Genomic DNA, 144,179 nt, shown 5'->3' with positions numbered 1-144,179 from the left:
GGCATGCGGTACCGGCTACTTCCCTATTACTATAGCCTTATGTTTGAGGCTCACAATCGAGGCACCCCCATCGCCCGACCCTTGTTCTTTTCCTTCCCGGAGGATACCAACGCTCTGTCTATAAGCAAACAATTTATGCTTGGAAGTGGCCTCATGGTAACCCCCGTTACACTTCCCGACGTGACGATGGTGAACGGGTACTTCCCCAAGGGTACATGGTACAGCCTCTTCGACTACAAGTCCAAAGTGGAAAGCAAGGGCGAGCGTGTTGACGTCGCTGCCCCCTCGGACACCATCAACGTCCACATCCATGAAGGCACTGTTTTGCCAATACAAGAGGAGGCGTCGACATCCGCCCAAGTTAAGAAGACGCCATTCACTCTCGTGGTTGCATTTCCAGCCGCCAATCGCTCTGGGTACGCCATAGGGAAGCTGTTTGTGGACAACGGTGACGACATCGACATGGTGATACGTAAGGGCAGGTCTACGTTTGCGAGGTTCATCGCACAGCAGTCAGCGGAGAGAGGCATATTGACATCGAAGGTGACGAGTGGAGGTTATGCCAATCAGGAGGGATTGACCATCAAGACGGTGGTCATCTTGGGAGCCAACAGTGCACCAACTGGCATCGAACTCAGCGGTGAACCAGTATCGTCATCCGTTTCATCGACGTTCGATGCGTCTGTTCCGTCTCTAACCATTTCAGGTCTAAGCTTGTCTGTGGGCGATGAGTTTCAGCTCCAGTGGACCACGGAACTGCATTTGAGTGGCTAGAAACCATCTTGCTCGAGCCTCGCAGAAGTCTGATTCGTCATGCTTTCGGTAATAGGGTATCAGAGCAATGAGAGTAGCTAGACCTTCTTCTGTAACATATTCGGGACACCGACATTACGCTGAGTGTGCTAGAAACCTTGAAAACCAAAATTGCAGCGTGTAGTGCCACCATAAGATCATGAAATCACCATCGCTCTGAGCTGCTTCTATATGACCCAACGTTGAACCATCTCTGCGGCAGTGGTTTTTCAATATTTTGTCTCCTGATTGTTAAGCTTGGATTGTGAGATGTTTGGGTCTTAGTGTGTGGTTGAATCGTTTGGTTGCATCTCTATTGATCTCATGTCCATGTAGTCATGGTTGGTTGAATGATGATGGTGAATTTTCGAGTTTATATTATTTTATTTCATTTTTTGTGTGGCATGAACTGGTTTCATTTTCTTTGAAAATTGCTGCAATGTTATGTACTAACAAAAAAAACATAATTAAAATAGAAAAAAAAAAAAATGCACGTATGTATATATATATATATATGCACACACACACACACACACACACACTCGCTCACTGGTAAAAACCTGTCAAATGGATAGGAGGAGTGAATTTTATTTTGCTATATTTTTCTGATTTTTCTAAATACAATAATATAATTATATGTGAAAGGTCAACATATTTGAAAGGACAACATACATAAAAGGGTAACATACTTTTTTACATTGTGAATGGAAATCTAATTTTAGTGATTATATTAGACATCAATTCTATGATATTATAAATATAATTAACATGGCTTCTAAATGTGGTTTAGAAAATATCTTGGGACATTAACATGCTTCAAATGTGACAGTATTTAGAATATAATAGTAAAGATGACTTAATTTAATATTAAATACACAATAATTAACTGAAATATTTAATATAATCAATTTATTTTAAGCAATGTACTTACTTTTAACAAAAGATGTACAAATTTTTTTCTTACATCTATATTTTTTTTTTTTTTATTTAACAATGTCATTATGTATGTATGTAATTATGTCCACTTATTTTTTGTTTATCTTAAGAAACATCTTGTAGCTCTTTTGTAATTTTTATAAATAATAATATGTTAAAAAAAAACTTTAAAAAGTCAACAGAAGTTAATAATATATTTTATAATCATGAAATATCTTAAAGAAATATTTTATTATTATATTCTAAATATTATTTTATAAATTTATATTATTTTTTATTTTTTTTATTACAATGTAATTAAAAAATATTTTAAAATGTATATTTTTTTAATTATTTAATTATATTAAAAAGTTGCTTGAAACATAATAGTCAAGCAAATTATATTTTATAGTTATTTTATGTAGAGGAAATTGTTGATATCATATGCATATTATTTATTACAGACATATATATATATATATATATATGAATTAAGGGATTTACATAGAAGTAAGTAAAGGTATATTTGATAATATCTTGTGGCAAACCTTTGTAAATGCTGATTTTACTTTTTGTGTAATTGTAGGTGATTTGTAGGTTAAAATTTTAGCCAACAAGTTAGCCATGTATTGTACATGTGTCAAAGACATGAACTCTTAGAATGCAAATAAATAAGTGAGATGTTTTTCAAAGAACAAAGACAAATACGAAATAAGTAAATATGTATATTCTAAAAAGAAATTGAAATTATTATTGTCAAAAGATGAGAAACCTAAGACCCTTAAAACTAAACTAGAAGCAAGAAAGGAATTGACGAGAATGAGGAACGTCTTATTCTTATTTCTATGTATAGCATCTAACTAAGAGCTATGTGGTGACATTCTATTAGATTGTTCATCACAATATGGTATAAGTTGTTCATATTGGCCATATACACATAGGAAACTAATCTTGTAAGTTAGACACATATCTTGTAAGTTGAACTTGTATTAAAGATCCTATAGAACATCACCATGTAGCTTTTAGTTAGATAATATATACAAAGCCAAGAAAAATAGCTTTTATTATTATTGTCAATTCTTTTCTTGCTTTTAGTCAAGTTTCAAGAGTCTTTAGTTTTCTTGTCTTTCTAATAGCCATTCAAGTTTCTTCTTGAATGTATATACTTCATTATTTATTTTTTGTCATCTTTATTTGATAAATTTTATTTTTTTATTTATAATCTTTGAATTCTTTTTTTTTGACATATTAAAAAAGTTACTCACAATATCAAAGCTTTATCTTTTTTTAATTAAGATTGCATTATCTCTTATTTTTTATAAGACATAAATATATTAAAAGTTGTGGATTCCCTACTTCTAAACTGATATTTTTTTAAAATTATATATTTATCCTAAAGTCTTCTCATTTAATTGTCTTGAGTGATATTAGATATATATATATATATATATATATATATATATTTTTGTTGTATTATCATGATAGAGATTTTTGAAATAAAGAGTGCAATGGCACAAATGAAAGAAAAATGAACAAGTTACTACTTGCAATGCATCAATTTATAACTACAACAAGTAATAAGATTATTAGGAAGTGAAGATATAGAAATGATTAGAACTACTTCAATATTTTCACTAATTTATATTACTTCATCTATGATTGAACATCATTTAAGCGTTAGAAAATCCAAAGTTGCCTTCTTTGAAAAGTTTGATTGCATAAAATCAAGGTTTTTATAATTCATTAATCAAGTTTAATTTGTGATTAAACTTCAACTTTAAAGCTATTCAATTATAAGATCATAAGTCAATTTTATTGAAACATTACTTTTAGATTTTGTATTATTATAGTTTTTATCTTTTCTTAAACAACATAATCGAATATTACATAATTTGGATGTTTTTTTTTTGCAAGCTTTTGATCTATGTTTGAAAAACATAATATAATTTTTTTTGTAAAAAAAAAGATATATATTTTATAATAAAAAAATAAATTAGTAACATTATATACTTCATAATCTTAAAAACTTGTAGTTGGTATCATATAAGATGATGTTGTACTCATTAACTAATTTTTGTATAAATTATTATATAAAGTAAAGAAATTAATGTTAAATTTACATGATCTTTAGACATCAAATCAATCAATTAACTTTGCTTTCAAGTATGATAATTGGCTTTTTGAATTTTAATTCATAAATCCTATAAGTGAGCCTCAACATTTTTACAATTCAATAGAAATACTAGTGTTTTTTCAATACATCCATTTAGAAGTGGAAAACATACAAATTGATGTGGTATATTTTGAATATCTTATAGAGTAAGATAAAAACATTATTATTAAAAAATATTGTGCTTATATTATAGAGAATTTAAGTACATGACTCAATATTATCCAAAAAATCAATGCAATTACAAAATAAAGAGTATAGATATCAAAGAAGATGGAAAATTATGTATTTTTTTTATAATTCATGTTGATTTCTTAGGAAAAATCATTTTAAATGATCGTCTTATGATGGATCTTAAGAAAGTTTAAATCTTTATAAATTAGAAGTTTTCAAAAATAATAAGTAATGTGCAATATTTTTTTAGAATTTTCCAATTACTATTAGATATTTATCAAGAATTGTTTTCAAGTTTTAGATCTACTTACACATTTGACTCATAAAAACAAACTTGAGCTAAATATAGAAGTCAAAGTAAAATTTTGAAGCTTTAAAGAAAACTTTTATTATAACTCTAATCTTATATTATATTAATTTTTTTAAGATATTTTTTATAAAAATAGATGCATTATACTTTGCGTTAGGTACAATATCATTACAAATAGCAATACATGTTAAACTTCATCTAATAGCTTTTTATTTAAGAAAAATTTCTAGAGTCAATATCAACTACAAGTTCCTTGACAAAGAACATCTTGTCATTATAGATTCATTTAAACAATGGTGTCATTATTTGGAAGGCATTTCTAATCTAGTGACTATTTATATAAAATATAAGTACCTTGAATATTTTATGTCAATGTATATTTTAAATTATTAAAAAGCTCATTGGAGCATATCTTTGTGAAGGTTTGTATTCAATGTCACTTATTGGCCATGAAAACAACAATGTTTGTCAATTGCCTTTTCTAAATATTTATATCTTCAATCAAAAGAAGAAGATGCAACTTTTGAATCATCTTTTAAAGAATATTTTAAAGCCTTGGGTAACATATTTCTACTAACATAATTGATTTTAGTTAAAAAAATCAAGATGAAATTAAATAAAATTAAAAATTAATAAATAAATAAAACTTAGATATTACAAAAAATAAATAAATTGATTTCAAAAAAATCTTTAATATTATATTTATTCAATGTTATTGATCTAGTATATAAAAAAACTTTAATTATATTTATTAAATAATATTTATTTAATACATGTATCTTAGATATTAATTTTAAGTTCTAATTTTTTAAAATAGGAAGAAAATAATGACATAGTTATCTAAAAATAAAAATAAAAAATAATATTTTAAATATAAATGATATTTTATTTATAATTCACATATAATTATAATAATATTTATTATATATATATATATCTTAAGAAATTTTAAGCTATTTAAAATATTTTTAAAATTATTTTATTTCTTTATATATCTTTAAAGTATTTATAATATTTATAATTTTTTATAGGACTATTTTTTTTAAATCCTCAAAAAAATTTAAAAAAGATTTAAAAGCTTCTATAGAAAATATTTTATTCTTCTACAATATTTTATATTTTTTAAAACATTTTCTAGAAGCTTACATAGTATCAAGTTGCTATAGTATAATTAAGAAGAAAAGACAAGGAATACCTTAATATTACCAATATAAGTTTTAAAGCAAGCATATTATCCTCTTATTTCTAGTCTAATATTCACTCATACTTCAAGATAATATCATATTCTTTCAGAAATTTTATAATTTTTTTTCTTCTCCTAATATCTTTAATAATACCTTTGAAAGTCTTAGTTTTTTTTATAAAAGTTTTTCTACTATATTATTAGAAAAAATAATAAAACTAATTTCTATTTTAACTTGGTTTTAGCTTTCAATCTTAATAATAGTATTACTATAGATAATTTATTTTTTTAAAAAAAATGAATTTAATTAAACTATTCTTCAAATTGAAGCCAAGTTTTTGTCTTTTTTTTTCAAAATATTTACAGATTCATAAAAAAATTGTGATATATTTTACAATATAATTGTAAATTATTATTTTAAAAAATTTTAACTCTCACACTCTTAAATATTTGTTGTGAGTTTGAGTGTTTTCTATGGTATATGGTTTTAATGTATTTCTTCAAAAAAAAAATATACAACTTTATATATAGTTGTATCATTATGTTCAAGCAATTTTTAAGATTTTTCTTAGAATTGCACTAATAATTATAATAACAACAATAACAAAAATTGCAAATCTTATATTCAATAATTATTGAAATTTGGCATATTTTTACATTCAATATATTGTGGTTTACTCATTTAGTTTTTTTCAATTTCTGAGGCCTCATCCAAGTTCAACACACAATTTTGTGTAGTACTTACAAACAAAAATATACTTTATATACATTATAATACATGATGTACATACTTTGTATATATTATATTATATTATATTTTTAATATATAATTAAATAAAGCCAAAAATTTGGATCTACACAAAAAGTTTCATGATAAATTTGGATCCACACATGCTAAGATGATGCAATTATACCTTCCTATCACATAAATATTGTGAGGCTAATACAATTGTATAAAGGTTTGGCTATCAATACTATAATATTATTATATTTCTATAGCTATATTATAAGTTTTCTTATTATGAGTTGGGCAAAGTACCAAAAATCCAAGTTTAAACCCTTCATAAGCTATTATGTGTTGAAAAAAATCACACAAATAATCAAATATAACAAATAAAGCAATTAAAATATTATACTCTATCAAAGGGGCGTGACCTAATTAATTGCTCTTCCTTCAACAAGATAAAACCCATGTACATATATTTTAATAAATATATATATATAGATGTATCAGAAAAAATATTTTACTTAATTCTAATGTAGTAGCAAAGCAAAGCTCTAAGAAAGTTTTATGTTAAAAACTTAAGAAAACATGAAAATCAAAGACAAAAAAAAAAAAAAAAAAAAAAAAAAAAAAAAAAATGCTTTATAAAAGATGTTCTATATGGAAAGTTGGAGCACCAACAAATCTTCTTTTTTCTCTTCAAAGAAACATGGATTTAAGTAGCCTTGCTAGAAAAAAAATTGCCTAAGTTTGATGGCTTGTAGTACTCTATTTAGAAGGAAAAGATTCAGATGAAGTTTGAAATAGACAACTTATGAGATGAAGTTTCAGGAAAAGAAACACAACTAATATCAATTCAAGAAGTGAATACAATATCAATTTCACCATCAACTAATCAAATTGAAATCTTTATTTAGAAAAAAAAAAAAAAAAAAAAAAAAATTATATTGCTTTAGTAGCAATTTGACATTGTGTAGAAAATCTTACTTTTTCTTATGTTGGAGCATCCAAGACAACCAATGAAGCATGAGTAGTCGTTGAAAATACTTACTCTACTAGTGATGTACTCATTCAAGGTCTTCTATAAGAAAAATTCATCACATAAAAGATGAAATTTAAAGAATCGGTAACTTAGTATATACACAACTTTAGAAATCTCCTTCAATAATGCAATTTTATAAGCATTAGCATCTTTCTTCAAATAGAATTTATTACTTTCGTGAGATGTATGCCATTCTAATGTAACATTGTGATTTAAATAATTCACACAATAAGGACTGTAACACTCCTTAAACTTATTTCAATTTTTTTACAAGAAAAAATAGCCATAAAACGCTCTTTTTTTTATTCACATGATCTCTTTGTAGGACAAAAAGAAAAGACTAAATGGCAACCTCACAAATCCACTCTAAAAGACCATAAGCTTTCAAAACCTCATAAAAAATTTACAAATCTTTATCCTGATTGTAAGAAAATAGGACATTGAGGTTTCGATTGTTTTAAAATTAAAATAGGAGTTGTTACAAATTCAAAAGCTACAAATCGTGACAACAACAAAAATAAACACCTATAAAAATAAGAACAAGTAGAAGAATTACCTCCCGCTTTCTATGCCCATGTTTACATTACATAAGTTTTTTGCTTCGAGAAATCACCCTAGTCTAGAACCACCAAAGATACATAATGGCTCATTGATACTAGTGCCATCTACCACTTAGCACATGATAAATGCCAATTCATCAACTATAAATTATTTCTAAATGGTGAAAAAAAGATCTATCTTTGCAATGATACAATCTTACCTATATATGGCCAAAGAAAAGTAGAGATTTTAATAGCCAAGGGTAAGACACTTTTTTTCTTCAATACTGAATCAATATGTGATCATGACTTCAAAAGCTGTGGTATTTTAATTAAAAATCAGATGTATTGTCTCTTAACAAGAGACAACACCATCCTTGCTACTTGCCTTCTTCATACTAATATTTATGTACTAGGCTCTATAAAACTACAAATCCAATATGTGGTTGTAATAATGACACCTTGCATTTCTCCTGCTATGGTGTTTTTATTTTTAAAGCCAATCTTTAACTACTGCATCTTTACTTATCTTGCAACAATTTTCATAGCATTGATGACTTGGTCATCTTGGTAGTGATTGTTTCAAACAATTACTCAATACTTCTTTAATTACTGAATTCAATCTTAAGATTATATCTAGTAAAGTCTACTAAACATGCCTCCGAGGCAAACATGTGGCTATAAAATTTTCTAAATAAACTACTACATAAGCAACTCAGTCTCTTGAATTAATTCACTCTCATTTAAGCGACTACATAGCTACTCCAATATTCTCTGGCTATGAATACTATGTTACATTCATAGATGATTTTTTACAATATACAATGCTTAAACTACTACAATGCAAAAGTGAATGTCTACATGTGTCCAAAATTTTCTATACATGGATTCAAAGTCAAATTGGTTATATAATCAAAACTCTCCATTTCAATCAAGGAAGAGAGTACTTATCTTCAGAATTCACTCAATATTTAGAAACATATGGAATTCAATATCAATTCACTATAGCTAATATACCATGTTATCGTATTAAATGTGTTCTGGCTTGAGAGTGCACTAGGAACCTACTTGTGGAAGGTAAATAGAAATACAAAAATAATTCTATCAAGTCTAATAGAGTCCTAAATAAACTTCAAGTAATCCTTAATAATCTCAATCAAACCTTCACTAATAAAAATAAATTTAAAAGAATTCACAAAAGAAATACAAAAAATTCATGATTTAATCTCAAAAAAATATAATAAATTAATTCTAAATATATATATATATATATATATATATATATATAATCTTAAATAAATAATAATAATCTTTAAAAAAATCCTACAAATAGAAATTTTATAAAGAAATAATTAACAATCTTTTTAAAATATTAAAAATAGAGACTCTAAATAAATCTTAAGTAAATCTTAATTAATCCTAATTTAATTCTAATAAAAATTCTAATAAATTTTAACCAAATCTAAGATAAAATCTTAATTAAAATCCTAAAAAAATCTTAATGAATCTTAACTAAATCTTAGATCAAATCCTAATAAAATCCTAGAAAAATCCTTAAAAAATTCTAAACCATAATCCTATATCAAATCCTAATGAAATCCAAAACCTTAAAAAATTCCAAAAAAATCTCAAGTAAATTTCAATCAATTACTATAGCTATTTCAAACCTCAATAAATATTAATTGAATCATAGATCTTGAATAAAATTTTACTTAGACTTCAACCAATAAGTAATTAACAAGCATATAAAGTTTGAGAAGGATTGAACTTACCAATTGCAAGAAAAGCTCTCAAAACCTCTTGGTCATTGGCTACCTTTCTTTTCCAATTCAAATACTGATTTTTCAATACCAATTTCTCTTTGTTGAATTATTCCATTGCTCCAAAAATTGAGTTAAGTATAGGTATTTAAGTCTTAAGTGAATTCTCTAAATTTTGCTTCAATCTAACTAAAAATATTGCTAGATCTTAGAATCACTTACTAATCCTAAAATTCAAATTTCCAAGACTATAATCTACAAAAATACTTATATACTTTAATCTAACCACTCAATTGATCTTAAATTTTACACATACATTAATAACAAGTATAAAAGCAATGTTCCAAAATTTCACCTATGCACATGCCACAAATTTAAGCAACCTTCAAATTTACAAATATATTTTTATTTCTCAAAATCTAAACCCATTGAGTACATCTTTAACTTTAAAAATTCCACAAATTCTCAATATTGATCCAAATGACATGTAACCAATGCCTAAAAATGTCTTCTCAAGTTTTTCTTCAAATTCCACTCTTTAATTCATGAAAAAATCTCAATGTTGCCATAGATATGCAATTTTGTACCTCAAGGTTTGATTTCAACCCAGGTTGACAACCAATCCTTTTTGGATATCAAATTTTGATAAGTTGATGTAAGATTTTCTTTAACCTATTGTCAACTCTCTCCTAGATATGTCTATATCAATTTCTTATCTCATTTATTTTGATTTGACTCATTTATGCTTCTACAAAATAAATAGAAGTCTCTTCTATAAAAGACAACATTAAGACTATATTTTTTACTATCTTTTCTATAATTAATCATTATTTTTTCACTACATCTTTCTACTAGGTTCTTCTTTAGTAACATCAATTTTTTATTTTTCATCATGTAGTCATGTTACTATACAACAATGTCAGAATGGTATAGCTGAATAAAAGAATCGAACTCTTTTCAATACAATTAGGTGCATGCTCTATGAGGCTCAACTTTCCCAACCGTATTGAGGCAAAGCCGTCACTTGAGCTACCTACCTTCAAAATCAACTTCTCATAAAGGCTATTTCTTTTCATACCATTCCATTTGAATTGTGGCACAAGAAGAAGCCTAATCTAACTCACCTTTGTGTGTTTGGGAGTCGTTGTAATTCAAAAATCCATGATCCCCTTCATGTCAAGCTTGATGGAAAAACTCAAGCTTGCATCTTCCTTAGATATAATACGGTTAGCAAAGGCTACAAGGTTCAACTTCTCAGCACTGGTGCCACTCTTATATCTAGGGATATAATATTTCAAGAGGAGGCTTGCTCCTCCCCCAATGCATGTTCTGTCCACTAGTTAGCAGGATTCCGTTCACAAAGATACTGTCCATTTGTTCCTTCTTAGCAGATCTTTACTTCCTCCTAATCAACTTGTCCTTAGGTCTTTGAATGAGCACCTTCAACTAAGTCCTGCTACTCTGTCCAATGCTGCATAGCTCAATCATCCTTCTACTAGATTTGCAAGCATGAATGCTCCTAGCCCAAGCTTGCAACATCTTCATCTTATTTTTTCCCTCGATCATATTTCAGCCTCTTCGCCAATTTTCCCTGTGCCCGCGCTCCCTACACTGGCCGAGCTTTCAGAGGCCTCCCTTTCCAACACTATCATGGCTCAGCCTTGCCCTCCTTCGTAGAGCGCAGTCTTATCTCTCTCCGGCTTGGTTCTCATGCTTCATTTGGGTCACCATGCCCAAGTCCCACTTTCTATCCGTCCTGTTGATCCCCTTGCTACATCCTCCATTAGTCACCGTCCTACGCCCATCCGTCGGTCTGCCTGCATTAATAAGGGCGTACCCCCTCTGCTTGACCCCTCCAAAAACTACGACCTTAGTTCTTTTCGGCCGCGGTCTCCTCCCTCTCAACCTTCTTGCAAACATAGAGCCCTCCTCACTCTTGTTGCGGTACCACTAGAACCGGCTTCCTATGCGTAGGGCATGAACTTCTTCGAGCGCCACCATTAACAATCTGCCATAGTCGATGAATTCTATTTCCATACAGTCAATGGCACCTAGACCTTCGTTTCTATTCCCACTTAAAGCACATCTCTATCCGCTATCATTTCATAAGACAGCTCGCCACGCAATAAAAGGTCGTGTTTCAATACTGCCCCACATCTACAATGCATATTGACATCCTCACGAAGTCACTCTCTGGGCCAAAGCTTGCCCAGCATTTACCAATGCTTGGTTTGCTTGGAAGAGAAACCTCTAGTTTGTGTTGCTTTGGTTAAACGGCCGTGTTGGAAACAATCGCACAAGTAACCAAACATAGCGAACAAAGCGATTGAAACGTTGCTCCCTGTTGCACCCTATCAAGGGGGCACGACTTAATCAGTCGCTCCTCTCTAGACAGGGTAAAACCAATGTACACACATTTTAATAATAATAATAAATTTATATTTATCTATCAAAAACTCTCAGTTCACTTACTTCTAATATTAAGAAACTGCCAAACTGAATGCCACACAAAAGGAAAACAGAAACTATGCTAGAAATAGTTGACACAATAGAGTCAGTGGAAGCCAAGTTAATTGCGTGTGACTGGACTGGCTGTTCATGAGCATTTGTGTTCGAACTTCATCCTCGCTTCCAACAAATAAAAGTGGGTTTGAATCTTTGGAGCGATGATGTTGAGCTATCAGTCATGAAGGACGCAGTGCAGAACTGTGCAATGTTTGCACTGAAACAGAAGAACCAGGCAGAGTGAGTTGTGTGCTGTAAGATGGGATCGATTCTAGTCGGTGTAGTTGGGGAGAACGGACTCACTCTTGCACTTCAAAGCATCTGGATGGGATTCCACTTCGAAATGGGGCGGCGCAAGCTCCTTCGTGAGGAATCCGGGCAGCTCTGGGATGCCCGAAAGGGTGAAGGTGTACATGAATTTGAAGGGGGTGATGGGATGCAGGCGAACGACGCCTCTGGCCTCTGCGAAGAATCCTGTTCCTCCAGTGATGCCCATGAGCGTGTCCTGGAAATTTATGAATGGACCCTGTTTCACAAACAGTTTGTTATTCAATGAGATGGCAATAAACCAGTTCTGGATGAGTAACGTGTGGAACTTTGATAGTTCCTATATGGGCGAGTTTTGTTATTGGGTGATGAAGTAGTGGTGAGTTTTTTGGTTACCATGCCGCTGATGTGGCCCATGTCGCCGAAGTACCACGACATGATGGTTTCGTAGTGGTCTGACGTGAAGAATGGCAAGCTATGTAATTCAGGCGCACCTCTCCCTGGATAGTTTTTCATGTGTAAGCAGATTCCTGTTGTGATACCCAGCCTCATCTCCAATGCTGAATTGTACAGCTGCACGCAAGCAAAAAACTTAGTTAGCCACTGCAATCAAAGCATCGACAATTTTTCCAAGAGCACGATGAAAACAGGCTATTTCGCAGGTGCCAGTTTGATTCATTCTGGGCTCTCCGGAGAGAAGCTCGGATTCCTGTCGGGGTTATCTATAAACTGGCAAGCTTTTGGAAAGAACCTCCCTGAATGGAAGAAACTTGACAAGGGATTACTCCACAGCTGCATCTTTCGATTACCAATTTTTGCGAGAAAACTGTAGCTTACGAGGATGTGGGCAGATTGATCAAAGCCCACACTTTTAAGTGATGTTCAACAAACTAAGAGATCAATTCAAGGAGAAAATGAATGGATAGCACCTTGTTCGTGAAGGGAACTTGGTCACCGAGTGCCTTGATATGATCCCCTGTGTTTGGATCAACCCTGTTCACGGTTTGCCGACTCAGTTCCAGAAAAGCAGGGCTGTCTCGGTCAAATTCGTTCAGCTCATAAACCGTGAACGTCTGCTCCGTCACTGCAAAATGAGTCATCCAAAGTTGCAGTAAGATTGACATTGTCGCGGTATTGAGTGACACATCAAGAGATAATTAAACGCTAGGATGCTCGACCTTGCGTAATAGAAACAACCCTGAGCATTTGATAAAAAAACTTGTAAGAAGCACTTCATAGAAGCAGCCAATTGCCAGAACTCAGTGATCTGATAGATGTACCTAGCTTGGGGACGTCGTCCCACAGAAACAGCCGATCAGCTGCCTCATTCATACGAGAGAGCTCCGTGTCATTGGGCGGTCCCATTGCAGCAAACTTCTCCAGCAACACTTCCGTGGGATTGGAAATGTCTGACTTGTTAGATGATTTTTTCGGGACATTAATCCTCAGGTTTGGCGCCTCAAGATCAGACGTAACACATACTCTCTGTGTAGACATACGAAGAGATTTGTTGGCATCTGTGGATTGGTTGAAGACAGGCCGTTGCAGAGTGGTGGACAGCAGAGACCCTGACTGAGACCCAACATTAGCTCCAACTCCGCGTGGGGAACTGAAAGCTTCAGAACTCGTCCGCATCGAAGCAGTTGACACGATCGGAGAGGATGCCACCAGTGATGTTGCCATGGAGATCGAGAGTTGTCGAACTGGCTCTTCAATTGCCGGATTCGAAGGTCTGTGGACCTTCTTGTTCCTAGGTGGCGATCTTCTGAACTGGTTGGCTCAATCGGCAAGTGCTACTTGGATGTAAGTGTGAGAGACGTGAGGGATGATTTGAGTAGGAGAGACTTAGGTGATGAGCTTATATGGGACTAGAGAACAGCGGTCCCAATTACCGGCACCGTCTGCCGGTGATAGTTTCAACCCAGTTTTGCCGAAATCAATGAATCCAGAATTCCTTGGACCTGCACGCTGATGCTCCATGTTTGACCACAACTCTAGATTTGTGTAGAAAACGCATCAACGCGACGCACAAACGACTCGAGGGGCTGTTCGGAATCTGGATCAGCCTTGACGACCAGAACTTCCTTGAAATTAGATCACATGTTATATTAGACGCCTGCCTCTAATATGGTCACACATGCCTCAGCAGGATTTGCAAAAGTGTCATAAGCGTAGTCACCAAAGTAACCAGTAACCAGTAAATCAGTACAGTCAAATCTTTGGGCTAAATAGGGGCTGCCATTATCACTGTAATCAAGAAGTAATTTACCGCACGAGATAATAGTTCATGAGCTGTAGTACAAGTGCTCATGACTACTACGTGCCTTACTTTATAATTTGAGCAGAAACTTAGATGGTTGCGAGGGTGCGATTTCATTGGATTGTAGAACATGGGGGATGCTTATGGGTGCAATTACATATTAGTGTTTTATGTCTCAGGTACTCATCCTATAGGTTATTAATTCCAGCATCACGTCTCCTATTAATAGAAACTACTATTCCCACTGTGTCTACAGTTCACAGTACTAGAATTGTGCTTCTGACCTCTGCTCTAAAAGAGTATATGTGACAAATAATTAAACTCTTGAGGTATATTAACTTTTTATGCAGCAGAGACCCCTTTTGTTGCAGCCGGAACACCTCTTGGTGGGGCTACATCACTTGCTTCCGGAATCCGCTCAGTCCTTGAGAATACCGAAGTTCTCTCGATGTCACTCCGAACCACGCCCAATGTGTTCAGATCAACTGGATTTCGATGGTCTTGTTGATTCAGTTTTAGGTTGAATTCAAAGCTGAGTCTTGTAGGATTGGGTTAGGTAAGATTATGTTTCACTCAGTACTTAAAGCATATGAATAGCGATTTTTCAAATTTTCACGTAACTGCTGGTATATTATCCAAAAACATCCTTACATACATCCAAAACGTTGGAGTGTGACTTGAACTTAACTGCACACTATATGCAATGTCAAAGGTTGTCAGTTCTAGTTTTCTTTTTGAGTATTGATTGGATGAAATTGAGGAGCTCAGAGGAATTGCTTTCACGTCAAAAACTTAAATAAAGAAAATTATACTGATATGTTGCAACAAGAATTGCAAAGTTTTTGGATCCACAAAAGAACCATCAGAGCCATTGTTTTCACTTGTATTCCAGGAAATTATTGAGCCACAGTACACGCATAACCATCCAGAATTATTTCTTTCATATTCTTGGTAGAATAACATAGATTTCGTCTGATAGCTTTTCTTTCTCACAAGGCACCACTTCCAACAATAAGTAAAAGGAGACCACAGAGGTTTTCTTTACGATAACCTTTCATTCGAAATGTAGACTGGGGTTTGCAAAGGTGACATCAATACTGACGTGTTTTCATAGTCCTGCTCAGCCAGGTTTTAGCAGGTGGCACATGAAAGAACTATCCAACAAGACTTGCCAGTGCTGCAACCAAGTTTCTCAGTATCCACCAGATCATTGTGCTGCCAAAAATAGAAAAGAGCATACTACCTCTTGCCACTGCATGCATTTTGTAGTATATATGAACTGGTATAATAGGACCAAAACCAGGGAAAATCGGTTCCAAAAACAACTCTCATTTATCGTAGTTTGCACCACGCTGGTATTTATCGTAGCGAAAAACCTCTTCTCACAGAAACAGAGAAATCCGTCAAGTCGGGACGTGTATCAAAGAGGGCTACCAAAAATAGGTTTCTTAATAACATTCACGGGTAGAAACCAGGGGATAGATTACATGAACCAATCAAAACTAGAATGGATCATTGATAAAATGAAGGTACATCCTGCAACCTTGTTACAACTCATGGCCCGAAAGGCACAGACATCGCAATTGAATCAAGGAGCAAGCACCTGGACTTTGATTGTGCCTTGGGAATTGGCCGCAAGCATGGTGGGGCTCTCACTTTTCCAACACACGGCACTTATGAAGTGGGAGGTATCATCATCACTTTCCTCATCTAGGGATCCAAATCTGTGCGAACATGTTGGTTTCGACATGGCCTGCAGACAAAGGGAAGAGTTTAGCACAATAATTCTGTGAATTCCGAAAAAGACAAGATCCGACAAACATAGAAGCGCAGGTTTTTCATACAACACATTCGCATAATCTAGTAAAATTGTTGGTTGTGTTTCGATCTCAGGAATAACATCTCCTAACCCACTTTTGAAATAGCTTAATTTATCCCTCACGAAAAAGGAGCTTATTAAAAAACAGAATAGAACCAAATGAAATCTCTAAAGCCATCTTTCTACAAGCAAAGGTCATAAACAGAAGTTTACTTGAAGTTGTAAAAAACAAAAGATTCCACGATCACAATGTGCACTAGTACTAAACAGAAACAAAACGTTACCTTGTGGTAAACAAACACCTCATTTGTTACACTACCACAACCTATATATTCACTGTTAACAGATAGCCCAACAAAATTCTTTTCGTTGGTATGTCCTCTCAGTGTCCTTATCTGCACCCACAGAACCCAATATCAGTCGAGCAAAATTCAGATGCAGATGACCATAGACATATCAAGAAAGAGAATGCCAGCCTGCAAGTACAACTAACATAGCCTGCAGCGCTCCTTTGAAACTTTCAGGATACATCATCATAGATTGTCTTCTAAGACCAAATCTTACGAAGCAAGTAAATAAACATGACTTCATAAACAGCAAGACCTACCGCGCAGTTCGACTTGACATCCCAAAGACGCAAAGTGCTGTCGGTTGATGCAGATGCCAACTCGTTTGAAGATAAGAATTTGACATAAGAAACAGCTTTACGATGACCATGAAACACATACAGGGGTAACTGAGGGCTACGCACATCAAAGTAATGAATGTGATGATCCGCAGAACCAATCTGCAACCAGATAGAACCCATTAGCTAACTCAATACCAGAAAATCAAGCACAAATAGTAGCGCTTCAAAAATATAAATATACATGTATACTTTCACACGCATATACCAAGGTTAATATATCGAGAAGAGCAAAAAAGACGATGAGATCAACCATTGAAGGATTGCAAAACTTACAGCCACGTAGTTGCTTGAACTTGGATTATACTTCACACAGCAAATATTTGCTTTCATATCCATGGTAAGTACACTTGACTCTTGCCTTGTACACCATAGTTTCACCTGTATACAACGATATAAGAAACCTAGGAATGGATCGAACAATGGATTTCATTCTAAATGCAGACAGCCAAAAACGGTTACTTAAGCTGTGAAACCAAGCCAGTAACAGGTTTATCATTTGAGGGGACAGATCACGTGACTTCAAATCATTCACCTTGCCGTCATCACTTCCTGACACAAGCATAGTCGGGTCAGTTCGTGAAAAATCTACACTCCAGGCCCGTTTCTCGTGTTCTTCATATTCCATGACGCTCTACAACACCGATTGAGGACAGCTGATTATAAACTTAAGCATACTAGAACTAAAATAATGTATAAAATCACATTCTTACATACACAATAATAACACAGAACCTCAATTACAAAACAAAAAGATGTGTACCTACAACTTAACATAAAGAATGAGAATGACAACTAACCTGATGTGTATTGATGTCCCAGACAGTAATTATGCCTTCGTAATCACTGCTGGCAATGTGCGATTTGATGCACTTATTCCAACTTAGGCTACTTAATTTTGACCGTGTTGATATCTCCACTACTGGACAATGGACATCAGCCAACTCATTGACAACCTGAGTGGTGCAACAAAAGCCAAACAAGATCAGGTCAAGTCACAGTACAGCAAAACAATAAATAAAACCCAAAAAAAAGTCGAATTTACTTTAAATGCAGCCAAGACAGACTTACGAATGAATCCACAATAAGATATTAAACATATTTTAAAATCTACCTTCCCTACAAATAAGTTTCTGTTTTATTTTTCTTACACTTCATAACTAAGGAAAGGCTCCAGTTGACAAATAAACATAAATAGTCATAACCGTCTTCAAATTAGCGAGGAATACCGTTGCAAATTCAAAAACTTTGATCCGCCTTGAAACACCAGCAGTTGCGAAGAATTCGTCATCCCTATCAAATTCAATGCTGCATATATGGAAGTGCTACTATAAGTTCGTAAATAAGTGATCAACAAGTGAAATTAGGAAATTGGCTACTGTGGATCTTTCATGTGTTGCTTAGCACGAAATGAAATCGAAAGTAGCAAGGTAAAGGATCAGAGAGGAGAATCTTTGTCACCAAACCATGACATTACATAGTAATGTTCTCAAACTCTTCATAATCGCATCGTTACCTTGAAACAATATTTGAGGAATGAAATAAATCTCCGTGACGCAGCTCTGCAACTACACGCATCCGACTGCACAAGAACATGAATCCATGTTATGCCTTTCTAGAAACTATGACACGAAGGTATGATTCCTCCACATGACCACGCTTTAACAATGAACTACTTGATGTGATCAAACCAGACTCCTTTCAGCAAATCAGACAAGAATGATTGAGACATCACTCTGCACGTTGCGAAGGCAATATTTCATGTGCCCATGGGACCAACATTGTTCAAATGGAAAATAACGGTATACCTGTAGCGTGTAAAGGCAGTGAGGACGGACTGGAAATCATTTAAGCCGGAGCAGTACCGATCGGAACCTGCGAATGTAACTTCTTCGCTCTTATCTGCAACCGTTTTCTGTACCTTTTGTTTCTGACCTTGAACCTGTGTTACTTTCCTCCTGTGCTGCAGATAAGCTTCTTGTAAATCCTCAAACTGGCATCATCACAAGCCACAAGGCTATTAGACAGAACTATCCCACGCATTAGATACTTAAATTGGTAGGCTTGTGCAAAGAGACGAGCTCCATAACAAAGTTAAGAATCATAACGTAAAGCATGTCCATAATAATGGCAGCGACCACATTGCTACGCTCTTTCAGTAACAAGTTAGCCTTAACTGAAATTCACAACTAAACTAAATATAATCCACCTTTCATCAAGATCAGTGTGTCAAGAATTTTTCATTAGTAAAAAAAAATTAATTGTCACAAAGCAGTGGGACAATTCAGATGTATGATCGCATTAAATACCTCGCGATAGGAAATTGTAAAGATTTTTCAAGAGGCTAGATCATCCAAACATTTTACCTGAGCCAACACACGGCGTTTCTTTGCCATTGTCAGAACCGCTGGTGAAGATGACAACCGCTGCGAGTCGGTTTGGCACTTGTTCAATGTCACACCTTCTGCTAATATTTCCTTTTTATGGGGCTCAATAGAAGTACCACGCCCTCTCTGATCTCTCTGAACACTAGTGGGAAGCAAAGTTGCTGGAACTGATGCACCATCTTGACCACATCGATTCTGAGAAATAGCTCCGCCATTTTTTGTGTTCAAAATCACTTCAACCTAAAGTGTCTGGCATGCAGGATGATGATCCACTCAAGCGAATTATTAGACCATATTTCTCCTTAGCTCGTACGAGGTCTTGCCGCTGCTTCTCCACAATGCTGATATCTTCCCTAAGAAACTGAAGATCCCCTTGAATCTATACGTACGAAGAGCTAAAGTCAGTACAGACAGATATGGTCCATGTTGGTAGTATGATTCTACCAAGGATCACAACAATACCTGAAATGCAGGAGGAGTTAATCTAAACATTGCAATTCCTGTAGGTAGTGATTGGACCATGACAATCTCCTTCATGATACCATGAACAAACACTTCACTTCAGACACAACCAATTTAAACATCGCCTCAGATATCATCTTATTCGTAGTCCAAACTCAAAGAATAGGATCTTACAAGGTTGAACTCTTCTTGTCTCTGCTGCCGAGATCGATCTAGAAACTCCAATAAAATCTCCATATTAGTTTCGGCTTCTTCTTGTTCAGCTTTTCGTTTCGTCTCCGACAGTAAGTGCATAAGAGAGTCTATGTCTTCAATGGGTAAATCCGCACCCTAATACCAAGGCACAAACAGATAAGCGCCACTACTGAACAACCAGAAACTCCCCACACCCTATATCCATGCTCCACCATCTGCAATAATGAGAACTACCTCTAAGCAACCTCGTTCAAGGCATGTTTACTATTACGCTGTAAAATACAGTATAGTTATTAGCATTGACTGAAATAGTGCTAGTGGGAGACAAATCTCTGTATGCGTTTTGTGAGTGTCCCTTAACAATTATATGTGCATGACTTTCAGAGAAAGAGCCATGCTTAATAAGAAAACACAAAAGGTGCTTCCGAAAACTAGAAATTAAAATGCAATATCCTTGTAGCTGTGGAAGGCTTTAAACAGGTACAGCATTCCCCAACATTGGTGATGAAGAGCATTGAACAAACCGGCATGACACTCGACACCAAAGAGTAAGGTCGAGAAAGTCTTAGATTTAGCAAAATCGTAGGCTATCGGCCTAAAGTATCAGATCAACTTAACAAACTGTAATATTTCTTGAAAGCACTGTGAAACCTGTCACACTGATAAGACAGCATAAGCAGCCGATACTGTCCAGAGACCCTTGAATTGTTTAAAGGAGAAAAGAAGACAACTAAAGAAGAAATTGGCAGACCTGCTGAAGGGCGAGCCGTAAATGCTCAGCTGGAGATGCGTTACTGACAAGCTGGGAAGTGGGCGCCTTTCCTAAAAACTGCGCAAAAGTGATTCAAATAGAAGCAACATAGGAAACTCTTGAAACAAGCTGAATTTAAAAAAGGACGATCACGCCAACTCCATCACGCTTACACCAAAGCATGTCATTTATGTTGAAATAGATTGAGCTCCTTCGTGTGATTGTCATAGAATAATGGCATCAATAAATATGGTTCAAATTGAGAGGTTGATCGAAACTTCTTTGAGATATACGAGAAGTGAGAAATGATTACAAGTATGAAGCATCGGTCTCACCTTACTAAGTAAAAAATTGGGAAAAATCTGGCTGTTAGTAAGGTACAATCCACAGCAAGGACAATTGTTCTTGTTGCTTAAATGCGTCATAATACACTTGTAACAAAAGCTGTGCCCGCATGCGGTCAAGAAAGCGTCCTTCATAGTCTGTATGCAAATAGGGCAGAGGAAGTCCTTGTCCAATGCAGGGTTTACTGCAACTACAACCGCGTACTTGTTATCATCCTCAGGCCAGGAGCTCAACCGCTGATCTTGCTTCACATCTCCTACGGAGAGAACATGGAGCCCCACCGACCCCTCGGTAAACGGCTCTGGCCCTTCTTCCATATCCGCTCTGCTTGTTGCCCTCATGTCAAAGCTTCACTTCGTCACAACAGTTGCCATTTCCAAAGCTGCCTGCACACGAATTCTCTCGAAAACCGCTCAATCTACTTTAAGAATCCAGATGCTGCGAAACGAGCCATCTGCTCATCTCCAAATCCTAATCCTCAAGAAACCTCACGCCTGCGCTTAAGATTGAGCTCCAAATGCCCCTTCCGAGGGTAAGAAATATTCACTGACGCTCCAAGTCACAGTTTGACACATTCTCGTCAATTTCAAAACAAGAAATTGGTGCAGTAGATCGCATTGTCCAACTAAAATAATCAAAGACTTCGAAAAACCCTAATGACGTGAGGTGGGAGAAGGCCTTTGGAATCCGAACCATCCGCCTTACCCCCCGTGATGTGGACTTCCGGAACTCGTCAACTAAGCTCATCAAAAACCTCTCAGCTCAGAAAACCGTAGCACAACCAATCTCGCAAACGAAACCACCCCTTTCGCAGCGTCGCTCCAAACAGCACCACGTCACAATGCACCATAACACCACCTCTTCAGCTACCGACGCGATCTCCAACTGGCCAGCAACGCTTATCCAAGAGTTCTCCAGATACAGCCTCCAGGTTCCGACAATCCATCACACTCCACAAAATTCCACTCCCAAACAAATCCCCCACCACTCCCTTCAGCTTCAACCAAGTCTCAATCTCCAATAAACTCACTAACTGTCGTCCGAGAATTCCAACTCCGCAACAACGAAGCTACATGCGCATTGAGAATACTCTTCGACCACTACATATGTAAAGCCCGTCGCCCCGACGCCTCGATAACTATTCGCCACTGTTCCAACCGGAAATTGAACCAAACAAAGCATAAGAGAGATTGATGGCACCGCAAGAACGTGACGAACTGAAGAGCGACAACCCGGAGGGTACTTAACGGGAGCAACTTGCGCCCCGCAGAATGAAAAAGAGGCGCACTGAGCAGCATCAGCATGTGACCGTGTGACTGCGACGCCATAGCCACTCTCAAGTCGGCCTCTGGAAGTCACCGCGCCACTGTTTGCTCAAAGGATGAGCACTCCCCCCACTTGATTTTCTCTCATTATTTATACCCAAATTCTAAGGTGACTATTTCACATCCACCTTAATTCCAATCCAACAATCTCTTCCTCATTGGGAGTGTTATCCATATCCTTTCAATTTTCATTATATAGTTTGTGTTATGAGTGTATCAAGTGGATGTGTGTTTATATTAGAGACTTCAAATTAGGAAAATAAGTTGGTGAAATTTTAATTAAAAATGAAGAGGTTAGAAACAATGTGCTAATATTGAATCTATTGGAGAATGTAACTTGCTAGGAAGAATGATAAAAGATAGAGTATGATTTTTTGAGAATATTCATAGAGGTATACAAGGTTTTATTAAGGTGCTTATAATCTTGTCATGATTTCAAAATTAGTAATTAGCAAAAGAAATTATTTTATAAAATTAAATGCATTTCTACCAAGGGCATCAAGTATTTATTCAATTATAGTTCTTTAAGTGTTCCATATAGATTTTATTAAAAGGCTTATTAAAAGACATCTTTCATTTAATACTAATAATCATATAGTGTGGTATTTAATGAAATGTCAAAGATGTTTGGGAATAATGATCAAACCACCTTATATTATTATTACATACTTCATTGAAATTTGATAACTATTTATTTGATTTTGTAATTACAAGTAATATATTAAAGAACATATTATTTGATCATAGTATATTGGTGTCATAAATAAGATTTTACAAAGTCAAAAAATAAAGCAAGTAGATATTATTTTATTTTTTTATTGCATTACAATATTATATTGATATTATTTGTATTAATGTAGGATGTTAGAACTAAGACATGAACCTATCAAATTACCTATCAAACTATGCCAAATTACTATTTATTTACTAAAAAAAAAATATATATATATATATATATATATATATATTTATTAGTTTAAAAAGAATAACTATAAAAAAAAACAACTATAATATATTTAAAAATAATAAATTAATTATGGATAATATTTTTTTATTTGTTCTATATACTTTAAATATTTTTTTTTATTGTGGAATACCTTAAATATGTAAGTCCATAAATATCATCTATGAATATAGTTAAAATAGAAATTGTATAATTGCATAGAGCTAGAACTACAAGGTAGTTATGTATTTAATTAGATTATGTATTAATAAAGATTAAATTCAACCTATTGATTATTAAAAATTCTAAACTATAATTCTAAACTAAACACAAATCTCAAGCATGCCTCCCAAAATGACATATATAGTGATGACTAACAAGGTTTGTATTGCACTCTATAAACATGCCAAAATTAATCCTATTCTAATGTATTGCCATCTTGTTACTTGGATTTTTGACAACTATAACCTAATTATTAGTCAAACAATTATTTCCAAAGCAATTGTACATTTTGCTACATTACTTGTTATTACTTACAAAGAAAATCTCTAGAGCAAACAATAGAGAACAACCAAGTATTCTAACGTGGAGAAGGCATTGGAGGAATGGATCCATCCAAACTTATAATTATACTTTTTAACTCTAATGTTGTATATATGTTTGAATATTTAGATTGGTAGTAACAATAAATAAACAATAGATATGTAATTAGATTTTGAACTTGATAAAAATTAAATACTTAAAATTTTATAAATTTAAATTAAATAAAAATGTGCTAATGCATAGCAAATTGTAAGATTTGACTCATTTTGGAAATTTGCAATGTTCATATTTTTCCAATAAAAATTTCTTACCACACTCAATTGCAAAATACAATGATTATTTTTTTAATCTTCCTTTAAACTAGACTTCAATGTTTCAAACTTGCATTGTCAATAATATTTGAAATTTAAAGACATAGTATTGCAAGTGTGGATAATTGGCTTCAATGCATTAAAGATGGCATTGTGAATCTAAAAAACAAACATCCTTGAAACTATTTGAATAGTCATGCCACCTTGGACTCTCAATGTCAAATTGGAGAAAATCTAGAATTGCTTCCACTATTGTCAAATTGGTTCAAAGAATAGATTGTGTTTGAAATTCAACGACCAATTCATTAATAAGGACATTATTTAAGAGTTAGAGAGTTAAATTTGCCAATTTTGTAATTCATTCCAACAAACATTTAGAATTTTTTAAACTACCTAGGTGAAGAAGTCAATACCAAAACTTAGATCTTGATAAGATCATCACCAATTATCTTCCACATGAAATTGTAACTCATTATAAAGTTAAAGATAATAATATTCAAGAATCAATAAAAGTCTCAAGTTTTTATGCTATCAAATCTATACAAGTTTAAGTGTCATTTAAGATGCAACAAGATGAAGAAATTCTAATTCTCATATCCAGCATCTAAAAGATGAAAGATAAGGCTACTCTCTTTAAGACCAAGTACTTGGTGCATTAGTCAATTTCTTGTTTATTTGGAGGTTTGTAGATAGTACAAAGATGTTAGGTTGTTATTTTAGCATGTAGCTTTTTTTTTGTAGGAATAAAGGTAGTTTTTAAGTAATCATGAGTAAAAATGCATATATGCATTTTATATATTATGCATTTATAAATGGAATAAGATTGTAGAAAAAATATACAATAGAAAGGTTTATGTATCTTAAATATTGGCTTGAAGTTGGCTTTGTGGATTTCTATGTATTTAGAATGAAAAAAAAAAATGCATTTACCTAATATGCAATTAGACAAGTTTTACTATTTGTAATATTTTAATTTTAATTAATACCTAACAAAATTTTAATTATTTTTTACACTTAAATTTTAAAAAATGAATTTGGTTGTATTGAATATTGATATATAAAGCAATCATCACTTAAATCTACTCTAGCTGTTCCTTGAACTTGACTACATTACATGCACTACAAATAATTACAAATAAAAGTCAATTCAATTTGTTTCACTAATGATGTTTGGAAAATAATACAAAACATAATTTTCTATACAATCTTTTAATATTTGTGTAAATTCAGCAGTCAGATTTTTTGAGAAGTAAAAAATGTTCTTGAAATGAATTATTTTACAATTATGTTATAGAATTTGGTGTAATTTGCTAAAGATACACATAAACATAGTATAAAAAATAAAAAATAAAAAATTATAGCTTACTGTTATAACATTGTATATTAAAAACTATTACAATATTAAATAATAATCAACTTTTCAAATATGTAGGGATTGGTTGTAAAAATTGTGATCATTTTATAATTTTTACCGCCCACATTATAAAAACATACGTTTCATCTATTACTTGTATTTTCTAATTACGAAGGCTAACATTATATAATTTTTAATGCTAAATGTAAGTAGTTCAAGATACCTTTGGCACTACAGGGCGACAAACAAACATTAAGGATATCTCCAGTGCGGTCGGCACTCCTCTCCCCTCTAATTTAAAAAAGGAGAAAAATTGTATGAATCTGTTGTTCATCATTGCGACAGAAGTATTCGGTATTTGGCTTAAAACTACCTATTCTTCTTCTGTCCCTACATGAAGTCATTCTGTTCTTTACCTCACAGAATATTATCAAGTCGTTTCCTCGACAACCTTCCCTACCAGAATTCCTCATGTAACACCTTTCCAACAAGATTAGCTTTTATATATTTGGCTGAAGTAAAGTCCTCTTTTTCCAGCATTAAATACAACCATTATTATAATCTGAAGCTGTAATAATAGTTGGTGAAGACAAATCTGTACGTGATGAAGGTGTCATGTTCTTTGCCAACTGCAAATGAGATTGATCTTTTTGAGGAACACCAGACATAGCATAGGAAACGTGGTTCATTGTGAGAAACCAACTGGAATTTGCTAAATTTTGTCGGCTAACACAAAATGTTCAAGCCACATGAAGAAAAAAATAAAGTGAAACTTATTTGATAGGTCGCTTTAAGCAGTTAAAGGTGTGGAAACAAGAATCATTGAGTCACCAAGACTTATGCATCATACACTTGAATCAGGACGTGAATTTAAACGTCCGTGAGTGAAAAGGTAAGGGTCAACTACTCAGACCTGAAAGTCTCATACACAAAAAAAACACAAACAAAGACGTGAGTATAGAGAAGCAACGACGTGCATTGGATTCCTAATGCTTCATAGCGTACAATACATTCGGGTATTCAGTTTCTGACAAAATAAATTCCAACAAGCCACTGACTCCCGCTGCTCGGCTGTGAAAGAATGAGGCTCGACGAATGAGTACATTAGCAATGCCACCTTCGGGGAACTCCTGAGTCTCACCGCCACCTTGGCGATGAACATCTACTACTCTCACAACAATCCCCCAAGGCTCGATCCATCCCCCACAATCCCACTGCGACCTCACTCCTTTCCCGCACACCCGCGGTGCCTCACTCACCGCGCCTGCTGCCAACTGTTCGCAGCTCCGGCACACCCATCGCCACCGCCACCGCCACTGGGACCGCATCGGATCGCTTCCATCTCCACGCCATCCTTCTACTGCCACTTCTCCGCAACCAGGTTCGCCAAGTCCACCACCCTCTGCGAGTATCCCCACTCGTTGTCGTACCATGCCACCACCTTCACCATGTCGTCTCCCATCACCATCGTCAGCGATGAGTCCACCGTCGACGACACGTCCGTGCACCTGAAGTCCACCGACACCAACGGCTCGTCGCACACCGCCAACACTCCCTTCAGCTGCTCCGTCTCGCACGCATCCCTGAATGCCTGGTTCACCTCTTCCGCAAACGTCTTCTTCTCCACCTGCACCACCAAGTCCACCACCGACACGTTCGGCGTCGGCACTCGCAGCGCGATTCCGTTGATCTTCCCCTTCAAGTTCGGCAGCACCAGCGCCACCGCCTTCGCGGCTCCCGTCGACGTCGGCACGATGTTCAGAGCTGCGGCACGCGCTCTCCTCAAGTCACGGTGCGACGCATCCAACAGCCTCTGGTCACCCGTGTACGAGTGGGTCGTCGTCATTGTGCCCTTGATGATCCCGAACTTCTCGTCCAACACCTTCACGAACGGCGCCAGGCAGTTCGTCGTGCACGATGCGTTGCTGATGATCGCGTCCGAGTGCTTGTAGTCCTGCTCGTTCACGCCCACCACGTACGTCGGGATCGCACCCTTTCCGGGCGCCGTAATCAACACCTTCTTCGCTCCCGCCTGGATGTGCTTGCCGGCGCCCGCCTCGTCCACGAACACTCCGGTTCCCTCGATCACCAGGTCGATGCCCATCTCGCTGCAACAAATTACCACCAACTCGTCACGACACATATCACTCCATCTCACCAGGTCCTCCTCCCAACCACCCCCATGATGCCACCCAGAATACGGCCCTCGCCAATTCGCATGTTACTAACGCAGCTCCCTGCTCATCCCACGCTGCAACTAGGATCTGTTCATCACTTACCCCCATGGCAGGTTCAGAGGGTTCCTGTCGGACACCACCTTGATCACCTTTCCGTCCACGCTGATGGCATCGTTGCCCTCAACCTTAACGTCTGCGTTGAAGGTGCCGAGCATGGAGTCATACTTCAACAGATGAGACGCCTGCTTCACACCTCCCGTGTCGTTGATCACGACGACGTCGAGGGGAGAGTCCTTCCTGCCGTGCCAGCAGCGGATGAAGTTGCGTCCGATACGTCCGAATCCGTTGATGGCAACCTTGATCTTGGCCTCGGTGACGGCCCTGCTGGCTCCGGAGCTGGCGGCCTGCAGAATAAAATCGCAATTGTCAGTAATCGTATACATTAACAATGTGGTCATAGTCTGAATTACGAATTTTGAAATCTAGTTTCAAAATAGAATGCGTACATGTGTGTCACTCTTCCAAAAGACGTGTGACGGATGAGATATGAGCACTGATAAGGTATTACTTACCACAACGGTCTGAGCAGCGACGATAGTAGAGAGATCATCGGAGCGTTTTTCGAAGGTAACACAATTAACGCTCTTCATCCCGGAGAATTCCGCGAGTCCATTGGATCCCGCAATCTGCACAAATGCATGGAGATGGCTCAGGAGAAGCATTTCCTGAAGCAACCATCCATGACTTGCAATAACACGTGGTTTCCAGATCTCCCAGGCTCTTCGTGAAGCTCAAAACCCACTTAGACAGCGCCAGCAAACTGCAGCAATTTGGCTAATCCAGCTTAAAACGTTGACCCACAATCTTGAAGGTCCTAGTGGCCAACCCACTTCCACATCGTTCATCTCACTGGTTACACAGAACTGCACTAGCTTCGTTGCTCACGCAAGACGTGGTGACCTCATTCCACGTACTGCAGTGTCTCTTGCACATTCTAACAATGCTAGCGCTCGCGCCAGGCCATTCACAGTGGAAAATCGGGTCCAAAACACACGAAATTCAGGTGTAGGTGCGAGACTGAGAACCTGGAGAGAGGCCGCGGTAGGCACACGGGCCGCAGTGAAAGCAGTAGCGGCCATAGCTGACGATGTTGCTCCCGAACACAGCGAGAGACGTTGTTGTTGTAGTCTCATCCTGCGAGTACATAGCCATGGAATGCCTTCAAATTTGCCGAGGCAGGATTCCAGCGAGTGGTCCACAGAGGATAAGCCTGATGGGCTACGGGCACGCCTATCAAACTTTCTCTTCTGCCCGCGAGTAGATGGGTTCCAATCTTGTATGTGTGTGACTAGAGATGTGCATAATTGTTACTCTTGTGGGTGCAATATACTTGAAACTTTGATGGCAAAGACCAGGTCATTGGGCACCCTCGTCGTTCAGTTCTCAAACTTACTATGTCACGCTTTAAATTAAGAAACTATTTGTGCTATTTGTTGGTTCATTTCAATGTACATGTCACCTGATTAATTTTCAAGTTGGACATAGTTAAGTCATATTATGCATTGCTAATCAATATTCGGATTGTTTGTTGATTGTATTTGTGCTTGTTATAGAAGTTGGAAATTCAAAGATTGAAAGTGGTCTTGGGATATAAAATAGATATAAAATATTTAGTTAATCATACTAATAATATATTTTTGATTTGGTAATATTCTTATTTGAGTGTTGAGATATAAAATAGATTTGTTGTGTGTTATCTATTTTTAAAAATCCATTATCATTTATGGTTTCAGAATTTGGTATGTAATAATTAGGATATTTTTATTCAGTCAAGTATCTTATATTAAAAATATAAGTATCTTATTCAGGTCAATGCATAATTAAGCACAAAATAGTAAAAAGGTACAATTAAGAAATAAAAAAAATAAAAAAATCATGATTTGATGAAATTCATCATTAATTCTAATAATAACTAACCTTTGCATTGCCAAAACTTAATAATGAAATGATTTTAAACAAACAAGGTTGAAAACCATCATTAAATTTAAACCTTTTTTTCTTATTGTCTATTGAATTGTCTATTAAACTTATATTTTGGAGTCTTCAAGCCTTCTTCTAAAAGTGGTATTATAACAATATTATTTTGAAAAACATATATATTTTTTTAAATATAAATATTTTTTATTATAATTTATTTTTTTGAAATTAGAATGCAAAAATAGCACATTAACTTTATTAAACAAACACAACATAAAACCATTTGGTATAGATTTTTTTATTAAATTTTAGTATAATTTCTTCATATCTAGATTTGACATGGATTTATGCAATAAGTGAAATATTGATGATTGTGAAAAGATTTTGACAAGATTAGAAGAGGTTCATTTAACCTTATCAGGAGCAAAATCAATATTTGGAGTAAAAGAAGTTTTAGTGGTAGGACATATATATGGGTCATATGGATGTAAGCCAAATATAGAAAGAATTGATGTTATAAAAAAAATGAAAGAATGTACAAACACAATGGAAGTTAGAAGGTTTTTAGGAGCATGTATTTTCTATCATATATGGATACCACATTTTGCAGATGTAGCAGATCCATTTTATGAGTTGTCAAGAAAAAATAAAAAAATTCAATGGAAAGAAGAACAAAGAAAAGTTATGGAAAAATTTAAAAACCTTCTTTCTTCACCTCCAACTTTGAAGTAAGTAAATTATGAGTGTAGAAGGCCAATAGTATTAACAAAGGATGCAAGTTCAATTGGAATAGGTTGGGCACTTGGACAAGATGATGAACAAGAAAATAGATATGTAGTACGGTGTCATATGGTGTGATTTGCTATCTAGGAATACACTGGGTATCTAGCTGTAGAGAGTGTAGCTTAAACCTTTATATGAATCTTGGCTTAGCCTCCCAAAACTCCTTTATTTTGCATAAAACTCAAAATATAACAAAATCACTTCAACACATATTTTTTCCGCAAAAGGTTTTCTTTTTCTAAACTTTAGAAATTCATAACTCTTGATCTAACCGTTTAGTTTGTCCAAAATTTATAAGGTAGGTAGGATTCACTCTTTAGTTTTATCACAAAAAAAACCAACCACAAATTCACTCTTGATCTTTTGGCATCTAAGAAATCCTAGCAGATGCTCTAAACCCTAATTTACAAGCACCTGAGAACTATTTTCTTAATATCTCAATAACCCAATACTCAAATGTCATAAAACTTATGCACAATGTTTACTAACATAAAATTACACATTTCCTAAAATTTTGAGCGAAAAGCTTGTCAAATTTCTCAAGATATAGCTCAAGGGACAACTACTAGCAAATCGGATTATTTACTACCCTTAGATTGCATGCACTAACTTCAAAATCCAAAAACTCCTTCATTTCAACTTAGAATCCAGTAAGAACAATATGAAAAGTGTAGCCGCAAAAGTACTCTCTCCAGTCGCGGTCGCCGATCCTCAATTGCTGACCGTACACGTGCGTTATGCCAAAAAGAGTGACAGTAGCTCCCAAATCAAAACCTTAACCTTTGAGCGCTTATATCTCTTTCATATATACTCCAAACCATACAAAATTTGCACCAAAACCATAGCCAAAAACCTAAACCTTCTGACCCTAGCCTTCAAAACTCGAATCGCCTTGAAAAACTAACCCTAATCCCTAATATGGCCTCAGGTAGCATCCTCAAAGCCCATTGGTCATGATTTTTGACCAATAGAAATGGAGATTTTCATCATTCATCTCTATTCATCTATATTGGTGCCTTAATTACTCCCTTTGCTACCAAAACCCTTCTTCAATCTTTTTTCTTATAAGATTTACATAATTTATGCTCTAAACATCAAATAAAAGAGCCAAAAGAAGTTTTCAAAGGTCACTAATGTCTAACAAAGGTGATTCTAAATATTTAGAAGTTACTATCAAGCAAAACCAATCTTAAAAGCCACTATCAAAAGGAAATTAAAGTTATACAAATTCTATAGTAATCTTTTTAAACAACCTCTTTTCAACATAATAATCAAATTATATTCTACAACCAAGTAAAATCTATTAATATGGCTCTCACTATGTTACTTAATAAATTATATATTAAGTACATAATTACATTATTTTCATATAGTAGCCGAACCACAACACGACAACGGTTTGGAGCAAAGGTTTTGAATGCTAAGAAAAGGACATATGTGTAAATCATAAGGAAATTATAGGAAGTAGTAATAGCTATAAAAAACGAAAAGGAGTATTTGATTGGTACATTAGTAGTTATAGAAATAAATTGCCTACCTTTATTGGTTATGATTATAAGTTGTTCAAGACTAGATATTGCAATATTTAGGTAGATTGCATGTATAAAGTCTATGAATCCTGAATTCAAGCACATTTTGAGAAAAGACAATGTGGTTGGAGATATGTTGTTACAAGCATGATATAATGATAAGGATGATATAATTTATGATGAGAAAAATATCAACACTAATTTTTATTCAACTTTGTGTGCAAGCAGGGATGAATTGTGTTTGGCTATATTATTTAAATTATTCTTAGAAAAATTATATGATAGTGAATGATTGTATATAGAAAAATACTTTAAATACATTAATGGAGCAAGAAGATTGGATGAACAAAGAATTTAAGAAGATTTGAAGGAAAGCATATGGATATTTTCTTCAAAATGGATTTTTATGGAAGCATCCAAAGAAAAAGGGTGGAATACCATATCGAGTTATAAATAGTATTGAGACTCAACAAAAGATCATTAAAAAATTCCATGAGAGTAGATGGGCTAAGAGTCGGGGTATTTGAGCAATATTTACTAAGTTGAAAGAAAAATATTAGTAAAAAGACATGCATAAAGATATAGCAAATTTTGTAGGATGTTGTGAAATTTGTCAAGTACGTTCAAACATTTGGCATTGAGATGGATTATACCCAACATATCCTTTAGCTTTACATTATAAATGGATGGTGGATTTGGTAGCAATGCCAATGGGACTTGGACAAATAAAATATTTGGTACTTGCACGAGAAAATTTATCAAATATGATTGAAGGATGAGCATTAAGAATAAATGATATTGAAAGTGTATGCCGATTTTTATTGAAAGATGTTATTTATTGCTATAGTTTTATTGAAAAAATTACAGCAGATAGGAATGAATTGGATGCAAGGGAAGCATGAGAATTCTTTAGTAGAATAGAAATTAAACTTTTATTGATAACAACATGTAATCTAGAAGGAAATGGAAAGAGTGAGTGCGGGCATTCACATATTGTTAAGGCATTAATAAAGGCATGTAATGGCAAAATACATGAATGGCCTAAACTATTACCATTTACACTATGGACACATCATATAATTTATAATTCAATAATAGGTTATATACCTTTTGAATTATTATATTGATAAAAACCAATAATGCCAATAAAAGAAGTAGTGCCTACATGGGATGTATTACCTTAGAAGGATGATTTCAATGTTGAAGAAATTTTAGCATTACAAATTCAACAATTAAAAAGAAGACCTAATGATATTGAAACAGAAACAATAAGGTTGAAAGAAGCATAGAAAAAGAATAAAAAAATATTTGATAAAAAATATCAAATATGACCCAAGGCAATTAAAGATGGTGATTGGATGTTAGTTTATGATAGTAGCTTAGATAATCAACATAGCACGACTAAAAAATTTGCAAAGAGATGTTTAGGGTGTTATATTGTGAAACAAGTGTATGACAATGGAATATATTTGTTACGAGAATTTGATGGTATAGAATTGAAGATACTTATAGTAAACAAGTAAATCAAATTCTTTAAACAAAGAAGTGAAGATATTTTTTTAATAAAGAAGAAAATCTATCAAGGAATATTGAAACAGAAGAAGAAGAACAAATTAAAGATTGAAAATTTGACCACGATAAAGGACATTCTATATAAAAATGATATAGAAAACTTCATGCATGTTGGAGGATGTATGAGTTTAGGAGAGGTAGATATCATGGTGTAAAATGGCTAATAAATGAAAAGGTGAAGAAAATATCATATTTTTGAAGATCTTATTTCAAGTATATTATAATAAATTATCTTAAAAAAATAGATAATAGTCAAGGAGAAGAAAAATTAAAGGTACCAATGTTGTCTTTTTTGCAAAATAGGCTTCTATTTACTTTGTAGGACCACAAATAGAGAAAAATAAGGTAGATTAAAAAAATAAACAATATAGGTACCTTTGAAAAGATATTTTTTGGAGAAGTTTGTAAGTTTGACACTATAATTTCATCATTTAGATTTGAATAGGAGGACAACTAATACTTGAGCAAATTTTAGGATTGATCTTTTTTTTAGTGAGTTGGATCTTTTTCAAAAAAATTATGCTTATTTTTAACTTAATCATTAAGAAGTGTGCAAAATTTGAATTAAAATCAACAATTCATTCATTAGTTATTGAGATTTAAATTTACTATAGGAATTACTTGGAATTGATTAGGGTTTGGTTTAGGATTTGATTTAGGATTAATTTAAGGTTTGGTAAGGCTTAGGTTTTGATTTTGTTTAGGATTTGACTAGGGCTTATTTATGATTTGATTAGAATTTGATTAAGATTTTATTAAGATTTGATTAAGATTTGATTAGGATTTGACTAGGATTTGACTAGGATTTGTCTAGGGTTTGGTTATGACTTATTTAGGATTTAACTAGGATTTGATAAGGCTTTAACTAAGGTTTGATTAGAATTTGATTAAGATTTTATTAAGATTTGATTAAGATTTGATTAGGATTTGATTAGGATTTGACTAGGATTTGTCTAGGGTTTGGTTATGACTTATTTAGGATTTAACTAGGATTTGACAAGGCTTTAACTAAGGTTTGATTAAGATTTGATTAAGATGTGACTAAGGTTTAATTAAGGTTTATATTTTAATATTTTATTAAGATTTTTATTTTAGTATATTTTTTTTGAATTTCTATGTCATTTCTTTATGATTTTTTTAAACGATCTCTAGGAATTCTTTGTATTTTTTACATAATTCTTTTGAAATTTTAATTGAATTGATTGATGTTTGATTATATTTGCTAATATTTAATTATAATTTATATAAGAATCTATTAGAATTATTAGGACTTATTATTACAATTTTCTTTTTATCTTCTACAGATAGGTACCCAATGCATTTTTAAGCCAAACTTCACATAATACGGCAATGGTATGCTACATCAAAAATCACTACAAGAATACAAAAAGATCTAAGCCACCAAAGTGATAGCTTAAGGATTTGAGTTAATGTAATAAGTGGCAAGTTGGCATTGGAAAGTAATATCTAATCACCTTCCTGGAAGATCTTGTGTTGCTAATGGTTATCCGCATACTGCTTTTGTTAATTTTGTGTAGTAAAAAGATAGTATTGTACTTCTTGTAAGGCCATTATAAATTATTTTATAAACTCTTTTGTTATTGGGTTGTGGATTTCAATAGAATAATAGAGAGTTGCTAATATAATAGGATGCTAACTAATATTAAAGAAGAATGGTGAATAATCGATTTTTGCTTGAATACTATTATTGTAAGTAAATTTCAAATGTGTCAAATATTCATTCCAATCACCATGATGAATTACCAATGTCCATAACATATCTTCCAAGGTCCAATTTACATGCTCTATTTATTGATCTATTTGAAAATGAAAGATTGTAGATATGGCAAGTCGTGTGCCTAGTAGCTTAAACAAGGTCTGCCAAAAACTTTTCATAAAGAATGGATCCCAATATAAAACAATGATACAAGGTAATCCATAGTGACAAAAGACAATATTACAGAAGATTCATGTAAGTGCTAAGGCATTAATATTTGAAAGATCTCCAAACAATCTATTTATGTAATCCATGAAAGATATTGGACCATTAGTAAAGTCAAAAGCTAAAACAAACCATTTGAAATGTCCATAGTACATACATAATTTCATCTTTTTTATATCCTTTCTTATGATAGGTGTCTACCAATAGCTACTTCAAATGTCCAATTTGCTAAAGATGGTCACACCTCGAAGTTGATCAAGAAAGATCATTTATATACGAAAGTAGATATACTTAATAGTCTATATATTGACGCTTCAATAGTTGATGCAAAGCCAAAGTCTACCATCCTTCTTCAGTGCAAAGAATACATGTACTTTCTATAATAATATGCTTTCTCAAATGAGGCCCTTCTCTAAAAGTTCGTCCAATGTCTTCCACAACTCTTTAAGTTCATTTGGTGTTAGGGAATAAATTGGTCGACTTGCTAGTTTAACCCATGCAATAGTTCTATTTGGAAGGAGGCACCTCAATCAAGAGGCACGCTACTATGTAGGTCGATTGAAAAGACATCTCGATATTCTTGTATAAGTTAATCTATCAATTCTACTCTTTGGTTGTCTTTTCTACCACTAATACTAGATTTGAAACCACCATATATACCAGTTGCTTATGCTCTGTTTGCATCTTCATAAAGATCATTTTTATAAACAAGTCTTTTGCTTTAGATTGTTTTTTTCCTTACTCAATGTAGAGATACAAAGAATCACCTTAGATCCGCTATCTTTGAAGGAGATTACTCTTGCTAGTCAATCAAATTGCTTATTTTCCAACTTTAGCCATGAAATATCAAAGATAATACTGTATCTTAGCTTTGTTATCTTGAACTTCTTTCTTAAGATATAAGTATCATTCAACCTCAAGATTTCTTCTTTACATGTTTCATTCAATATATTCTCTCAATCATCTACAAGGTATATACTTCCTCTTTTGATTATCTTGGTTTTAATACCAAGTTGGTTAATAATTTTAATTAAGATGTAATTTTCTATAGACTGATAATTTTTAAGATCTTAATATAGCTATTTTCTTAGTTGTTCCAATAGATATAACAGTCGACCTTCTTCATAGTTGTTTGAGGCCATATTATTTGACTCTAAGAGACAACAAGTATTTCTAGTATTCGCCCTAAGTGCCTTTACAAGAAAGCCCCATTTTCTTATTCTATCTTGTCATTGACTTGATGAATCTCAAGACTTTGAATCCTCCTTAATATGTTGGTGCTTGAATTTTGATGTTTGAATAACCTTCAATCAGATGGCCTAACTCTTGATAATAAAAAAATAATTCCTTCTTTACCAATATTTGTCATTATTTTGGTATAAATAATCCTTATAGGGCATCAATCTCTATTGAAATTGGTTTTTATTCAAAAATATTAGATAGTAGCATAAGATTTTGTGCTATAGATTTTGCTCCACGATTTTTGAAATCTATAGCATTGATCTTGTCTACAATCCTAATTGCCTCTTTAAATATTTGTGGATCTCTTATTTCTACCTCTTATTACATATTAGATTTCAATCCTTGTAAAAATTGATCCATCATCTCTACCTCTAAAACATTATCAATTTGGAAATATAAAGACTTGAATTGGAAGACATAATCTTGCATCAACGTGAATTGTATACGATTGTTAATTGATTGCATGCTATCCTCTCTGCATTGATAGACCAAAATTAATTTCTAAACATGCTGTCAAATTCTTCTCAATAAAAAAATCCATCTTGAGCTCTATAGCTTTGAACTCAATGTTGCCATCAAATAGCTAATGCATCTCTCAAACAGTTGTTTCCATATATAATTCTTTTGGTGGTATTTACCCTAGATAGTTTAAAACAGGACCGGTCTATCTCAATTATCCAAGATCCTTCTAATCTAGAGTAATATAAAACTTCATCACAAAGTAGGACAAACTAGACCAGAATAAAATTGAACATATTAGATAGAATAGAATACATAAGACAAAACTAAGCAACTGGAATTAGAATAGAATAGAACAAAACAAGAAGATACAAAATCCAATTATATTAAGAGAAAGGATTTGAAGCCATAGTCCTATTTATACTTTATTCTATCACCCTAGACTTAATTCCAATTCTAGAAGTTAACTCCAATTCTAAAAACTCCTATGGTTCTAACTATCTATTCTTATATAAATATCTTATCTATATCTTGTTATAGTTAATTCCTCTATACTAATGCAAAATGTCCTCGTTTCGCTTCCAATAGTATCTCCAAATTGTTCCTTGGCAATGGCTAAGATTTTGTGCAGGTTCTCGCATTGCATCGTGAATGAAATAACCTTTCCAAAAAACTTTATACTGAAGTTGTCAACGTCCATTGCCACGACAAAGGTAGCAAAGCTCCAAAATGTTGTCTACTTCATATTCTTATTGATTATTAACTACAACTAGTAGTGGTGGTGATTGGTGTCAATCCCGAAAGCACTTTGGCTTGATATGCAATTCCTTCATTTGCAAAACATAGAAGACTGGATGGATCCAAATATGTGGCAGAAGCTTGAGGCAATATGCAACATCAGAAATCACTATAAAAATACATAAAGGTCCAAGCCACTATGGTGTTAGTTTACGGATTGGAATTGATGTAGCAAGTGATAAGTTGGCATTGAAGAATAACACTTGATCATCCTCTCAAAAGATCTTGTATTATTGGTGGTTATTTGCATACTGCTTTTGTCAATTTTGTGCAATAAAGAGGTAGTACCATGCCTCTTGTAAGGCCATTGTAAGCCTTTGTATAAATTTTTCTAGTATCGGGTTATTGGTGTCGATAGAACAATGGTAAGTTATTGGCATAATTGGATGCTCATTAGTACTAAAGAAAAAAATGGTGAATGACTGATATTTACTTGAATACTATCATTGTAAGCAAACTCTAAGGACATCAAGTATTCATTCCAATCATTATGATGAACCACCACAAATGCTCGTAATATATCCTCCAAGGTCTGATTTGCACGTTGTCATGTTGTAATATGATAGCATGGTGAAAGATAATAATATGGATCTTATTATGGAAGAACCAAGTTAAAAAATAAAATAAAAAATATAAATAAAAGATAAGAAGGTAGTAAAACTTTTAGTAGTAATGCTTCTTTTATAGAAAAATAGCTTCTACTTACTTTGTAGGGCCAAAAATAAGGCAAAATAAGGTAGATTGGAAAAATAAATGATATAAATATCTTTAAGAGGAAGTTAAGAATAAATTTTAGCAACAATTACCTAGAAAAACTAGATATTGATACTTGGAGAGGGCCAATTACAAACCTAGGTTGATATCAGATCCCAAGGCACAAAACTGAGTACCTATAGCAATTCGAAGGTTCTTTGGCAGATCAGAAAGTGGAATTTGATAGGAGACTAAATAAGATTTTTATGAGCATTGGTTTTTGGTGATTTGGATTTGTAATGATTTTTTACGAGCTTTACAAAGTCAAGTTTGTTTTTAGATGACTTGGATTTTGTAAAATAAAATAGGTTTTACATTTTAGGCAATTTCAAGAGTTTTGCAATAGATCTATAAATGAAATTTTGTAGGTTAATGATCATAGTTGTGCTTAATATGTATTTAGAATCTTAGCTTGATCTAACGGTTAAATTGAAGGTTATTGAGGTTTAAATAGGTCAAGATGTCACGGACATACATATAATTACCTATATGAATAGATAAAAGTATGTAAAAGTAGGTTAATTGTGTAATATCTTCTAGAGAAGCTTCTTAGAAGCTTCATAGACGCTGCTTTGACTTTATAGGAGTCTATAGTTGACTTTTAGGTTAGAAACTTGGTCAACAAGTTAGCCATGTGCCACGCATGTTGGAAGCTTAAAGAACAAGCTAACTACGTGGTCCATCCATAGAAAACTTGCCTTGCAAGCAAAGGCATGTGGCCTAGAAAGTCAACATATATTGGAGGTCTTATAGAACAATCGCCACGTGGCTTCTAGTTAGATAGTATATATAGAGGCAAGAGTGAAGCCCTCTTCACTCTTGTCAACTCCTTTCTTGCTTCTAGTCTAGTTTCAAGGGTCTCTAGTTTTCTTGTATTTTGGCAATAGCCATTCCAGTTTCTTTCTTAATATACATATTTCAATTTTGTCCTATTTCTTTTTGAGAAAAGTCTCACTTACTCTTTAGCTTTCATCGAGTTCTTGTCCCTGACAGATTGACAAGAGTACACTTACAATATCAGAGCTTTGTCTTTTCTTGATTAAGAGTGGATTACCCCTTTTCTTGATAAGACATAAGCGCATTAGAAGTTGCGGATTACCCTCTTTTAAACTGATATTGTTCTTAGTATTTTCTTTGTTATCAATTCCTCTCTTCTATTTATTTTGAGCGTTGTTAGACATCTTCTCTTTTCTAAGTGCTACTATGGCAGAGCTTGTTGAAATGAAGAATTGAATGGCACAGATGCAAGAACAATTGAGGGAGTTAATGCTTGCGATGCATCAACTCAATTTACCACCACAAGGAGCAACAAGAATGGTAGGAAGTGAAGATATAGAGATGATTGGGGCTGCTTCAACATCTGCACCAAACCATGTCCCTTCTCCCAGAATGGAACACCCTTCGAGTGTTAGAGAACCGAGAGTTGCCTTGCCCGAGAAGTTTGATGGTACCAGATCCAAGTTTCGAGGATTCATCAATCAGGTCCAACTAGTGATTGAACTTCAACCCCAGAGCTATCCAACTCCAGGGTCACAAGTAAGATTCATTGGTACACTTCTTTCAGGTTCAGCATTGTCATGGTTTTCATCTTTTCTTGAACGACGAGATCCAATATTGGATAATCTGGAGGCTTTTTTGACGGAGTTTTGATCCATGTTTGGAGAACATGATGCAATTCGTGTTGCAACCAACAAGATCCGTATTTTGCGACAAGGCAATCGATCAGTAACATTATATGCTTCGCAATTTCGACAACTTGCAACTGATATCAAGTGGGATGATGCCGCACTTGTGAGTCAATTTCTCTACGGATTACAATATGAGGTAAAGAAATTGATGCTTAATTTACCTGATCCTCAAACATTGAGTCAAGCAATTGACTTTGCTGTGAAGTGCGACAATCGACTTTTTGAATTTCGATCCGAGAGTCGCACAAGTGGGCCTCAACGTTACTACAATTCAATGGCAACACCGACGTCTCCTCAACACATACCTTCGGAAGTAGAGGATATGCAAATTGATGCGGTACGTTTCAAACCTCTTACTGAGCAAGAAAAGTCTCGTCGTCGACAAGAAGGATTGTGCTTATATTGTGGAGAACCTAAGCACACTGCTCAACATTGTCCAAAGAAGCGACGTAACTACAAAATGAGGAGTACGGCTGTCAAAGAAGACAGTATGTCGGAAAACGAGTACGTCCAGCTACAATAGGGACCGTGCGGCTGGAATCTTGTACAACTTCTAATAAAGGTCCTATCCTCTCCTCAAAACCATCTCCTTGTTTTATAATAGATGTGCGTTTAGGACCTAATAATTACAAAGCCTCTGCCTTGGTAGATTCAGGAGCCTCATCTTGTTTTTTAGATGAAGAATTTGCTAGATGTCATAGAATATCATTAATACAAAAAACTAAACTTGTACACGTAGAAGTCATAGATGGTCGTCCGTTGTCTTCTGGAGATGTAACTCACGAAACACTTCCTGTAGATGTAGTAATAAATGGTCATAGTAGTTGCGTAATTTTTAATATAATTAGATCTCCCTCTAATCCAGTAATTTTAGGCTTATCATGGTTAGAAAAGTATAATCCTCGAATAGATTGGATTTCTCGTAAACTTGATTTTCCTCAGAGCATTAGTAACAGTTCTATTAACCAAGTAAAAAACCATGAGTCTAGTATAATAAAACTCACACCTATAGGTGCAAAAGCATTTATACACGCAGCAAAAGAAGGATCAACTTTTGCTATTTATGCTGCACCTATTTCTGAAAGCGTAAAGACTTCAACTGGCATTCCAAGTCAATATCAGGATTATCAAGACGTTTTTGAGAAAAAGAATGCAGATATTCTTCCTGAGCATCGCCCATACGATTGTTCAATCGATCTCAAGGAAGGAACTCAGCCACCATTTGGACCAATTTACAGTTTATCGCAAGATGAGTTGGCTGAACTCAAGACATATATTGACGAGAATTTAGCGAAGAATTTCATACGCCATTCAAAATCTCCAGCAGGAGCTCCAATTTTATTCGTAAAGAAAAAAGATGGATCTTTACGAATGTGTGTTGACTATCGAGGACTCAACAAGATCACAATCAAGAACAGGTATCCATTACCTTTGATATCAGGACTCCTTGACCAGTTAAATCAAGCTAAGATCTATACAAAAATAGATCTAAGATGAGCATATAATCTAGTACGGATCAAAGAAGGAGATGAATGGAAGACTGCGTTTCGAACCAGGTACGGGCATTTTGAATATAATGTCATGCCTTTTGGACTCACGAATGCACCAGCTGCTTTTCAACATCTCATGAATGATGTATTTCGTGAATTCTTAGACAATTTGGTCGTCTGCTATCTAGACGATATCCTGATTTATTCTAAGAATGTTGAAGAACATGAAATACATGTTCGTCAAGTATTACAAAAACTCAGAGATGCAAGATCGTACGCCAAGATGGAAAAGTGTGTATTTCACACTACTCAAGTTGACTTTTTAGGATACATCATTTCAAATGATGGTCTTATGATGGATTCTAAGAAAGTCCAAACAATCATGGATTGGAAGATTCCAAAGACTGTGAGAGATGTCCAATGTTTCTTGGGATTTGCCAATTACTATCGGATCTTCATCAAAGACTTCTCACGAGTTGCAGCTCCACTTACACGCTTGACTAGTAAAGATAAATTCCAATGGAATCAAGAAGCGGAAGCAGCATTTGAAGCCTTGAAGACATCGTTTGTCTCTGCACCAGTCTTATATCGTGTTGATTTTTCCAAGGCATTTTTTATGGAAACAGACGCATCAGATTTTGCTTTGGGTGCAGTTTTATCACAAATGGGAACAGATGACAAACTTCATCCGATAGCTTTTCATTCAAGAAAATTCTCAGCAGCCGAGATCAATTATGAGATCCACGATAAAGAATTTCTTGCAATCGTGGATTCCTTTCAAGAATGGCGTCATTATCTAGAAGGTGCTTCTAGTCCAGTCACTGTGTATACAGATCACAAGAACCTCGAGTATTTCATGTCAGCACGCGTGTTGAATCGTCGTCAAGCTCGTTGGAGTATGTCTTTGTCAAGATTCGACTTCATTATCACTTATCGGCCAGGAAAACAATAAGGTTTGTCCGATGCCCTGTCTAGACGTTCTTATTTTGCACCAAAAGAAGGAGATGCAGCTTTTGAGCAACAAAGAACGGTCCTCTTGAAACCGGAGCAATTTCATCTCCGAGCAGTGAAATCAACATTGACTGTTGATTCAACTTTTCTCAAGCAAATCCAGTCCAGTATGTCCTCAGACCCTCTTGTTCATGATATCGAGAATAATTCTTCCAAGTCTCATGATTCTTCTAAGTTCGAGTTCAAGAATAATCTATTATATTTTGAAGGACGCCTATATGTTCCAGAAGGAAAAGCACGTTTGCGTGTTCTTCAAGCACGTCATGACTTTCCAGCAGCAGGGCACTTTGGATATAATAAGACTCTGGAACTCATATCAAGAGATTTTTGGTGGCCACAAATGTGGAAGTCAGTCAAAGACTTTGTACAATCATGTGATATTTGTTCAAGATCAAAAATTCCTCGACATCGACCTTACGGACTTCTTCAGCCATTACCTATACCAGAACAACCATGGTCTTCTGTTTCTATGGATTTCATCACAGATCTTCCAAACTCAAGATCTTATGATTCTATATTTGTGATAGTAGATCGTTTCACGAAGATGGCACATTTTGTGCCATGTACAAAATCTATCACAGGTGAAGAAACAGCTAAGCTTTTCATTGATAATATCTATCGCTATCATGGATTACCTAAAGATATCATATCGGATAGGGGAACTCAATTTGTGTCAAGATTTTGGAGGACCCTTTTCAAGATTTTAAAAGTGGACATAAAGCTATCTTCGGCTTTCCATCCTCAAACTGATGGACAAACAGAGCGCGTAAACCAAGTCTTGGAGCAATATTTAAGGTGTACTATCAACTACCAACAAGATGATTGGACAACCCTTCTGCCATTGGCAGAGTTTGCTTATAATAATACGGTACATTCCTCCACGCAACAAACACCTTTCTTTGCCAATTATGGCTATCATCCACGACTTGATACTTTTGATTTTTCAAAAGTTGATAATCCTGCAGCAGAAGATATGGCAAATCGGTTGTCAGAGTTACATGCAATAATGAAGGCGCAGTTGAAGAAAGCTCAAGAACGACAAAAGATAAATGCAGATGTATATTGTAAAGAGCAACCACAACTCAACGTAGGTGATAAGGTATGGCTACTTCGTCGCAATATCAAGACCACTCGACCTTGTGACAAATTGGACTATCGTAGGCTTGGCCCCTTTTCTGTTTCTGAACAGATCAACCCAGTTGCATATCGGTTACATCTACCGGAGTCAATGAAGATCCATCCTGTATTCCACGTGTCTCTTCTTGAACCATATAAGACAGTGGATATACAAGGAAGAAGACAAATGCCACCGCCTTCTATAGAAGTAGATAATAATGAAGAATTTGAGGTGGAAGAGATATTAGACTCAAGGCGGCGCCGAAATAAGCTGGAATATCTTGTTCATTGGTGCGGATATGATATTAGTGAGCGCACATGGGAGCCATCCAGGAATCTAGCAAATGCATCAGCTAAAGTCAAAGTTTTTAATCAACGACATCCATCAAAACCAAGATGAAAACCTCTCTTATAAAAGAGACAAGATTGAGGCAAGATAACATTCAATTTCCTATCCTTGTTTGTAACTTCTTTGCATTTTGTGACGCTAATTAGATGGAGAGCCAACAACCAGCGGATTCAACTCAAGAACCTTCGTTTGCTGACTTACCGGATGAGACATTGCGATTGTCACAACCTTCAAGACGACGCAACCGAAATGAAGACCCTCAAGAACGACATGTTCTTCCTCGAATAGATGGTGAGATACAACGCGTTTGGTATCACGACGTTGGAAGAGATTCTCGATGTTTGGTGATATTATTGGAGATAGGAACGACTCCTGATGGTGTTTCAAATGTATTATTTGAAGGAAGTTATGAAGGCCTCAACAGTGATCAAATAACAGGGTGGTCTTCTCGCCCTGGAATGGGACACTATCGATGGCTAAGAGGACCCATCAACTATCTTCGAAGAGAACAAAGATCAGAGTATGTAGCAAATACAATTCGCCGCATATTAGATTTTCTCAATATATAATCACCGCTCCTCGTGGAACTCGTCCCTAGAAGGGGGGGGTAATGTCACGGACATACATATAATTACCTATATGAATAGATAAAAGTATGTAAAAGTAGGTTAATTGTGTAATATCTTCTAGAGAAGCTTCTTAGAAGCTTCATAGACGCTGCTTTGACTTTATAGGAGTCTATAGTTGACTTTTAGGTTAGAAACTTGGTCAACAAGTTAGCCATGTGCCACGCATGTTGGAAGCTTAAAGAACAAGCTAACTACGTGGTCCATCCATAGAAAACTTGCCTTGCAAGCAAAGGCATGTGGCCTAGAAAGTCAACATATATTGGAGGTCTTATAGAACATCGCCACGTGGCTTCTAGTTAGATAGTATATATAGAGGCAAGAGTGAAGCCCTCTTCACTCTTGTCAACTCCTTTCTTGCTTCTAGTCTAGTTTCAAGGGTCTCTAGTTTTCTTGTATTTTGGCAATAGCCATTCCAGTTTCTTTCTTAATATACATATTTCAATTTTGTCCTATTTCTTTTTGAGAAAAGTCTCACTTACTCTTTAGCTTTCATCGAGTTCTTGTCCCTGACACAAGATCTCAGAAAGTAGAGTTTTAAGTCTATTGAGGATTTTTAAGATTTCTTGTAATCTATTAGCTGAATTGGAGTGAAATTTATGTATGAAGATATTAGACTTGTTTTTCAATATATATAAGAATTTTTAAATCAATTGAATGGTGAAAAGGAGAGATATTGGCTCTAGGAGATTGGCATCAAGGTCAGAGAGGGAGGTTGGCCAATATCCAAATACGTTTTTGAGGCTATCGTCTATTTAGTAGTTTTGATCCATTTCAAATTTTTTATACTTATTATCAACTTAATTGTTAAGAAGTATGCAAGTTTTGAGTTAAGATCAACGGTTCATTCAGTAGTAATTGAGGTTTAAATCTGTTGTAGGAATTATTAGGATTTGATTTAGGATTAGGGTTTGATTTAGGATTTAGGGTTTTGTTAGGATTTGGTTAGAGTTTGATTTAGGATTTGAATTTGGTTTAGAATTTAGGATTTCGTTAAGGTTTGTTTTAGGATTAGGATTTGGTTAGGCTTTGGTTTAAGATTTAGAATTTGGTCAAGATTTGGTTTACGGTTTAGGGTTTGGTTTAGGGTTCAGGGTTTGATTAGGGTTTGATTTATTATTTAGGATTTGATTAGGATTTGATTTAGGATTAGGATTTAGGATTTTATTAGTGTTTATTTAGAATTTAAGATTTAATTAATTTTTGGCCTAAAATTTGAATGAAGTCCAATAGAATTTTAATTAGGATTAAATAAAGATTGAATTGAGATATATTTGAGATATATTTGTGATCATTCTAATATTTCTTTAAGTTTTTTATTATTTCTTTGTAATTCCTTTGAGTTTTCTTTTAATTTGATTAAAACTTACCTAGCATTGTTATGGTCTAATTAGAGTTTAGTTAGTATTCTATTAGAGTTAGGATTTTTGTTGGAATTTCCATTCTACCTTCAATAGCTAAGTGCTTGGAGCATTCTCAAGTAAGACTTTATGTATTACAACAATGCTCTATTTGCCTATCTATTTGAGAGTGGAAGACTATAGATATGATAAGTCATGTATATAGTAGCTTGAACAAGGCTTGCAAAAAACTTCTCATGAAGCTTCGATTTTGATTTCAAACGATGATACAAGGTAATCCATTGGTGACAAAAGACGGTATCAAAGAAGACTCGTAAAAGTGCTGAGACATCAATATTAAAATGCACCATAGCCAAGTGAAGTTGCTTCAAGAATTAATCTACAAAGACAATAACTGTGGTATGATTATAAGTCATCTACAACAAACATGTAATGAGATCCATAGTCACATGCTCTCAATGTCTCGTAGGTAGTAATATTGACTACAATAGTTCAAGAAATATTGTATTATATTCTTTATTATATTGAGATGACTTGCAAGAGCATAAAAAGGTTTGAACATCACAATCTAAACCTACCCAAACCATGTCCTTGAGATTTCTTTTAGAATCTTTTCTTGCCTTAGATATTTAAATATTGGAATGTCATGTCTCTCTTAAAGTATACATGTCTAAAGTATAGCATTGTTAATTACATAAATTTGCTTCTTAAAATAGAGGAAGCCATCATTAAAAGTGTAATCTTGATATTGTATATTGTCTATCTTCAGCTGTTTGCTAACCATCTTAAAATAAGCATCTCAATAGATAGCTTCCTTCTATTCTCTTTCTTTGATTAGATTTGAAATGATACTATTAATGGTAGAAATTTTTGCCTTATCTCTTGATTCATCCTTCAAATTTGGTCTTTGTGATAAACTGTCCAGCACAATATGTTGTCGCCCTTATTTATACTAAAGTTAGATATCAAAAAGCTGCAACTATTCTTTTCAACCATGATGTCATTGCTTCATATTTTTCGAATGCAAATTGTGTAGCAAGGATCAATGGCCAATCCAAACAACTAGTGGTTTTTCAAATAGATAGTATTATCACACTTTTGTAGTATGTACAATTGTTAATTACTTTCAATCATGTGTAAAGTAATTTCATTTTGTCCTTCTGAGCTTGCATGATTCATATGCCACAAGTTGAAGGCTCCTACCAAAGTCTTGTAGAAGGATTACTTGAATAGCAAAGTTAGAAGCATCAATGTCAAATGTAGAAGGAAGGTTAAAAGAATCTGATTGCAATATTGGAGCAGTAATGAGTACCTCTTTCAACATATCAAAGGTGATTTGTTGCTCTATTTTTTATTCAAATGGAGCACCATTCTCCAATAAGTTTGTCAATGATGCAGTAATGTGAGCAAATCGCTAAACTAAATAGTAATAATATCCAATAAGGCCTAAAAATGAGTAAACTTCAGAAGCATCTTTAGAGGTTGGTCAATCCTCCATTGCTTTTACCTTATCTTATTCCATGTGCACACCTTTGGAGGACATGGCATGCCCCGAAAAGGTGTCTTTTGACTTCTAAAGTTCACATTTAGATTGCTTGCAATAAAAAAAATTATTTTATAGTCAGCACAACACTTCTCATAGGTGTTGCTCATGTTCTTTAGAAGTTTTACTATATATGAGGATATCATCAATGAGGACAATTATATCTTATCTAAAAGGCCTAGAAAGAATCTATTCATTTGATCTATAAAAAAAGTTGAAGCATTGATAAGACCAAAAGATAAAAGCAGCCATTCAAAATATCCATAGGGCGTACAAAATGCTATCTTTTCTACATATTTTCTTGCAATAGGTATTTGTCAATAGCCACTCCAAAGATCCAATTTACTAAAGATGGTTACATCTCAAAGTTGATCAAAAAGATCATCCATATATGAAAGTCGATATTCATTCTTAACAATTTATTTATTAAGACATTGATAGTCGATGCATAGGCAAAGTCTACCATCCTTCTTGAATGCAAAGAGTATAAGTGCTTTCCATAGTGATGTATTTTCTCAAATAATACCTTTCTCCAAAAGTTCATCCAATATCTTTTGCAGCTCTTCAAGTTCTTTTGGTACTAGGTAATAAATTGGTCGACTTGCTAATTTGGCTCTAGGTAATAATTCTATTTAAAGTAAGCACCTCAATCAAGAAGCACGCTACTAGATAAGTCAATTAGAAAGACATCTCAATATTCCCGTATGAATTAATCTACTCGTTTTATTCCTTTGGTTGTCATTCCTACGTTTGATGTAAGATTTTAAACTACCATATATATTAGTTGTTTATACTATATTTGCTTCTTTTTAAAGATTTTTCCTTTAAGTAACTCTTTATTTGTAGATTGTCTTTCCTCTTTACTTAATTTGGAGGTACAAAGAGTCATCTAGCATCCACTATCTTTACAAAAGATTGTCCTTAATATCGAATCAACTGGATTATTTTCTATCTCTAGCCATGGCATACCAAAGATAACATCATATCTTAGCTTTGTCACCTTAAACCTCTCTCTTAAGACATAGGTTTCAATCAACTTGAAGATTTTTTCTTCACATGTTTCACTCAATATGTCCTCTCGATCGTCTACAAGGTATATACTTTTTCTCTTGATTGCTTTAGTTTTAATTCCAAATCTATTGATAATTTCAATTGAGATGCAATTTTTTGTAGACCTACAATCTACAAGCACTCAACATGGTTGTCCACTTAGTAGTTCCCTTAGATATACCAATTAAGTCTTTTTATAGTTGTGTAAGGCCATGTCATTTGTCTCTGAGAGATAGTATCTATCTCTAAATTTGGCCTCTATAGATTTTAGATATTGTAGAGTATGACCTATAACATAAAGTCTTATGCTGCTATCTAATACTATGGCACAACAATTAATGCCAATGGAGATTGATGCCCTATTAGGATCATTGACACCACAAAGACAACAAATATTGGTGTAAAAGAGATTGTGTTTTTATTATCAAGAACTAAGCCATCAAATTAGAGATTGTTCAAAACGTCAAAATTCAAACATTAGCAAATAAGGTGGATTCACAATTTGAAAATTCACCAAGTTGGTAATGAAACAGAGTAAAAAAATAGGACTCTTCAATAAAGGGATTGAAGGCCAAATTGACCCTCTCTGCAATCTAATTTGCTTCTTGAAATGTTTGTGGATCCCTTAGCTCCATCTCTTGCTAGACCTTAGGTTTTAAACCTCATAAGAATCGATCTATGATCTTTGTCTTTGAAATATTCTTAATTTAGAGATATAGGGACTTGAATAAGGAGATAAAATCTTAGATTGATCTAACTTATGTAAGACTTGTCAATTGATCGCCTGCTATCTTCACTACATTGACGGGCCAAAATTGATTCCTAAACTTGATTTCAAACTCCTCCTAATCACAAAATCCACCTTAAACTCCATAGCTTTGAACTTGATGTTGCTACCAAATGTCTACCGCATCTCTCAAATAGTTGATTGCATATATAATTCTTTTAGTGGTATTTGTCCTAGACAATTGGAGGTATTGTTGCATATTAAAGAGCTATTGGCATATATCTTCTTTTCTTAAAGTCTCAAAATAGGTACTATACTTTTTCAATTTCAACCTAGTAGATGTCGGCTCTCTTATCCTTAAGATTTCTGTTTGCCATTGCAAAGTAGCTATCTAGCCTAAGAGGTGTTCTACTTGAGCTTCCATCTAAGATTGCTTTGCCATATCTCCCATGCTATAATATTTTTGCTAGACTTTACTATTTGTAATGCCTTCTCACCTCACAATTGACTTTTTAAGAATAGCTTATGGTAGCTTCAAGAAAGCACCTAATGTGACCATAGTAACTAATCTTGGACTAGATGATGACTATTGATATACTACCAAAAGAAGACAATCTAATATTTGTTCTGATATCAATAAAACAAGATCGGTCTATCTTAATTCTCCAAGATCCTTCTGATCCATAGCAACATAAAACCTCATTACAAGATAGAACAAACTAGAACATAACAAAATTGAACAATACTAGACATATGGGATACGAAAGAAAAAACTAAGCGATTGGAATTAAAACCAAATAGAACAAAATAAGAAGATATCAAACTCAATTATATTAAAAAAAAAAAAGGTCCAAAGCCATACCTGATTAGATGCCTCAAAAGATCTTAGTCATTCCTATTTATACTTTATTTTATCATCCTAAACTTTCTAGAATGTTTTTAGGTGGTGGATCTTACTTAGATAACTATCTTAAACTCCTTTTAAAAGGTACCATGGTAGGCCTCATCTAAATAACCACCCTAAGTCTTTTTTAAAAGGTTCCATAATGGACTCCATCTAAATAACTGCCTTAAATTCTTTCTAAAATATTTCATAATAGATCCTACCTAGTCTACTAACTTAACCTCAATTCTAAAAACTTCTATGGTTCTAACTATCTATCCTTATACAAATATCTTATTTGTAGCATATTACAAAGTTGGAAGTATTGTCACATATTGAAGAGCTATTGATATATATCTTCTTGCCTTCAAGTCTCAAAGTTCATATCTGGCTTACTCAATTTTAGTATAAGAAATATCAACTCTTTTATCTTAGAGGCTTTTATTTGCCTTTACAATGTAGCTAATTGACCTAGGAAATGATGTATCTTAGTTTCCATCTGAGATTACTCCACCATATCTTCTATACTGTAATTTCTTTGGTTGACTTTATTACTGTAATGCCTTCTTTTTTTTCTATCTAACTTCTTAAGAGTAGCTTATGGTAGCCTCAATACAATAACTAATATGACCAGAACAATTGACCTTAGAGTAGACATTTGCTATCGATACACTACTGAGGAACAGTCTAATATTTGCTCTAATATCAATGAAATGGAATTGAACTATCTCAAAAATTTAAGATCCTTCTATTTTTTAATAATATAAATTCTATCACAATGTAGGATAAAGCAGACTAAAATAAAAGAAAATAGAATAAAACTGAATAAGAAGATGCAAAACCAAACTTTACTAAGAGAAAGGATTTGAAGCCATACTTGATCTGATGCTCAAATGGCCTTAGTTAGCCCTATTTATAATTTGCCTAACCATCTTGGAACTTTTTAGAATGTTCTTAATAGTAGATTTTACCTAAATAACTGCCTTAAGTTCTTTTTAAAATATTCTATAGTAGGCCCCATCGAGATAACTATCCTAAGTTCTTTCTAAAATATTCCATGGTAGATCTTACATAGTCCACTAATCTAACCCTAATTCTAAAAACTTCTATAAACTTCTCAAACATGGCTCCAACTATCTATTAGTATATGTCAATAATACAAATATCTTAATTGGATTCCGTTACATTAGTAAAAAATCAAAAATATTCTTAATGAAAAAAATTAAATTCCTTCATGTAGAAATTATAGATAGTCATTTTTTGTCTTTTACAAATATTACTCATAATATTATTCCTTTTAGATATAGCAACAAATGGTCATAATAGCTTAAAAAATTTTAATGTTATTAAATATTTTTTATTTGGTTTTTGTTGATTATTGTTATTAAAAAAGTATAATCTTCAAATAGTTTGAATTTCTTGTAATCTTGATTTCTTTTCATAGTATAATCTAAACTTTTATTATTCTAATAGAAAATCATAAGTTCAATATAATCAAATATTTATTAGTAAGTGCAAGAGTTTTTATGTATGTTACAAAAAAAAGTTACATTTTATTATTTATGCCACACAAATTTTTCATGGTTGAAAGACTTCATGCAATATTCTAAGTCAATAAGAGAAATATCAAGACTTTTTGTAGAAGAAAATACAAATGTTCCTCTAAAATATTATCTTATGGTTGGTTCATTGATCTTCAAGAAAAAATTCAATTATCATTTGGACCAATCTATATATTATTGCAAAACAAATTCATTCTATCTATAGAGTATTTTGATGAAAATATGGCAAAGAACTTCATATGCTATTTGAAATTTTTAGTATAAGTTCTTATCTTATTGTGAAGAAAAAAAAAATAATCATTGTAGATCTATGCAAATTATTGATAACTCAACAATATTATCATTAAGAAAATGTATATTTTACCTTTGATATTAAGACTTTTGGATTAATTGGATATAGCCAAGATCTATTCAAATATAAATCTACAAAGAGCGTATAATCTATTCAGCATAAAAAAAAATAAGTCCATAGAAGACTGGATTTCAAATAATGCATGGATATTTTTAATATAATGTCATGCCTTTTAGATTTATACATGCACCAATTGCTTTTCAATATCTTATGAATGATTTTTTTAAGAGTTTATAGATGATTTTTTTTGTTATTTAGACAATATTTTAATCTATTTTAAGAATATAAAAGAACATATTTGTTGTGTGCTACAAAAACTTAAAGATATATGATTGTATATTGAGATAGAAAAATGTGTTTTTTATACAATTTAATTTAACTACTTTGGATACATTATTTCAAATGCTGGTTTTATAATAGATCCTAAAAAATTTTAGACTATAATAGATTAGAAGATTTCAAAAATAGTAAAAGATATTCTATGTTTTTGGAGATTTTTCAAATATTATCTAATTTTTATTAAAGATTTTTTTCAAGTTGCAACTCCATTTATATATTTGAAAAAAAAAAAAAAAAAAAAAAAAAAAAAAAACTTGAGTAGAATAAAGAAGTTGAAGTAGCATTTGATGCTTTCAAATAGCTTTCATTTCTGTACCAATGTTATATTACATTGATTTTTCTAAGATATTTTTTATAAAAATAAACACATTAGAATTTTTCTAAGATAGGATATTGTCACAAATAAGAAGAAGTAACAAACTTCAATCAATAGTTTTTTATTCAAATAAATTTTTAATAGTTACATCAAATTCAAGATTGAAAACAAAGAATTACTTACAATTGTGGATTTATTTTAAGAATGGAGCCATTATTTCGAAGTTACTTCTAATCTAATGATTATTTGTATAAATTACAAGAATCTTTAGTATTTCATATTAGTAATTATTTTAAATCGTTACTAAAATTATTGAAATATTAATTTATTAAGATTAGAATTTATAATCATATATTTACTAAAAATATATTAAAATAAATAAAAATGATCAAATAACATTTTAAAATTCTCTTATTTGTACTAAAGAAGAAGAAGAAGAAGAAGAAGAAGAAGAAAAAAAAAAAAAAAAAAAAAAAAAAAAAAAAAAAACTTAGATCAACTATTAACAATTCTTTTTAAGACAAATTAATTTCATCTTTAAGCTTTAAAATCAACATAAATTGTTGATTGAAATTTTATTATTTATTTCAAAAAAAGCTTATATATTCTTTAGTTTAAGAAATTTCTTTATGTTTTTTTATTTCAAGAAATGCTTCTATTTTCTACAATTTGAAGTAAAACTATATATTTTTAAAGCTCACCACAATTTTTTAAGTAAAATACATTTTAAATAGAATAAAACTTCTTAGATTATTATCAAAAGATTATTTCTGGCTTCAAATATAGAAGGCAATTAAAGAATTTGTATAATCATATGATATTTGTTTAAGATCAAAAATTCCTTGTTATCAACCATATGAACTTCTTCAACCATTATATATACCAAAACAATATTTGATCTTCCATTTTTATGGATTTTATGTCAAATCTTTTAATTTCGTATTTTTATAACTATGTATTCATAATAATAGATTATTTAACTAAGATAAAACATTATGTATCATATACAAAATCTATCATAAACAAATAATCATTTAAACTTTTTTCTTGCAATATTTATTGCTATCATAGATTGCTAAAAGATATTATTTTAGATAAAAAAAAATAAAAAAATAAAAAAATAGTTTATATCAAGGTTTTGAAGAATCATTTTTAAAATATTGAAAGAGGATATAAAATTTATCTTTAGTTTTTTATTCTTAAACTGATGGACAAAAAATGTTGTATTATATAAAAACTAACTTAAGAATGTATTAAGCATTTGGTTGTGTAAAGATTAGAACTTACTTTAAAGTTTGATTTGTAATCCTAAATAATCCATAAGGTGTTTATAATTACCTTTTTACATTCTTGAATAACCTAAATAAGCTAACAATTATCTGGAGTATATCATATTAAATTTTTAAAAATATAATATAAATCTTATCATATATATATATATATATATATATTTAAATCTTTAAATAATAACTAATATATTATAAATAAACCTCAATTAAACTCTAATAAAATCTAAATCAAGCCTTAAATCCTAAATTTTATTCAAACTTTGAAATCCAAATCCTTGTCATAATCAAATCTAAATCAAATTTTAATTAATTTTTAATAAATTCTTAATAAAGTCCTAATCAGACTTCATCCAATTTTTAATCAAATTTTAATCAAATCCTAATTAAATCCTCATTAAATCTTGTAGAAAATTAAAACTTTAATAATTAATAATTTAATTTTAAATTTTAATGCAAAATTTGTATACTTTTCAATTAATTAGTTCAAAACAAGTAATTTTTTTTGATAATATAAATTTTTATTCTATAAAAGATAAACTTCATATTTGCCTAAGTATTGTATAGCCACTTTCTCCAACCTTGATATCAATCTTTGAGTATCAATATATCTTGATTTCATAATCTAATTACTTTCAAACTTTGCATATTTATTGAAAGTCAAGTTTGCTACAAGTTTTAAATAAAAAATTTCAATCCAATAAGTGGATTTCTACAAATCTTGAAACCTTCACTAGTCCTCCAAACTCCAATTTTTAAGACTCCAATGCACTTGAATTTTAATCATTTTTACATGAACCACTTAATCAAGCTCAAAATTATGACATAAATTTAATTTAACTATAATTCTACAACTATAAAATTCTATCTATAGATCAACTACCAATTTTTAAAAAATTTCTTTAATATGAATTTTTATGTTTTTAAAAAAAATCAATATCAGTTCAAAACAACTATGACTTTGTAAAGCTTTCACAAAGTCATTGCAAACTCAAATCATTGCAAATCATTGGTTAAAAAAAAAAAAAAAAAAAAGTCTGCCTTCAAATTCCACTCTATAATCAATCAATAAACTCTAGAATTACAATAGATGTATGGTTTTTTTGGGGGGATCTAACCAGGAATAGGTCATCTCTTTAAAAGAGTTCTAACCAGGAATAGGTCATCTCTTGAAGCTGAATAAAGCAAGACCGTGAATAGAAGTTAGTGCTGGTTCGGCAGAACAAGACATGTAAAAACTTCGAAGAGGAACGAGGAATGTTGTGTTATCAATCCTGCTCGATCGGTGCAAACTGGAACCCTGATAGAATCTTCCAGAACCAATTCTTACAGAAACCGAGTGGATCCTTGGTAAAATAGGAACTTACATGAGAGATTAGAGTTTGCGAGCTCTTAGACCTTAAGATTGTCACACGAGTTTACTTTTTGTGGCCTCTCTGACAAATTGCAAGCACAAGGGAGATTCACTAGAGCATTTTCAATGGGTTGATAAACATGTGTTTGAAAACGCAGCGGACTATGAGTTTATTGAATCAAAAAAACAATGGTAAAGCTGTTTGGAAGGCGCAAGAATAACGCACTCGGCAGCCGGCAGCCGAGAAGGCTTCGGCACCATTCCATTGCCCCGTCTGGTCCCTCCACCATGTACACGGCTTTATATTGCAGAAGCAGACAGAGATCAGCCAAGGCAATCAGTGCCATCCTACCTGCAGCTGCGGCTTTCTTTCGGAGGATACACTTTTGAGGATGTGGTCCGAAACTGCAGAATGAACAGACGGAGGAGGCGAGTCTCTCGCTCTGAGAGAGTTCCGGCTCCTCAGTCAACAATGTGGCTCAGCCACTCTGCCCAATTGTCCTCGTTGTCGATATCAATGGACTTCATGTCATGGTTGAACATGACATCTGCATGCAGTTAATACATCATGAAATTGGTAAAACACTGTCGTCATTAAATCCCCAGATTTAGGGTTAGGAAAATGTCAATTGGATGTTTATTTGACTCGGTTCTTTTTTTTTTGTTTTTATATGCTTCAATTTCGGTTCTTTTTTTTGTTTTTATAAACGCAGGTTCTTATGAAATCGAAATTATCATATGACATGTGTACTAATTCTTGTTTAGAATCGCATTCAGCACAGACTAAGTCGCCCTCAGTCCATACATTTAGAATATGTCACCTAATATTCTCTCATGTTCAGTTGGTTCTGAAAACAAGCAAAACTTTCGATTTCAATTACAAGATTTAAATAAAATAAAATAAAATAAATCTTATTTATTTATTATTACAAATTTTTTAAAAGCAGAATAAGAAGAAGACAAACCAAGAAATTTAACAGCACACAAATTGCAAGTAAATGGAAGGGCAGCAGGAGGAGAAGACCTCCAAAACCAGCGTCGCGCGGTGCCACCTTGGACTGCCACAGTTCCCGATGAGCACCAACCCATTGGACGAGCATCGCGACGCCTCAACCGTAGCGAGATTGCAGAGGGATAGGCCCTTATCTCGTTTGAACGGCCCAGCGTTCTCGTCTTGAACGGCTGGCTTGAATTTGCACACAAATCCTGATAACACTTACACAATCTCCTTGACTTTGTATTCCCAGCAGTGATTCTGGACCTGCACCCACCACTCCACCGGAACTCGAGCAGCTCAACGCCATGGCTGCCACCGCGTTCGCCGCGGCCTCTGTGCCCAGCACTGCTTCCCTCAAGGTACCCTTTACTCCCTGTAATTTGTCGTCAATTCTATGCATTTAGATGGCTATGGCTACGGGTCAATGCACACAAGAATGTGCCAACCTTAAGCTGATAACTACCCACCATTTCGAACCAGAACAAGTTTGTCCCACTTCGGCAGTCTGTTTCGACAATGTAGTAATCAGTACCTGTACTGGTAGTGCTGATGAGTTTTTAGAAGGAGCACCATAAACGTAGTTGCAATGGATACATCTATGTAGAACTTGTGGTGCAAATTGTAACCGGGATCATAGTTGCATATGTGGATTGTGGACAGTTCACTGTCGCAAGTAGTGTAGACTACTTACAGATTCTCCGTGAACTTATAATTTGGACGCAATTTCGCGAACCAACTTGCCGACTGAAGTCTTGCGACGAGAAATGCCTGGCCGATCTGAAGATCGCAAAGACCCAAATGTTATACTCATCTAGAACGAATTCGAAATGCGAAGTCGAAATTCGATAACTGTAGATTGTACAGTTATGTTGAAGCTTGCCTGCGGACAATGGCCGTCGGGCTTCGATCGTAACACTTCGAAACTGACTCTTTGCTGCTCGCACAACAGGGCGCAGGTTCCAAGGGATTCTCAGAATTTTCGGGAATGAAGAGCACCAGCATTGCTACGTTTGGCAAGCAAATCGATGACCTCGCTTCGATCGTCGCTGCCCAGTCCGCTGTCGTAAGCATCCTCCGAATTTCCTGTATCTGTGCATGCCATGGAATGACAAATATTGATGTGCGACTATACCTTAAAAAAAAAATCTTCCTTCAGAAGAAACCATGTCGATGTTGCCTGACACCTTCCATTGTTCCAGTCTGCCAGCTCCGGAGCCAGCAGGGCCGTCACCGAGGCCAAGATCAAGGTTGCCATCAACGGATTCGGACGTATCGGACGCAACTTCATCCGCTGCTGGCACGGCAGGAAGGACTCTCCCCTCGACGTCGTCGTGATCAACGACACGGGAGGTGTGAAGCAGGCGTCTCATCTGTTGAAGTATGACTCCATGCTCGGCACCTTCAACGCAGACGTTAAGGTTGAGGGCAACGATGCCATCAGCGTGGACGGAAAGGTGATCAAGGTGGTGTCCGACAGGAACCCTCTGAACCTGCCATGGGGGTAAGTGATGAACAGATCCTAGTTGCAGCGTGGGATGAGCAGGGAGCTGCGTTAGTAACATGCGAATTGGCGAGGGCCGTATTCTGGGTGGCATCATGGGGGTGGTTGGGAGGAGGACCTGGTGAGATGGAGTGATATGTGTCGTGACGAGTTGGTGGTAATTTGTTGCAGCGAGATGGGCATCGACCTGGTGATCGAGGGAACCGGAGTGTTCGTGGACGAGGCGGGCGCCGGCAAGCACATCCAGGCGGGAGCGAAGAAGGTGTTGATTACGGCGCCCGGAAAGGGTGCGATCCCGACGTACGTGGTGGGCGTGAACGAGCAGGACTACAAGCACTCGGACGCGATCATCAGCAACGCATCGTGCACGACGAACTGCCTGGCGCCGTTCGTGAAGGTGTTGGACGAGAAGTTCGGGATCATCAAGGGCACAATGACGACGACCCACTCGTACACGGGTGACCAGAGGCTGTTGGATGCGTCGCACCGTGACTTGAGGAGAGCGCGTGCCGCAGCTCTGAACATCGTGCCGACGTCGACGGGAGCCGCGAAGGCGGTGGCGCTGGTGCTGCCGAACTTGAAGGGGAAGATCAACGGAATCGCGCTGCGAGTGCCGACGCCGAACGTGTCGGTGGTGGACTTGGTGGTGCAGGTGGAGAAGAAGACGTTTGCGGAAGAGGTGAACCAGGCATTCAGGGATGCGTGCGAGACGGAGCAGCTGAAGGGAGTGTTGGCGGTGTGCGACGAGCCGTTGGTGTCGGTGGACTTCAGGTGCACGGACGTGTCGTCGACGGTGGACTCATCGCTGACGATGGTGATGGGAGACGACATGGTGAAGGTGGTGGCATGGTACGACAACGAGTGGGGATACTCGCAGAGGGTGGTGGACTTGGCGAACCTGGTTGCGGAGAAGTGGCAGTAGAAGGATGGCGTGGAGATGGAAGCGATCCGATGCGGTCCCAGTGGCGGTGGCGGTGGCGATGGGTGTGCCGGAGCTGCGAACAGTTGGCAGCAGGCGCGGTGAGTGAGGCACCGCGGGTGTGCGGGAAAGGAGTGAGGTCGCAGTGGGATTGTGGGGGATGGATCGAGCCTTGGGGGATTGTTGTGAGTAGTAGTAGATGTTCATCGCCAAGGTGGCGGTGAGACTCAGGAGTTCCCCGAAGGTGGCATTGCTAATGTACTCATTCGTCGAGCCTAATTTATTTGTTTACTTGTACGCCTCAATCTGTATTGCAGTCAATTCCACGGTCTCTGTGTTGATGAACATGAAGCGCACAAAAATGCGGTCATGGTTCTTCGCAACTGATTTTTCTTCATGTAACTTATGTAATCAGCTACCTTTTGATGATGCATAAATCTGCCCCTGTGATATTCATGAAAAAACTGTAGTAAAGGCTATTCTTGTTGCGCTTAAGTTGTAGTAAGTATCTAGCTGCTTTACGGTACTTACTCTGATCTGGAAAGTGTAGAGCGACGTGGCGGAGTGAAAGATGCAGTTATATTGATGTGGGAATGTTAAATCTGTGTGCTGAGTTATAGTTGATTGTTAAGACTCGTTTGCGGCTGTGCTTCTCTGAGCCGTTTTAACCGTAGGATATATGTAGCTTTTGAACCAGTTCAAACGATTGATACGTCGGTGGGTAGTATGAAAGTACAGATTGTAGAATGTGGTTAAGGTAAATATCTCGATGCTATTGGTAGGGTTGTTCAATAAATATAATTATTCGAATGTCTATGTTGGCGGTTGATGATTAGTGATGTTGCTATTGTAATCCGACATTTTTCACGAGGTAAGAGCTACTAAATTGCATATTTATTGACTAAAGGAGTATGTTAATATCGTTGAATCAGTATAGTAAAGGAGTATATTAATATCACTTATTTTGCAATATGCAAAGTTGTTTAATGTTCTCAATATAAACCAGAGTTTTCAAATCTATCTGAAAATATTGAGATAGTGGATGATGTTTGGATAAGTTGTAGGTGTGAAAATTTGTGCTTGTAGGTGATATGTCAATATAAATGGACAGTTGTGTCCAAGAAGATCTTATACCCAGCTCGATAGAGTGAGTGTAGCTGATTCTCTTCACAATGGTGCCCTCATGTGGCCAGAGAGAGGTAAGGGAAGGGTTGAATAAGGTTTTGGGAGGATTACTAAGGCTTTGGAGGTAGGGAAGTCAATCATTCAATAGGTGGTGAAGAGAGGGGATTCATAAGGGGGGTCATGGTGAGAATGTTCTTTGCCAAGATCATCCACAAAAAATTACAATGGTTGTGTGAAAGAGAGTAGATGAGGTAATAGATGAAGATCCTTGGTTATCTTTGCAAGAGATTGCAAGATAAGCAGATGTTTGGCTATCTTTTTCAATCATTTGTAAGATTGTTTCTACTAGTGGCTTCTACTTGAAGGTGCTGCAATTGAAACTCTATCGGACATCAATACAAAAAGAGAAATGCAAAGAATTTGCTCTTAGATGTCATGGGTGGGATGTGCAGCAGTAGACTAGGATTTGTTTTATTAATAAGTCCACCATAATCTATGATCTATGTTCAGCACAAAAGAAGATCTATATGCATCAAGATAACAAACTACTCAACAAGAATTTGAGAATTAGTTCCAAGTCAAGGAAGACCAATGTTTTAAGATAGCATTAGTGAGAAGGAGGATGGAAATAGTAAGAAGGAGGATAGAAAGGGTGCTTATTTCTCCTCATAATAGACTTGGTTTCAATGTTGTGCAATTTGTTTAGGAATTGCACAAACCTTAAATTATTCCTTTCATTCATACTCTAAGCAATGAGCAAAGTCACATCTATTTGGTTGTGGATGGAGCAAGATTGCATCAAGGGCCTAAGAATACAAGCATATAGAGAGAATTTGGCAATTCACAACTATCTTAGTTATACAATTGTGTTGACCTCAACCCAATTAAGAATTGTTAAATGATTATCAAACAATGCCTTAGAAAGTGTTTCTTCCCTAAAGAGAAGACCTCATAATACACAACAATAGTTTGAAACAACACAAGAAGAGTAGAATTTCATTGATCTAGACATAGATAAATGGATAGATGAAATGCCTAAAAGATTGCATGCAATTCTTAATGCAAATGCAAGTCACACTCAATGGTAGTGAAGCTTAGATGGTATTCTTATGGTATTGTAAATTTTTTAAATACATGAGCTCATATGTGGTTGTGAGCCTCACCAAAGTATACTTATTTTTTTATCACCATGAGTTACAAAGCCTTGCTACTCACAATTGTACATATTTAATAATTAATTCTAAAAACTAAAAATATTTGTAAGAAGAAATATGAAAATTATTTCAATATATAAATATATTTTAAAATAAAGATAGAATTGTGGATATTTGAAGGCTTATTTTTAGCTAACTAGTTTTTGCTATAGCACATTTATTCTTTTCTATGATAGTGTTGTTGTTGTTACAATTAATTACATGTATAGAGTATATAATTACAAATTTTATTTTATATAGGAATGATGAATAAACTTAATATAGTTTACATTGCATGTAATACTTTAGTTACTCAAAGATGTATAATAGAAGTGCATTGCTAACAACCCAATTTGTATGAAATTGTTACTAGATGTAATTACTAAATATGGAAAAAAAGATGTTAATTGAAGTTATAGTTGATAGTATATGTGGTTTGAAAATTAGTTGATAACATGTATAATTGCATAGTGTGTATTATTATTATTATTATTATTAATTTATATTTTTATATTTAAAAATTTACTATTAATGCTATTATGCTTAATGATGTATAATTTACATGTTTTGAGTACTTTTAGGTTCTTTTGGCAATAAGTTATGTATTAGAAAAAAAAAATGTTGGCACAAAATTTGTAATTTTTAGCCTATACAATGCTAGGTCTTTTCTAATTGTTCAAACTTTCTTGCTTAGTATAATATTATTTATTTAATATAAAGAAGAAATTATAAGATCGTTTTTATGATATATCTTGTATTTTTTTTAATTTTTTTTTTAATATGCATGGATCAATAAAGATATAATTACTATTTTGTGGTATCTCCATCTATTTGTGCAATAGAGTATTATATATATATATATATATATATATATATAGTACTAGCAAAAATATGTGTCATCGCATATGAAAAAGCAATGAGTAGACTTCTTTATCCTTTAGTCATTTAACTAAGTTTTATTTTTATATGGAATATAAATATATAATTATATATTAAATATTATATAATTTTATTATTACTTATTTAATTTTTGTATTTAAAAACCACATGGGCCCCAATACTTGAAGCCTTAGCCATGTCCATTTGTGTAATAATACCTGCACTTTCTGATTTGCACCCCTGTTCCAAACTCATGTCTTGACTCATGGCCTTAGACAGCTCCATGTTCCCTTCTTCACAACCAATCAAAAGCTTTCTTTATCCCTTTGTATTGTACCCATGTTGTCTTTCTCACTCTCTCTCCTTATCTATATATATCAAAGAATACTAATATGTATGTGGTGCAACCTTTGTTATCTTATAACCAAAAATATTAATAAAATCACTAGCTATTTTTTTATTAATTTAAAATTTAAAATTAAACTTATGTTTTAAAATTTTTATATATTTAAATTTGAAATATTATTTTATTTTATTTTTATTTTTAATGATGAAAATAAATTTTGTAAAATCCTTATGGACATCAAACATTTGTCAATGGATATAAAATAATGAATTTTTACATTAGAAGTAAATAACCAAAATCAAGAGATTGAGTAGTTTTTTTCTTTCTTTCTTTTTTTTCCTAAAAATTACTAAATGAAAGAAATCACTTAATTAAGACAATCATTGATGATGAAAACTTGTGTTAAAACTTATATAAGCATTTTTTATATTTTAAAGTAAAATCTTGTGTTTAAAGTATTTTTAAAAGCTGTATTTAAACTTTCTTATATATATATATATATATATATATATATATTAGTGGTTAAACCCATTGGCTTTGCCAACATTGAGTATGTTTTTGGCAGCCAATCAAAAAATAAAATATAAAACACAATTTTGATTGGCATCGATTTGGCTACCAAAAACCTTGACAACCAATTAGTGCCCCTTATTGCAATTAAAAACAAAAAAAAAAAAAAAAAAAAAAAACAGCGCCAAGTCAACTAAGTGCAGCTTCGGTTCATTTGCACAGTTGCCCATGCCAGCCCCGGCTCGTCCCAATTCTCTGATCCCAATAATTGGATTAAACCCATAACTAGATTTTACCACTCTACTGCTATCGACAATGGGATTTTTTGACTCTCCAACCAAACTTAGGTTAGTCCATTTATATATATATATATATATATATATATATACACACACACACATACAGAGGTTAATGTGGGGAGAAGAGCTAACAAAAAAAAAAAAAGAAAAAAAAAAAAACCGTTGAAATCAACCACTGCTGGATTGCAAAACTTACAGCCTGAACTTGGATTATACTTCACACAGCAAATACTTGCTTTCATAGCCATGGTAAGCACACTTGACTCTTGCCTTGCACACCATAGTTTCATCTGTGTACAGCGATATAAGAAACCCAGGAATGGATTGAACAATGGATTTCATTCTAAATGCAGACAGCCAAAAACTGTTATTAAATCTGTGAAACCAAGACAATTAGTTGTAAGTTCGTCATCTGTGGGGATAGATCGCTGAGCTACCGTTGCTGCAGCCAGAAGCTCTCGCTGGATCGATTTTGTTGGGTTGTCGCAACAGTGAAGAGATTTGAGAAGAGAGAGGTTGGACCCAGATTTGGAGTAGCTTGAAGGATGTCGAGGAGGTATTCGAAGGCGCCACCGCAGGCGGAAGAAAAGCCTTTGCATGATGCGGCGCGGAACGGGGATGTGGACGAGACCATCCGTCTCCTTGCCATGAACCCTGCTTCTATCAATGAGCGTGACCGACACTCTCGTACTCCGTATCCTTAAATTCCTCTCTGGTATTGGCGCTGCAGTTTCATTTTAGCACCACCTCAATCGGGTGTTCCAATTTTGTACACCCATTGGTTTTTGTTGGTTTTATGAACGGTTGCATGTTGCATTTAGGTAGCTGGTAAGGCCTCTCACAATCGCTGTGTATCGTCAAAGAAATTGCGTGCCTGAATTGGGCCGCGGAGATGGCTAATTTTTCTCGCCTTTTTATTGCTTGTATGGGTCGTTATATCTGTATTAGGTCATGAGTCTGCTGCATTTGGATACTTCGTGCTTAATACGAGAAAGTTACAGAGACGTTGCAAATGCTGAGTGGTGCTACATGTCGAGCTGGAGAAGACAACGGCGACACAAGGAGAAATTTGAATATTTATTTTTGTTTCGTACGGTTGTGTAGCATCACCGTGGTTGTGACCACCTTTGAGAGAGACTAAGTTCTGTGAGCATTTCAGGGATATAGTTGGTTCGAACATGGGAAGTTGTAATTCCGTTGAAATTTTAGGGTTTGGATTGGTGTCAGTCACAACGGATGGTCGAAAAGTTTTCCTCTTGAATTTCAGTAGGTTTTTAACACATGATGCTCTCAGACTTCCCTGCTACATGGGATGCTTGAATTGACACTTGAAGAATCAAATTAAAGTACAATAAATTGGGGGTCCAATTGTTACGAATAGGGCTAGTTTTGGATTAAATATTGGTGGATGTCTTCTGAGAACTGAAACATGTGTTTGTGTCTTTAATCTCGATGAAGACTTTTGGAGATCTTTCCTTGAAGAATTTATGATGCGTCATTTTTATTACTTAACGAGACATGAAGACTACACATGGCAGCATGGGCAGGGCAAACCGATGTAGTGAAACTGCTTTGTGATAGCAAAGCAGACATCAAGGCCGCAGCAGGAGATGACATGGCAGCCATTCATTTTGCAAGTCAGAAGGGACATGTCGAAGCTGTTCGTTTACTGCTGGCTGCAAGAGCCGAAGTGAATACATTGACACGCAAAGGGATGACCCCTCTACATATGGCAGTTCAAGGAAACCACAAAGATGTGTGTTTACTACTAATAAAGAAGGGGGCCAACCTATTAACCAAGAACAAGGCTGGGAAAACGCCTTTGGATCTTGTTAAGGATGAAGCTTTGGGCTCCTGTATGAAGGCTGCCCAAGCTGAACGCCGAGCTCTTAAAGATTCAAAGAAGAAGAAAGAGGGCGCTGAAGGTGAAAGTGCAACGGGTGCTTCTGATATTACTGCTGACGTTGAGACAGAGAAGGTTAATTCCACAGCAGGAGTTAAAAGGGAGGGTCCTGAACTAGTTGGGGTGGAGGAGGGACAAATTGACGAGGCTACTGCCTTGAAAGGATCCAACAAGAAGGCAAAAATTGCACTTTCACATCTTGATGCAGATGAGAGGGAGGAAGATTCCTGATCTATGATGGTTAAAATTCACTATTGTGTACAGGAAAGTTTCTGGGACTGATAGAATGGCTAGAGTTCATAGAGATGATAAATGATTGATTACACACAGATATGTGCTGAGCTGGTGGGGACATGCTTGCCCTGCATCAAGCTGGACTTGACTTTCCTGAGGAAGGTTATTCACAACAACTCAACTGATCAAAGATTTGCATACTTGAGTCCTGTAACTTAAATGCTCAATGTTGCTTAGATTTTATGATTCTATGTAAGGATTTGGTCTCCATTTCTCCTTGAGATTCTTGTGATCTTCGGTTGGTTCTTAGCATCGAGTTGAATTGCAAGAACAGGATTGAAAATTGAAGGTCTGTCAATGCAGTCACGGTTCGTTGAACATGGTTCAAACGATGTCTATCATATTAACTGATTGAAATAATGCATTGAAACCTTTTATTTGATGGATACAATTTCTAACCTATTAAGTTAAACATTAGCGGATTCAAATGGAATATTAACCATCCAATCAAATAGCCAAATCTAATGTATATGGTTTGAAGTGTTACATCCTCAAGATTGATAGGAACTAGGAACAAGAAGGAAGCAAGGGTAGTAGGTATTGGATCCATATTCTGGTATTTATTTGCTTTTCTGAAACTGTAATAATGTCATCATGTGGTGTTGGGAATTATTACATGATGAAAACAAAATTATTGGAACTATTTTATTCATGTGATAATTAGTTGTTCCAATCCTAAGACAAATGGCTATTAATTTTATTGATGGCATGAAGCTTTTTTTTGAATGCAAATAATCAATCTATTTAGAAAAAATGATGTAATGTATTTTAAAGAAAAAATCAAACAAGTAATTCAATTTGCTAGTATATTATATAATACAATGTAGTAATAGAATCCACTCTTGATATGTATTAATATTTTGGAAACTTATAATATTTGTGTGGTATTAACACTTTAATATTTATTAAGGGTAGTATAGACAATTTATAACATTTATATGATTTTGGAATTAAAAATATTAACACTTATATAAATAAAAGGATGAAAATATATAAGATATGAATATCATTATATATCTAAGCATAATAAAAGAACAAATCTGATGAGATTCTTCTGCATCCTAAGATCTTATTTCCTTTTGAAGTATTCAAATCCTCTTGATGAGAAGTGTAACATCACTAGGCCTTGGTTCTAAAAATTGTTTCAAGGACATAATGTACTTTTAGCATCCTTAAATCCTATCCTATCTACCATCACATCACCAATTTCTACATTGTTAGCTTCTTCAATAGGTTCATTGTCAATTGCATCATCTATTTCATGAAGCTTACGTATAATTTCCTCCTCAATAGGTATGTAGGGATTGTTTAGATAAAATTTCAGTTCATTATTGATGAATTCATGTGCATTCATAATAGATCCAATTTCACTCTCTACAAATATTGATGCAAGTTGTTCCAATAAGGTAGTAACTTCTTCCAACTCTTTCTTATGTATTGCTTCTTTAGCTTTTCTATCTTTCATGATTGCCTCTTCTGCTTTAACATGGTCAAAAAGAACCAAAACAATATGTATATATTTCCAAAAATTCATGATTGTTGATGCAATATCTCTAATGCCTCGAGTATTCTCTTGTATTGTCTTAGATCGATACACATCAATATCTTTTCTCTTATTTTCTAGAAGAAAATCTTTCTAGTGTTGAATTAGCCACTTGCAATATTGAGCTTTAAATAATTGAATAATTTATGCATCATTGGGTTGGAATCTACTTGTAGTATTTGGAAGAAAGAATTTAAGTCTAATCATCCTCAATTGTGCACCTACATTAGGTACTTGGTGACCTCAAAAATTATCAACTAATAGTAATACCTTCTCTTTTTATGCGACAACCATCTTCCTTTTAAAATCAAGCATAAATTCCTCAAACACACTTATAGTCATCAAAGCTTTCTTATTTGCAAACCACTTCATTTCAAGGTTATCTAGGTTGAGAATGTATCTACATGAAAATGCTTGACACTTCATATACTTATTGATAACTAAAGAAAGAAGTTTCATGGTACCATTAACATTTGCAGTAAGTACAACAATAATACATTCCTTCTCTTTATTTTTTCCAAACAATTTTTTTGAGGAAGTATATAATTTGATTCAATCCTACAAAAAAGACCCACCTCATCAATATTGAATGTGTCAAAAAGAGTATACTAAGACAAAAGAAGTTTTAATTTCTTCTATCTTCTTCAAGGTCTCAGAAGAAGTATCAGCAAATCCATCTTTTCTATGACAAATATACCTCTTTAATATGTATTCTCTTTTAAATTTGTCTACCCATCAATGTAAAAATTAAAGCTCTTTTTCACCCTTCCTTTAGGATAACCATGAAATCTCTTTATAGCAGAAATTACAAGATTGACAAATAAAACAACATTATAATCATCCATAAGCTCAAATTCAATGAAAATAGCTTGGTTTACTTGTGGACATTGAGCTTTCTTTATGCACTTTGAAATAACTAGATGTTAAACATCAATATCCAATAAACTCTTCATCTTTAGTAATCTATAAATGTTCACCTTAGAAGTTGAAGCATAATAAGTAGAATTAATCCATGCAATCAAAGCCCTTTTGGTAATATTTTGTCCACTAAACACCAACCTTTGATGATACCAAAGGATCTCTTTCTTTTGCACCAAAGCAATTTGATAGTCCTTTTCTATTATAGACTTAAACTTTCAATCTTTCTAAATCATCAAATTATAAATTTGTGACATCATAATATTGCTAAATCTTCACATGACATAATATTGGAATACAAAGCAATTGATGCAAAAAAACTTGAAGTTTAAATTTCAAAGAGATTGATGGAGTTTGTAGCAAGTAATGTTTATATGATGTGAAATAGATGATATCTCAAGATATTGTGAGTTATATACAATATTGTAAATGCCAACCACAATATGATCTGTGAATGATAGACATAATTTAATTTCATCTAAGTTATAAAATTTCATAGCCTTACTTTCATCCAAATTAATACTTATTAAGGTGAATTCATTGAAGAGATGAATATTATTTTATAAATTCTCTTAATAATTAATAATTAATACTTACTAATGTATTTTTTGAATATTTTTGGAAACTGCAATTTTTCTTGACATATTTGATTTTATCATTTATTGAGGTAATATGCATCAAGGATGGACCATATAAGTCAAAGAAAATTAACATTACATTGATCTTAGTAGTACATTTTAATAATAGTGTAACTTTAAATTATTATTATAAAAATAAATTAATAAATAAAAATAAGTGAATATATTTTATATTTCCTTGATATATTCAATCTATTGAAAGTTTTTTAATATCTTTTTGATAAGAAATTGTAAAATCTTATTTTATTTATTTTCTTGTTTTATACATTAAAAAAATATGAACTTGTTTAACCAAAATTTAAATGATTATACATATTCTTGTTAGTTAAAATATTTTTATAAGATATTAATTCATAATAAATTTTCACAAGTAATATATATATATATATATATATATATATTATTTATTATAGAATATTTGTGAAAAATTAAATATATTTATCAATAACCATACTTTATACACATCTATATTAAATATTAAAGAATATATAAATAGTTTATTTGATTTAAAAATATTGAAGGAATTTTTTTTTCTTGTATACATATATATATATATATATATATATATATATTTGTATATAAATTTTGTATATGAATTTTGGACTATCTTATAATGATATATTTTTTCTATTTTCTAAATTTCAAATAATTGATTTTCATGAAGTTCAAAATCTAACTAGCTACCTATTGTTCTTTAATCATTATCACCCATCTAAATGTTCACTTATATATAACTTTAAAATTAAAACTTTAATTACTTTGTGACTATAAATACACAAAAATTAATAAATGTAATTCTATTAAATAGTCCGCCAATCCCCAAACCCTAAACCCTTAACCCTCTCAAACACTATTACTATGCTAAGTGTCAGTGCCATTGTATCATGACTTCTTATTTGTAATTTTTTTTCATAGAAGTTCACAACACAAATTTGTTTACTTTGAGACCATCGTATCTCAACAAGAATCGATAATGGTCCAATTTGAATTTACCCATATGAATGTTGTTCACACAAGAAGTTTGAAATAATGATATCGATGAATAAGAAAAATCCCCATTTCAGAATTCGCACTGTTGTTGCAGAAGATATTACATTTCTTAATTGGGCACAGTCCTCTTGAATATATACATTTCTCTTGGCGACGCTTGCAGACTCAACAGCAAAACTCAATACATCCAGCTCCCGAAAGTTCCTACGGATGTTAAAATGATCTCGCATAGTTGCAAATCCTGTGAATGACTAAGAATGTACCCAACATAACAAACAAACAACACACGGACTTGTAAACTCACGTTCACAAGTTACATACACCCTAAAAACAACTGACGTGATACCTGATTGAATAGTTGCAGGTCAATTGTAACCAACATGACATCTTAAACCCATCTAGCGAAGAAATAGACGACCGTACATCCAAACACATGGAACGCAGAGGTGAGGGGTTTAAGTTTTAAAATACTGTGTAAAAATAAATGAGGATAGAAAATAGTGGCCAATCACTGTACGTCAGCTGGCCATTATCACACGTTTCACGACTTGTACACGACAGTTGCTACGATCATAATTACTGAACCAGTGTTCGAATCATGATTGTATGTAATTGAAGGCCGATCAAATTGGCTCATCAGCTTGCTCATTCCATTGAAAGGTTGTGACAAACTGAAAATAAGGTTACCCGACTGCAGACAGCCTCAACCAACTACAGATCAAAAAGTAGTCCCTAATTGATTCTCTATGATCGTGGCTTCTCCTTCTTCTCCTTGAAGAGCGCAAGGAGTGACACACCAGATACCTTAACCACTTTGAAACGGACTCCAGGAATGTCTCCGACGGCATGTCCCTTACGACCGAATCCGGCGATAAGCACTTCATCCTGCACAATCAAATAATGAGAACGTAAGCAAATGCTCGCCTGGTCCCGAAACGATGCATTGTGCAGAGAAAACTTACAGATCACAAGATTAATAATGAATTCGTAAATGGACAACTTGAGATCATAGCAAGTATCATGTCATTGACGTGATAAGCCGAAGGCTTACGTTCTCCTCGATGTAGTTCAAACAACCATCGTTGGGCACGAAAGCAGCAATCTTCTTTCCGTTCTTGATAAGCTGGACCCTAGCACACTTACGGATAGCAGAGTTGGGCTGCTTAGCCTCAATACCGCTGCCAAACAAAAAAAGGAAAAGATAAATGATCAGTGCTGGCGGTTTCATAGAGACAATTGGGCAATAGACACTCGAAGTCCTCGTAAAACGAGAAGACTGCCGAGTTCATTAAACACGTTTTAAGCGAAAGATAGATGCAAGCTCAGGGTTCAAGATGTTCAAAAGAGCTCCCTAAATTACATAACCCTAACCACTATAAACTAAGCCAATTCGCAAATACTTCAATCTCTATTACATTTCACAAGATCAAAAACGATCTGTTGACCTACATAAACAAAGTAAGAGGCAAGATGCGCTCACATTTTCTCAAGGACGATGCCCTTGGCATGAGAAGAACCAGCAAAGGGCTTCTTCCACTCGTTACCCAAGTGGGACTTCTTGTAAGACTTGTCAGCCCACAACTGAGCCCTGCGGTGGTTCTTGAGTTTACGTCCAGCTCCCATACCCCGCGTCTTCCTGCATGAAGCAAACAAAAACTTCAGCCCAGTCCATGTTCAACCTCGCCTCTAATCTCTCGACCCGCACGAACCAACAAAACCCTAAAACTGGAACACAAAGATCGCAATACTTTCCTGAAAAAATCTGGTTGAAGATTCTAATAAGTAGACGTACCCCATCGTGAAAAGCTTTGAGAATAGTGGGCAAAGTTTGGTGTGCGAGGAGGAGGCGGTGGAGGGTTCGCAACAAGCAGCACGCGACGACGACGCACACAGAACGCCTGCCGAAAGAAGATCTCCGACGCCCTTTGTCGTGCTTTAGGGTAAACCACGTCCCAATGCAATCCAGGTGCCCTACTTCATGTCCTCAACTATCCAGGTGGCCTTATTCACGTCCCCAGTGGTTTTCGCATCTTGAGTGGGACATCATTTCTTAATGCAGAAGACTAATGAATCTAATGCTCCATTTTATACAGAGACCCAGTTCCCCTCCTTTTCCCCATTGCTCAAATCAGTTCAAGTTTTTAACGTTTGGTGATGATTTTTCCATTTTTTGTATTATTTAACGTTGTTTTTTTTAATCGAAATCTGATACCTCTGTAATGAAGTAAAATAAAGTAAGGTGTTTATTTCACCTAATGCAAATTGTAGTTCGTTTTGTCCTTTTTAACTATAAGATTTAATCATTTTAAGAACTATGCATCTCATTTTGCATGACTTCAAGAGTTGTCTCAAGATTTTTGAATCATGCTCTCATGTAAAAAATAAAAAAAACTATCATCTGAATCCAAATAATAATAAATGCTTCAGTTAAATCCTATGAAATGCATAAGCATAACAAATGATTATTTAAGATTTTTATGTTAAAAAGATATACAAATTATAATTATTCCTCTTAGCTTGCATCAAATTTGTTGCTTAACGTGACCAAAAATTTTGCAAAGAAATTCTAATAAATACTCAATTCTACACTTATTAAATTTAGCTATTTATTTACATTAGTGAAAATTGTATGAATTACTCAATAAAATCAATGATTCGAAAATATGTCTGCATTCTTTGTTCATTTGTACACAATATAATCTGGTAAACATAATGTTTGAAACTGATCCCCTGTATCATACTCATTATACCAAATATAATTTCAATTAGTTAAACTCGGATTAATCATTTCTTTGTGTTTGTTTAGATATTTGATGATGATTTACTTCATTAAAAAATACTCAAAAAAGGAGTTATGAGTTTTATCTTTAATTTTACCTATAATTTTACCACTAAATTAGCATGCTTTAAATGTTTTATAAATATCGATTTTACAAACACACCGTATATTTCACTTCACAGCAATTCTAATTCAGTACTATTTAGTATAGTTTTGTTACCCATTGATCATTCGATGTTCACATGACTTTGTTTTATTTTTTTTAATCATGAATGCTTTTATGGTGGTGTAAAAAGTAACATAATGTTTAGATAATGAATCATCTAACTACTTAATTTTTTCCAGTAGTTCTTTATGTTGTTTATTATTTTTTATTAATATTTTACTTTATAAGTAAAAATAATTAAATCATAAGAAAAATTTCAGCTTCTAGTGAAGAATCAGATTCCAAACCATTAAAAAAAAAAAAGGAAAATTAATATCACCTGATGATGAAACAACAGTACTATTTTCAGATGTTTTAAATTAAAATTTTAGTATATCTTGTGTACTAAAAAGTGACAATTTAAATCCCTTATTCACTCAGTCTTTTAGTTTATTTTACTTGAATGTAAATTTGAACTATAATTAAAACTATAATTTTTTTTTAAAAATCTACTGATCAAAATTTGTTGCCCAACAACACATGTTTTAAAAATAAGTCAATTTAGTGAAAACTTGGGGCTATTTAACATTCTTGTATATGTATATATATATATATATATATATGTGATCCCCAGTATATGAATCTATGGTTCATGGGAGGAAGGCTCGGTTTCTATCCCTGACAAAGGGGGCCAGGTCAACACATTTCTGCACAGTTGTGAATTGAATATATATATGTATGGAAATGGCCACGTCATCCGACTTAAAAGATGACTATGTCACCAGAATGAAAAAGATAACCACGTCAGCCTAACTGAGAGCAGGCCAACCTCCCTCCGAACAAGAAATATTCCTACAATCAATCATCAGTTCAGGCTTAATCATCACAAGGCAGCGAGCTTGGACGAAGACCGCCGAGGCTGAGCGCACACTTTCGTCGAAATCCCTCTGGGCATGCCCACTTCGTCGGACGCACCTGACGGATTCCAGAGAGGAACACGACAGAAGTAGTCGGCGAGTCGCGTTCAGTTTCCCTTTGTTCGTCGACGAACTTGCCGAGAGAGCTCCAGGCTGGTTTCAGATCCAGCTTGAGGCATCAGGATCGAGGGGAGCTTCATGCACATTGCTCTCAAACCCTACGAACCGACTCTAAGCTCTTGTGGGATCCGCGTCCTCAGCGTGTCTGTGAGAGATCGCCGTTTCGCTTGCGGGATGCTAGTTTATCGAGGGTGAAATCGTTGGAAATGGTGCTGAAGCAGAGATATCGGTGTGATTTTTCGGTGTTGGTGGCAGGCTTGGTGGTTTAGATGGTTGCAGGGCGAAGTTTGTGGACGTGATCGGGAAGAGTAGTGGTGAGAGAGAGTGAGGTCAGGGGAGGTTGGATCCGCCAGCGATGGCGACGGAATCACCAGCCGGGAAGGCGCGCTCGAAGCTGGAGAAAGTAGTATCACCAGCATTGGACAAGGTTATTAAGAATTCCGCATGGCGCAAGCACAGTAAGCTGGCGCAGGAGGCCAAAGCCGCGATTGAGAAACTGGGTGCGAATAGCTTAGAAGCTGCCGCGACTGCGTTCGAGAGTCCTTTGTATGAGGATAATAGCTTGTGTTATAGTGCAGCTAATGCGGAGTTGATCCTGCAGCCTTTGATCGGGGCTTGTGAAACTGCGTATCCTAAGGTTGTGGAACCGGCCTTGGATTGTCTTCAGAAGCTGATTGCGCATGGACACTTGCGGGGTGAAATGGATACTCTGACGCCTGATAACAAACTTTTATTGGAGGTGCGTTTTCCTTCTCCCTTCCTCCAGCAGGTTGAGTTGTGTAGTCTACGAATAGGCAGTCTTCTTGGACGACTGTGCTGTGCCGTTCGGTTCAATGCAGGAATTGAAATAAAATCTTTGTGCCCTTGCAAGATAATTCCTATTTTGATATGCCGCAAATTCTAATCGTTCTCAATCGTGACCAATACTACCTGTCTTCTCCTTTTGCGAGTCTTGTTCATGTCTAAGTTCAGCTGTGTACGGCACTGAGTGGCAACATGCTGAATGTAAAACATGTTGAGGCCCCTGTATTTGTTATTTCACTCGCATTTGGGAATGTTGTAGAATTTTGAGGAAACAAACGGGATGGCATGCGCAGGTCATGGAAGGAGTGTGTAAGTGTTACGATATGGCAGAGGATGGCATTGAATTGCTGGTTATGAAAACTCTGCTCTCCGCGGTGACTTCCACCTCATTGCGAGTGCATGGGGATAGCTTGTTAAAAGCAGTCCGTACTTGCTATAACATATATTTGGGCAGCAAGTCTCCGGTGAATCAAAGTACAGCAAAAGCATCCCTCACGCAAATGTTAGTGATAGTATTCCAGAGAATGGAAGCAGATTCATCCAATGTGATGGTGCAGCCAATCGTTGTAGCAGACCTTATGGAGCCAGCTGAGCGGTCAAATACAGATACAAATGTCACGCAGTTTGTCCAGGGCTTTATTACCAAAGTTGTTCAGGATATTGAAGGCGTGATAAGTCCAGTCCCAGCTTTAAAGTCCATGAAATCAATGAAATATGACGGCGCGTTTGATACAGCCACAGGCGCAGACAGCAGTAGCTCGAATGATGTTTTAGAATCCACTGACAAAGACATGTTAGAGGCCAGATACTGGGAGCTCAATATGTACAAGACTGCGCTTGATAAAAATAAGAAAGGCGTGGAATTGGCTGATTCAGAGGTAGATAAAGACGGGGATGCAGATGTTCAGATTAACAATAAATTACGCAGGGACGCCTTCTTGGTATTTAGGGCGCTTTGTAAGCTCTCCATGAAGAATGCCCCTCAAGAAGGCCTCGCTGACCCGTTTGCCATTCGTGGGAAGATCGTAGCATTGGAGCTCCTTAAGATTATGTTGGAAAATGCTGGAACAGTTTTTCGAACCAGCGACAGGTACAAGCATTCTCCGGGCTCTTCATCCGAAGAGCAGATTTGTAATGTTAATATTGGATTGGAATTCAGCGCGTTCGAGGCATATATAGGTTAGGATGCTTGACAATCTAGTGTTCAAAGAAAATCTCACGATAACTAGCTTGCAAGCCATCTAAAGAATACCTGGCTCATACACCGAAATTAAGTTTAAGGCTCACACAATCCAATGAGGCAGATTGTTAAGGATTACGTACAACAGCCTGGAATCTACAGCTGGCTTAGAATCCGATGTTTATGGTGTTATTCTTGTCTATAGTGGTTGGCTTTGTGATCGAGCACAACCTTGCCACTGATTTTAGGTTAGCAAAATGCGAGCCTATGTTTTGTGCAGAATCATGAAATTTGGCAATTGAATACCCTGAAAAAACCTGAAAATGAGCACCCAATTTTTCTTGTAATTTGAAGAGGAACTACTAACAGTTCTTTCCGAGAGGAGAACGGTAATTTCATTGCTTGTTTCTGCTATTTTGAGATACCTTGCTATCAGTAGATGGTTGTGAATGTTTATCATGATTTATTGACAACTTATGATTGATTAATGCAGGTTTTTGGGAGCCATTAAGCAATACCTTTGTCTTTCGCTATTGAAAAATAGTGCATCATCGATGATGAATGTTTTCCAGCTCTCTTGTTCTATTTTTATGAGCCTAGTTTCTAGATTTAGGGCTGGTCTCAAGGCAGAAATTGGAGTCTTTTTCCCCATGATCGTACTTCGAGTACTGGAAAATGTCGCGCACCCCAATTTTTCTCAGAAAACGATAGTACTACGCTTTTTGGAAAAGCTTTGCGTGGATCCACAAATTTTGGTGGATATTTTTGTCAATTATGACTGTGACGTAGATTCGTCTAACATTTTTGAAAGGCAAGTTCATATTCGCTCTTCTTGTTCTCATAATGTTTTTGGTTTTCTTTCTAGATCTTATTGTTCTCGCTGTGCTCCTTTTATGCATGAGGAAGCTAAGGCAATCTTGAAGATACCAGCCGTATGGAGATTGATCGTCAACTTGATTAAGATGTGCAGGATGGTCAATGGTCTGCTGAAGACTGCGCAAGGTGTACCTAATGGTGCAGAGACCAGCTTGAACCCTGTCCAGGATGCGGCCTTTAAGTTAGCAGCTATCAAGTGCTTGGTTGGGGTTTTACGGTCCATGGGGAATTGGTTAAATCGTCAATTGCGGCTTACAGATTCTTCCCCATATATAAAATCCAACGATGGTGAAGAAAACATAAGTGAGGTTGTTGACACTGCTTCGATTCCAGCAGCTCCAACAGCTCCAGGAACTGAAAATGGGGAGGTCAATGGTGAGAAAGCTAGCGACAAGAATGGTGAGAAAAACGGGGAAACCACCAGTACCTCTGAAAGTCGTGCAGCTGAGGAGACATCAGAAGCAGCCACCTTTGAGCAACGACGTGCTCACAAGTTAGAAGTCCAGGTGCTGGTCAACCTGAACAATCAAACCTAATGTGATTTATACTTGCGCGTGTTTTTGGAATAAAAATGACTAAAGAGTAGACGATGTATTTGATTTGCAGGAAGGCATTGCATTGTTCAACAAGAAGCCTCGTAAGGGTATTGAATTTCTCATGAAAGTCCATAAAGTTGGAGAAACTCCTGAGGAAGTGGCTAAGTTTCTCCGGGACGGCACTGGCTTGGATAAAGCTATGATTGGAGATTATCTTGGAGAAAAGGAAGACTTTTCTCTCAAAGTGATGCACGCTTACGTGGACTCTTTTCATTTTCAAGGGATGGAGTTTGATGAAGCCATCAGAGCATTTTTGTTGGGATTCAGATTACCTGGAGAGGCTCAGAAAATTGATAGAATCATGGAAAAATTCGCCGAGAGATTCACAAAATGCAATCCGAAGGCATTCAGCAGTGCAGATACAGCTTACGTTCTTGCTTACTCTGTGATCATGCTCAATACTGATGCTCACAACCCCATGGTCAAGACCAAGGTCAGTGATCTGTTGCAATTTCACACTGCGTTCAAGTGTGCATATTTTTGCTCTGAGTTCTGCTGATCCTAGACTTTTACGATATACTTTGGCCTTTTCCGATTTTCATAATCTTTTGTATAATTACGTTAAGTTTGGTTCGTAAAACCTGCTTGATTGCCCATTAAGCACTCACTTTCAACGTTACAAACTACTACGTAAGGATTGGTATTTTGCAACTTACCTGCCATATTGTGTACTTGTCAGATGTCCAAGGCAGAGTTCATTCGCAATAACCGCGGGATTGATGATGGTCGGGACATTCCAGAGGACTTTATGAGTAGTTTGTATGATCGAATAGTATCCAATGAAATCAAAATGAAGGCAGATGCTTTGGCTCCTAGTAAGCAGCAGCCTGCTAATTTGAACAGGATGCTAGGGTTAGATGCCATCCTAAATATTGTTGTGCGGAAGCCTCGCGAGGATTCTAAGATCATGGAGACAAGTGATGATGTCATTCGTCATATGCAGGAGCAGTTTAAAGCCAAGGCTGGGAAATCGGAGTAAGATTTTTTTTTTTCTATAAGTAGAAAAATTAGATTTATTTGCTTACACCAGCGTTAAATCGTTTATTTCATTATTGTTCGAGGATGTTGGAAATTGCCTATCGTATGCATGCGTTCACATTGGTGCTGTGCTCCTATTAGCAACTTGAGGTTGGATTGATGGGGTAATAATTGTTGTATGGTGTAGGATTATTTGTGTGATCATGAAGATACGTAATGAGGTAGTGAAAATGACTGAATACTCTCAAGAATATTTACACGATGTTCCTTGCAGGTCGATATATTATGCCGCATCAGATGTAGAGCTATTAAGGCCCATGGTTGATGTTTCATGGGCTCCCATGCTAGTGGCATTCAGTGTGCCGCTGGACAAAAGTGAAGATGAGGTTGTTACTTTCCAATGTCTCGAGGGCTTCCGTCATGCAGTTCACATTACAGCCGTATTGTGTATGCGAACACAGCGTGACGCATTCCTTACGTCCCTTGCAAAGTTTACATCACTTCATTCTGCTGCAGATATCAAGCAAAAGAATATTGACGCTATCAAGGTATTGACGCTTTTATGGTCCTGGCTATGTTATTTACAAACGTTTTATTTGAATACGCGACCTCCAAATGTACAGTTGAAGGATCTCAGTTGCTTTATGTACATTTTTGCTACACGAGAATTTATGAGGTTCTCTAATATCCACTGTTACATCACAGGCAATTATTTCAATCGCAGATGAAGACGGGAACTACTTACAGGATGCTTGGGAGCATATTTTGACCTGTGTTTCGCGCTTCGAGCATCTTCATCTTATTGGTGAGGGTGCGCCGCCAGATGCTACCTTCTTCGCTGCCCCTCAGAATGAATTAGATCGACGGCAGTCTGTCAAGGGTCCAGTTTTGCCAGTACTGAGGAGAAAACCACTAGGGAAGTTGCAGTACGCTGCTGCTGCAGCTCGGAGGGGTTCTTACGATAGCGCTGGCGTTGGAGGTGGCTCTGCTGGAGTTGTTACCACAGAGCAAATGAACAATCTTGTTTCAAACTTGAATATGTTGGAGCAAATTGGTAGCTTTGAGGTGAATAAGATCTTTAGTCGAAGTCAGAGGTTGAATAGTGAAGCGATTGTGGACTTTGTAAAGGCTTTGTGCAAAGTATCAATGGAGGAATTGCGATCCCCAAGTGACCCTCGGGTATTCAGCTTGACCAAAATTGTGGAGATATCGTAAGTGATTCACTCTTCATTATTGTTTCAGTTTTATGAACAGTGCATTTTTTTTTGTTTATTTTCCTGTGGATGTGGTTGTGCAGTTTTAGTTTGTGTCACTTTGTGAGTGTTGCTCATGACTTGCGATATATCTGTTCGGGACTTTTAAGTTAATAGTCATTGGTTGTGGTTTCGATTATAATAAATTATGAAACTTGCAACTACATTGTAAGGGTGCTTATTGTGACGATTGAATAACTATCAATGGCTAAAATCTAGACAATGACACCATTAAGGTATTTAACACTATTAATATGCAGGCATTTCAACATGACTCGTATTAGGCTGGTTTGGTCAAAGATGTGGAGTGTATTGGCCAACTACTTTGTAACAGTCGGCTGTTCAGACAACCTGTCTGTTGCAATGTATGCGATGGATTCGCTGCGGCAGCTTGCCATGAAGTTCCTAGACCGTGACGAGCTTGCAAATTTCAACTTTCAGAATGAATTTATGAAGCCTTTCGTGATTGTCATGCGTAAAAGCAGCTCTGTTGAAATTCGAGAGCTGATAATCCGATGTGTTTCTCAAATGGTCTTTGCACGTGTGGGGAATGTCAAATCTGGCTGGAAAATCATGTTCATGGTATGAATTCTACCATTCGGACTTTTCTTCATCATTTTGTATACTCAACTGTATGTTCCTGGTACTTTTTGGGAGGATGTGACTGATAATTGTCGTCCTGGATAGTTTAACGATTTTACTTCGTCCTTATTAATGCACTGATGTAATATTTTGAAGGGGTCTTGAACGCTTAATTTTTTTTATTAATAATAAAAATACTCGTGTTATTATAACATTTGTGTAGATGATGAGGTCGTTCATGCCATCCTTCTGTTGTGATTAATGATGGCATGTATGCAGGTCTTCACTACAGCAGCTACAGACGAGCATAAGTCCATTGTTCTGCTCGCATTTGAGACAATTGAAAAAATTGTTCGTGAGTATTTCCCTTACATAACCGAAACAGAGACGACCACATTCACAGACTGCGTGAACTGTCTCATAGCATTTACCAACACCAGGTTTAATCAAGATGTTAGCTTGAATGCCATAGCTTTTCTTCGGTTCTGTGCCCTCAAGCTTGCTGAAGGAGAGCTTGGTGCTGCTGCACGAAGTAAAGTAGGAGACAATGAGTCTCCTACCTTTACAGACAAAGATGATCACGTCTACTTTTGGTTCCCTCTTCTCGCAGGTAGGTCGGAATTTGACTTGTTCATGGGGCTATTTTGAGATTCTAGAAACTCAGTCTAGTTTTGATATTCTAATGAGTGATTTCACTTGATCTTTGCTAATCTGGTGCGTGAAGTATAACAAGTTTTAGTTTTGGTTTCCTCTTAGTCGATTTATAAATCTCTTAACTTCGTTAATGGTTTCTAGCAAATAGACTAGAGCTGCATGGTAGTGCTTTTACTTCTCCTTATTTGTTTGTTCATAATAGACATATCATTTGTTATAGGGTTGTCGGAGCTCACTTTTGATCCCCGACCTGACATACGAAAAAGTGCACTTGAAGTGCTTTTTGATACTCTACGCTTTCACGGAGATAAGTTTTCAGCTGGCTTGTGGGAGAAAGTGTTCGACTCCGTCCTGTTTCCTATATTCGACTCTGTTCGTCGTGCCACAGACGCAGCTCACAATGGTGAAACTGAAAAAGAACAAGAAGAATTGGAGATGGATGCATGGCTTTACGAGACTTGTACATTGGCTCTGCAGCTTGTGGTAGACTTGTTTGTTAAGTTCTATACTGTTGTCAACCCCCTCCTGGCCAAGGTTTTGTCGTTATTAACTGGGTTCATCAAACGCCCCCACCAAAGCTTAGCAGCCATTGGTGTGGCTGCCTTTGTACGACTGATGAGAAATTGTGGAACACTTTTCTCAGACGAAAAGTGGGAAGAAGTTCTCAAAAGTCTGCATGAAGCTGCAGTGGAAACTCTTCCTGACCTTGCCCATCTTGTAGTGATTGCTCAAGACGAACAGGGAAATCACATGGCTAGAAATTCAGTCTCATCTCGCGCTGAAAGTCAGGATGGACATGAGCCTTCAATGGCTTTGCATAATCTCATTCAAGATGTGAAGTGCCGAACAGCTGTGCAATTACTGCTTGTGCAGGTTCGTCCCCTACTCTTGGTAGTTATCTGCATTTTAGTATCGAACTCTCCCTTGAAATGCAGTTGAGGTACAGTTTTAGACACACTGCACATTGATTCAGGCCATTCATCCATGCTATGTTTCGTCCCTCCTTGATCAGACCTAAAACTGCAGTTCAGTATTTAACCGAAAATTATCGAATAGTGTGTTACTCGCAGATCGCCACAGTTGGTGTCAAGTCTCATGAACTATTGAATGTATATCCTTGGGTCGCAATTGAGATAGATTGCAAGTCGTACAATCTACCTCATTTAATTGATCAAAGAAGTCAGTCTATAGTTCTTATTCTTACGTTGTGGAATTTTGTCATATCAGGCTATGACAGAGATTTACAATTCTCATGGGGAACATCTTTCAGCTGCCAACACAATGCAGTTACTCGACACACTCCACACAGTAGCAGTTCATGCACATAAGGTGAATGGTGACCATGCTCTTCGTCAACAACTTCAAGAGCTCCGCCTTATGCCAGATCCCCCATTGCTACGTCTTGAGAGCGAGGCATACCAAGCATACCTTGCCATGTTGCAGCACTTGCCTATGGATAAGCCCAGTTTAGCTAAAGACGTGGAGGTAGAAACCAGATTGATTGAGCTTTGTGAAGAAGTACTACGGCTTTACATCGCCATCTCTACTTCCACTGATGAATCTATTCAGAAGCCACGGTGGGTGGTTCCTCTTGGATCCTCGAGGAGGCGGGAGTTGGTGTCACGTGCCCCACTAGTAGTTGCAACATTGCAGGCCGTCAGTGGTTTGAAGGATGCATCATTTGAGCAATACTTGGTGCGTTTCTTCCCTCTGTTGGCAGGGTTGATCAGCTGTGAACATGGTTCAGGGGAGGTACAGTTAGCATTGAGTGACATGTTTAGCAATTGGATTGGCCCCATCCTTTTGCAAGCACAATTGTAAGGATACACTTCCCGTTTCACTAGTGTGACGTCAGGATTTTTTTCGCTCTAGTGTAAGATTTGAGTCGATTCCACAGGTAGAGTTTAGCTAGGCAGAGAGATTCTGTAGTCGGCAACCTTGTATTGGCCACAGTAGCATTTGTAGTCATTGCTGGAATTCAACGATTCATACCCAGAAAATTTAGTCATCCGATTTTTCTTCTAAATTATGTGTGTTTTTGTTTTGTCTACATGTATCATAACTTTAATTGTTACTCTCGAGTATACTGATGTAGATACAGGGGTATCAAGAGTCCATCTGTAGACCGGGCAGTGGGGATGAAAATGTGAAATCATTATCATCCATTCATAGAGCAAGGTAAGTCCAAAATCTCTCAAGGTGTTTACAATTGCACCAAAAAAGATTGCTATGCATTGGCTACATACTGTTTTTAAATATTTAGACAAACTAAAAATTGGAGGATTTGAAGAGCAAGGATTAGAACTTCTTTATCCAACATAAGTTAAGGGGAATGTAAAATAGACCTGTATTTTCACAAAATTAACCCACCCTTGATGAAGAATATGGTACTCATAAAGAATGTGGTTGGTTTTCATTGGTTGCAAACCTAATAGTGGAGAAATAAATCTAGAGGTCGTTTATTTTTTTTTATGATGGTTAGGATGGATGGGTTGATTTAGTAAAAACTTGGGTCTTTTTAACATTCTCTTAAGTTAATTTGGTTTTGTTTAAGCCACCATCAAATCAAAGCTAACAAAAACTAAATTAAGAATAATTTGATTATACCAAATCAAATTAAACCATGGAATTCTAAATCAAATCAAATCAAACTATGGAATTTTAAATCATATGAAATCAAATCAATCCAATTAAATCAAATTTTCTATGATAGAAGTTATTTGTCAAAAGCATGAATATAGACAAAACTTATAAAAAATGTTACATTTATTTTTTATTAAAAAGAAAAAAAGTAAATTGAGAAGAAATAGATATAAGATAAAAAAGAATTAAAATGGCTATTGCTAAATACAAAGAAACAAAAGAATTAAAAAAAAAAGCTGTTAAAATAAAAAAGACATTGATAAAATTGAAGATGGCATCATTCTTACTTCTATGTACTCTAACTTCTAAAAAGGTCTTATGAAAGCTTTCTAAAAACTATGAAGGTTGTACTCTAAGTGTCAAGTTAGAAGTTGCTTCTAATGCAACTTCTTAAATGTAAAAAACTCATAAGACAAGTTTAAATAAACACATGACAAATTTAAAGAAATCTAAAGATTTAATTTGCATTTGGAAAACTTCATTGAAGCTTTGTAAAGAAGATATCATATACCTAATATATATTTTACATACTTTTATTTATTTCCATTTATTCAAATAATATGTGCATTTGATATATTATCCCCTTTCTTTTGTTGATTTTCTATCTTATAAAAAGTATTCAAGAGTTGATTGTTGAACTTATTTCTTTTTTTTTATACCATCTTATTATCCATGCTTAGCCATTAGTTTTGATAGATGTTATCAATAAAAGTAAGAACAAATTTTAACTTATTTGTGAGATTCTCACATGATTTATATGTACTCTTACTAATAGCATGTTCACACCAATATACAAAATATTTGAGTTTATTTTGACAATGCCTTAAATCTAAGACATCTTTCATTTTACACTCTTGGTTGTTGTCTATCATAGCAAGAGGTGGTGGTAATTGCTTCTTTTTTGATATGCTAATTATAGTGTAAGATTCAATGAGAAATACATAAAATATAAGATGAATCTTCATGACCATAGTAATTGCAATTGATAAACAATTGATATGCAATTGAATTAATTTTCTTTTGATAATAAATGAGCAAAGTCTTCGATAATCTAAATTATTATAAGATTTATTGTTCTTAATATTATAAAAAAATAATGATACCTTGACACTAATTTTGATTTTTTTTTTGATTTTTTTTTTGATTTTGATTTTTTTTTTTTTTCCAAAAACATCTATATTGACTTTTTGTTGCTCTTAAGCTTCTTTTAGTATGTCTTTATTATTAGGTGAAACTATATTATTTTACTTATCAAATTCTTTAATGATATATTTTTAATTTTAAAAAAATAAATAATACCAAATTATAGATAATAACTATAATTAGTAATTATTTTTGTTCATTGAGTAGAAATACATAAAATATTATTATGTGAAAATTTTGCTAATGCTAAAAAAGTTGTCAAATTATTTTGGTGATATAAATGAGACATTTTAAATATTATTCTATTACTTTATTCACATGATTAGTTTGTCTATTAGTTTAAAAATAAAAAAATAAAGATAATTTTATGTCAATTTTAAGTATATTAATAAATATCATATAAAAACTTGATATAAACTAGAATCTTTAATTAAGTATAGTTTATGTTAGAAGTCTCTAGTATCAATAAATATAATCAAAGAAAAAATTAATAATTTTTTAGATATGATAAAATTTTTATAATATTAATTATATGCAACATTTCTCTCTTTTGGTACTAAATAAGAGTTTTCAGATATGATATCTAAAAAGACTTATTTTTTTCTAGAGAAATATATAATATTAAGTACAAATTGTAATAATTATAGTCTACCATTTATAAAGAAAGATAAGCTTTGAAATTATGTATAATAATATTGATAAATCAACAAGGATATAAATCTAGAGAAAAAATTGAATGCATTCATATATCATTAAAAAAAAATAAAAAAATAAAAAAAATAGAGAAGAAATAAATATAAGATAAAAAATAACTAATATGACTATTGTCAAATTTAAAGAAACTAAAGAGACTTGAACTGAGACTAGAATACAAGAAAGGTATTGACAAGACTAAGGATGATTTTATTCTTGTGTCTACATACATTAAGTGCAAAGAAGATCTTTTAGAAGCATCCTAAAGACCATAAGGCTTATAGTCCAAACATCAAGTTGTATATTTTTTCTAACTCGAATTTCTAAAAATTATAAACTTATAGAATAAGTTTTAAGAGCCACTTGACATATTTAGATATATTTATATTTATATAAGTAGTATAGGCAATTTCCTAATGTTGATAGAAATGAAATGGATATAAATTCATACCATTATTTGTATCCTTATGCAATAATTACATTTATGAACATTCTAAAAATTAAATTTATAATTTTATTTATTTATAAATAAGGAATGCAATAATATCATCTTATATAGTCTAAATATTAAGATCATCATGGTCTATTTCTACTAACTTCACAAGGTATGCTCTATGGATATTGATTGGAGTTTGAATTTTAAGCTATTCAAAAAGTAATTCTAGTAAAATGTGACAAGTAATCTTTGGTCATAATATTATTATAGCTTAGAAATTGTGTATTCTATCACTTTTGGCCCTCTTAAATATAATTGACATAATATAGTTGCTTCAATAATATATTGTGGTTTAAAAAATCATGAGATATATCTCATACCAATCCATCTAAAATCGTAATGATGTCAATTTCTCAACTTAGTAGATTCTTTATGATAGCATTGATTTAAACCTTTATTTGATTAGCAATGGTTGCTTAATGTAACTTTTTAGTTGCAATAGTGGAAAACCTAGAGCATATATCTTTTTCATAAAAGATATTAGACATTCTACAATATAATCAGCAACATGTGCATTTTTATTTAAATTACTATTAGTAAAAAAAAAATGAAGATTCTCAATCAGGTCAATTGTTCATTTAATGCCATTAAAGTTCTTAGTGCTTAGTTGGTTTAATATAAAAACAATACGTGATAGATTTTATTCAAGATAAAATATCATATTGTCAATAACAACAGAACATTAGAAGTATTACTACTTTTAAAACATAGTCTTCAATGGCTTTGGTGAATGTAACCTTGTAACATTGCCTAGTTACATTGTTAGCTATAATGACACATATTTATATTCAATTTTTTAATTTTAATTTTAATTTTAATTTTAATTTTTGTTATTAGTGTGTCATTCATATTTCAAATGTTTTCCATCTTTTTCAATCATAATAGCCATGCTAATTGTCTAAATTTTTAATGTACCAATAATAGCTAATTTTGGTATTTCATATCAAATAGTGATCAATATTTTTTTTAATGTGAAAAATTTAAATTATACCTCATTGGTAAACTAATACATCTCTATTTACTAGGATAAAATTTTAAATAAAGAGACGCACTAGAAAATTCATCTCAATTTGTTAACACAAATTTTTCACAACAATTGACAAAGTTTATCAAATTGAGTAGTTATAAATTTGAAGTTTTTTTTAATATCTAACTACCATTTATATATTGTACAAGAAATTAGGTGACTACATTTTACAATAAAATTATCATTTCTATTAAGCTAAGATAAGATATGTGAACAATAGCAAGTGTATTAAAGCCATAATTATTTATAATTGCAACTAATTTATTACATAGGCCAAAAAATTCTATAAACTTAATTAAAATTGTTCCTAATTATATCTTTATTAAGGATTATAGATAAAAAGTCTAAAACACATTATAATAAAATAATTTTATTAATATAAATTGAATGAAATATAATATTATATAGTCCTATAAGGAATGGATTAGACCACCCTTTCCATGTTACATTTAATTATAATGTAATAGATTGAAGGTATTCTACTAACATTAATCAAAAATAAAAATATATTTTTGAAATTCCTTGTTTTATTGATTGCAAATAATTTGGAAAACTCTTGATGCATAAAGTAGAGATAAGCTTACAAAATGCAATATCTTCTTATAAAAATTGAGATTTTATGCATTTGATGATAGATTTTAGAACTAGATTATACTTATTAATCAACTTTGCAAGATTTTAAAAAATATATATTATCTAATAACAACTATATTAAAATGTTTGGACCAACTATTATATCCATTACATTAGTATGTTGGTGAAGATTTTTATCAATTAAATTACGTTTGATAAAGAAATGGATAAGTGGATTTATTTTAAAAAAAATTCAATAAGAGGATTATTTTCGTTGTTTTATTCATATTCATGTCTTTTTTTTCAAAAGCAAAAAGAAAAAAGAAAAAAGAAATCAACCAAATTTTACAAAAAAACAACAACAAAAAAAAAAAAACAAAAACAAAAACAAAACAAAGATAAGAGAATTAGATAGAATAGTTTTAAAATCACATAGATAAAATGTGGATGCATGGAAGTGAAGAATAAGATAATTCCGTTCACAATGGAATGAGGTTCATATGTTAGCAGCAAGAAAAACAAAACCTCTAAGAAAATAGAATATAAGCCAAGTATATATTTGCTCAACCCTCAACACAAAGCCAATGGTATTGCAAAATAAAATTCAAATTCAGGTTAACCATGTTCTAAAACAATACATAGATGGGACAACAGAAAAGCGCACTAACACATTATGCTTGTGTGATCCTGGTCAATGTTAAATGTAATTCTACCAAGTACTTGTAAGTTGATTCCAACTGTATCAAGACATTCAATAAACTGTTACACTATATTCACCCTCACACTTGTGTGAATGCTCCAAGAGATGTCTATAAAATCACCCACAAGTTATATGTCCACACGCATCTGCATGTTTCAGCAAATTATTTACAGTCTCAGTCTGATTGTAGACTGGCGATGAATGGCTAGTGAATGTCAGCTCTTCTCCAAGCCACAATCCACAAATTGACCTGTAGATTCTGAAAAGCCTCCATCAAAGAGTGATATGGTTCTCATGTGCCATATAGCTCTGAAAGTATCAAGGTCAAGTATCTGACCCCAAGCGCTCATTAAATAAACCTGTGTCTAAAACCTACATAATGTCGGGGCAGTTTTCCCAGGCTCGCTGGTCATGAGCATCCCAATAGGTTCCCTTATAAACCCATGATGGCTCCGAATTTTCAATTTCAATCGACTTCACTTCGGACACTCCAGGGTCCCTCTGAAAAACACAACGTAAATCTACTTTAAATAATGATGAGGTCATGAAAGGATGACGCTTTATGCTGTAAAGCTTCATCTTGTAATCTCCTATCCTTTTCATTGACTCAATCATTAATCAGCACATACTTGACCAATACTTGAGCAACATTAGCATTTTCCCGAGCAGATGGAACACAAACAGGACAACTAAAGGCAACTTAAGTATTGAAACCTTGATGACATAAAATGTGATATTTTGAGCAGTGATACGGATCTTTGAAACTCTTGGAGTAAGTCAAAGAAGTTTAGAAGGCACCTGAGTAAACCACATATTCTGCCATTCTATTCCTTTCTCTTTTCGCACTCTTCGAGCACTCCTTTGCTTCTCTTCCAAACGCAGCTTCTCTGGAGTAGCTTTCTCCAAATTGCCATCCTCCTGAGAGAAGGAAAGTCATGTAGTGCATCGATATGCTTGAGAACAAAACAAATTGAAGGCTCCATCCGATAATATTAGAAATAAGTTCAATATGCTCAATTCTGGTGAACCTGAACAAATCACACTTACCAGAGCACGTTGATCAGGCCGGAACCTTGAATCAGTAGGAGGGAGTGCATTCAATAACTTTGGTGTCAACTCTGCAATCCAAAATAGCATCAATGTATTAATAGCTATAAAACTATTAGAAGCGGAGAGACGCATAATTGTGATATTGACTGAAGAATAATTGAATTTTACTGTAAAAAACAACCGATAAATTTACATGGACTTTATTTTAAATATTGGAGGAAAAAAAAAAAAAAAAACAAACAAACAAACAAACAAAACAAAACAAAAAACAAAGGGTGGAGGAAGGTTGATGCTCGAATTTTATATCAACAAATCATATCCTAAACCTCGTGGAAACCTCAATATGCGTATCCAAACTCACCATTCAAACCTAGCGTATATTGGGTGAAGCAGTATTGCTGACGGAAATCTTCAATTTGCTCAGGTGCTTTCCAAAGCAGTCTCACATCCGGAGCATTGACATCGAAGTTCATACATGACTCTGGACAAGCATATATTGCTTCCATGTAATTACCAAAAATTTTATACTGAGGAATCCCTTTGGCATCATACATCTGTCAACGCACAACCAGAAAAATTACAAACTCCATCAATTTCAAGTTTCTGGCGAAGAGAATTAAGTCTTGATATTAAATTTGGTTTTTTAAAGGTATGCTTGAAATCAGACAAGTCCACAAAAAAAAAAAAAAAAAAAAAAAAAAATCGTAAATGGAACAGGACTATCCTCTCAACAATGCAAATGAATTCAAATCAGGGATTTATATGTGTACACAGAACAACCTTCCCAGTGATGCGGCATTGCTCTCTGCTAGTTGCTTTGTGAAAGCGAACACGACCGACTTCGCTAGTCTTGTGATTTACCACAGAAACCTCCCCATAATTGTCGATCCAACATTTACCAACCACAACATTATGGATACAAAGAGTTGCTCGGTTCCACGTAATATGGTCTCCATACTGAGGAATTTTTAAATGGACTCCTCCATTGCACAGCACCTGCCAGGACGTACTCGTGTTATTGCTCTGGTGACATCGTACACATTTTGAGGTGATAATAATGATAGATGATGATGGACTAACCTCTATGCTTTTCCCCCAAAATTTGTTCTTGAGCTCGATCTCACCAAAAAGTTGATATGCACCACCGACGTTTTCACTTTGGAAGGCGAGTATGGGCGGATGATGACTAACCTGCATAGGTGAAATCAACCATTAAAAGCGCACAAATTTATTCCTAGGATTGATAATGGACAAAAGCTTTGAGTGTAGAGAGCTGTGGTGATGCAGTGTGCATAAATTCAAGTGAAATTTGATCATCAGATAATTGATTTCGTCAGGTTCATGACAGGCACAAAGTTGTTCCACAGAATAGTGAAACCCTGTAATTCCCTCAAAATTAAGAAATCCCTGTGTGAAGTTGATAATAATAAGATTCCGGACACAATCGCACCTGCTCAGCCAGAAACCAAGAATTTTTGCCCTGATACTCATAAGTTTCCCCCAACAGAGGATTGAAAGGTTTTGCATCACGATGAATGCTGCCATAATAGCTCGCACAGGTGAATGCAGTGGCCAAAAGTAAGCGCTCCAAAGAGTCCGTCTTCCGAACTGCCTGCTCCAATAAGTCTCTGGGGAAAACAAAACATGCATATCAAAAACTAAGCTTTATACAACCAGTAAAAATGAATTAACAAGTACTAAAAAGCTCAAAATAAACTTATTAATAAACATCCTTTTGGCATTATAGAATACCATGAAACGCATCAATAGTTTTTGCAGATACGACTATCAAGTTACTGAGTTGAGTTCAGCGGCCTTCACAGACAAGCTGTACCACAAAGAATGAAAAGCAACAAAGTGAATGTGTTTACCGATATTGAAGTTCTTCAGCACACTTCTGAAGTACTGAGAGAGGCTCATTGATGGTGGCAGGCATTGTGATGTTGTTAAGATCCCTGCCAACTGCATTCTTCAATATTGTCCACATAGTAAAACCTCGTGAAAGAGGTCTAGGAGCTGGCAATCTGAAAGCACAGTTGTTAAAGGAATAGTGAGACAATTGATGTCACCAGAAACGCAGGCTTTATAAATTTCCTGAAATTTTCGAAAGTTCTCCATTGTTTCCTTCCAAACCCTGCACTTGATTTCTTCGGGATTCTTCGTCACATTTTCCCATACGTAAACTCTCCGTTTTCTTATGTTTTCCTCCGTTTTAGTGTGCATTCTCTTGCATTTTTTCCCGCGTTGTTCTACTAGTGATTTGTTTTCTCTGTGACAATGAAGGCAATGCTAAAAGGAGAACTTACATACGCAGCAAGTTTTCCAAAATAAGAGTATGAATCAAACCCATATGGGGTCTACTTTAATATGATTTCATAATCGCGTATCACACCTTCTTCTCGGTTGATCAATTTCTTCTCCTTCAGCTTCTGACAGAAAATCAGCATCCCCTATCTCAGCTTCTTCACTGGGTTCTTGTTTGGATGCCTTAAGTAAATTTTCATGTTCTTCTGTTGAAGTTGACCTAGCAACGAATTCGTGATGATTCAAGACCTCCAACGCCTCAAAATACTCCTGTCAAATAGAAAATACACGCCTAAAATTTAATGGTGAAAGACATTGTTTCACGCTTTAGTATACCCTGCTATGACCTACGACTACATCAGTAAGTCAGATTATGGATCGTTCTACATAGTGATGCTCACATCACAATAAATTAAGCCAGGGCCACAATCTGGACGTGTAACATTGATTAAATGTGCAACAGTGAAGGCTGACAAAGCAACGTGGAGGTACTTCTACGTCTCGAATTTAAAAATTCAAGTAAAAGTCACTTTAGAGGTTTCCAATGACAACGACAAGGATAAATCATAAAGTTTAGCACAATACAACAGAAATGGCCTCTCCCGGTTCTTATTCATACCTCATTTCCAACATCAGGATGCACTATAGCAATGTCCTCTTCAGTATCGTCTCCGTCTTCCAAGACTGAGTCTTCATAAGCAATTTTGCGACCGCATTCACAAAGCCTCTCCTTCTGCATGAGGACCAGCAGTACAAGAGGTTTAATTATAGGGGAACTTTCCAACAATACAATGCACCGCTACAAGCAACAGGTACAATCGCTTTTCTCCAATAAATTGCCTACTTAATGACTTTTCACGTGTGAAATGTCGTCTTTCTGAAGTACACTAACAAAACAAATTGCAACCAGAACTTCAACACCTCAAAGGTTGAAAGGACTTAGCACATGAACAATGCAGGGCAATTCAGCAGAACCATCAACAGCGTTTCACTCACTTTGTATCTTTCTCTCATGCTCAAAAGAGCTGCTCGATCTTGCTGTAGTTGAGGCAAGGTTCTCAATGCATGTTGTAAGACAGCATTCTCTGCTTCAAGTTCGAGCACTCGGAATATCTCTTCTTTCAAAGCCTAAAATCATCAAAATAGTCCATTATCTATGAAGTTTCGCTGCATCATAATCGAATACAACGTCTCATAAAGAGCCAATAGCATTCAGATAAAGATAAATGGCACGGTGAATCCAGAACAAAGTTTGGATATGCATCAAACAATGAAAATCAGGGTCCTAAGCTGTGTAGTCTGTGAGGTTTCTGAAAGTCGCAGCAGTTTACCTCACTGTAAGTATCTTGCATGTTGTTCCAAGCGACATGAAGAGGCCCTTGACTAAATAGTCCATTTCTTGCAGGTCGTGTCGATCCTTCTCCATCCATCGCTTTCGATTGCCCTGTCCCTGACAAACCTTCCTTACTTCCATGATTTGAGGCCTCACCTACTGTACAAGTTGCTCCATATGAAGACCCATTGATTTCTTTGTTTTGTACGAAGAGGTCCTTCTCTATCTTCTTCGTTAGACTTGAGTCAAGTTCCTGACTGGAAGTAGGAGTAATAACAGAGGTGGAATCCCCATTCCTCTTCCACGGATGCAAGGGACTATTGAACTTGATAGATTTTTTCTTGGACCCAGACTCAGTGTCTGATGCATTCCCATGACCACTGCGTTTTCTCCCCGGGAAACACTCAGCTCGAATGCAACTAATATCCAGAGTCGAAGAATCAAAATCATCCTCATCCAGTGACATAGACGAATTCCGCCTATCCCTTTTAAATTTATGTTCACCTGGAAAAGTAACAGTGTGCACCGATTTTTGAGGCCTGTTGAGATAAAAACGCAGCGAGTTGTTAGCAGATGAAACTGAAAGATTTCACAGCGAGATTAAATATATCACAGTGTAAACGCCAATTAAATGATTTGGGCACATTTGTTACTATTACTTAAAATAAAAAGTAACTTCATGAGTTAAATTAAGCTTCTGATAAGTTGGTACTCATCCACTCACAATCTGTACATGGTACCCGTCACCACACTGCACATATAAATACAGGCTACCTTTATCTGAGCTGTCCCTCATTAAATTTAACAAATCACTGCATCTGTATACCTCATGAAGTTCGGAAGTATAAAGTGAATAGTTTTGAAATATTCTAATTTAACTTGAAAAAACAAGCCTGTGAACAACTCTTAAAACTCAAATAATTTTTTCAATCCTCTGCAATAACAACGAAACTAGCGGAAAATTGTCTAAATTTAAAAACAACGTAAAGAACGTGAATATGGCTTTTAGCATCGCCCAAAATCAGAACCAGCACGAGCAAGACAGATGACCACCTGATAACAATTGAATCTTGAGTTGACTCATCGGGCAGAAAAGCATCCACATCAATTTTCCTCATAAGAAGGGAACACGAACCACCTCTACTCTCAGAGTCATTTTCCTGGAACCGAAACATCTGAGGTGACATAGGCCCAGATTTATTCTGAACGAGATTCATTACTCCCATTTCTGGCGACGATATTCTGTCAATGCCTGCAGTCGGAAAAGCAGTCTGCTGTTGATCATAACCCAACTCAAATACGTCATTCCCTGTCATGAACAGTTCATTCGACCTCCAGCTTGCCTCTGGTAGACTAGATAAAATGGGCCCGTTTGTCGTTGTAGATTTTGAAGGCAATTCCAAACGTTCGGCAAAGCCAAGAACGCCTGAGATTGTCGATAACGATTGTTGTAGCATCTGTAGCTGCTCAAGAAATGCTGCGCAGTCAAAGGCACGAAAGATCAGTACTTTCAAAATTCATTTGTTTGAGAGTGAGTGGTCGCAAAGCGACAAACGTTTCCATCAAAACCCTCAAAATATCTGCGCGTCACATTAAGACCCAAGGACATCTAGAAAATTCATTAGCAGCATGAGTCATATTCAAAATCTGAGGTTTATTACAAAGATTTGGAGATTCTCTTCAAAAGTCGTGTGAGTTAGTCATTGCATCAGTGAGAGAACTTAGTAGCGACCAGGTAGTACCCTGTTGTGTGGGCTCCAGATTCCTCAGACTTTCTTTAACTCTTCTTTTGAACTCCCTTTCTTGAACTTCCCAACCTTCTCTCATGTGCTGCGTGAAAGCTGGAAAGTTAAACTTCATGGAAAAAAAAACCAATTAGACCTATTGAAAAATCAGCTTCTACCAAACAATGAGCTGGTCATGTATTTCTTTTCACCCCAAGGAAATGAAAGTAACATATCGCTTCTCTATCACGCGAATAAATCCCAAACTACCGTGTTGCACTAACCCCTTCAGCTGGAATACAGAATCCACAGAATATGCTTTACGAAAATGCACTGTCAACGGCATGCATGTGATGTAAATACACAATAATGCGATGCACTGTACACGAACGTGTAATTATTGAACTTACCGAGGACATAGATGAATGAGAAGGTAACGCAGTCCCAAAATCCCCTACCCCTGCTGCCCTCTGAACTGAGTAATGATATACCCGAATTGATTCATTAATGGCATCTAACCAAGGCTGCCGGTAATCACGACTAATCGTACGCAAATAATAAACCATTGAGCCCTTGATAATCTTGAACTGCCGTTCCTTGCCTAGGGCAGGAACCACGGTGGCCCCCTGTTCATGTCAATTGAAAGGCAGATGATATCAGTAGTGGTCCAGTTAAGGTTGAGGTACTCAACGTCGTCAACTTCGCTGCTGATTCAATAGGATCAGGAGAGAAGGACAACACTTACAAGGAGACTGATGCATCCATGACGACCAATTTGATCTGAATTCTTGTAGTGGAGAAGCAACCCTGGAGGATTTGCAACAAACCAGCGTCGCCGCCAACGCTTGAACCTTCCGGCCCAAATAAGAACCCATCCTGCAGGAGGCCGTCCACCTGTATCTGAGCCACTGTTTGTCCGCTTATGCCACCTTCGCGGATCATATATCTTCCTGAATTCAATCACACAAAAATTCAACGGAAGCCCAAATATGAAATAAAAGGTTGATAACAAGTGCATCACCTTCGGATCAGATTTCAGCCTCGAAAATACCCCGAGATTCGTCAGAAGAAAGGAAGACCACCCTAGAAGATAGCAAAATGTTTAAGATTTATCTTTTTATGAAAGTGAAAAGACGAGCTCTATAAATTTATGAAATCTATCACCAGGCAAAAGTAGATTTATCAAAAGAAAATTATGTTAGTAATGGTGTTCTTGGCGAGAGACAGGGAGAATGAATGCCTGCCCACCACTGAACTCTTTCATTCGAACTTTGTGTACAAACTACAGCGTACATGAAATTTGTTAAGTCAACCAAAATCCACCTTCAGTCAATCGAGGCCTTAATCAGAAATTCAACTGTCCCTCTCTATGTGTCAAGCACAGCTACACTCATTCCTAAAATGCCTCAGATTTTGGTAGTACAATGTTAGTACACTTGACTGTACATAATTTCATATGATGAATTAGTAGATAGAAGATTTTAAAAATAAGAATAGAATAAAACAAAAATAAGTAAATCTAACCTGTGGCCATGCGCCAACTCCTTCGAGGCTGATGAGCGGCGACGCCGTTGACGCTGCTGATGAGGGATCACCGCTTCCATCGCATGTAGGGAGCTTAAACTAGGTCGAAGACAAGAGGCAGCCGCTTTCTAAAACATGGCAACATAATGAAAAGGTTTTAGGATGATAGGAATTTTACGATGTCTGAGAACCTACAGAGGCACTGAAACAATTAACAAGAAGACTGAGGGCCACTCACTACGCCTCGATGAACAACAAGAACGTGTCCGAGATATCAAGGAATTCTAGCAAACACGTCTATACTAGAGTTCAGTTTCCAATACCACTTGAACGAAAAACTCCGGAATCGAAAAAGAGAAATTCGAGAGGTATATCAACAGGAAGCCGCAGGTGTACGTTACGATACCAGGAGCAGTCTGTGTAATTAACGCCCGACCTCCAGTCCTCCTTGATCAAAGATTAGCATGTCACAAAAATAACCTCCAACAAGCACTACTCGTCTCCAACACAAAGTACAACCGCATTTCTAATTCCCCGAAGATAAACTTGTTCTAACTGAATAATTTGCATGAGTTTGACAAAGAGAGAAACAGCGCCAGGGCATCTCTCGGCAGAGGCCAACTGGACTAATGAACTATCGAAAAGCTCTTACTCGACCAGATCCCCCTGTAATCTTGAAAACTATCCACCAGGAATCACCAAAATTCGCAAAAAACTGCCCTCGAGAATCTTAACACTTGTTTTCTGTACAAAGATCACATAATTGCCCCTCCCCTCGCGATGCTGCTCCTCCTCCCTATTTGCTCTGCTCCATGGTAATCCCCTCACCATCAAACACCGGAAACAGAATACGACCTCAACTCGGAGCACGCCGCCTTCTTATGACCTCCCCTCGCCAATCGCTAAGCTCAACATTGTCTAAGATCGACACAACGAATATGCACGAGCATCACACCAGCAAGCCAATTTCAACCATCCAAAATCACCATCACATCACCCTGGCGCATCAAAATCGCTCCAGGTCCGCATGCTGTCTCTCTTCTCCCAACCATACCATCTCTCAAATCTCACTCCACTCTCCCCAGACAATCGAAATTACTCTTCTACAATGTCCGCTTCACAACAAATACACCCGAACGATCCAATTCCGTGTCGACATACCACTGCACCTCAAAGGCGTGCACTCGTCATCAAAGGTTTCGCCTTCAAATTGAAATGCGCCCGCTGGAGCTCCCAGCGACGACTACAGCTCTTTCACAGAAGTAACCATTCCGAACTCGATGCGGAACCAAAACATGCCAGATCGGTGTCTACGGAAGCGCGCTTCGCGACTTCATGGGCACAGCTCCACATGGAATGCAGCCCAGGGTGGAAGAGTCGATTACGGGCTCGTCGATCGCCGCACCGATAGTCCCCTTTCTCGCTTTTAGCGCATCGCAGCACCACCTGGCAGGGCCTTCTTCTTCTGCTGCTGCTTAGTCCCCACTCTGGGCCCGAAGTCTGTGCGTTTCGACGGCCTCGATCCTCCGTGTCAGGATCCGACGTCCCCTCCAATGCGAACGTTGTTCTCTGTTCCGGGAGCTTTGTCTTTTTCTGGCTCATTGAGTCAATTTGTCGAAGGCTTGGTCCCGTAACCGAAGGGATGCTCTCCAACTACCCCTGAATGCTTCGCTTTCCAGAGCCAGCCAATCAATCAAAATTATGTATGAAACAATGAATGAATGAATGAATGAATGAATGAATGGATGAATATTTTGTTGGTTAAAATCGTAAACAATACATATAAATACAAGATTAATAGCATTTGGGGAGGGAATCGAAATAATGTTGCATGTTATGCTTCAATAATTTTAAATACAAAATTATGTTGCATAAATGTTCAATAATCAACCAAAGTGGTCTTTGAAAAATAATTATGAATTAATTAGAAGATAGCATGAGATTTAGTGTATCAAAGATTTGATAGTGATTTTTTTTTAATAATTACTTTTTTGTTCATTACGAAATTCCACTTTGAAAACTATTAAGCGTGAAGAGTTACTGAGCAAAGATGATTAATATCAGGAAATGAATTTATTGAATATGTTCAAAGGTAAGCTTTGATGTTGTCATAAATAGGGTGATTGTATGTATCAGTGCTACTGTATGTAAGTTACTGATTATTTTGTACTACAAGTTTTTAAAACCAGAAACTCATGATATTCTACACAATCACCATTCACTGCACCATACCCACAATGACCACACTTGTGCTGCCACAAGTGCCACTGCTACCACTACTAGTGCAGCCACAAGGAATCAAACCGTGTCTGCAGCGAATCCGTGCGGACACTCTGTTGCAGCGTCGCTGCAGCCACAAACACGCACTCCACGGCCACCATTGCCCAAAAGGCTTTGCCGCATTGGAAACCAAGCATCATGATCGCTACAGCTGGAGTTGCAGTGGGGGGGGGGGGAGGAAGAAAGTGGGAATGGAAGACAGAATGGATGGTTTCAGAGCTAGAGACATGAGCATGGCGACAAAGGTGACAGCAGGGTGTGGCTGTGGAGAAGGGCGTACTGGTGCTCAGGTTTGACGCTCCGTCCCTCACCCAGCCCTGCTCATTGGAGCACACTGTCTGGTACACTCGGATGTGTTCACATTCACTGCAACTTGCTGGTAAAAGCCCAGACCCAATCGTGTTTTGGTTTTAGTTATCTGGTGTGTTCTCTTTTGGGTAGAATTAGCAACGTCATCGACCAATATATTTGTAGATGTCTGAGTAATGTATTCGAGGGACAATCAATGAACGACGGGACAAGAAGAAGAAGGATTTAAGCGCACGCAAAGGCCACGGTAGTACCGGAGCTTGGTCGATGCGGTTTTGATATGCTTGTCCCACCTAAAAGTACTGAATAAGTCGCAAGCAAAGGTAACTAGATGGAGGTGGAGATGCGTTGCCTTCGGAGTGTGACAGCGAATCTATTCAGTGAGTGAACTCTAAAACTGTATCCAATAGTTCAAGCAGCGGTCCATGATTGGTGAGAGCCGCTTGGAGAAACCACCGACGCTCCTTTGTGTCCATATTGTTCAAACGTAGATGCCTACGAATAAATTTTAATTGGAAGGAACGCATCAATGCAACATTTCCAAAGGCCTTGCGTAATAGAGATCCAGACCCTTTCCCCATTAACGTGCAGTATAATTCTCTGCATGATTGATAGGTGGTAGATGGCCATAGTTAGCAGATGGACTAACTTCAAGCCGTGAAGTTGGACAGATCGAAACTTCCTGGATGATGACGCTGTTGCTGTGATTGCAATGCTATGAAAGGCAACGCTAGGTCTCAGGCGGGATCGATTTCCCAGTGACAGGTAATCGGACTGGGTGGAAAGAAACCGTGTGAAATCATTCTACTGGGCTTAGTGAGAATGGAGAGACCTCTATCTACCCACTGAAGCACACTGTGTGTCAGGTGCGAGAAGGGGGGGGGGGGATGATTTACACCAGCATGTAAATAATTCGTGGGAATTGGTGGCGAATAATGATGGAACTCAACACCAGGAACAAACAATCGGTTGTCCGTTCTGCAGGATGCTCTGCCCGAAAGCATCCTCTCAATCAATTCCGCCCTACGCTTTCAGCCCACTGGGGCCAAGGGGTAGGTTACTTCCGAGTGATTTCCTCTACTTTCCAACTGATTCACATGACTAACTACATAATATCTTCGGAGAAGCAGCGGCCGAGAATCTTCGGCGTTGCTGCATTCTCAGCTCCCATCGATCTTCATCGGTTCTAGTGATCCTTTAAGGCCTTCATCGCGATGACGGAAGCTACTTCGTCACACGGTCATCCGATGACCTTATCCCTACGAATCCCGTCGCTCTATCCACACTTCGCATGTAAAAACGCGCTTCTGACAATCGAAGCTCTGCTCTGCAACCATCTCGAGCTCGTCGCTCTCTCTGCAACCAGTCGCTGGTTTGGGTGGAGGCGGTGATCAAACCCCGAGCAATCACACAGTCGCTACTCGTAGATTTCTCAGGGTCCATGCACAGAATATGAAGATTTTTCTCCTTCAAATCTAGTAGTTTATAAATTCGAAATCTATTGTAAACATGGTCTCACGTTACAAAATCTGATAGTTGGACTTTGAACTTCTAATTGTTGATGTGATCTTTTCTATGAAAGATTTGAAGATTGTTTGAGTACTCGCAAAGTTGTTAGGATGTTTGTTATATAGGAATCTATATGCATAGTTGCTTCATACTAAAAGCTTTTTATGTACTTCTGGAAATTAGATGTTGTAATTGTAATTTTTTTTGTTTTGTGATTGGTTCAAGTTAGCATTGTGTTTTGTTTATTTACCTGAAATATGGCATGAAAATTTACGTCAATAATTATCAAAATAAGAAATGAATCATTGGATGATTTTAATACTAGCATGTATAGATTTTTAAGTTTGAGAATATTTTTTAAAGATTTTCACTCAAAGAATTAAATTCTTATAATCACAAGTTAAGAAATTTAAATGTCAATATGTGTATTTTTCATTGAGAATTTAAATTTAATTATTTATTCACTATTTTAATTTTTAATATATATATTTTTAATAATCAATTAAATATATATTCTAAAATTAAAATAAAAAGCTATCAAATTTGTACAAGTTTGATTTTATTATAGTTTGATTTAAAGTTATGAGAGTTCTTACTAACTATGATGAATTGTCAAAAAAACCTATAATTATGATATTTTGATGCAAGCTCTTTTATATAATGAAGGTTTAGACTAAAAGAGCTTGCATCAAAATATCATAGTTCTTATTAATTTCTATAGAATTCTTCTAAAGATAGATTTTAGCTTAAAATCTAAATAATTTATATGAAATAATTTATAGGAATAAATTGTAATTATAATTAATATTTAATTATAATTTTGAATCATTTAATTTAATGTATTAAAATAAAAGTAAAAGGTTAATTTTTAGAATTTGAAAATCTAACAAGACATATATACAAATAATTTTTTACAAAATTCGTACCTAAATCTACTTAAAAAATATTTCAAATTGTAACCAGATAAGACAATTAACTATGGCAAAGATAATAAATAGATACAAACTCAAAGAAAGTGTAATTTTACCTTGATAGTTAAATTGTTATTGTTAAATAGATATTTATATGGAACCAATAAATAGTAATCTATCTCCAAAGAAAAGACCACCATAATTATTGACAACTAAGCATCATAGTAGGTAAATATATGTATTGATACATTGGTAAAATCAGAATATTTTTTGCTTAACTCTTAATTTTAATTATACATAAAATAATATCTTTTCATGCATATAGTTTTATTAAATATCATATTAAATATAGTTAAACTTATCAAATTATGTATAACCTAAAATATAATAAAATTATATATATATATATATATATATATATATATATATACAATAGAAATTAAAAATATAATAACATTGTAAAATATATTTATAATGTCAAAAATTATTTAAAAGAATTATTGGTCATCAATTTCCTAAATCTAAAAAATAAATAAATTTTCATCTTAATAAAAAAATTATGAATAAAATTATAGATTTTTTTCATTTTAATGTAAAATCAATTATTTCTTACATTTCATTACTTCGTCATATATTATATTTAAAAAATTAATATACTTATGATTTGTTAATAAAATTAATATTCTAATATTATATATTTTTAAGTTTTTTTGAAAAACAATATGTGCCTCATTTTCATATAAATACATCATTATATTACTATTAAACATAATCAAAAGTAGAAAAAGAATTATAAATGAGAAATTAATATCAAAACATTTAAAAGAAAATTAAATTATTATATCTTTTATCTTTTAATGTTGTTGAAAAATGATTTTATTACAAATGACTTTATCAATTGTTCTAAGAGTGTAGAACTAAAATTATTTTATAAAAAGGCTAATATAATAAGTAATTTTTTAAATATCTAATAATATGATTAATTATTTATAATTAATAATAATAAAAATAATCCTACATAGTTTGTAGATTTTATAATTATACAATAAATATGCCAAATACAAAGTAGTTTCAATGTAAATATTAAATATAATATAAAATAGGTACATTATATAAATGATGTTGTTATATATCTTATTGAAGGAAGTAAATGTTTGAAGTTGAATTTAAAATGAAAATAGAAAAAAATAATATATATGTCCATGATAGAAAGAATAATAATTTAATATATTATATATTTTATCATTGATATATGTATTTATTTAGATTAAGAAAAATAAATAAAAGTAGATAGAAATAGATAGATTTGATAATATCTTGTGGATAAGGTTATTAGAAGCTTTATAGACAAGGATTTAACTTTATACATGTTTATAGGTTATTTGAAGGTGAAAAACTAGACCAACAATTTGACTACACATTACACTTGTTGGTGGCTTGTGGTATAAGTTGGCCACATGGTATACATGTAGGAAACTTGTCTTACAAGTTTAATACATATTTTTCAAGTTGAGTAAGTATTGAAGGTTTTATTAAACATTGCTATATCATTCTTAGTTAGATAGTATATATAGAGGCAAGAGTGAAATCTTCTTCACTCTTATCAATGCCTTTCTTGTTTTTAGTCTTGTTTAAAGAGTGTCTAGTCTTCTTATCTTTGACAATAGTCATTTTAGTCTTAATATCATACCATCTTTGAATAATTATTTATTCTCTTTTAGTAATATAATAATATATTGATCCTTTGATTCTTTGTGATTAATATCCTTGATGGTTAAATAATAGTACTCAATCACTATTCTTATTTTTTTTTATAGAAATAAGTAGATTTTTTCATATCTTTTGTGGTATTTGAAGGTTGAAAACTATCCACCTTTAAACAAATATTTTTGCTTTTTAGTATTGATTTTTTTTCTTAAAAAGAGTGTATTATGCCTCTTGTAGAATAGGTAAATAAACTTTGTGGTAAGTTACTAGTTGGTTATTGGCAATCTTGAAAATTAGACTGATGGTTAGGCAGTTTAGTTGGTAATAGTAGGTTGTTAGTGGAATAAATGGTTAAGAATTCAAAGGGTCATAACCTTTGGAATCCGCTGGCCGACAGATCATCTTTTCGGTAGGATAAAAAGACTGAGAGTTATAAGCCGAGAGCCAAATTGAGAGTCGTAAGCCGAGGTAAGCTTGGTGCTACCTCTTTGTTTTCTTTATTATTTACTTATGAAGAATTATGATTGACAGAAGTATTGTAAAATTGATAATCATAGAATGGATTATGGGTTGAATTAAGATGGAAGTAATAAGCCTCGGTGTTTTATAGTTTGATACTTGATTTCAGATAGCCAGAATACAGTCAATAGTGACACTAACAGACCCAATTCATATAACTAGTCTTTCCTCGTGTTCGAACCTAGCTTTATTAGTTCAATTGCTTTGGTATAATGAAGCTTGAATGCAATGAGAACAACATTTTGGCATTGTTGCTGGGGAAATGATAACAATATGAAATGTTAGAAATTGATTGTATGGAAGATGGAATTATATGTTGAATGAGAACGAGAGAAGAACCAATTTTAGGGTTACAAATATGTGAGTTATAATTCAAGGCAATATTGATTTTATAAAGAAGAATGAAAGATTATGAGTGATAATCATGGGAAAGATGATTATCAAAGAATTAATTGACAAACAAAAGAAAGACAGGAGCGATTACGCATAAGAAATATCCTACGGGAATGACAAAAAAGAATTGCAGGTCCAAGAAAAACCAAAGGAAGAAAAATTCACATTAAAATAGTAAGGAGATCAATGATAACACCAATGGCTACGGGAGTGCCAGAAGTACCAATTGCAGTACAAATGGGAGCAATAGGAGACCGAACTACAAGTATGGCACCATTACCTACTTTTAGTGGTTGGCCGAGCTCTGATCTCGATCACCATATATCTCAATTCTTGACAGCTTGCATGGCTAATAATGGTAGAACTGAAGACATTTGGTTGAGATGGTTTCCAACATCTTTAAAAGATACAGCTTTTGAATGGTATATTCGGCAACCAATGGGTATATTTTTCAATTGAGAGGCCTTAAGGAATGCCTTCCTAATCCATTTTAGACCAATTGGATTTGAAAATCGGCTTTGAGAAAGTTTTATGAATAACAAGATGTTTGCGAGGGAATCCATAGAGTCCTATTATGGCCAGATTGTGGATATACTTTGTAAATGGTCAAATAATCAAATGCAAGATGTATTCATATTGTCGATATTAATTAACGGTTTGCATCCACTAAAATTAAAAATGTTTATAAAAGAGGCTCGACCAGCTACTGTAGAGGCATCGTTGGCACGAGCAAAGATGTGGAAAGAATGTCATTATGACCAATTATTAACAATAGGGGCCACGATGATTCCAAGTTTAGGAAGCCAAGAAATATGACTGGAAAATGTGTCAATCGGTAATTATCCACAAATAGCGGCCTCTAATGTGAAGAATATTATGTTACAACAACCAATTAATGCTACACCACTCCAAGCAATAGTGCCAATAACGATGATACTTTATTTTACATTACCAACCTATCAACAATCGGAGTTTTTCACAAATGTGACTGTTAAAGATCCAAATGAAACCTTGTTATTAAATCTAATAAAAAAAATGGAAGAATTGGCCGTGAATTTGGCTAAAGACAAGGAGAAACGATATAAGCCTTCTAATACAAGATCTAATGTATGGTGTAAAAATTGAAAGGGACAAAGTCATTTTGATACGGAATGTCCATTACCTAGACAAATGGATGTTCAATGTACATTTTGTGGAGGAAAGCATCCTATCCAAAACTGCTGGCATTTACAAAGGCAACAACAATTCAATAATCAGATCATGATCCCACCGACTCAGTGGAAAGTCAATCAAGTTCAAATAGGAAATACGTATAGATGGAATGGAAATCGATCTAATCGACAAAATTGAACATTTAATAATTCTCAAAGTTCCAATTTTAATCAGGGGTCTACATCAAACCTCCACAATTATAGGAAAGAGTTGCAAAGGTATCAGCAATATGCTCCACCGACGTCATCGAATTAAGTACCCTCCGTACAAACGGGACAACCAGGATCATTTTCTAATCCTACATGGAACAAGTCTAGTAGGTATATACCAGTAGAGACACCCAATATGGCAGATGGGGGTGCAAGAAGACCACTTCGTTGTTTCCGTTGCAGACAAATTGGTCATTATGCTAGTGAATGTCCCAATCCCAGAGCCAGTGACAATTTTGCGCTAGTATGTGCAAATTACAAGCAATCAAGACATACTTATCAACAATGTAATGCTCTGTTCAATTTCAATAATCGAGATCAGCAGATTCAAAGCTAAGGAAAAATGGAGGAGATAAATCAAGGTCCTCAAGATTCACCAGTTCATCGTGTAGAAGTAGTCCAAGCTGTCCTTACAAGAAGTCAGCAAAAGGAGAAAGGACCAATTCAACATTTAGGTGATCTTGAAGCAAAGGGCTAATTGGACCTAATTATGGGGACATCAAATCCAGGTCTTGACATGGGCCCCTTACTCAGTACAAGACCAGAATCGTTGTGCACCCTAATGATGTACTAATTACGGAGGCTTTGGTTCGGTGTCAAGCTGTTCCGTTCTCTACACAGTTTTGAAAAACATCCTTTCTGTTGAAAGATCTTTTAAGAGGCGTGAATCCCAAAGAATCAATATCAACCCAATTGGGAGAACAATCTTACCCATTGAAAGAACCGATTTTACAGACTCCATCAAATTCAATTCTAGTAGCTTTATCAATTTTCAATATAGAGAAAACCAATTTACTTGCGTCGGTGCTTAGAACTGGGAAGAAGAAAGAGACATTAGGAATTACAACAAATATAGAATCATATGATATTCTAAAAGATTTGGATACCATACAAACCACGATCTCTATGAAGCAACTATTGGCGGTAGCACCTGAGTACCGAACTATCTTAAATTCATCATTAATTCGTCGCAGATCTTGAAATAAAGAAATCTAAGGAGTAAGTTTGAATCTTGATTCGGATGCACCTACGATTGATGTCTCAATTGATGGAGTGTTATTATCGGAAGTGCAAGTAGACGGAGGATCTACTATAAATCTTATAAATGTCACTACAATGGAGGAGTTGGATTTGGATCACTTATTGCCTTCTATGGTAGTTTTGAGAATGGCTGACTCCAATTGAGTTAAACATATGGATATTTTACAAAGTATTGATATAATAATTGTGGGGATTACCTACAAAATTGATTATATTATTTTCCGATTGCAAAGCTCTATATTGTCATATCCAATTTTATTGAGGCAATCGTGGTTGTATCAAACTAAAGCTTGAAATGACTAGGGTCGTGGTACATTGACAATTGAAAAAGGTAATGATAAAATTGTGCTTCAAATGTACCTTGTCCAATATCAGGAAAAAACTCAAGTTGCCAGTTTAGAATTACGTCAGATTATGAAGATGAGTCTATAGAAGAAGAAATTGGTAAACCTGACCTAATTTATGCTCATACAAGGGAAGTTGTCAAGCTTACTACAATGAACTACTAGTGCAAGGGACCGGGATGGTATTTAGTTCCTCCAGATGTTATTGATGATTCTGATCATATGATTGCATATTGGATGAATAGACGGGATGTTAATCATGTTAGTGCTATGGAACTAGAGTTAGAAAGTTCTAATATGTCGAATTTTATGAAAGATTCTGAAATTGAGAAGAACATCAGTTCAGGGTCTCCTGAAATTCTACGATGTCAACCAATTAATTTAGGTATAGGAGAGGCTCTCCAAATCATTTAGATTTACAATGGTATAAAAGGCAAGGAGAAAGAAATTTGGATGGATTACTTTTTAATGCATAAAACTGCTTTCGCATGGTCGTATGTGGATTTGAAAGGAATTCCAGCTGAAGTTTGTGAGCATCGAATTATATTGGAGGAGAACGCAATACCAGTACGCCAAAGACAACATCGACTTAATCCAAAATACTTACTTATGATAAAAGAAGAACTGGATAAACTCTTAGAGGTTGGATTTATCTATCCAGTTCCTTTCAGTGAATGGGTTTCATCAATTGTTATGGTACCAAAAAAGAATGGAAAAGTTTGCATCTGTCAAGATTTCTGAAAATTAAATGCGGCTACCAAGAAGAATTATTTTCCTTTATCATTCACGGATAGTATATTGGATGCCATTGCTAGACATGAATGTTATTCATTTCTTGATGGATTCTCCGGTTATAATCAAGTTAAGATTGCAAAAGAAGACCAGTTAAAAACTACTTTTATTATAGATTGGAGGACCTTTACCTGTAAGGTTATGCCATTTGGGCTTTGTAATGCTCGAGCTACATTTCAAAGGGTAATGATGCAAGCATTTCACGATTATCTATGAATTTCAATGGAAATATTTCTAGATGATTTTTGTACATTTAGTGCAAGAGTTGGGCATTTAGAATGTCTAGGTCAATGTTTGAATCAATGTGCCAAATATGGAATTTATTTAAATTCAAAAAAATACCAATTTAGTGTGCTCTCTAGTAAATTATTGGATCATATAGTTTTGATGGCAAGCATTGCTACAAATTCACATAAAATAAAGATTATAGTAGAATTAAAGCAACCAGACACTGTTACGGGTGTTCGAGCATTTGTCAGCCATGTGAGTTATTATCGGCGATTTATCTATCTATTCACAATTATATGCCTTCCTTTGACAAATCTCTTGAAGAAACCACCAACTGATATGACCAGTACATTTTGGACAAAGGAATGTACAATTGCATTTGAAACATTGAAACAAAAATTGGTTTCAGCACCAATATTGGTGGCACCTTGTTGGACAAATCCATTCCAAGTTTATGTGGATGCATCTAATATCACGATTGGTTCTATGCTAAACTAGAAAGATGATCGGGGCTTTGATCACTCTATTTATTATGCAAGTTGTCAATTGGTAGCAACTGAAAGAAATTATATAACAACCAAAAGAGAAGTATTGGGAATGATTTATTCCATACAAAAGTTTTGACATTATCTTCTTGGTTATAAATTTATTTTCCATGTTGACCATGATGCTTTAAAATATACGATTAATAAGCCTCAATTGAGTGGTCGTATTGCACGATGGGTTCTACTCTTGTATGAATTTGACTTTACTATTCAGGTAAGATCAGAGAAATCACATTCCAATGCGGACCATTTATCTCGATTATCCAATATATTGGATAATGAATCCATTAACGATATACTATCCGATACAAAACTGTTTGCGGTAGATGTAATTACTCCAGAGTATAGTGAAATAATCCAATACTTGACATTTCAAACCTTCCCACCCAATTTCAATGAAAAGCTTAAACGATGCTTAATATTAAAATGTGCACCTTATACGATGATTGGTGAAGCTTTATATAAACAAGGCAAAGATGGAGTTTTGCGACGCTGTATTTATCAAATTGAAGTGTGTACTATATTGGAAGGTTGCCACTTGGATAGTTGTGGTGGACATTTTATGGGGGTCAGCACGGCTCGTAAAGCTTTACAGGCTGGTTATTGGTCACCAACACTGTTTGCAGATGCCCACCAATTTATCCATCATTGTGATCCATGTCAAAGAACGGGTCGACCTACTAGAACTTCAACAACGCCATTGGTACCAATTTTGGCTCAAGCGCCTTTTGAAAAATAGAGAATTGATTTTGTAGGACCAATTACACTAGCTTCAAGAAATAAACAAAAACGGTATATACTGATAGCAACGGATTACGTAACAAAATGGGCTAAAGATGTAGCTACGAAAACTGATAGTGCAAGTACAGTAGCAACCTTTTTGTATGAAAATATTATTATACAGTTTGATTGTCCACAAGAATTGGTAAGTGATCGAAGAATTCATTTTATAAATAATACAATCGAAGCACTCACTGTTAAATATGAGATAAAATATCGGAAGACTATACCATATCACCCTAGAGCCAATGGACAAACGGAAAAGACTAATGGAATTTTATATAAAATCTTAACAAAAATAGTTTCAGAAGCGGGAACAGATTGGGACACTAAGTTGTTCGCAGCTTTATAGGCATATTGTACTGCATATAAAGTTACTACCAATGCTACCCCTTTCCAATTGGTTTATGGCCAAGAAGCAATATTACTTATTGAATTGGAAGTCCAAAGTTTACGAATTGCCATAGAAACTAGATTGGGAGATCAGAATTCATTACGACATCGTTTAGAAGAATTGGAAAAATTAGATGAAACTAAAGTCAATGCATTAATGATAATGGAAATGATACAAAAATGAAGGAAGACTTATTATGATAGTAAGCTTAGACCAAAGGCTTTTATGCCAAATGATTTGGTACTTCTTTATGATAGTTGATTTAAAAATTTTCCAAAAAAATTTCAAGTTCGATTGCATGGACCATATTGAGTTATTGACGGATTTTCAAATGGTTTAGTACAATTGGAAGATTTTATGGATACTAAATTCACGACATGAATCAATGGTTATTGGCTTAAACTTTACTATCCCTAAAATGGGGACGGATTTTTTGTTACAAAAAAAAGAGTCGACCCAATTGATTAGACCATAGTAAGAAGTAAGAGGGGGACTCTTGACAAGCATCATGTTTTCTTTTGTGGTTAAGGAGGAGATGGCAAATATGGTGTTTGAGAAAGCAAGGATGGAGACCGATTGGAAAGGATGGCAAGAATAGCTGGAGGTAGAGGTTGCGATGTTACAGACTAAACTAGCCGCATTAGCAAAGGAGGCCAATAATTTAGTGCAGACCAATACGCCAGTTTCAGCAACAACGCCTTCAGAGATAGCTTTGAAACTGACAGAAGAATGGTAGAAGATGTTGGAGGAGCGTAATAACCAAATTATCCAACGTGAGTCTTAGGGATGAGAATTGAGTTTGTTGAATGAAGATCTGACGGTGCGTTTGGATGGAGAACCATCGAACACCGAGGCAAATGACAAAGATGTAAAGAGGAGAAGGTCACCAATTCAAAGGGTGGTAAACCAATACCATTGACTGAAGAAGCCAACATTGCTACATCTTTATAAGTTGAGGCTAAATAATATTTACGAGGATGCTGCACAACTAGGAGTGGGGCTATGTAGAATAGATAAATAAACTTTGTGGTAAATTACTGATTGGTTATTGACAACCTTGAGAATTAGACTGATGGTTAGGCAGTTTAATTGATAACAGTAGGTTGTTAGTGGAATAAATGGTTAAGAATTCAAAGGGTCATAACCTTTGGAATCTGCTAGTTGACGGATCATCTTTTTGGTAGGATAAATAGACTAAGAGTCGTGAGCTGAGAGCCAAAGTGAGAGTCGTAAGCAAAGATAAGCTTGGTGCTACCTCTTTATTTTCTTTATTATTTGCTTTCGAAGAATTGTGATTAAGAGAAGTATTGTTGAATTGATAATCGTAGAATAGATTATAGGTTGAATTAAGATGGAAGTAATAAGCCTCAGTGTTTTGTAGTTTGATACTTAATTTCAGATAGCCAGAATACAATCAATTGTGATACTAATAGACCCAATTCATATAACCAATCTTTTCCCGTGTTCGAACCCACCTCTATTAGTTCAATTGCTTTGGTATACTAAAGCTTGAAGGTAACGAGAACAACACTTCTTTATAGAAATTTTTATTTAATATTAGAGATTTCAGATTATCCTTTTTTAATTTGAATTATGTATTATTAAAGCTATTTTTTTTAAAAAAAAGAGAAAAAATTATTGATAATAAATTTCACAAATATGAAAATATTTTTAACTTTTACAAATCTTTCCCAATTTGTTAGTAATCTTAGGATAGAAATCTTATCTATTTCTAATATTAATAATAGAAATATTATTCCTTCACTTGTGGAGGAAGTCAACAATAAGATTAATTATTTATTCTCAGAAGTTATATAACTGAAAAAAGAAAATAGTTCAATCTTACAATTGAATTTGAGATGTCTTATTGTTAAAAATATATAAAAAGAAAAGATCAATATACAGGAAAAGTTTGATGGAATAAAATCAAAATTTTAAAGATTTTAAAAAAAATCAAGCTCTATTCATAATTGCATCCTTCTCAATACTATAATAGATTTATATAAATTAAATATATGGATGCACTTCTATATAGAAATATTCTTTCTTAGTTTGGATCTTTAATAGAAAATGATTTTAAATTGTTTATAATTTCAATTTATTCTTAGAAGTATTTATGGCCACATTTAAAGAAAAGAATCATATAAAGGTAGAAGAGATCAAAATTCTATCTTTACAATAAGAATTACATTCAACTACCATATATACTATTGAATTCTAAAATCCAATTTATAATATATATTGAAATGACAAAGAATTTATTAATAAATTATAATATAGATTAAAAGATAATATTAAAAATTTATTATTGATAATGCCATAAACGTATTTATTAAAATAATTTATTGCTAAAGCCATTGCAAGTAATAATTGATTTTTTAAAATATGCTAAAAATAAAAATTTATATAGAAAAGAAAATGTCAAATTATGAAAATAATTCCTAAGTTTTTTAGAAATTTATTCATTAAGCTTAAAACCTAAGAAAATTGATGCAAAATGATTCAAACATCTTTTTAAGCTATAAGAAATTTTAACATTATTTACAATGATTATGCTTATATTATAGAGAATCTAAATACATTGCTCAATATTATCCAAAGAAGAAATACAATCACAAAATGAATAGTTTATTTGCCAACAAGACAATGTGTTAAAAAAAATTAACTACTTATAATAAAGATTATGCAACTCAAATCTTCTATAACATATATTAAAGATCTTATTCTCTTCTTAAATCCATCATCTTAGTATACAATAGATATTTGTTTAAGTCCAAAAAATTACAAAGTCTTTATCTTATTAGATTTAGAAGCCTCAACATATTTTATAAACAAAGATTTTTTGAAAAAACATAAAATATCTTTAATAAAAAAACTAAGATTAGTATGTAGAAGTCATTGATGGCTGTTTGTTGTCTTTTGGAGATGTTATTTGTTAAACTATTTCTATAAATATGATATCTAATGAACATGATAGTTTAATAATATTTAATGTGATTAGATATTTTTTTAATCTAGTTATTTTAGATTTATTGTCACTAGAGAAGTATAATTTTTGAGTAGGATAAATAGCTTATAACCTTGGTTTTTTATTCAACATAATTCAAACTTTTATTATTTAATTAAAAAGTTATAAATTTAAATCTTTATGGATAGAGACAAGAGTTTTAATGCATGCTACAAAAAAGTGCCACTTTTTTCTATTTATGCTACATCCACTTTTGATAGTAAAAAGACTTTAAGTGAAATTCTAAGTTGGTATCAAGATTATTAAGATGTTTTTGAAAAACAAAATTCATATATTCTTCTAGAGTATTTTAATTCTAATTTTTCAATTCATCTCTAAAAAAATATCAATCACTATTAAGATCAATCTATAGCTTATTATAAAAATATTTGGCTATATTTAAAGATTATATTGATAAGATCTTTGCTAAAAAAACTTATTTTTCATTTAAAATCTCTAATAAAAACTTTTATTTTTTTATAAAAAAGAAGAAAAATCACTACCTATGTATGTAAATTACCAAAGTTTCAATAAGATCAATATTAAAAATAATTAATTTATATTTGTAATATTTAGATTTTTTAATCAATTAAATCAAATAAAGATATCTATAAAAATAAATCTACAAGAAGCATAGAATTTGGTTTGCATTAAAGATGGAGATAAAGAAATGACCACATTTTGAACCAAGTATGGATATTTTGAATAAAATATCATGTTTTTTGAACTTAAAAATGCACCAATTACTTTTTAACATCAAATAATTGATATTTTTAAATATTTTTTAAATAATTTTGTTGTTTATTATCCAAAAAATATTTTAATTTATCCTAAGATTATAATAAAATATAAAATTTATATTTTTTGTGCATTACAAAAACTTAGTAATACATGATTATATACCAAAATGAAAAAATATATATTTAACACAATTTAACTTGACTTTTAAGAATATATCATTTCAAAAAATGGCTTCATGATAGATCATAAGAGAATTTAGACTATAATGGATTTAAAGATTTCAAAAATAATAAAGCATGTATAATGTTTTTTTTAGATTTGTCACTTATTATTGATTTTTTATTAAGATCTTATTCAGAATTATAACTTTATTTAAATTTTTGACTTGTAAAGATAAACTTAAATGAAATAAATTTGTGAAAGCATAATTTGGAGCTTTGAAGATAGTTTTTACTTTTATTACACTTATATTGTATTATAATATTTTTTTAAGATAATTTTTAATAAAAAAATGCATCAGATCTTACTATGGATGCAATATTCTTATAAAATTGAGCAAATAAAAAAAATTATCCTATAGGTATATATTTAAGAAAAATTTCAATGTAAAAGTTTAATTAAAAGATCTATAATAAAGAATTTTTTGCAATTATGGGTTTATTTTAGAAATGGTGGCATTCTCTAAAAGCCCCTTTAATTTTAATTTTTATTTATACAAATTATAAGAACATGAAGTATTTTATATTAATACATGTTTTAAATTTTTTCTAAGCTTATTAGAGTATATCTTTATCAAAATATGAATTGAAGTTTATTTATTAACTAAAAAAACAAAAATGCTTTTTAGATATGCTTTTAGATAATTTTATTTTGTACACTAGAAAAGACAAATAGTTTATGATTAAAAAAAAATCTTTTAGAGCCAAATTAATTTCATCTTTGAGCAATAAAATCAACATTGTCTATTGATTCAACCTTTTTAAAGCAAGTTCAATCGAGTATATTTTAAAATCCTCTTATTCATGATATTAAAAATAATCTATACTAATTCAAGGGATGTTTAAATGTTTTAAAAAATAAATCTTGATTACATGTGGTTTACATTCATTACAATTTTCTAGTAATATAATATATTAGATATAACTAAACAATGGATTTATCCAAAGATTTTTAAAGGCCTCAAATATGAAAGATAGTTTATAACTTTGTAAAATTATGTGGTATTTGCTTAAGATAAAAATTTCTTTTTTATTGATCTTATAAATCGTTTTAGCTAATATCTTTATTAAAACAACTATAGTCTTTAGTTTCTTTGGATTTTATTATGGATCTTTCAATCTTAAGTTCTTATAAATTTATATTCATGATATTAGATTATTTCATCAAGATTGCATATTTTGTAATATGTTCAAAAACTATCACACGTACAGAAATAACTTAATTATTCTTTGACAATGTTCATCACTATCATGGATTGCCAAAAAATATTTTATTAAACAAAAGAATTCAATTTGTATCAATATTTTAGAAAATTATTTTTTAAATCATAAAAATGGATATAAAACTAACTTTGGAATTTTATCTTTTAAATATTTGGCAAAAAAAATAAGTGAATCAAGTTTTGGAGCAATATTTGAGATGTAGTATCAATTATCAATAAAATGATTAAACAACTTTTATACTTTTAGAAATTTTTTTCAACATTAATATAATACATTATTCTACTTAACAATTATTTTTTTATGTTAATTATGGATATTTTTCATAATTTGATACTTTTGAATTTTTAAAAATTTATAATCTTATTGAAAAAAAATTTATAATTTTTTTATTAAAGTTCAATGCAACAATGAAGGCATAATCAAAGAAAGCATAAAAACATCAAAAAATCAATGCAAATGCCTATTACAAGAAATAACCTCAATTCTACATTAGCAATAAAGTATAATTACTTCATCTTACTATCAAGACTAATCACCCTTGTGATAAGTTAGATTATTTTAAACTTCAATTATTTTTAATTTATAAATAGATTAATTTAATTTCTTATTGATTATATTTATCAAAGTTTATAAAGATCCTGCTTATATTTTATATATCTTTTTTAAGTAATATAAGAGACTCAATATATTTTAAATAAAACAAATTCTTCTTTTTTCTATAAAAATAAATAATAATCAAGAATTTAAAGTTAAAAAAATCTTAGAGTCTAGAAAATATAAAAATAGATTAAAATATCTTGTATATTAGGTAGTATACAATATTAGTGAATGCACATGAAAGTCAACCAAAAATCTTACAAATTCAATAAATAAAGTTTATTCCTTTTATTAATGACATCAATTAAAATCAAAATGAAAGATCAAGCAATTTTTTGATATTAAAAAAATAAGTTTTTAATAAAATTTATATTATATCTTCTATCTTTATTTTTAGTTTTATATATTTTTGGTGCTAAGAAGATAAAGAATCAATAACTTGTAGATTGGATTCAAAAGCAATTTTTTTTTTTTGAATTACTAAATAAGACATTGAGATTATCACAATCTTTAAGACAATGTAATAAAGATAAAGTTTCTCAAAAATGACATATTCTTCATCAAAAAGATTATAAAATATAACATATTTCATACCTTGAGTGTAAAAAAAACTCTCCATGGTTGATAATATTATTAAAATTACAAACCACCTTTGATGGTATTTCAAATATTTTATTGGAAGGAAGTTACAAAGATCCTAAAAATGATCAAATATCAAGATGGTCTTCTTATTCTAATATAGAATATTGTTGATGGTTGAAATGACATATCTACTATTTTTGAAGAAAATATTTTTTAGAATATGTGGCAATTAGAGTTTGTTGCATCTTGGACTTCTTCAAGATGTAATCACTACTTTTTAAGAAACTTGTTTTTAAAATGGAAGATAATAGTATTTATATACATATTAATCTAGATTAAGAGAGTAGATAGAAGTAGGCAGATTTAATTATATCTTATAGATGAACTTTTTGTAAGCTTCATAAATATAGAATTAACTTTATATATGTCTATATGTAATTGATAGGTTTAAAACTTGGCCAACAACTTAAATACATCTTATACTTGTTGGTGACTTGTGATACAAGTTGGTCAAATAGTGCAAATATAGAAAACTTATCTTGTAAGTTAGTGTTGTATCTCATAAATTTGAAAAGTATTAGAAGTTCTATAAAACTTTGCTATATAGTTTTTAATTAAATAGTATATATGGAAGCAAGAATGAACTCTTCTTTACTCTTAATAATGCCTTTTTTATTCTTAGTCTTGTTTAAAGAATCTCTAGTCTTCTTACGTTTGGCAATAGCCACTCTAGTCTTCATATTCTTCCATCTTTGAGTAACTATTTGCTTTATTTTAATAACATGAGAGACTATTGACCCTTTTATTTTCTATGATTCATATCCTTAACACATTTTAGGCATAGATAAAATTTCTTTTATATCAAAACTTTAATAATGCTAGAAGAAAAATTCAAGCAAAGTCTAATTGGTAAGTATATTTAAAATTTTAATATAAATATTTATTTTATTTTATTAGATTTTTTATTATTACATATTTTTAATAATATTTTTTTTCTAATAATTTGATTATTTAATCCAATATACATGATAATTATTTTAATAATTATGTATATATGTAATAAATTATATATATTTATGAAACAACCAAGTTGTATTAAAACCAAATATAACAAAATTTGTTACCTTTAATGTGATTTATTTTTTGTAAAGAATATTAAAAAAATCTTATAACAATAATTTCTTAGAAAAAAAGAATAAGTAATGAATTTTTTTAATATTAAATAAAATTATAATTTTAAAAAGATTAAATAATTTAAAATTCTAGTAATATATATTAGTTTTAATTTTATCATCAAGGAGTGGTTAAAATTACAAGTACATATTTTTTTTAAATTGATATATATTTTTTATGTCTAATCAAATTAGATAAACTTCATATATGGCTATTGTTGCAGATGTTTGTTGATTCCAATAGACTTATAGCAACAATAGCTCCTTATTGTACTATTCACTTACAGTCAAAATTTGTAAAAATATTCTATAATAAATTTTCTATGAAATCATAAAAAAATATTTTAATCCAAGAAGTAGAATTCTTAAAATTGCAAGAATTCTTAGTAACCTATAAAATCTAATTTTTAAGATCTTAATCTCAATTAATTTTAATAACTAATGATCTAAATATTTCAATAACTTTGAATTCATAAAACATATTTAAAACTAGTAGATTCATAATTCTACAAATTTCTATTTTTTATCTATTATAATATTTTAAAAAATATCTTAAATATATATCCTATTTTATCTCATAAAATTTCAAATCACCATAAATAACCTTGAGTTTGCAAAACTCTCACAAAATTTATATCCATCCAAATCACTCAAAACTAATGTATAAATAAATTCTATCAAGTTTGCTTCTTAACCTTAATTTCTAATCAACCAAAATATATTGCAATTACCATAGGTATGTGCTTTTGAATATAGTTTTACCTTGATTCACAACCTATCTTCTTCAAGTATTAATATCTAATTTTTCTAAATATGTTTTCTTTAAAAGATACTTTTTGTTACCACCTTATCATGCTTATGATTTATTTTTGTTAATATGCTTTATTTTTTCTTATTTATTGTCTAAAAAAGTGAATAGAAGCCCATTTTACAAAAAGATAGTAATAATACAAGATGTTCTTATTACCTCACTATCTTTTACTTATGATTTTCTAAAATAATTTGCTATTACACTTTTCAAACAAGCTATTCTATCATCTAATCTATATTTCACTCTTTTATAAAATATTTGTATTATAATAAAATAATGTATGAAATAAGTATTATATATATATATAATTCTAAGAAAGATTCGAAGAGAAATTATAATATTTAAGTAGATATCATTCATTTAATTAATTTTTCTAAATGTTAAAACTTCAATTTATAAAATATCTTTTAAACAAAAATATACTTAACAAAATATAATCAAAAATGTTTTTACTACAAGATATTCTTTAAATTTTGAAATTAATATCAATCAAATTTCTTTAATTTTAAAATAAGTATTTTTAAAACATGTATTCTTACTTTAAAAAAGAGCTATTGTTGCTCCATTTCAAGATGCTTTTCTTTTAACTATAGAAAAAAATAAAAAACAACATGATACAATTAAATTTCAACTTAATATTTTTTAAATAAAAAATTTAATTTAATATTTATTAAATATTAACAAATACTAATTTTAATAATTAGTAATAACTTTGAAAGTAAAATTGATGGTTATAAGCTTCTTCAATTCTCAATTTCTTTTTTGCATCACCTTTAGTTTATGTCCAAATCCTAGCTTTTAAAGTTCATTTTTTTTTAATTATACCAATTAGGTATTTTATACAATATAAAATCAATTATAGTTTATTTTTACAAATCAATATGCCACAAAAATATATATATAGAATTTTCTTTTCTTAAATTTATATCATATTATAAATCAAGACAAGTTCCTAAGTAATTTGAAATTTAGACCAAAACAATTACAAAACATTCCATCAATTATACTGAATTTCATATGCAAAGTTTAATTTTGGGTAAGATTTGAATAATTTTAAAAAATTGATATAAATATTACTATTAATATTTAATATTATTTTTTGAAACAAAATGTATTATTATAAGCTTTTTATAACTTTTTCAGAATTAAATTATTCGAAAAAAATACATTTGGAAGCTTATACATTTAAAATATTACAAAAAATATTTAACTGCTAAAATAAATATAAAAATAATATTATATGGAGCGACAAATGAATATAATATAAATTTATTACAATAGATTTATCCAATCCTTTAAATCAATTATATTGACATATTTTCTTGTTTAGTAAAGCTTAACTCTATGAATACATACTTGATTCAGACATTCATGATAACTTATAAATAGACCAATTCAATGTTAAATTTTTTTTAATATTAAATATTTAATAAAAACAAAATCTAGATGCAACTACTAAAATGTGTTATCTTTTCTAATGTAAATTTGAAATATATACCACAAATAATTGTATAAAAGTTTTAATAAGTTAATAGAATATATACTAAAGAACTGAAACATATGATTTTTTTAATCAATATTTAAATTCGGATTTTAATACCAATAATTTTATATAATTTTTTTTCTTAAATGTAAATGTATAATAATAATAAATTTTCTTCTAATGATGCGTCTTTTTCTATTTGACATGCCAAATTTTTCTAAAATTTTAATTTATTTTTTAATATGAATTTATAATAAAATAATATATCTGATTAATCATATATTTTATTTTAAATTAATATCTTCTTAGATATTAAATATATGATCAATCAGATATATGATTTAATAATTATTTAAAATAAATTTTAAATTTAGAAAATTAATTATTAAATATTTTTGAATCATAAATCTTTTTGATATGAAATATTTTCAAGTAGACTTTGATGCAAGTAGAGTCTACAATTAACTTTTTTACTTTTATGAAAATTAAACAAATCTAATTGTTTTCCGAGGTTGTTATTACTTAAATCATTTTTCTTTTTTATTTATACCGAAATAAATACACATAGTACATAGTTTATATCAATAATTTTTAAATTATAAGTTTAAAATTAACTTATATTTGAAATAAATATTCTTTTATGGTAAATTATAAAAAACTATTACATGCAATTTTAATACAAAACATTATATTGCAAGGATATCTTCAATATTTGAATTTATTTATTTTTTATTCCTGAAAAAAAATGAAATATTGTACAAAAAAATGAAATTTGACAAATTTAATTATCAGGAATAAAAAATAAATAAAAATTAGGAATAATATTTTAAAAGAAGATAATATGAAGATTTTTATCTATAAAATTTATAAAAAAAAGTGATTTGATTTAAACAAAGATTGTAGTGTAAAAAAACATTGAAATTACTAAAATACATTTTAATTATAGAATTTTGTATACAAGTTAATCAAAATAAATACGTGGAATCTTTTCCAAGTCTATAAGAATTTTGAAATAGATATTTAAAGTAAAAGATGTTCTTTCAATTGTTGTTTATAGAAATTATTTGATAAGAAATATCTAAGAAGATATTTTTATGATATTTTAAAAAATAAAATTATCTACTTTATATTTTTTTATTGGCTTTCATATACTTCTATTTATTTTTACTTAAATTAATTCTATAAATATTTTTAACAATAATCCCTTTTGTAATCTGATTCGTTTATAATCTATGAGTTCTTATATTGCTTAAAAATTTAGTAAGATCTTAGATTTGCAAAATGGTATTAGCCATAAATACTTTTGTAATTAATTTAAAATATATTAAAAAATTTATCTGATATTATACTTAATATTAAGCATATAACTATGCAAAACAAATTTATTTTAAGATTCTAGGTTTCTAAAAAATTTATATTTGAAGAGAAAAAAAAATCTATCCTTTAACTGTATTCATCTTTAAATATATTCATATTATTTTTATTGTATAATTATTCAATAATTTTATTATTTTTTATTGTATATTTAAAAAAAATAAATATAAAATTATTAAACTAAAAATAAATTATTAAATAGATAAAAAATAAAGATATATTTGATTTAGAATTAAATATATATTGAAATTATATGCAAATTTTATCAGTAGAAAGAAAATTTATTAAATTTTATATATAATAAATATTAATAAAATATAATATTATTTGAATATTTAACAAAAAATACTTGATTTGTCTTTTAGTTGAGGAATAAGAAATCAAAGGTAGTATAAATACTAGCTAATATAATAAAGAAGTTTTTATCAAAATATTAATTATATTATGTGAAAATATATATTTATATATTTATTTAAAAATTTGTGTGCGTTATATCTTTTTAAAGAAAAATTAATCAAAAGTTTCCTCAAAATAGTTTAGATCTTCTAGATTTTATAAATGTATCTCAAGCATATAATTACTTCTTTTGAAAAATATTTGTATTGAGAATGTTTTTGAAGAAGAAACTAGAAATTTAATTTCTACATTGCAATCCTTGTAATCTTTAAAAAGTTTTTATATGTCCTTTTTATCAATTAGTACATATGAAGCCAAAATTAAAGCCATTTGCAATCTTTTTTTTTTTTATCTTTTATGAATTTAAGTCATAACTCTAGACTCTCTAGTTTCTCATTATTCAACAAAAGCTATAGTAATTTATTTCTATCTTGTGACTTTATTTTCTTATACTTATTTTTTTTTCTAATATAAAGATATATTAATTTAAAAAAAAATCTGATACATGTGCTTCACATAAATTAAAATATTTTATTATTCTTGGTTTTAATAAAAATTTGATTTGATTTATTATAATTATCAAAGAAAGATTTGATTATTTCTTAATTTTTGATTGTATATTGGATGATGAATAAGTTGTGACAAAATATTTTGTCATTACATGAATAAAGTTGTAAAAACTAAAAGTTAATAGAATAATAATAAAAATACTTATGAATATGAATAAAATATTTTTTTATTAGTAAATATATTTTTTTGTATTAATAAATATTAACTATTGGAGGTTATTAACCATAAAAGATAATGCTTTGAAAGTAAGATGGCAATTATTTTTGTCAAAGCCCAACAATCTAAGATGGTTGCTTTTATTATAGACTATTTGGTTCTATTTGCCTTCTAATCTTCTCTCGCTCAATTACAAATAGCCATATAATTCTATTAACTTCATAACACTTTGTTAATTATATGTTTTGATTAATAGAAATCTATAAAAATGAACTAATTATTAGATATTACTTACTATTGATTATACACCAAAAAATAAAGTTAGTATCATATTTTAATATAATTATATGGTGAAAGAAAAAAAACATAGGATCTATTATAAAAGAGCCGAATTGAAAAACATAGTAGCAAAACAAAAGTAAAAAAATAGAGAGGTAGTAAAAGCATTTTCAATATTTTTTTTAATAAAAAATTACTCTCTTTGCAAATGATTTTGCAAATTCATTCATGATTGGACTTACATCCATATTTTTAATAATTACTTGATCATATATTCTTTATTATTATCTACTTTTATAATATGAGGTGGCATTTGTCAACTTCTTGATGTATCTATTGTCTTGTATGGCTAAAAAAAAATTACATGGAATATGAAATGGATTTTTATAGAGTCCAGTAGATACAATCAATAAGCAACTAGATTGACTTATTTACATATAGGAAATAGTTTGAGTTTATAGTAATCCAACTTGTTACAAAGGAAAATAGTCTTGATATTGCAATGTAGTAACTATAACTTGTTGCCAACATAGAATTGACATTATTCTATGTAATAAGCATTCATATTGATTTTTTTATTATTCTTGAGCTTCTTTTAGTTGTGCCTTAATTATAGTATGTAGCTTTGATAAACAGTTCATCAAATCTTCAATTGCATGATTATCAATTGTTGAAAAATCAAAAGTATTAAGTTGTGAATAATAACCATAATTGGAAAAAGAAGATTTTTAATAAGTAAAAAAATATATTATATTATTATAAGCAATTTTTTTTAATAATATAAAAATTATCAAATTATTTTCTTGGTAGTTGATAATATTCTTCAAATATTACTCCAAAACTTAGTTCATTTACTCCATTTGGCCATCAATTTGAAAATAGAAAGCTGAAGATAGTTTTATATCTACCTACAAAATCTTAAAAAAAAAAATTTTAAATCTTGATATAAATTAAGTCCTTCTATCCAATATAATATTCTTTGGCAATCTATGATAGTGATAAATATTATCAAAGAAAAGCTTCATTGTTTCTTCACCTAAAATTGATTTTGTATATAGTACAAAATGTGCCATCTTAATGAATTAATCTCTATTTTTATAAATATAAAGTCAAAAGAATCTAGAAGATCTATGATAAAGTCTATAGAAATAGAAGACCATGGTTTTTTTGGAATTTACATAGATATACTATACAAAAATTCAAATAAGAAGTTAAACAAAAGAATTTCAACAAAAAAACTAATAAAAACTTGATTAAATTAGATGAATATATGCTGTGGATTAGAAGGATCTTGGATTCTTGAGATAGTCTGATTTTATTTTATTGGTATCAAAGTAAGGTTTAAACTATTTTTTGGTAGTTTATCAATACTTATCATCTTGTCCAAGGTTAGTTGTTGTGGTTACACTGGATATTATATTGATGCTATCACAAGCTACTCTTACAAATTTCATTAGGAAATGAGAAGACATTAGAATAGTAGATTCTAGTGGAGTAATTAGAGCATGGAAGATATGGCAGAGCAATCCCAGATAAAGGCTCCAATACAGCACCTCTTAGACTAGATAACTACTTTGCAAGGGCAAATAGAAGCCTCAAAGAAAAGAGAGTCAACATGTGTTAGATTAAAAATTGAATATACTTAATACATACTCTGAAACTTTAAGACAAGAAGCTATATGTTAATAGTTCTTTAATATGCAACAATACCTCTACCTATTTGAGACAAATACCACTAAAGAAATTATATGTGTGGCCAACTATTTGAGAGATATGGCAACCATTTGGTGACAACATCAAATTCAAAGCTTTGGAGCTCAAAGACAATTTTGTGATGGAGAAGAGTTTGAGACCAAGTTTAAGAATCAATTTTGGCCCATCAATGCAAAGAAGATAGTACGCAATCAGTTGGCAAATCTTACACAAGCTAAGTTGGTACAAGATTATGTCTTTTGATTCAAGTCCTTATATCTCCAAATTGGCAATGTTTTAGACTCAAAGATGATGGATCAATTCCTACGAGATTTGAAACTTGGGATCTAATGAAAGATGGAGCTAAAGAATCTATAAATACTTGAAGAGACAAATTGGATTGCAGAGAGGGTCGATGCTATAGATTTCAAAAATTATACAGGACAACCTATAATACAAAGTCCTATGTTGCTATCTAATACTAAGGTACAACAATCAATACCAATAGAGATTAATGTCCTTTAAGAATCATTGATATTACAAAGGCAACAAATACTAGTGTAAAATGGATTGTGATTCTATTGTTGGGAGCAAGCCTAGCACATTGGAGGTTGTCCAGAATGTCAAAATTCAAGCATTAGTAAGATAAGGTGGATTCATGGTCTCAAAATTCATCAAGTTGATAATGCGTTAGAGCAAGAAAACGAGGCTCTCCAATAAAGGTACTGATGGCTAGTACTAGAGATAGCTACTATCTCTCAGAGATAAATGGCATAGCTTTGGACAACTATAAAAAAAATTGACTAGTGTACCTAATAGGACTATTAAGTAGAGAATCATATTCAATGCTTGTAGATTTTTGTTCCACAAAAAATTGCATTTCAACTAAAATTATCGACTGGGTTGGAATTAAAATAAGGCAATCAAAGGAAGAAGCATATACCATACAGATGATCAAGAGAACATATTGAGTGAGATGTGTGAAGAAAAAACCTTGAGATTGATAAATGATTACGTTTTAAGGAAGAGATTCAAGGTGACAAAGCTAAGGTATGATATTCTTGGTATACCATGAATGGAGATGAGAAATAAGCAAGTTGATTAGATAGCAAAGATAATCTCTTTTTAAGATGGGAGACACAAGGTGATTCTTTGCATTTCTATATCAAGTAAAGAAAAAAGACAAATTACAATCAAAAACTTACTCATAGACACGACTTTTATAAAGAAGCAAATATAAAATGAATAACTAGTATATATAGTGGTTCTAAATCTTCTGGCAATGGTGGAAAAAATAGCCAAAGAGATAGAATAGACAAAACAAGTCATACAAAAATATGAAGATGTTTTTTCAATAAACCTACCTAATGGTGTACCTCTTGATTGAGGTGCCCACTTTCAAATAGAATTACTGCCTGAAGCCAAACCAGCAAGTTGACTAATTTATTACCTAACACTAAAAGAACTTGAAGAGCTATGGAAGACATTGGATGAACTCTTAAACAAAGACCTCATTTGAGAAAGCACATCATGATAGGGAGCATATGTACTCTTTGCACCCAAGAAAGTTGGAGAACTTTGCTTTTACATCCACTATCAAGACTTCAATAAGCAGATTTTTAAAAATGCATATCAACTTCCATGCGTAGATGATCGTCTTGACCAAATTTGAGGTACAACCATCTTTAGTAAATTGGATCTTTGGAGCGGCTATTGGCAAACACCTATTACAAGAAAGGATGTGGAAAAAGTGACATTTTGTACATCCTATCGACATTTTGAATGGTTGGTTTTACTCTTTGGCATCATTAATGCTCTAGGCTCTTTTATGGGTCAAATAAAAAAATTATTTTGAAACCTTTTGGACAAGTATGTAGTCGTCTTTATTGATGATATCCTCATACAAAATAAAATCCTTCAAAGGCATGAGCAACACTTATGAAAAGTAGTGTACCACCAACAAAATAGTCGCTTCTATTGCAAGCAATCAAAATATGAACTTTGAAAGTCAAAAGTCATTTTTTTGAGGCATATGGTGTCCTCAAAAGGCATGAGTATAGAGCAAGTCAAGGTGAAAGCAATGGAAGATTGGCCAATGTCTAAGGATGTTTCTAAAGTTTGTTCATTTTTAGCCCTTGCTAAATACTATCGCCATTTTGTTCAACAATTTTTTCACATTGCTGCCTCATTAACAAACCTATTGGAAAAAAGTACCCTATTTGAATAAAAATTGGAACAGCAAAATGCCTTTGATTAGTTAAAGGAGGCAATCATTACTGCTTCAATATTGCAACCGTATAATCCTAATCTTCCTTGTATGCTTGACATTGATGCTTCCAACTTTACTATTGGAGCGGTCCTTCAACAAGAATTTGGTAGGGGCCTTCAACTTGTGGTGTATGAATCATGCAAGCTGAGAAGGACAAAGCACAATTACTTTATACAAGATCAAGAGTAATTAACAATTATATATGCCAGAAAGTTGTGGTAATACTATATATTAAAAAAACCAATGGTTGTTCAAACTGACTATTGATCCTTGCTATATGATTTATATCTGAAAAATATGAAATCATGGCATCATCATTGAGAAGAATAATTACATCTTTTTTATTTCTAGCTTGAGTATAAAAAAAGGCAATAATATATTGTGCTAAACAAATTATTTTAGGGACCAGAATTGAAAGATGAAACGAGAAACAAGGTAAAAATCACTACCATTAGTAGTGTCATTTCAGATGTAATTAAAGAAGTAGAATGGAAAGAAGCAACTCATTGAGATACTTATTTGAAGATGGTTAGCAATCAGATGAAGATAGACAATATACAATATTAAGATTACACTCCTAATGATGGCTTGCTCTATTTCAAGAATTAAATTTATATAGCAAATAATGCTAAACTACGGACATGCATACTTTAAGTGGGCTATGACATCTCAATATCTAGACATCTAAGATGAGAGAAGACTCTAGAACGGATCTCAAAGATATGATTTTTGGTAGGTTTGGATTATAATGTTCAAGCCTTTATATACTCTTATGAGTTATGTTAACGTAATAATAAAGCACGCAATGTAATATCTCCTAGACTATTGCAGCCAAATTTTTGCTATCTATGGCATATTGAAAGTAGGTGACTATGGATCTCATCATGTATTTATTATAGATATCTCATAATTATACCACAATTGCCGTCTTTGTGGATCAATTCTCGAAGCAACTTCACTTGGCTGTGGAGCATTTAGGTATTGATGTCCTAATGTTTATATGAGTCTTCTTTGATACTGACTTTTGTCACCATGGATTACCTTGTGTCATCATTTTAGATGAGAATTGATGCTTTACAGAAAGTTTTTGGCAAGCCTTGTTCAAACTACTAAGCACATGATGTGTTATGTTTATAGTCTTCCATCTCCAAATAGATGGATAAATACAGTGTGTAAATTAGACCTTGACGGATATGTTATGGGCATTTATGGTGGTTCATCATAATAATTGGGATAAATACTTAATACCTTTGGAGTTTGCTTATAATGATAGTATTCAAGCAAGTATTGGTCATTCACCATTTTTCCTTAATATCGATCAACATCCAATTATATCAGTTATTCTATATCGTCTCATTGATACTAACAACTTGACAATGAAGGAATTTATACAATAGCTTACAACAGCCTTACAAGAGACATGACACCACCTCCTTACTGTACAAAATCGACAAAAGTAATATGCAGACAACCATTAGCAACATAAGACCTTTTAAAAGGGTGATCAGGTGTTCCTCTCCAACACCAACTTACCGCTTCCTACATCAATCCAAATCCATAAACTAAAACCTTGGTAGATGGGATATTTTTGCATTGTTGCAGTGATTTTTAATATTACATATTGCCTCAAGCTTTTGCCATATATTTGGATCAATTTACTCTTCTATATTTTTTAATTAAAGGAATTTTATTCCGAACCAAAGCCCTCTCGAAATTCACATCAATTACCACCACCACCAATTGTAGTTGATGACCAACAAGAATATGAAGTAAACAGCATTTTGGAGCATCACTATCTTTATCGTGGCAGCAAACATCCACACTTCAATACAAAGTTCTCTAGAAAGATTATTCCATTCACAATACAATGTAGAAACTTACACAAAACCTCATTTATTGCCAAGAGACAATTTCAAGATACCATCAAGAGCAAAACAAAGACATTCCACATTAATGAAAGGAGATTAATTGTAACAAGATATAGATAAGATAATTATATGGATAGTTAGAACCATGGAAGTTTCTAGAATTGGTATTAGGTTAGTAGATCAAGTAGGATCCATCATAGAATATTCTAAAAAGAATTTAGGATGGTTATCTAGGTGGAGTCCACTACCTAAGAATATTCTAAAAAGTCCAAGGTAGAATGACAAGGTATAAATAGGACTGGCTAGGGCCTTTTGGGGCATCTAATCAGATATGGCTTTAGACCTTTACTCTTAATAAAGTTTGATTTTGCATCCTTTTGTTTGGTTTTGTTTTGTTCTATTTTCATTTTCTCAATTTCGTCTTTCATGTCCTATTTTGTTTAGTTCTGTTTAGTTATGTTATGATCTGTTCTGTCTGATTTGTGAAGAGGCTTTATACTGCTATAGATTAGAAAGATCTTGGGTTCTTGAAATAGTTTGGTCATGTTTTATTAAACTTTATTGTTGATCTATTCTATAGAAGTTGGAATACTACCTCCATAGTTGATATTAGAGATATATAAGATTTTTATCCTAAAATTATAAAAAAAAATTATGAAGATCTATAATGGTTATAAATCTATTATGACTTCTATCAAGAATAATATTCATCATTTTTTTTATAGACAATTCAAATCAATCTATATATTAAATTACTGAAAGATATTTTCCAACTTCTAATATCAAATAGAAATTTCTACAAAAAAGGATATTCTATTATTTTCAAAAAAAAAATAGTATTAAAAAATTAAAATATTAGATTGAAGGTGGATAGTTCACAACATTCAAAACATAATAATAAAAGTAGGATAGTCCACTCAATTCTAAAAATAAAAATAAACAATAAATTATTATTCTTATGACATTATCAAGGATATGAATCCCAAAAAATGATAAGATCAATACAATCTTTTATTATTCAAAAAGGCTAAAAAAATTCAAAGATGATATGATATTAAACTAGAATAGCTATTGCTAAAAATAAAAGACTAGAAAGTCTTGATACAAGACTAAGGACTAAAAAGACATTGACAAGAGTAAAGAAGGCTTCACTCTTACTTCTATATATACTATCTAATTAAAAGCTATATGGCAATATTTTATAGAACCTCTAACACATGTCAAGTTTGTAAGACATATGTTTTAACTTATAAAGTAAGTTTTAAATATTTATACCATAATATTAGCTTGTACTCTAACCTACAAAAACATACAATATGTGGCTAACTTGTTGGTCAAGCTTCTAACCTATTAATTACCTATAGATATGTATAAAGATAAAATTACATCTATAAAGCTTTTAAAAAGCTTCACTATAAGATATTATCAAATAAATCTATTTTTATCTATTGATAATATCTAAATAAATATTAGAATAAATATGTATGTTCATGATACAAGCATATTGATAAACCTCCATAATTAAATATATACATCTGCTATAATATTCAATATTTTTTCAAATATATAAGCTTTTTATTTTTTCTCAAATTTTGAAATTATTGAATATATCTTCTACTTTAAAAAGCTCTTAAAAATTTAAAATGCATCTAAATTACTTTAAATTAATGTTCAAAAAAATTCTTAAAGTTTGCTCTCTAATCTTATTTTTTAATTTGTAAAGAATCTTGAAATTATTTAGATGCATGCTTTTATATCTTGAGGTTTGATTTTGACTTTGGTTCATAATTAGTCATCTCTAAGTATTAAATTCTTAGATTTTTAAGGTATTTTTTACTACAAATTATTCTTTAATCCTTCTTAAAGATGAATATGTTATTTATTTTATAATATATTTTTTTTTTGCCTTATTTATAGATCTACAAAGATCTATTTATGAAGGATCATTATTTAGAATATGTTCAATTTCTATTGGCAATGCAAAGTAGAGATTTAAGAACTATGAAGACATTATTAGGATTGATCAAAATAAATACTTTATCACAAGGGGCTACAAATTCTATGGCATTTATGATAAATGGAATGCATAAGATATTAAGAAAATTTATTCCAAATATAAAAATTCTTTTTTTAGATGATATGTCAATTAAAAGATGTGAAGAAAAAAGAAAAGATGAAAGTTTAGATTTAAAAGGATGTAAAAAGTTTGTAGCAAATCATATTAATGATTATGAGAAGATTTTGACAAGATTAAAAGAGATTCATTTAAACTTATTAGGAACAAATTCAATATTTACAGCATAAGAAGTTTTGATAGTAAGAAATATTTATGGATCATATGGAAGTAAGTCAAGTATGAAAAATGTTGATATTATTAAAAAAATAAAAAGAATATACAAAAATGATAGAAGTGAGAAGGTTTTTAGGAGAATGTATTTTCTATTATACATGGACACTTTATTTTGCACATGTAACAAATCTATTATATGAGTTGTTAAGAAAGAATAAAAAAATTTAATAAAAAATAAAAAAAAGAGAAGCTATGAAAAAATTAAAAGAACTTCTTTCTTCACCTCTAACTTTGAAGAAGTTAAATTATGAATGTAGAAGGCTTGTAATCTTAACAGTTAATGTAAATTCAATTGGAATAGATTAGGCACTAGAACAAGATGATGAATAAAAGAATATATATGTAATAAGGTTTAGAGCAAAGGTTTTAAATGCTATGTAGAGAAAATATACACAAATCAAAAAAGAATTATTGGATATAATAATAGCTATGTAAAAAGAAAAAGAATACTTAATTAGTATAATCATAGTTATAAAAACAAATTTTCTACCTTTATTGAGCATGATTACAAGTTGTTCAACTTTTGATATTACTATATTAAGGTGGATATCATATATCAAATTTATAAATCCAAAATTTAAACACATTGCAGAGTAAAAAAATTCAATCAAAGATATGTTATTAAAATCAAGATATTATAATAAAGAAGATATGATTTATTTAGAAGATAATGTGTATACAAGTTTTTATACTAATAAAATATTACAAAAAGAAAAAAAAAAATTATTTGAATACACAATTTAAAACATTTTTAAGAGATTTATATGAAGGAAAATAGAAAGATGTTAGAGAGTATTTAAGTACATTAAAGTAATTAGAAGATTGAAGAAATCAAGAATTTTTAAAAAAAATTAAAAAAGCATATGGATATTTTTTATATAATGGATATTTATGGCAGCATCCAAAAAGAAGAAGAGAAGTACAACAACAAGTTATATGTGGTTTAGAAGCTCAAGAAAAGATTACTAAGGAATTTCATGAAAGTTTATAGATAGGACATTGAGATATTTAGGCAACAATTACTAAATTGAAAGAAAAATATTGGTAGAAGAGTATGCACAAAGACGTAGCAAATTTTGTAGGATCTTGTGAAACTTGCTAAGTGTATTCAAATATTTGGCATCAAGATGGATTACATCCAACATATCTTTTAACTTTACATTATAAGTGAATAGCTAATTAAGTAACAATGTCTATGGAACTTGAAAAAATGAAGTATTTGATACTTGCACAAAAATATTTATTAAATATGGTTGAAGGATGAGTATTAAAAATGAAGGGTATTGAATATATATGCCAATTTTTATTGAATTTAATGCCAATAGAAGAATTTATAAATTTATTGAATTTATAAATATGTGGTTTAGAATGCCAATAGAAGAATTTTCAAAATTAGTGATGTTTTCAATGTTCCTAAATCCTAAACCAAGGTTTCTTGAATTTTATGGTATGTATACTAGTGAAATTTGGATACTTTGTTATTGTACTTATTATAAATATTTATGAAAAATTTAAAGTCAATTAAATAGTTAGATTGAATGACATGAGGGTTTTTATAGGTTCAAGTCTCAAAAATTGGAGTTTGAAGGTCAGTGAGTATTTCTAAGATCTTCAATAATTTGCTAATTAAATTGAAATAAAAATTATTTGTATAAATAGTAGACTTAATTTTTAATATTTTTTTAAAATTTGAAAGTAATTTAATGATTTAAAAAGGAGATATTAATACTAGAAGTTCAATATTAAGATTGGAATAAGAAGCCGCCTAACATTCAATTGGATTTCAATTAAGATTTGACCTAAGATTTGATTAAGATTAAATTAATATTTCAATTAGAATATCACCTAAAATTTTATTAAATTTTATAAGGATTTTTAATAGAATTAAATTATAATTTAATAAGAATTTAATTAGAATTTATTTAATATTTTTATTTTTAATATTTCTTTAGGATTTTTTTATTTCTTTAAAAAAAATACTCTTAATATTTTTTTAAGATTATTTTAATTTAAATATATATATATATATATATATTTATATTTAATTCTTTGTTATTTTTTTTTAAATTAATTTAGAACTTCTTTATATTTCTTTTATAACTTCTTTTAAATTTATTTTGAATTATTCAAAGTTTAATTAAGATTATTAAGATTTACTTAAAATTTATTTAAGATTCTATTAGACTTGGTAGAATTATTGTTGCATTTCTACTTACCTTCCATAACTAGATGTCTGGTGTATTCTCAAGCAAGAATACATGTAATATGACAGCAATGGCATTTGTCTTATTTTTCAGATATTTACTATATTATATAGCTCAAAAAAAAATACATAAAATATAAGATGGATTTTCATAGACTTTAGTAAACATAATTGATAAGAAACTAGTTTAACTTATTCGCTTATAAAAAATGGTCCAAATCAACAATATTCTAGTTTATCACAATAGCAAATAGTCTTGATATTACAATGAAGTAATTCCATCTTATTGCAAACAAAGGCTTAAGGCTATCTCTTGCAATAGGCATCCACATTGATCTTTTTTCATTCTTGAGCTTTTTTTTTTAATTATGCCTTCATTGTTGTATATAATTCAAATAAATGATTTATCAAATATTTTGTCAAAAGATTATCAACTTTTGTGAATTCAAAAGCATCAAGTTATAAATAATAACCATAATTAGCTTTAAAAATTATTTTTTGAATAGAAAAATATATCATATTATTATAAGCAAGTTCTAACAATGACAAAAGAATTATCTAATCATCTTATTGATAGTTGATAGTACACCTTAAATATTACTCTTAAATTTGATTTATATACTTTGATTGTCCATGAGTTTGAAGATAGAAAGCCAAACATAGTTTTATATCAATCCTTAGAATCTTGGAAAGAATTCTCCAAAATCTTGATACAAATTGAGTCTTCCTATTTGATATAATATCCTTTAGCAATCTATAATAGCAATAGAAATTATCAAAAAAACTTAGTTATTTCTTTATTTGTGATACATTTTTGTATATGGTACAAAATGTACCATCTTAGTGAAATAATCTACTATCACAAATATAAAATCATAAGGACCTCAGATTAGAAGATCCATAATAAAGTCTATAGAAACAAAATACCATAATTGTTTTGAAAGAGGTAATAATTGAAGAAATTTGTAAGGTTGATAACAAGGAGTTTTTGATCTTAAATAAATATTGTATGATTGTACAAAATCTTTGATTGCCTTCTATATTTTTCACTATCAAAAAATTTTCAATATTAATTCCAAAATCTTATTTTATCTAAAATGTTATGCTCCTAGGAAGTCTTGACAAGCTTGAAAAATACATAAGTATACTTCACCTTCTGGAATATATAAGCAATCCTCAAAGTAGAGTAGATTTTTTTTTTTAATTCAAACTTAGAAGTATTATGATATTTTTTAAAAATATTATTAATATCACAAATAAGATAATCAAAGAACATATTTGACTAAATTTACTTTAAAAAAGTTAATTCAATAATTAATATTGATTTCATTGCTTGAAGCTGAAATTTTTATGGCTTCAAGAAAATTATCTGCTATTGATCAAAAGCTTTATTTTCTTCTTTTGATGCAAGAAAAGATGATGTAAAAAGAACATCTTATAAATCTTATTATTTTTTTAGTCGATAATTATTCTTAAATTTGAATCTCAATAAAGACATGCTCCAATGGACTTGGTAACAATTCAAAACATATGTTGATATAAAATACTTAAGATTCTTATAATTTGTATATATAATGATTAGACTTAAAGTATCTTTTGAATAATGGTGCAATTCTTGAAATAAATCCGTAATTACAAGAAATTCTTTGCTATAGGTTTTGTAGTTGCTCTTGGTTGCTAAAACATTTTTTGAATAAAAAGCTATTAGGTGAAATTTATCATATGTTTTAATTTATGACAATATGACACTTAAAGCAAAGTTTGATATATTTTTTCATAAATAATGGCTTAAAAAAATCATTGCAATACAAGATTGGTGTAGAAACAAAGATTCCTTTTAAAGCTTCAAATGTTGCTTCTGTTTCTTGATTCTACTGAAGTTTATCTTTACAAGTCAAGTAAATAAGTGGAGATACAATTTAAAAGAATTTTTTAATAAAGATCTAATAGTAATTTGCAAATCCAAAAAATATTAGACATCTCTTTCTGTTTTTTGAATCTTTTAATTCATAATGATTTGAAATTTTTTAGGATTCATCATGAATCTATTATTTGAAATGATATATTCTAAAAAATAAACTTAAATAGTATAAAATATATAATTTTATATCTTAGCATAAAATCCTACATTTCTTAATTTTTATAACATATGATAAACATGATGTTAATATTCTTTTATATTCTTAGAATAAATTAAGATATTGTCTACATAACATACAATAAAATCATCCAAAAATTCTTTAAAGCCATCAATCATTAGATGTTAAAAAGTTGCTACTACATTTATAAGTCCAAAAGGTATGACGTTATTTTTAAAATATCTATATGTAGATTAGAATGTAATCTTTTATTTATCTATTTATTTAATACATATCAAATTTTATATTCTTTATAAATTTATTTTTGTATAGATCTTAGTTTAATGCAATTAATCAAGAAATTTGGATATCAAAGATAGAGGGTATTTATGGTTAATGGTGATCTTATTGAATCTTTAATAATCTACACACATCCACAATAATATATCTTTTTTCTTCACAATTAAGATTAGAGCTCTTGTTGGAGATTTGGAATAAGATATGAAATTCTTAGCCAATTTTTTTTTAATTTATTCTTTAAATTTAGCTAATTTATTTTATAATAAATTATAAATTAGTCCAAATGGTAGTTGAGTATTTTTTTGAAGATCAATTGAGCAGTCTTAGAGACAATGTTTTGAAAGATTATTTACATTTTTATTCTCAAAAAAAATCTTTAAAATCTTAATATTGACTTAAAATGCCACTTAAAGTCTTTCTATCATTAAAAATAGGTGTGGCATAAATAATATAAAGTGACCCTTCTTTTGAAGCATATAAAAAAGTTCTTACAGCTATAAATATGAGTTTAATTGTATTAAAGTCATAATATTTTACTTGATTAATAATATTCTTAGTTATACTTTTAAAAAAGTCAAGACTAAAAGAAATCCAATCTATTTAAAGATTATAGTTTTATAGCCATAATAAATCTAAAATGATTAGATTACAAGAATATTAAATAATATTAAATATTACAAAGCTACTATGACCATTGATTGTTATTTCTATAGGAAAGATTATATGAATAACATCTCTAGAATATAAGAGATGACCATCTATGATTTCTACATGAATATGTTTAGTTTTCTTCATTAAAGTTATATTATGTTTTTTTACAAATTCTTCATTTAAAAAATAAATTGAGACTCTTAAGTGTAGCAAGGCTTAAGCTTTTTGATTTTAGATTTTAAACTAATATTTATTTTAAAACAATGTGAAGGTTCTAAAAATCAAAATAAGATCTTCATTATGTGTTGTACAAGGTTTTAATCACATCGTCCCTATTATAGCTAAACAAACTTGTTTTCCAACATACTATCTTCTTTAATAGCCATACTCCTTATTCTATGGTTGTGTTGCTTCTTTGTACAATATTTAGCATTGTGCTTAAGTTTTCTATAATATAAGTATAATCCTTATTAACAATGACAAGTATTTTTTTGCTTAGTAAAAGATTTGAAATGTACTACATTAATTTGTATATCTTCTACTTTCAAATATATGTATTAAGAAATTATTGGTATTTCCATTGAATTATAATAATGTTAAAGCTTATTTATACAACTCTTAGATCAAAATTTAAAGAGTCAATTGTCACATTTTATAGCAAAGTCAATTGCTTGACTTAATGTTTAAAGATTGGATAAATTAAACATCAGTTTTTTTATCTCATATTGTAATCTATAAAAAAATTAGCTAATGAATGTAGCATTATTTTACTTCATGTCAATTGCAAGTTGTCAAAATTATAAAGCATACAACATTATTGATTGATTATTTTATTATAAAATATAGATCTTATTTGTTGTAGCACAAATTACATCATGATTTTTACACATGGATTGAAAATTAATCAAAAAAAGACTCTAAATTATCTAATATTAGATCATGTCATTTAAGAAAAGATAAAAAATATAATAACATAGAACTTGAAAGAAGTGTATTTATAAATATGACTTATGATCCTAAAATTGGATAGTTTTGGAATTGAAGTTCAATTGCCAATTATACTTCAATGATGAATCTTCAAAATTTTGATCTTATGGTATCAAACTTCTCAAATAAGATAATTATTTGTTCTTTAATACTTGAATAATGCTCCATGATATGAAGAATAGCATGATTTTGACTATCTATTTTTATATCTTGACTACCTACTAATATTTTTTTTTTCTTATAGTGGTAAATTTAGTTGATGCATAACAAGCATTAAGTCTCTCAATTGCTCTTACATTTGTACCATTGTACTTTTCATTTTAGCAAACTCTATCATGATTATAAAATAAAAAAAATAGATGTCTAATATCTTTCAAAATAAATAGAAAAGAAGACTAGGAAATAAAAGAAATTTTGAGAATAATATCGATTTCAAAGTAGATAATCCACAACTTCTGATATGCTTATATCTTATTAAAAAAAATAGATAATCTATTCTTACTTAATAAGAAATAAAATTCTAATATTATAAGTATATTCTTGTCAATCTATCATGGATAAGAATTTGATGAAGATAATTAAACAAGTAAAACTTTTTTATAAGAAAGATGAAAAAATAGAAATAAAAAAGTATATATATTCAAATATATATATATATATATATATATATATATATATTTATTGCCAAAAGATAAGAAAACTATAAACCCTTAAAACTAAACTAGAAGCAAGAAAGAAGTTGATAAGAGTGAAAAAGGCTTTATTCTTGCTTTCATATTTATTATTTATTTAAGACTTATGTAGCAATGTTCTATATGACTACCAATATGTGTCCAATTTGTGAGATACATGTCTTAACTTGTAAGATAAGTTTCTTATATATGCACCACATTATTAGCTTGTATCAATAGCTAGTAATATATACAACACGTGGCTAACTTGTTGGCGAAGTTTCTAATCTATCAATCACTTATAGACTTGTATAAAGATGAAACTGCATCTATAAAGCTTATAAGAAGTCTCTCTATAAGATATTATGAAATTAAATTACTTTTACCTACTTCTATTTATTCCTATTATTCAAGTAATTATTAGAATAAATATGTATGTCTATAATATAACATTATGTATTAAAAATAGTTTAGTTTAATTTTACTAGATATAAAAAATATTTCTTTTTATTGATTAATTAAGCATTTAAAGATAAAAAAAAAAACTCTAAACATTATACTAAAGCCATATATTAATTTATTTTTTATTTATAAATTTTTTTATATTCTTTTGATACAAGCTTTATTTTTATTATTGACCCAAATCAAACTTTAAAAATTAAGTAATTATACTATATTGTATAAAATATCATATCTATTCTAAATTAATATTATTTAGTATTTCAACTATCTATACTTTACATTGGTTTTTATTTCTTTTTATGAGAAATAAGAAATATTTTAAAATTTAAATATTTTAAAAAATTAAATTAAAAAATATATAGCTTGCAAATATTATATTATAAATTAAGCATACATAATCTATATTATTTTATTGCATATATTAAGGAATTTTATAATTAATTTTTTTTAAGTAGAAGAAAGAGATTATTAAAATATAAATTAATAATTTTTTAATTTATTAATTCAAAAAATAAATTATATAATTAAAATATATATATATATATATATATATATATATATATCAAGTTTTTTTAAAAAAATTAAATTGAAAAAAAAAATTATAAACTTTTTCAAATTGACATTACTATATATAAAAGATTAGGATTTTTAAATGATAAGAAGCTGCAAAAGATTTTAGAAGTTGTTGCTTAGCAAGACTTGTAAAAAAAACTAATCTTAAAATTACATTATCTATATAATGTGGATTTAATCTAAGTGTTGCATGCATATGGACATATCTAGTATCATCTTTTTATTTTATTTTCTATTACTTATATAATCTTAAACCATCTTTAAGAATTAATTGTTTTTACTATGTATTTTAAATTATTATATAATTACTTTATATTTTTAATCAAAATAAGTTATAAATATAAATTATAAATATATGTATTTATATATATATATATATATATATATATATACATATATTTTTAATGTCATAAAAAAAAATTTATAACCACCACAACCTACTATCTACAACATTTTATATATAAAAGCTTAACTTAAGGTGATTGTAGGAGGCATTGAATCATTTTATCACAATTACATAACTTGAAGTAAGGCCCACCTACTACACATAGACAATTAAAGTGCCATGGCTTAGATGGAAAAAAAATAATGCACATAAAGTTGAGAAAAGAGCAGTGGACTTGTCTTATATGAGAAGAACATATAAGAACATTTGAAAAAAATGTATGAGATAATTAGAGATTGTAACTCAAGTAAATGATAAGTTATAGTGGTAGTAGCAAAAATTGTGATGTTAATAGCAATATATATATATATATATATATATATATATATATATGAAATTTTTAAATAATAGCTATTAATATTTATTAAATAACTATTATAAAGATAATCTAAAATACTATTTAAATTTAGTTTTTAGTTTTTAAATTTATATTCTTATTACATAAAATTAATGTAATTTTAATTTTAAAATGTAATTTTTTTATAAATGAATGAATAAAAATATAATGTATATTTAAAAATATATATGTATATATATAAATAATTTAAATATTAAATATTGAATTCACATTAATAAAACTCAAATAATTCTGAACATTATATTTAATTAATATTTATAAAAAATTATGTAAATTTGCAATGAAAAAACTAATAATTAATTTTTATAAATTTATAAAATAATATTATTTATATTTATTTATATATTTTATAATTTATTAATGATATTTTTAATATTATATGTGACATTAATTGATTTTGTCCAAAAACCTAGCTAAAGATTTTATACTTTATATGCATATTTTGAATGTATGCTTGCCTAAAGTTTTATTCTATTACTTTTATCTTATGCACATTGAGATTAAAATAATCTAGCTTAAATTATTGGTTTTTAAAGACAAAAATAATTTATTTTATCAATATCAAAATCCTAAAGTCTTCTTGTGTTGAATTTGGAATCAAATTGCTCTTAGTAGTTAACATAATTTTTACTATTTATTATAATAAAATAAATTTTTGCTATTATTAAGTGGTTATTTCAAATATTTTGATAGTTGAGAATGAATATAAGATCATGTAAAACATTAATTGTTCTTCAATACATAAGAGACTTTTTATGTAATGATGTCTATATATTTACTTACAAAAAAAAAAATATTACAAGAGATTAATTAATATTATTTATTGATTAATGAAACTTATTTGAAGATTTTTAGATTTTATTTTTATTTTTATTTTTAAATTCAACATAAATAAAAAATATCTTAAAATTATATAAATAAATTTTAATCACTATCTTTCTATTAAAAGGATGATTTTTTTTTCTTAATGAATAATAACATGTTTTAAAAAATATTCAAAATCAAAATGACTTTCAGGTTTAATACTAGTGAAGAAGTAAATTTACATATTTTTTGTTTATTAAATGTTTTTACACATTCATAATAACTCACTTCTACTATTCCAAAAGATGTACTCTAATATTTCACGTAGAATTCATTATAAATCATGTAGAAATTAGTAAAAATTACATAGATGTCATAGATCTCATTTATTTATGTTAGATTTTAGATTTTTGTTTTGGTATAAAAATTACTTCTTACAAAAAAAAATTAATAAATAAAGATCTTTAAATATAAAAAATATTATTTTTAATACATAAATCAATATTTTTTATTTACAAATTACTAGTTTATTTATTTTTTGGATTTAAATTATAACATTTTATCATAAATATTAATTTTATTTAATTTTTTCAAATTTATTATTTTAAAATATATATTTTTGAATATAATAACATTAAATATCCAAATTATAATATGTATTTATATTTAAATTATGTACCTAGAAGAATAAAATAAAAATAAAAATAAAAATAAAAACATATATATATATTATTTATTTCTAAGAAAATACATAGATGAAAATATTTTTATAAAAATTTATAATATATATTTTATTTATTTATTTATTTATTTAGATTAAATATAGATATATCTAACTCATGACTTATTTTTAATAGATGGAAATTTAGTATTTAAAAAGTATGTTGGTTGGAATAATATTATATTTATTTATTACAAAGACAAATTAGATTTTTTTTTCTATTAGAAAATATTTTGTTGAATAAAGACCCCAAGTTTAAAAGATCTATCCATTGCCGATTTTTGCACTGCCAGCAATCCTAGCCACTTAGTATTTGACATATGTCCTTCTACAAACTATGTCACCTTAATAAATGTTGCCTTCCAAGTGCCCAGGCTAAATTTTATTATGAACAAGTCAAACAAGTCAATCATAAAAATTACACCAATGAAAAAGAACAACCAATTGACCTTCTTTATGATCTTTCAAAATAATACATCTTTCAAGGTCTATTGTTCTACCATAAATATTTGCTAATGCTAAAAAAAATGAATTTGCCATACATATATAGCTATCTACTTAATACGCAAAGACCTGCAACAAAAAAAAATTAAGAACTTGGGATTTATTCGATTTGCTCCTACTAGCAGGTATGTAATGTCTATGGGCATGAATTTGCTTCAAATATAATCTAATATACTTTTTGATAGATTCTCATATACAAAGTGAAATGTTATTGTAAATTTCAATTGAATATCTCATATCTAAAAAATGTTACTTTATTACATTTGAATGTGCCTTGAACAACAACACTTTGCATGAATTTTATAATTAGTTGGTATTTGTATCATTTTAACATCACAAAAATTAGCACTCAAAGGAATAAGATTATGAGTCTACCATGCCAAAAAAAATCAATACAATAATAAATGATGAAGTAAGCTTAAGCATTAATATTGGAAAAGAAAGCATATTAGAATTGCAATTAGACGTAGAAGTGGCAATGCCAAAATTCATAAGAAGCAAGCATTTCAACATGCAAAAAGAAAGGCCCCTACTTAATTTAAATTTCTTCTAATAATAAACTTAAGTAGGTATATACGTAATATTTTTAAAAATTAATTAATATATTTAAAATTTTGAGATTAGAAATTACTAAATATATAAATATTTTTTACATCATACTTATTTTTGGAAAAAAATATAAATATTAACAATATCAATTAATCTTTGTGAGTTTTAAATCCAAAAAAGGTGAAACTATAATATTTTATATTATATATATTTTATATTATATATATTTTATATTATATATATTTTTATATTATATATATTTTTATAATAAAAACATATATATATATATATATATATATATATATAAACACAAACAAGTAATAGCAATTTCATATCTTATTTACTACAAAAATTAATCCAAGAATTTATATTTTGAAATCATATCTTATGTAATAAAAAAAAAATTGATATCATTTCTTATATAAAATAGCTAAGGGAATAAACCAACAAATATATCAAATAGACAAACTAGAGAAGACAAAAATCATCTTCAATTGATTGCATATTTTATTGTTCTCATCCAAAGTGAAGCAAAAGTAAAAGCAATAACTCAACTTTTGATCAATTAGAGATCAAAATCTGCATGTTGGTGTTATAGATTATTAAGAATAGATTGCAAGATCACCATGCATTGAGCTCCAAAGCTCCCAATTGTAGTTTTTAGTAAATATTTTTTTGTGGCCAATAACATAGATTTTCACTAATAACAAATAACTTAGCTATATATTTTTGAATCTCTTTTGTGTACACATTTTTATACAAATGAAATAAACATGTACATATGTATGTATGAAAAAATTTGTATCATAAATTTTATTTAAACCTGTCATAATGATAAGATTGTTCTATTTTTTTCACATACCATTTTTTTTAATATAAAAATTAAAAATAAGTAATAAAATTATTTTATTTTTATTTATATAAATTTCTATTTTTTATAAAATCATCATAGAAATTATACACATGTTGATTAGTATGTATAATTTTATAAGTATGTAAACTATGTATATATATATATATATATATATATATTAATCATCATATACAAAAAATTATATATAATATTTTATGTATAAATTATGTAAACATATTAAAATTTTACTAAATAAACATATTTTTATTGTAACATATTTGATTCTAATTAATTACTTTTTACAATAAATGTTCAATAACACACCTAAAGATGAAATATGTTTCAATGAATTGATTAACTGAGTAAAATAATAAAGTAAGTATTTTATTTTTACTAAGTGTAATATAATAATTTTATACTACCTTTGGCACATCCATCTATTTCATCTTTCATACATTTTTATTTGTTTGATATTCCCATATTCCTTGGTTCTCCTATTCCATAATTTCTTCATTCTCATGTTCCTTGATTCCCATATTTTTTTTCATGTTTCTCAAGTTCCTTTGCATTGCCTTCTTCATGGCCAGTTGGAAGACTTCTTTGTCTCTTTGTGTTATACACAAGTTGTCTTTTATATATATATATATATATATATATATAATTTTATTGCAACTTTTCTTTGCAAGTGAAACATTTCTTAGATTTCAATAATCCCATGGCGTTTGGAGGTGGTAAGTCCTCTGGATCATATAAATACACACCAAGAACCTCAGCATTATCTCAAAGCAAAGTGCTAAGCACAGAGCAACTTATTTCTTGGGTTTTCACCAACGAGTATTGTGCGCTGTGTAGGCATTCTGGCATACCCTTATTCCTGGAAAGCCCCTTCAGGAGCTCATTTAATACAAATCCAAACTGAAGTTCATTTCTACCACCCTCCTCGTCCATCTAAATTTAAAAGACTACAGGTACTTAGAGCCTAGGCGAGGTGAGGGGCAATCCACTCATACCACTGAAATCAGACCAGTATGTTTGGTGTGATTAAGATTCTGAGAATTTATTTGTTTCGTTTTCACAAATGGGATACCCAATTGTGTGGTTTAAAAGTTGAAGAATGCTTTTTACGATTTGCTTATCACTTCGTAGTATTATATAGAATGAAAACCATGCTGGTTCAGAAAAATGTAGAGTTTTGAGGAATTTAAACGTCGCAGAAGCTGTCTTTTTAAAAATAAAATTATTCACAGAATGGCAGTGATTTTTTTTTGTTCTATTGATTTTTTAATTTTGTAATTTAATTTAATTTAGTGCGAGTGAACTCCATGAGGCATGAGCCATGCAATAGAATTGCCCAAATAAAAATCATCCATAAATGGCCAACCATCCATCCATCCATCCACGTTCCCAAGCACCAAAGCACGAAAGGGGGGGCGTTCCCATGAACCCCAAACGGGAACCCATTCGAACCCGCACCCGGTCGTTCTTTCTACCCAGCCCGTCTCGACGGCGCTCAGCCCGCTCCCCATTGTCGACCAATGAGGACCTTCCGCGGCATATACCCTAGGGCATTCAATTATTTTGGCCTCCGATAGGGACAGAGTGTTTTAGCAGTATCTAACAGGGTATCAACCGAGGCACGGGGGTGGGGGGGGGGGCATCAGCGATCCCAGGACCGACCGCAAAGGAAGAGACGGCGATGGTGTGATCAAGTGGGCGAAGCAATTGTTTGCTCAACTTTGCTGCTCGATTTTGCTGCTGCGACTGGCCATGCGCGTGCAATTTCGTGTAAGAATTTGTCGTTCCTGGAGGTCGTTAACCCCAATGGCTTGGTCAAGCAGTTGGTGGAACAAAGCGCAACGCGAG

The 144,179-nt window shown here is 32.1% G+C and overlaps 9 protein-coding genes and 1 long non-coding RNA gene across 18 annotated transcripts in view; 4 read left to right on the top strand and 6 right to left on the bottom strand.

Annotated features, from left to right (window-relative positions):
* Window positions 1-1,026, top strand: part of LOC112284212 (alpha-xylosidase 1) — a 4,767-nt gene extending 3,741 nt beyond the window's left edge. The window contains exon 5 of the mRNA XM_024523813.3: window positions 1-1,026. This exon is cut by the window's left edge and continues 295 nt beyond it. Coding sequence (XP_024379581.1) covers window positions 1-774 — 774 coding nt within the window. The 3' untranslated portion in view covers window positions 775-1,026.
* Window positions 1,027-11,935: 10,909 nt separating this feature from the next.
* On the bottom strand, window positions 11,936-14,201 carry LOC112284572 (allene oxide cyclase, chloroplastic). The gene is made up of 4 exons (XM_024524472.3): window positions 13,662-14,201; window positions 13,311-13,465; window positions 12,778-12,954; window positions 11,936-12,640 (listed from the first exon to the last, which is right to left on the bottom strand). The coding sequence occupies exons 1-4, from the start codon at window positions 14,062-14,064 to the stop codon at window positions 12,386-12,388; spliced, it is 990 nt and encodes a 329-aa protein (XP_024380240.1). The 5' UTR covers window positions 14,065-14,201; the 3' UTR covers window positions 11,936-12,385.
* A 1,749-nt stretch (window positions 14,202-15,950) lies between these two features.
* On the bottom strand, window positions 15,951-21,769 carry LOC112285194 (E3 ubiquitin-protein ligase COP1-like). Its single transcript, XM_024525828.3, is given in 14 exon segments — window positions 15,951-16,394; window positions 16,745-16,855; window positions 17,068-17,247; window positions 17,422-17,526; window positions 17,681-17,779; window positions 17,946-18,101; window positions 18,375-18,453; window positions 18,662-18,727; window positions 18,954-19,138; window positions 19,512-19,768; window positions 19,770-19,911; window positions 20,169-20,324; window positions 20,941-21,018; window positions 21,276-21,769. Coding segments are annotated over 14 exon segments (2,130 nt in total). The 5' UTR covers window positions 21,627-21,769; the 3' UTR covers window positions 15,951-16,229.
* Window positions 21,770-26,717: 4,948 nt separating this feature from the next.
* Window positions 26,718-29,103, bottom strand: LOC112284729 (glyceraldehyde-3-phosphate dehydrogenase A, chloroplastic). 2 transcript variants are annotated; one of them, XM_024524860.3, is made up of 4 exons: window positions 29,024-29,103; window positions 28,511-28,758; window positions 28,041-28,342; window positions 26,718-27,869 (listed from the first exon to the last, which is right to left on the bottom strand). In XM_024524860.3, exons 2-4 carry the CDS (start codon window positions 28,658-28,660, stop codon window positions 27,119-27,121), a joined length of 1,203 nt encoding a protein of 400 aa, XP_024380628.1. In that variant the 5' UTR covers window positions 28,661-28,758; window positions 29,024-29,103; the 3' UTR covers window positions 26,718-27,118. The 2 variants fall into 2 exon arrangements, with proteins under 2 accessions (XP_024380628.1, XP_024380627.2); XM_024524859.3 differs by having other exon boundaries at window positions 28,511-28,624.
* A 26,629-nt stretch (window positions 29,104-55,732) lies between these two features.
* Window positions 55,733-57,153, bottom strand: LOC149988551 (uncharacterized). 2 transcript variants are annotated; one of them, XR_016504178.1, is made up of 3 exons: window positions 56,273-57,153; window positions 56,060-56,128; window positions 55,733-55,867 (listed from the first exon to the last, which is right to left on the bottom strand). It is a non-coding gene; the product is annotated as an uncharacterized LOC149988551 (long non-coding RNA). The 2 variants fall into 2 exon arrangements; XR_016504177.1 differs by lacking the exon at window positions 55,733-55,867 and having other exon boundaries at window positions 55,907-56,128.
* A 144-nt stretch (window positions 57,154-57,297) lies between these two features.
* Window positions 57,298-59,768, top strand: LOC112284651 (glyceraldehyde-3-phosphate dehydrogenase A, chloroplastic). Its single transcript, XM_024524651.2, has 4 exons — window positions 57,298-57,402; window positions 57,993-58,106; window positions 58,243-58,544; window positions 58,716-59,768. The coding sequence occupies exons 1-4, from the start codon at window positions 57,349-57,351 to the stop codon at window positions 59,464-59,466; spliced, it is 1,221 nt and encodes a 406-aa protein (XP_024380419.1). The 5' UTR covers window positions 57,298-57,348; the 3' UTR covers window positions 59,467-59,768.
* A 4,265-nt stretch (window positions 59,769-64,033) lies between these two features.
* Window positions 64,034-66,152, top strand: LOC112284618 (uncharacterized). Of its 2 annotated transcripts, none has more exons than XM_090251929.1 (2): window positions 64,034-64,509; window positions 65,274-66,152. In XM_090251929.1, the coding sequence occupies exon 2, from the start codon at window positions 65,347-65,349 to the stop codon at window positions 65,947-65,949; it is 603 nt and encodes a 200-aa protein (XP_090108055.1). In that variant the 5' UTR covers window positions 64,034-64,509; window positions 65,274-65,346; the 3' UTR covers window positions 65,950-66,152. The 2 variants fall into 2 exon arrangements, with proteins under 2 accessions (XP_090108055.1, XP_024380366.1); XM_024524598.3 differs by having other exon boundaries at window positions 64,036-64,509; window positions 65,340-66,152.
* Window positions 66,153-70,703: 4,551 nt separating this feature from the next.
* On the bottom strand, window positions 70,704-71,997 carry LOC112284619 (small ribosomal subunit protein uS12). Its single transcript, XM_024524599.3, has 4 exons — window positions 71,894-71,997; window positions 71,582-71,737; window positions 71,153-71,279; window positions 70,704-70,986 (listed from the first exon to the last, which is right to left on the bottom strand). Exons 1-4 carry the CDS (start codon window positions 71,896-71,898, stop codon window positions 70,846-70,848), a joined length of 429 nt encoding a protein of 142 aa, XP_024380367.1. The 5' UTR covers window positions 71,899-71,997; the 3' UTR covers window positions 70,704-70,845.
* Window positions 71,998-74,069: 2,072 nt separating this feature from the next.
* On the top strand, window positions 74,070-83,011 carry LOC112284615 (brefeldin A-inhibited guanine nucleotide-exchange protein 3). The gene is made up of 12 exons (XM_024524586.3): window positions 74,070-74,801; window positions 75,160-75,956; window positions 76,540-76,857; window positions 77,017-77,428; window positions 77,529-77,951; window positions 78,198-78,493; window positions 78,771-79,044; window positions 79,202-79,707; window positions 80,010-80,331; window positions 80,611-80,941; window positions 81,206-81,858; window positions 82,213-83,011. The coding sequence occupies exons 1-12, from the start codon at window positions 74,418-74,420 to the stop codon at window positions 82,804-82,806; spliced, it is 5,310 nt and encodes a 1,769-aa protein (XP_024380354.1). The 5' UTR covers window positions 74,070-74,417; the 3' UTR covers window positions 82,807-83,011.
* Window positions 83,012-88,366: 5,355 nt separating this feature from the next.
* Window positions 88,367-97,634, bottom strand: LOC112284616 (uncharacterized). 6 transcript variants are annotated; one of them, XM_024524588.3, is made up of 18 exons: window positions 96,602-97,634; window positions 96,196-96,323; window positions 95,417-95,621; window positions 95,082-95,297; window positions 94,690-94,801; window positions 94,001-94,424; window positions 92,946-93,486; window positions 92,611-92,742; window positions 92,234-92,347; window positions 91,703-91,884; window positions 91,182-91,334; window positions 90,761-90,938; window positions 90,391-90,501; window positions 90,091-90,306; window positions 89,672-89,864; window positions 89,308-89,378; window positions 89,059-89,178; window positions 88,367-88,761 (listed from the first exon to the last, which is right to left on the bottom strand). In XM_024524588.3, exons 2-18 carry the CDS (start codon window positions 96,273-96,275, stop codon window positions 88,633-88,635), a joined length of 3,177 nt encoding a protein of 1,058 aa, XP_024380356.1. In that variant the 5' UTR covers window positions 96,276-96,323; window positions 96,602-97,634; the 3' UTR covers window positions 88,367-88,632. The 6 variants fall into 6 exon arrangements, with proteins under 6 accessions (XP_024380356.1, XP_090108053.1, XP_024380359.1 ...); XM_090251927.1 differs by having other exon boundaries at window positions 94,690-94,777; XM_024524591.3 differs by having other exon boundaries at window positions 94,690-94,777; window positions 96,519-97,583.
* Window positions 97,635-144,179: the final 46,545 nt, after the last annotated feature.

This window comes from Physcomitrium patens, chromosome 7 (genome assembly GCF_059467195.1).
Source record: "Physcomitrium patens ecotype Gransden chromosome 7, ASM5946719v1, whole genome shotgun sequence".
NCBI lineage: Eukaryota > Viridiplantae > Streptophyta > Bryopsida > Funariales > Funariaceae > Physcomitrium > Physcomitrium patens.
The sequence above is the reverse complement of the archived record's forward strand: the minus strand, read 5'-3'. Positions and strand labels throughout refer to the sequence as shown.

Coding starts and splice junctions, on each gene's coding strand:
- LOC112284616 (XM_024524588.3), bottom strand. CDS start 96,275: ATGGAAGCGGTGATCCCTCATCAGCAGCGTCAACGGCGTCGCCGCTCA. Junction 95,298..95,416: donor ATGGATGCATCAGTCTCCTT/GTAAGTGTTGTC, acceptor TGACATGAACAG/GGGGCCACCGTGGTTCCTGC. Junction 92,348..92,610: donor GCATGAGAGAAAGATACAAA/GTGAGTGAAACG, acceptor GTCCTCATGCAG/AAGGAGAGGCTTTGTGAATG.
- LOC112284615 (XM_024524586.3), top strand. CDS start 74,418: ATGGCGACGGAATCACCAGCCGGGAAGGCGCGCTCGAAGCTGGAGAAA. Junction 77,952..78,197: donor ACCCCATGGTCAAGACCAAG/GTCAGTGATCTG, acceptor TGTACTTGTCAG/ATGTCCAAGGCAGAGTTCAT. Junction 79,708..80,009: donor ACCAAAATTGTGGAGATATC/GTAAGTGATTCA, acceptor ATTAATATGCAG/GCATTTCAACATGACTCGTA.
- LOC112284572 (XM_024524472.3), bottom strand. CDS start 14,064: ATGGCAACATCACTGGTGGCATCCTCTCCGATCGTGTCAACTGCTTCG. Junction 13,466..13,661: donor GGACGACGTCCCCAAGCTAG/GTACATCTATCA, acceptor CTCATTTTGCAG/TGACGGAGCAGACGTTCACG. Junction 12,955..13,310: donor AAGTTCCCTTCACGAACAAG/GTGCTATCCATT, acceptor GCTTGCGTGCAG/CTGTACAATTCAGCATTGGA.
- LOC112284651 (XM_024524651.2), top strand. CDS start 57,349: ATGGCTGCCACCGCGTTCGCCGCGGCCTCTGTGCCCAGCACTGCTTCC. Junction 58,107..58,242: donor TCGCTGCCCAGTCCGCTGTC/GTAAGCATCCTC, acceptor CCATTGTTCCAG/TCTGCCAGCTCCGGAGCCAG. Junction 58,545..58,715: donor CCTCTGAACCTGCCATGGGG/GTAAGTGATGAA, acceptor AATTTGTTGCAG/CGAGATGGGCATCGACCTGG.
- LOC112284618 (XM_024524598.3), top strand. CDS start 64,361: ATGTCGAGGAGGTATTCGAAGGCGCCACCGCAGGCGGAAGAAAAGCCT. Junction 64,510..65,339: donor GACCGACACTCTCGTACTCC/GTATCCTTAAAT, acceptor CGAGACATGAAG/ACTACACATGGCAGCATGGG.
- LOC112284729 (XM_024524859.3), bottom strand. CDS start 29,077: ATGGCCGCTACTGCTTTCACTGCGGCCCGTGTGCCTACCGCGGCCTCT. Junction 28,625..29,023: donor CTACCGCGGCCTCTCTCCAG/GTTCTCAGTCTC, acceptor GCATTTGTGCAG/ATTGCGGGATCCAATGGACT. Junction 28,343..28,510: donor TCGCTGCTCAGACCGTTGTG/GTAAGTAATACC, acceptor TTTATTCTGCAG/GCCGCCAGCTCCGGAGCCAG.
- LOC112284619 (XM_024524599.3), bottom strand. Junction 71,280..71,581: donor GGCATCGTCCTTGAGAAAAT/GTGAGCGCATCT, acceptor TTTGTTTGGCAG/CGGTATTGAGGCTAAGCAGC. Junction 70,987..71,152: donor TGAACTACATCGAGGAGAAC/GTAAGCCTTCGG, acceptor TTGATTGTGCAG/GATGAAGTGCTTATCGCCGG.